This window comes from Patagioenas fasciata, chromosome 2 (assembly GCF_037038585.1).
Source record: "Patagioenas fasciata isolate bPatFas1 chromosome 2, bPatFas1.hap1, whole genome shotgun sequence".
Lineage (NCBI taxonomy): Eukaryota > Metazoa > Chordata > Aves > Columbiformes > Columbidae > Patagioenas > Patagioenas fasciata.
In genome coordinates this window covers 127,702,273-127,846,451 of record NC_092521.1, presented here as the reverse complement: position 1 = coordinate 127,846,451, position 144,179 = coordinate 127,702,273, and the positions used below count along the sequence as shown (strand labels likewise).

General features: G+C 40.4%; 1 protein-coding gene and 1 long non-coding RNA gene across 6 annotated transcripts; one reads left to right on the top strand and one right to left on the bottom strand.

Moving 5' to 3' along the window:
- Positions 1 to 57,252: 57,252 nt before the first annotated feature.
- On the bottom strand, positions 57,253 to 66,097 carry LOC139827266 (uncharacterized). Its single transcript, XR_011737710.1, has 2 exons — positions 65,945 to 66,097; positions 57,253 to 57,622 (listed from the first exon to the last, which is right to left on the bottom strand). It is a non-coding gene; the product is annotated as an uncharacterized lncRNA (long non-coding RNA).
- Positions 65,060 to 115,987, top strand: LRRC3B (leucine rich repeat containing 3B). 5 transcript variants are annotated; one of them, XM_065831510.2, is made up of 2 exons: positions 65,060 to 65,211; positions 114,701 to 115,987. In XM_065831510.2, exon 2 carries the CDS (start codon positions 114,864 to 114,866, stop codon positions 115,641 to 115,643), a length of 780 nt encoding a protein of 259 aa, XP_065687582.1. In that variant the 5' UTR covers positions 65,060 to 65,211; positions 114,701 to 114,863; the 3' UTR covers positions 115,644 to 115,987. The 5 variants fall into 5 exon arrangements, with proteins under 5 accessions (XP_065687582.1, XP_065687581.1, XP_071661041.1 ...); XM_065831509.2 differs by having other exon boundaries at positions 65,208 to 65,335; XM_071804940.1 differs by lacking the exon at positions 65,060 to 65,211 and adding an exon at positions 77,055 to 77,072.
- The last annotated feature ends 28,192 nt before the right edge of the window (positions 115,988 to 144,179 follow it).

The following is a 144,179-nucleotide window of genomic DNA, read 5'->3' as shown; positions in this document are numbered from 1 at the left end:
CTAAGTCATTTGGACTATAGCCACCACCAACTTTTCCTTTTGCAGAAGAGTTAAGGAGCAATCATAGCATCCTGTATCTCACTTGCATTTGAAGTTTCCATTCCTCAGCAGAGAATTCAGCTGTCTAATCAGAAATATCTGGCACTACACATCTTTGGGCACCTGCTTTGGGTTGGAGAGTCAGCTTGAGGGTTGATGCCATTTGTCTGTGTGTCTAAGATGGTATTAAACACCTGAGTACTACCAATAACATCTAGAGCTTTTTATTTCTCAGGTATGACCTTTAATCCCAGATCTGAGATTTTCAGGACCTAAATGAGATATATGCATATTAGTGCTTTTTCAATCCATAGTTCAGTTTTTCTTTCTTTAAATATGTTGGACAAGTAATTCTCTTCCAGAGTACCAAGTTTTTGCAGTATTATGTATCTTTTTATTTCATACTGTGTTTTCATTGTAAGGCTTCAAAATGGAGGAATTAAGAATTCTGAAATACGTTGTATTCTTTTCTTCCAAGAAAATAGAGTACATTATGATGGCTTTGTTGTTGGAGAATTGGGGTTTTATAAAGCTACCTTAGGGTAGAGAATTGACTCATTCACTAAAAGGATTACTAAGTACCTGCATACTTCTATTGTGAAGCCTACCCTTGGGAGAATGGAGTTATATGCTTTCTTCCCTGACGGAGACTCTACCAATGATTCTAAGCAACATGAGGTTGCACCTCTGGAGGAAACAATTTGAATTGCTAGTGATCATTCTTCAGAGTTTTTTTCTAATTTTGTATTGTCAAAATTGCTCTTGCTCCTATTTACATGTGTAAGGCCAGATGTGCACAGACAAAATGAGACAATTCCACATATGACCACCAAATAAATTACCATTTGCAAGAGTTATGTGCACTAATAGAGTGGATGGTTGGAGACCTGCTTGGTATTTGTCCTGTAATAGGCAGCTGGTGACAAACTATTAATAAAGGAGTGTAACAGATTGGTTTTGTTGGGACAAGATAGACAGTTTTAATGATGCCATGTTTACTCTCAAAAGGGAAATGGCTGATATCAGATGCCAGAAATGTGTTATTGTGAGTTTTATTCACATCAATTTTCTCTTTAAAGAACAGAGAATAAAACTATGGCTGGAGCAATAGAAATTGGAAAGCATAGGAAACAGAAAGGGAGCTGCCTACTATTCCTATCACGCTGTTCTTGTCGCAGTTCTTCCTAGATATGTGATTTCAAGTCTTTCCACCCCCCCCCCCCAAGTAATAAGGACTCAATATGGTCATTTCCATGACCAAGAAGGAAACACGCTTTCTAACAGAAAGATAATAGTTAATAGTTACGTCTGAGAGTGAGGGCTAAATCATCCAGTTGAGTAAAGGATGGGAAATACTTAGCAGGCTGGGTAGATGAGACATATTTGGACAAAGTGAAGGATTAAAAAAGTTAAAGTAGGCCTAAATAAATCACACAAAGAGAAGAATTATTAATTTAACAAAAATAGCAGTGTGATAGAGTAGGAGTTTGATGTGTTTGTCATTCCAATAAATGGTTTAGATAAGTAATGCTGCAGTAAATAAAGACAGGAGGAAATAGTAAAGTAAACTTGAGGAGACTATCAGTTCAGAGAGGCTGACTCAGTGTTATACAAACTAAGTGTTTGTGATAATGCTGCTTCTTCATTTTCCTTGGAGTAGAAAAGCTGAGTTTAAGAATCAAATACAGGCTCTGCTAAGGCAAACACCAGCTTCAGCTGTCAGCCCTAGTAGAAGCCTTCTGCTGAGCAAACATGACCTCCTCTTTGAGGTGAGGTTTCTTTCATGGACATCCTATTGAACACAACATCTCCTTTTATGAAGAACTGCGGAAGAGCTGTATAGAGAGTTGAAAGTTATATAAAATACAGTAAGGATTTTCTGGATCATCTCTTTCCAGTATGATGTTCTTATGCTTTCTTTTTGGTAATGCTAAACATTTAAAAATTATAGGTGATGTGGTAGACTTACTGATGCTAATGGACTGCAAGTATGGAGATATCATCCCATCATTATGAACAAGATTTTTGCGAGGTAACTGAATATAAAGTCTAAAGAAGGTCTTTGGTTTGATTCCTCGTAACACCCAGAGAAGGTGACATGAGCATGAATCCAGCCGGAGTTAAGCTGAAAGTAACCATCTGACTTTAGTGGTCCTAGCAGCACCTGTTCAAGGGTCATAGCTTAAATAACAGTAAGCAAGGGACATATATTCAGGAGCCAGAAGACTTCCTTGTCCTTTCTGTGGCTGCGTAAAAGCCTGCACTGAGCTATGAGTTTGGTGAAACAGAGGCAGCAAGAAGACAGAAACAGGTCTGTGCTTGGGCAGGGGAAGGCAGCTGTAGGGTGTCACTGGCACTGCCTGCCCTTGTTCAAGGACACAAACTATGTTCTCCCAAACTGTCTCTCTAGTAACGTTTCCCCGGTGCAACATCCCAGGATACAAGCAAGCAGCATACTCATGACAGGACAGAGCATTCCCAAATATACCTCCTAATAAATCCTGCTGCTTCAGCAGAGATAAAATGTTGGGTTAATGAGAGACTGGGTTGCTCTATGGTACAGTGAGGCACCCAGACTCTGAGGTGTGGCTATGGCTTCTATAAATGTATCCAAGCCAGCTTTCTGTCAACAACTTTGGATGCCAATGACAGGACGCTCTCAGCAGCATGGGTTTCGTTGTACATTATGGACTTCTCATTGGACTGGTAAGACAGACATGGTTTAGCTTAGAGTAAGACTGAGCCTGTCTCCAGGAGATGCAATCACAACTTTAATGAATAAACACAAATGAAAACAAGCGCTCTGACATTGTGGAAACCAGTGAATGAATTGCCCATACATACTGATGGTGACACAAGCTTTGGTGGCTGGGGATTCTTCCAAGTGGAATGTTATCTTATCCTGAAGCCAGGGAGGGTAAATGCTATCTGAGGAAAAGGTATGAATTATAGTAGCTGCCCTAGTTATACAGTCAGATGTCCCCTTTAGGGACATCGTGAGACAATTAGAAACAATATTTATTGTTGTACTGAACAATAACATTCTTCAGAATACAGGATGTTATTTTGTTCCTGAAGATTTCCACAAAAGATCTGTCTTGCTTCATTGTAAAAGCTTCTGCTTACAGACTATTCGAACACAGTTTTCTCATGGAGAATCAGAGTTATTGTTAGATAACCAAGAAGTTACTTCAGCTAAAACCACATCCTCTAACATGTCTTTGGAAAGAGAGAATTTTATTCAAGATTTGTATCTTTTCTACAGCTTTGAAGTCTGTCTCATTAGTGATGTCATTGAAATAGGTGGGTTCACTTTGATGTTGTTTACAGCTGACAGTGACAAAAACATGAAGGCTTATTTCCTGAGACAGGGTTTCATCCTCAAGGATATGGTGAGACTAGGCTGCTCCTTGTTTTTCAGTCGCAAGTTCAGGGACTCAGTTTTAACCCATAATGTTTCAAATAATCTACTGGAAAAATTTTGTCTGTACCACACACCTGAGCTATTTTCCCCAAAGACCTCTGTTTTAAATGAGAAGTAGTGTATAGTAAGATTTTCCCTGAGAGAATTTTTTGGGGTTGGATACTTGATATTCCTGGGATGGGAGATCTATACAGTGTCGAATGTTCATTTTTCTCAATGGTAAATGCATTCAAATAAAATATGTAGGCTTTTGTTATTTTGTTGTTACTATGCTAATACCACGGATTGCTCATAATATACGAGTGCCTATAGCTATTTGGAAGCGTGACTACTGGCATGTTGACTATAAATCTAAATTAATAGAGATACATGATTTATGTGCATATGATGTTTTAGTAAGCACTCAAGAGGCAGGCTGTTAGTAAGAGAAACATAATTCTTCTATTAACTGTCATAAATACTCTGCTCACTCCTTTGGGAATTCACACAGAGCATGTGCATATGTAGCAGCATATCAGCAGTGCATGTGGTTGTGTGATTATAGGAAAGGCAATTCTGTTTACCACCTCTAACATCTTTGATTGTTGACTATTCTTGTCTCTGTGCCAAGAAGAGTAAGAAAATTGTCAGGAGCTAGTTTAAGACAACAGATCTTAATGAGTATGACTGCGATCCCTCTATAGAGAAGAATATTTTTTGTCTTTTTCCTTGTGATTTTCCTTTGTCTACAGCACTGAAAAGAAATGTTAACTTGCTCCATATGGAAGCTGTCTACTGGCAGCAGAGCCCTTACCAGCCTAAAGACACAAAGAATGAGCTTGAATTAGAGGTCTTGGATTCAGTATATTTGGGATCAATCATGGATATTTCCATTTGACCTTTGTCATGTCTCTTAATTTCTGTGATGAAATTCCTCATCTGCTTAAATTCCTCATATGTGAAATTGATTAATAATATTAATGTCTTTAAGAAACCTATTTAGAGAATGGACTGTTCAGAACATGGGGTAGCTCTCTATGTGAACATGAAGAAGCCAGAACAGTAGGGGTTAGACCTGGGTGTGGAGGAACCACTTCATTAGAAATAGCATGCAATAAGAAGGACCTACTCCAAAATCCTGCTGTGCCTTAGATTTCTATCAGTAAACAAGAGGAATGAGCTCTCCTGATCTCGAACACATGCTAGAAAGCCCGCTGAGCTAGTTAACAGCGCCCCATTAGCTAAAGAGTTTATAGGATTCATTAAGCACCGAAAGCTGTGGATGAAAAACAGGGATATTTTTTAATCTCCTAATTCCTGCTGCCACTTTTCTCTTTTTCTTCAAGTTGACATTTCTGATTTAATTAAATGTTGAGTTCCTCTAGTGATTTCTGTGTACACAGTTCCAACAGAGATGTTTCTTTGGGGCAAAAGATGTGTCTAGACTGTTGGTATATCCTCTAGTGTCTTACAGATTGCTTCCTGGGACTGTCTTCCTAAATATTCTGCTTTAAACATAACTGTCTAACTTTCTCTGAGTAAGCACATGTCGCCTGGGACTAGCTAGACAAGCCCACTGTGCAGAACTGATTTTCACGTTTCATAGGGTACTGATGACTCCCGTACTTTACCTTGGTGAAATTTCTGCCTTTTGATGGGCTTTTGAACTGAAAACCTGAGCAACCACAGTAAGCTGATCTACATGAGAACATTAGCTCTCAGCTCAAAAAGAAAAAGAATGTTGAGCTCTCAAGACTGCACAGAAAAAAAGTTACACTCACAAAGCAAGTATAAAAGCTGAAGTACTCATTAAAAAGTGCAACTAGATGTTTAAAATATTTGGTTTAGATATTTTAAGCAGTGTTGTATATTTAGGGGCTGACAGTAACACCTGTCTTTTATGTAGCATGTCTAATTAGTTGATTTAAAAAACTAACATACAGTAGGATTGATATCCAGCAGTGGGAATATTATTTGAATACAAAGCTTCTGAAAACAGATGGGCCAAACTACTTCAACTCAAATTGTCCATTTATTCCTGCAGAGTATTTTGAAGAGAGCTGCACTTTGTAGTCTGACTAAATGAGAAAGACAGGATACTCTGGAAGCTGGAGAGAAGTTTCAGCTCAACTGTCCTTCCTTCTCCCTTTCTTTGATCAATGTTTAATGTTGTTTCTTATTGCTTACTGTTTTTTGGCATCCTTCTATTCTACTGCATGTAACAACTTGGAGGCCGAAAAAAATTGTATGTGGCTTCCTGAGCATCTTGCACTGTGGAAAAAAAAGCTTGGAAATAAAGTGCACACAGGCTGTCAGATTGAAGGTTTCACAGAAATTATTTTCTTACGTTTCCCATCATGTACTATTAAACTGAAGTTACTGGGAAGTACACATACTTATGGAAAAAGAAAATGAAAGCATCTGAAGCTATTATTTTTTCTGGAATAGTGACAAAAAGGTGGGGTGACCTTCTCACAGTGGCCTGTGAAGTGATGCCAGCAGTATTTTCCTTCAGGTGCAGTGAAAATGAATATTTTCTTTCTCTTCAAACATACTTCATAAGACTTTTCATAGCTTTGTACTTGTCATGGCTCATTGAATAAAAGTCTGAGGCAGTAAAGTATTATAACTATTTCTTTTGGTCTTCTATTTTTTCTTTTTGTATTTAATTTTTCTCTCTGTATTCTTTCCTGTTTTAGTTTTCAAAGAAGGTCTTATTTTCAGACTTTTTGATGCAAGCCCTCTCCCCTTCCACATTTTCAAAAACATTTCATTAAACACAAGGTAATATTATTTTTAATCCTACATTTTTCATGTGGAAAAAAATCACAACACATCATCTTGTGATAAAGTCTATGTTTTACTTTGCTGACATCTAAGACATATGAGTCCTGTTCTCTAGTTCTGGGACAAAAACTCTCATATCCTGGCAGAAACAAATTGATCCTCCATAAATGAAGAGTGATTTTGTAAATACTGTTTCAAATTTCCTAAGATAATTTTCTGCTTCTGAGCATTGCATTGAGCATGAGAAATGCTGAAGCTATTTCTCCTCTTAGAACTTGGATTTACTATTTTCTTTGTTTGTTTTGTAGCTCAGAATTAATTAATAAGGCTTTTTTGAGCTCTTCAGTCTTTCCACATGCCCTAGGTTCCCTTATATCCTCCAAAAAAAGCACTTAGGGCTGGGTTTTGCTTCGTCTTCATGGCAGGAGTGAAGCCCTGTACAATGAGATTTCTACCCGGATTTCTACCCTGGGTACCCAGCTGTTCCTCATGGTGTACTGTAGTGGTATGTGGAGAAAGAGGATATGTGTTTACTTGTTTAGGTGCTTAGAAATATAAAGCTTGTATTTGCAAATATGAATATTACCCTGCAAGCTTGAGGAAGAATAGTTTTTCAGACCGACAGGTGATAGATGATCAACTTCTATCAAATGTCAGATCTCATTGCCTGGTCAGAAGCACACCATTGGAGGCGGATGTCCATGTCCTCTCATGCCTACAGAATGTTTGTCTTTAACTTACTAAAGAGAAGAGGCTAAGTGAAGTCATAGAAAAGGAACATACAGCTGAAGAAGCCTTCCTTCACTGTGTTGAAATCCTATCCAAACTCATGCCCTCAAGATCATCCTTCACACCTAATTAGGGGCTCATTAGCTTCTTGTATGAGGCACACTAGAACTTTTCACATTATTCCTTACTAAATGGCAATTTTCAGAATGGCTGTGAATGGGCCATTTCAATAGGTATCAAGAGCTTTAGAAGGAACTGAAGTGGAGAAAGATCAGAGGAAAGGAACACCAAAGTGAAAAATGAGATCTTAGAGAAAATTGTAGGGGAAAAGAAGGATGCAAAGGAGAAGCTGCCTTGTCCTTGTGAGATTTTTTTCAATCAGATTTTCATCAAACTTCAGAACAGCCTGGAAGCAGTACACAGTCAAATCTTGAGTCAGTTCCATCAAATTAATGACACATTAGAGAGTCAGACTTTCACAATGCCTGTGAAGTGCAATCTTGCAGCTACACTGCAGTCATGCACTAAAAGTACAAAAAAACCTCTCCACAACCCAGAGAAAATATTTCATGTGTTTTTTCTCATTCCTATCCCTCTTAAGCGAATATCACCTTTTGATAGGCAGCGACACAGCTTGATGCCTTGCACACGTTGCATCATCTTTATTGGGAAAATCTGTGTCATAGCAAATTTTTGCCACTGGGATAGCCGAAGGACCTTATTTAAAATCATATCATACCAAAAAGAACTGAGTGTCTGAGTGGATAAGAAAGGTGATTCAGTTCATGTATTAGTTACAGAAGACTAGTTCAGCACTGGAAAATGTTCAAGTGTAGATAGTAAGGAAGTGTAGGAAGATTCAGGCTTAAAGACAAACAAAGCCAGATCCAGCAACCACACTTCTATCTACAGAGACACAAGAAGAAGTGGCAATATTTTAAAAATCATATAAAGGAACTGCTTGGGTGCTTAGCAGACATTCAGTTAGCAAATTTCAAGAGGTCATCCTCAGGAAGAAAAATAAAGTATCCCTAAGCAGATGCTTTTAGGAAGGATTTAACCCTTTCCATTTAAAAAACTGAAGGCTGATCTGCAAGAAAAGTAACACTATCTGACACAGAAAGGGCAGCAACTAGTTGGATCCAGTCACTAAAGCAATAACCTTGCCTGCCAAGGGGGAAACAAACATCGACAGAGATGATTACGTGCTTTTTGCTTCACATCAGCTTCTTCTGAGAAAGAAGGAAGACAGCTGCTTCCATGCAAAATATTTGCCATAGAGCTGAAGGATGAAATGGCCGCTTCTGACCCAGAGCATCTTGTCTGTACAGAAAACCTTCTGCCTAGAAAACAAGATCCTGTACAGATTCAACATCAGTGTATTATAGACGCTACACTGCCCTTATCACATGCTGCTGACAATCTGTGTATGCTCTGCTATGCCAGCATTTTTACAACTTTTGAGAATTCGTAAAAGACAGAACTGCCAGAGAACTGTAACCATTTGTGTATGCAGTTAATGAGAACATTCACATTTATTTGCATTCCTGTCATTCTGGGCTTTTATCAGTTTCAAAGGTTATGCCATTCTTACAGATAAGCTGGTCACTGAAGACTTCTGAAGTGTCCAAAAGAGAAGCTGACTTGTAGGCAATAGAACAGAGAACACAGGAAATAACAATCTGTTGAATATTAAACCCATTCATAATGAGAAGGGAGCACTTTTAGATCTCTCACAGTATAACTCTGAGAATAGCTATGACTGCAAATGCAAACAATTCTTCAGAAACACAATGAAAGCAATGCAAAGGACAACTCGTCACCTTATGTATCTAACAGGATCCTCTAGGTTTTAACATTGGCTGCAATATACTTCAATGGCTTTGAACTTTTCCAGAAATGCTTCAGTTTAGCCATGGGTGCATACTTTTTCTATACTTCTGCTCAGCTTCCCTTAGCAGGAACACAGGTGACTTGTAAAATAAAAGAGAAACAAAGCTTTCGTTTTTTAAGAAAGAAGTATTTGGCAGTTTTTTTTTTTTATTTTATTTTTTTTCTCTCAGCACTAAGAACTTTCTCTTGAATCAGTCCAGTTTCTAAGACCCCAGAGTCTGGTATGTGGGCTGAAAGGGAGAAGTGAGAAGACACATCGGGGATTTCCCTGCTTCTGCTGACTAGTAGAGACCCTTATTGTGAGAGATCAATTCATCCTTGACTACTAACAATACTTCAGAAGAACGTTGGTTAAGGGGGGCCTTTGGAGTTCCTCAGACTGAATGAAGTCACAGTGTCCAGGATGCTTTGCATATTAATCCTCTTATTTTTTTGTATCTTCAGAAAATTAGCTGCTTTCAAACCTGTCGATAGTTTTTCACATGCATAGATTACAATAAAGTATGGTTAAAGAGATGACAATGTCTCTCTCAGACAGCTTTTGGGGGGGATAGGTGTAATTCTTAAGTATCTCAGGTGGGCATTTCTGTCGTTGCCTTATTTCAGTGGTTTCAGATGTTAAATAATTTTAATGAACAACGAAAGTAATTCCCTTTCTAAGTCCTGAGGGTTTCAGAAATGATGGTCTTCATCACTTCCTGGCATTGTGCTCTTTGCAGTTGTTCCAATGTTAGAAATTAGGTTCTAAAAATATCAGAACTTGCCTTATGATGGGTAGAAGTATATTGGAAGAGTGGAAGTTGACAAAGGAGGAAAGCATTGACTGTTCTGTGAAAAAGAACTAGCTCTAAGGAGAATCAAGAAAATTAAGAGAGATGTTTGGCCTCTGACATTATAGGATTAGATTTGGTTTATTTGCTATTACTAGTCTGACTTTGCAAGAATGGCTATTGGAAGCCCATTGTTCAAAAACAATTGCTAGACTAATTTAGTGATCCGTTAGAGAGACGTTAACTGGAAATTATTTACCTGATTCATTTATGGCTCATCTCTCCTAACTGATCTCTTCTTATTTCTGCTGTCTTAACTTAAAGCCTGATTTGTCAGGGAAAGCTATGGGGAGATTCGTACAGCAGTAACATCACTGCAGAAGAAATGCCCCTAATGTAGAGTTTTTAAAATAAAACTAATTGTTCTTATCAACATCAGGGTAACCTAATCCATATAATGACATAAATATATCTGTGAGCTGCTTCCAGTCAGCCTTGCAGTCTGGCTTATGGCTTTCTACACAGAAAAACCCAGGTTAGTTTTTGCTCTTAATTTCTCTTCTCAAAAAAATTTCCAAACATCTTATTGCCTACCACTTCTAAAGTCTTATTAAGCTGTAAGTTTAACTTTGGCTTTGTTAAACGCATATTTCTTTTGATAAAAACTATTTTTAGTGTTACTTTATGCTATATACTATACTGTTTAACGTACTAAGAACTGCTGCATTGAGTTATGGTCAAATTCAGTGACTGTCTTAGGTTAGCCAACTGACTTTTACCTGACTAAAGATAGACAAGGTAGATCCTGTGTTTGTGAAATGAAGTTTTCTCCTGTTAGAGTTCTTTGTGCATCCCCATGTGCTCCATCCGCTCTTACTGTGTTCTGCAGTATGTTCAGAACACAGCAGGGCAGGGAAGAGACAGCAATATTAATAATGTGTGATAGAATATTCACACAATCGTTTAGGACGCTCCCTTGTCAAAGACCAGGGTTGAGCATGTTGATTGGTGGTGGCGGTGCTTGTCATCATGAATAGGGGACACAGAAAGCAATGAGGGAACCACAGAAGCTGTCATTGGCTTCATCCTGGCACTGCACAGGCACACTACAGTAAATTTTTCTGCTTTCAAGTCAATGGCTGTTATCATTGTGACGTGGATGGTATTGTACCCTTGATAAAGTTTCCCTTATCTGATTTCTTACTAGGCTACTGGCTCACAGTCCTGCCATTTTAAACTCCTGTGCACATAAGCTTTCTTTGACCTCAATAGGTTGTGTTTTTATAAGGCCTCTTCTGTGTATTTTAGAGTAAAATAGCAGTGATCCTTGTATTTCGTTGTTCCCAGTTCCCTCACACTCTTGAACGTTCTTTGGAGCTGGGTCAGGATCCTTGTCCCCTCAGTGGAGACACCAGCCATGCTCAAGTCCCTTCCTGCACTTAACTTCCTCAAATCATTAATTTATCCTCCTTTCTGTTGAGAACTTTTCCCTTGCCTGCCCTGGAGTTAAAAAGGAAAGGTTATATCTTTGCCTTCCCCAAATATCTTTTCAGTTGTATTTCTTATTGAATTCTGATCAAGATAGTTTTTGCAGATGATCAACATCCCCATCATGTAGTGCACTGCTGAGTTCTAACTAGCCTTGACATTCCCATTGAGAACCTGATTTGCCATCAGGTGACTGTTCTGTCTAAGAGCTGATCATTGGAGTTCTATGTTTTAACTAGTCTTGTACTAAGCAAAAATATTTTTTGCATGGTCTCCTATGTAGCTTAAGTTCTACAGGAGAGCAAAGCACAATGGAGAAGATAACTGATCCACATTCAAACAGAACAGTGCAATTTTATGTAGATATCTTGAAAGATCAAGCTGGATCAAATTAATAAGCTTGAGCAAGTTCTCCAAGGTATTACAGAATTATTTTTTGAAAGTGAAGGCATTTTAGTATTCTAAAGGTAACATTTTTTTCTTTGACTGCATAATATGCTGAGGTAATGAATAAGAAGCAATAATATGTTAAAAATGGAAAATAATTGTGTAGTAATATGTACTCACACTCACTTTTCTATTTCTCTTAGTGCTTTCTACTGGTACTTTGAGACATTTGAACGATTGCTTCTAGATTTCCTCTAATAACGGGTTAGTTGCAGTATGTGCTATGTGTCCTTGTTTTAGACTTTGCTGTACTTTGAGCAAAACACGCACTTCAAATTGCAGAGAAGTGGTCTCAAATAATGCAATGTCATTAGAGGTCTCTTGCCTGCATTCATTATAGCTGATATTTTTTAGCTTTCTCACATTGTGCTGTAGTGGTAAATGCTCCCTTTGTGCCTCTGACCTTTAATACGTTCATTAAATTTAATGAGTTTAAAGTGTAAAAGAAAAAGAATCTTTGCAAGTACAGTCGTGAGGACTGTTAGTTTAGAGGGAAAAAAAGAACAGTTTCACAAACATTAGCAGGTCTATACAAACCTACTTTGCACTCTTTCTACCTACTGTTATATTCTGTTGATACAGTATGATCAGTCTGATAAAAACCTAAGGAAAAATAGCAGCAGACACTTGAATACTGCTCTACCTGCTTGGTGTGAAAGTATTTGCTATTTTTCATAGTCTAGGAAGGCACTATATTTGTCCACTAGTGTCCACAGAGTCTATTACAAAAAGAAAAAAAAATGTATTGTCAGAAGAGTCAAATTTGATTTTTCATTTGTTCACTTTTTATTTTATAAGAAGAGTTTTGCCTCTGCCGCTTTAGTTGTGATTACCAGAAATTATTGCAAAATATGTCCATGTAATATACTATGAAAAAATCTACTTGCTTGTCCTCTTCAGAAAATTCTTCCTATTGTATCAGGCTAGCATGGCGCACCAGCATTTTTTGAGAGTGGGACATTCTCCCTGTACTGTGTTATGGTGAGGGATACTGCTTCCAAAGTGTCACTGCAGAGGAAACCTCCTCTCCGGGGTCAGACTCTCCAATCTGCCATCTCCAACTTTGTCATATCAAGGTGTGCAAAAGCCCTTCTATGGATGTGCAGATGTTTTGTTGGTGGAGAGAAGAGTCACTTCCTGCATGGCATTTTCAGCAATTATTTCTATTTTTTCAGCTGGGCTTGCAAAGAGCTGAATAAATCCAGAGTGCAGACCCCATAGCTTGTTATTATTTTAGCTTTTTCAAATTTTTTTTTTTCATGTACAGAGACTGCAAGAAGAAGACAATGAGATGTGGCACTCAGTGACAACACTGACATTGCCTGAGTTCTATCCTCCTCCTGAACAAGCCATCCCTGATAGAATCACATTAACACATAGAAGCAAAAAGAGAAAAATAGCATGGAGTCCAATGACTTTGGAGTCAAAATGCTTTTACCAAGAAAGTTCGGACCAGATGATCCTTGCGGTCCCTTCCAACCTGGTATTCTATGATATTTTCCACTATTGGATTATTCATTCTGTGCATAAGGAGCGTTTTTATCCACTTCTCTATGCCTTGACCGTTTACACTGTAAACTCAGTTGGGACAGGGACTGGCTTGCAGAAAGAAGGATCATGCTTGGCTAATTGCAAGGGTGCTACAGTAATTGAGATTAATTATAATCAGCAGATCTGACAAAGAGGAAGTGACTCCACTGCTATTTCTTCAAGATTTACATGTCATCTTGAGAACAACAGATAGAGATTTAAACAGAGACAATGGATGATAATGAACTTTCTTTTACTTATTAATGAGAGAGGATCAGCCATATTTGTTAAATGTTAATTTTCTCTAGACTTTCAGATCAGAAAAAGAGATAAGATACAGAATTTTTTTAAACCAATGGATAAATTAAGTTTATACATGTATTTAGAGGCCTAAATATGAAAATATTTGCATTCTTTTGAAGCTTTCATAGGAAAATGAGACAACAGAGGTAGGAGTTATCTCTCTGAGTGATGCTTTCTGTGATTTATTTAGTATGGAAGAAATCTGAAGCAGAGCTGATAACTTGTGCAAAGCCACTACATACATAACAGGTATTAATAGGTCTGACCAGAGCATAAAGATAACTGTATTGGCCTTCTCCTAGACATCTGTAGATGACACCTCTGGCCATTTGACGTTATGTGAGAACCATAAAATGTCTGAATGACTTTTCCCATTGCAAAGAAGTTGCATAAAAAAGTGGAGATATTTTTTCCATTTAACACATTGCAAGTTCTCTGCTTAGACAAATCTGCATACCTGGTACATCAGATCTGGGGTCTTCCCAGACATAACAGCATTTGGTTTCTTTTGCTTCCTACCATTCTTCAAGCTGACACTGTAGCATGAGCCAGCACTTCCAAATTTGGTGTGACTTTGGCTTTCATGTCTATAACTCTTGTTTTCTCTCTCTAATTCTTATATCATAAATCTATGATTTCTTTTTCTGCTTTCAAACTCATATTTGGGCAAAGGTCTCTCTGACTTAATCTTATTGGAGATTTATGAAAAAGGTTTTTATATGTATTCAGTAAGGGTTTTGTGAAGCTCAGATAGCTTTACAGTAGCTATTGTCTATTATGCAATGCTGCTCTGATCATAAACTATGGCATTATACTGAAGTTAGCTAGCCTGCCATATGACTTTAGGCGTCTTTGAATACGTTGATTGACATGTCATTTTGCCCTAAAGTAATAATAGGATTCTGGAAAGAGTCTTCAACTTGTAACATCAAAGAATTGCTCAGTTCACCTAATTAGTCTTCAACCTTTCAAATGCAATTAAAGAATACATTAAAGACTTTTGGTACTAGATGATGGTCTTGCTGAAAGTGTTATTTTCATGTCTATCCAGTATATTAATTTTTTACTATTACCTTTACTTATGTTATTAGTAAATTCAAAGCTGAGGTAAACATTATGTCACATGATAAATTAATCAGAGCAACCACATTTCATATCAAATCATATCTCTTTCAGTTGTCTGAGAGTGAATAGCATGAAAAGTCTTCTGATGTTTTTTCTTTATTCGTTAGATTTTACAGAGTGAAGTAGCAGATGGGGCATTATGATAATTTGCTCTGATTTTGGTTAGGACATGCCCACTTACTTTCCAGGACCTAATGATTTATGCCAGCCCCAGTTTGTCCTTTCCCTTCTGCTAGGAATGGTATTAAAACATGACATTCCCTCTTGTCTTGTTGGGCTGCCCCATGGTATCATGTCCTCATATTGAGTTATGTAACTTGTTATCTATATAATGCTTTTCTAAGGAGTCCCAATATTTTTGTTATTTACATAAATATCAAAGTGCCTTTGGCTCCTGCCTAACTGCTTTGCCTTCTTACGGCTTTCCCTCTTTTCTCCTCTCTTGGAATCCACGTGTTTGATGTCAGCTTCTTTTCACTTAACTATTTTGTATCAAGAAAATCTTGTGTTAGCATCATTATTGTCCTTTGTATCTGTTTAAAAAGGTGAAAATCTTGGAACTACAAAACAGAATCACATGCCTTTACCATGGATCTCCTCTGAATCCACCTCTCTTCTCCTCAGTATGATTTTGGTTTTTAAATAATTAGTTATTTCAAACAGCTCAATTTTCTTAGTTCTGTCTGTTCCACATCTGTAGCAAATATGTTTCTTTTTATAATATAAACAATCAGAAATATAGACAGTGGTGGAAATTAATTTTCATTTGACCATGTTGGAATAATTTCCTTTGGGTTATGGTAGTCAAAATTTGCTCACAGACTGCACTGGTATAAAATCTGATTTTTTTTTTTTTAACCGATATTCATGTTGCTCACTGATGGCAGAAGAGTTACTCCTGGCTTATGCGAGGCTAAAAGGAAGCAGCACTTATCATAACGCCTCTTGAAAAAAAAAAAAATCTTAACTTTCAACTTTTTCTTACTTCATATTCCCTCTCTATTTAATTTTTTTTTTTGTTATGTTTAACTGCCTTACCCACTTATCTACACAATTTGACTAGTCTGACCAGGGTGTTTTGAGTTTTCCTTTTCCCCATTTCTATTTACTGCTCCTCGTTTTTACTGAACATCACTCCTGGCCTCCCATTAACATTTTCGTTTCCTTTCTTCACATCAGCCAGAACTAGTGAGCAATACTTAATCCCAACATGCACCAGCAGTCAAATCAGCCTCTGTGGCACTGAGTCTAGTCATATTTATCCACACCATGAGATATTATAACTAGTTTTTATCCTGTCAGACTCAAACTTCCTTAGGTCTGATGATCTTCCTCACAATGAAGTGAGCCAATGGCAGAGTATCCATGCATGTCCAAGGATGCGGCTCTCATTAATTTTGTGGTGATGCTCTGGAAGTAATTTTCAAATTCCCATAGACTCATGTTGCTCTTCTTTCCTTGACTCTGAGTACTGATTGTGTATAAGAAAAGCCACGAAAGTGATGACCAGCGTTGCCAGCTCCGTCATAAAACACACTGGGCAGGTGGCAGTCCTAAATAGAGGCTTTCTTAGAAAATTTTCAATTAAATATGCTAGGTATCATTGTGCCCAAGAGGCAGGCCTTTCCCTATTGCTATATATCCAAGGAACTGCCTCTGTGGTACACTAAATGGTTAGGAAATCCCTGCTGTGCTTGAATTATACAATAACCTTACGATAGGTGTTTGTGCTCTATTTTTCTTTATACAGTAGAGACAATCTTATAACTATGCAGTTTGGGTTTTATTTAATCACTGATGTAATTTATTTTAACAGAATGGCATATGGTTTATTTGGAAAACCCTGAACAACACAAAACTATGTTTTCCTTAGCAAGGTGGTTGCTAGTGGCAGATTGGGAGGAGCAGGGCTGCATTCTGTGCCTTAGTACTGCTCTGTCAAAATGAATGGGATGATTTTTACCAGATGATTTGTCCCACTGCTTGCTTCTGCTTCATGGCAGGAGTAGAGGCAAAATCTGAAGTTCTGTGGTGGTGAAGGGAGAAGTTGAGGTGTTTCACAAACACAACTGCCCCAATGTCCAGCACTGCTGTGATGGCTTAGCACCTCTTCAGCTGGGTGCTCCAGAGCTGATCTGATAACCTATTGAAAGAAGGCCCCTCTGCAGCAAAACTTGGGAGGAAGGGAGGGCTTTGCTCCTTGTGTCAAGCCTGGCTTGATCTGGCTGGTTCATTTCTCCCAAGATACTCCAGTCAGCCTGGCAGCAGATCATACTCTCCTATCCCGTGTGCTATTCTGTAAGTGTCCCCACATCAGAACTTTGGCAGGTTACTACAGAATCCTGCAGGTTACTCTCTCATTTCTTGAAAATGCCTTCATACACTGAGATTTCTATGTTAAACTGTGTCACTTCAGCTGTTGCTATCCCAAACGAGGCTCAAGAACAGAATGGTGCAGGGGCTGAGGCTGCAATATTACAAATTCCAGAACATTTTATTTATTTTTCTCTCCCTCTCCTGAAGTGTGCATCAAATTAAATTTACTCAAAAACTGACAAACTTGTCCTAGATCAAAAGTTATGAAATTGAACAGTGTGTTTTCAAATACATGCAATAGCATTGATTTGCAGCTCCTCACACAAAATCATTTTTATTTGACATTCAGAGGTCTGGGTCTGTCATAGGTAAAAGTACAAATATCCTGTTGGACTTATTCTCTCTTCTTTTAGTTCTATGTGCGATCAAATAAAGAAGCAAGCAACCACAGCAAAAGCAACAGCAAATGGTTTCAACATTTTCAAACTTGTTGCCTAATAATTCTGAATGTAGAATTACATTTAAACATTATATCAGCAGTTTTCTGATTAGCAATCACTGATAATCTTCATAATTAGGGTCTGTTCACTGATGGTGGTATTTTCAGCCTGGTGTAAGCTACCAGAATAAGAAAATTCCATCTGTAAGAGTTTTCAGGCTCATCAACTGAAAAAGGAAAAGCTCAGGCTCTGCATGAAGAAGCATGAAAGCTGCCATGGGAGACAAGAGAAGCTCTCTCTTCCATGGGCTTTGTTGATTAACACATAGTGGACATTGCAGGTATTAATAAAACAAGCCTTCAAGCAAAAATTGAAAGTGATAAGAGGGAGCCTATTTTGTGAATCCAGATAAGAAAGGCTGCCAGGTGGTCTGTGTGGAGTGAACGAATAGAAATGGAGAAAAAATCGAATACAGCGTTGATACTGATTTGGGTTTTGTTCTTCAGTCTTACCTCTACTTTTTTTTTTTTTTTTTTTTTTGAGAAGGCTATAAATAATTTGCCATGAAGTGTAAAATAAGTGATTCCAGCATAACAGTCCCCTAAAGATTGCTCCAGCCCCTCACTTCTTATTCACTAAAAGTGTATGAAAAATGCAAATTGCTGAACTCAAAAACTTACAGCCTCAGTAACTGAGGTAACAGGTTTGTGTTTATAAGAATAACATAGCACTCTGCAGCATAAACCTTCAATTAATCCTTTGGTGCAACCTACAATGATAGACTGCTTGGCATTATCAGATCCTATTTTAGCTGTACCACAAACACAGTAAGTTAAAAATGCTTCAGGCAGCTAAAATGACACGTTTGAAATTTTGCATGGTTTTTTATTTTATTATTATTCCTTCAATTCTGCTAACGGGGGGAAAAGGTGAGGGGGAGAGAAGACCAGAGGAAACCTACACAGGTTTCAAAATAGATTTTGAAAGGCAATGTACTTTATATATGTATTTTAGTGTGGTTTTTTCCACTATGCATGCATCTAATCCCTTCAATCCCTGCCTCTTTATGTGGGTGTAGGTACAGATCCTCACCTGAGGTGGGTGAAACAAGTGTCAGTGGGAGTGATGCAGTCCTGCTCCAGATATAGATTAGAGGTAAAGGCTCAGTTTTGGCTGCCTAAGTTTTGGTGCTTACCCGAAACTCAGGTTACGTGTGTAGGATGTGTCTGTGGGTCAAGAAGAAACCAGGCTGCATCTATGTTTGTTCAGGCAAGACCTGGGCCTGTGCCGTCCTCTCTCCCGCTGTGTCCTGGCATGTGGATACATGGGTAGGAAAACACTCTTAGCCACCAAACAGGTCTTCTCATCTGGATATTGAAGATGACCAGGCATGCCAAGTACTGCCCAGTGTCTCCATTTACCTTTGAGATGCAGCCATACCTGGCTCATGTTTCCTTGATAATCCCCACAGGTGTCTGCAGAGCCTGACCATACTCTGGGCAAGCTAATGTCTTAGACTACGCAGGAAGCTGGGACCAAATATATTTGCAACATAGACTATTCAAGCAAATGTCTAAAATTAGGTGGGAAGAAACTACTGAAAAGCTATGTCTTTTGAAAAAGAACATGTAAACAGAAAATTATCTAAAACATATTGTTGTTCTTATTCCTAATGCACATCCTGAGCCTGAATCCTGCTAACATCGAATGGGTGTTTGGCTTAAGAATGCACTCAGTGCATCTCAAACATGATGGGGTTATTCCTTTGTCCTGTTTTTACTAGTCTGCCAAGAAACAGAAATGTGTTTCTTCAGTTTATTTCTATATCCTGTATCTTCTCAGCCAGGATTTTTGTTCCCACCTTCCTCAACAGATTTTATTGCTCTGTATAATTCCCTGTCTTTAGAGTTTTCCTATGTTTATTCACCGGGTATACAGGCATATATGCATTTTCTGTGTGCTGCGATGCAAACTACTGCTTTACCCTAACAGGAGTATTTGCATACAAGAAGACAATAGTTCTTCAGACTTCATTGTATTCTGAAAAAAACCTTGAAGGCCCTGAGGAACGTGTACTATATATGTATTTCATTCCACTACCTTAAAACTGTACTGGTAATGAAACGTCCTGTACTGATGGCTTTAGAGAGACAAGTAGTCAGTGTCGCAATACAATGATGGTAGTGCCTGTGGCACTTTGAGCACATTATTACCACTGTGTTACGTTCCGGAAGATGACAAGAGAAACAGAGTTGTTATGGGCTTTTTGACCAGTGTTGTCAGAGAGTAGTGGTTGTGATTTCTGCAACATGGGCTTCTCTCAAGCTACTCTGTGAATGATAGTACCTTGGAGGAAGTATTGGCATCACCCTAGAGAAAACGAACTAACAGAGCCACAAACAGCTTCCTTGGAGCATTATTTCTGGAAAAAAATAGTTCTTTCCTTGGATAGCTCTCACATTGCTGGAAGACTCAGCAGGCATTGAAGTGCTGAGTCGTGTTATGTTTTCAGGCACCTGTGAAGATAAATTGATTCTCAACTTTGTTTTTTTGATGTGAGTGCCCCCAGGTCAGGAGATGAAAAATTAGTCACCTTGTTTGTTAGATATCTTAAAAACTGCTGAAGTGTCTTTCAGTGAAAAACAAATCTGCATAGAAAAATAATTTCAAGATTAACTCTTAGATTCCACTTGTGGGTTTTTTTGGTTGTTGTTGTTTTATATTTGTTTGTTTGTTTTTCCAAAACTGATACAGTGTGCTCCAAGGCATTTCATTTTACTTTTAGTATTTCTGTAGAGGACAGACTCTAGTCTTGCATGTGTGATTTCAGGAAGGTTTTATTTTGTTTCAGCATTTTGTGTTTCTGTTAGGCTGGGCTAATCAAAGGTATGGATTCACCGCTCTCTTCTCCCTGAGTATCACCAGGTAGAATAGTACATACACCTACCGCCTGCAGTCACGACTGCAGCTAGACATATTTCTCCTCCCTCTTTTCTCTCTCGTAAGTGATAATTCTTTTCTCCCACCCTTTATCTTATCTCCTCAGGTTATTAGCACTGTGGGGCAGCAATATTTCTTTGCTTTGTGTTTTGCTGCACCTAGAATAATAGGATACTGATCTGTCTCATCATTTCTGAGAAAAAACTGAACCCCAATAAGCTATGTGTATTGCAAGGAAAGTATATGATTCCACCTAGCAGGAAAACTACCAGATAGACATTATTTTGTCCATTCAAGGAATGGAAAGAAAAGACCTGTGTAGTTTAAAAGTCTTTATCTTTTTTTATATTATCTTTTTGCTATTATGAGTTGTTGAAGTGCTGCCTAAAGCAGCTTCTACATTTCTAATATAAAGATCATGTTGTTAACAGTGTTTTTCTAAGCCTCTGGCTATGTTCTCATTCTCTTATTCTCATTATTTTTTTCTCCTCTTTCTGTTCCCTTCCCAGTGTGAGTGGCACTGATGGAGCTACCAGGACACTCCTGCCCCTGATAACCTAACCACTCCAATAACCATCAGGGAGCTCATTAGACTGCTATCTAACGAGTCCCCTTGTGCCATCTGCATTTGGTGCTGTGGTATATACAGACTGTTTTATTTTAAAAAAATCTCTTTGTTCTCTGAAAAATATTGTTGAATAACAGGCATAGTCCTTCTGGGTTTCTCCTCCAAGGGTTTTGCTCATAAATCCTGCTGTTATCAGGCAGAAAGGGCTGCCTGGGATAGCTCCTGCACTTGCAGACCTTGGCAAGCTGGAAAGCGGCTGCCCTATCACTGATCCTCTTTGTCCCCCTCGATTATAAGAAAGAGAGAAAAATATTAAATATCAAAAAGCTTTTTGCTCTTACCATCTGACTGGTTAGGGGAAGAAGGTGGAACCAGTGGTGGGTGGGCATCCCTCTCCTGCATGCTCCTAGGTGCAGCTCATGGCAGAGGAAGGACAGTAAGACAGCAGGAAAGCTGAACTGGCTCACAATCCTCTCCCTCACACATCTGCTCACACCCTTTTCCTATGACAAGTGGATATTCCTATTGATATAACACATTTTTGCTACCTATGATCTATTCCCTCAGCATTGCCAGCAGTGGAAGAGCTGTTCATTGCTGAATGGGTGTTATCAATCCCATACCATATGCAGTCTTTTAAGTTTCAGCAGAAAATGAGCTATTTCAGAAGAAAGTATGTGTTCTTTTGCTGCCACTCAGGCAAGGGTAGATGAAAGCCATAGGAAGAGGATCAGTGAAGCTGGTGTCTAATGACATTAGGTTCCTTTGAAAAGAGCTGAGGTGTACATTCTCAGAGGTCTTTGAATTTTACAGCAAATCCAACTGTGGTGTCAGGGGTTGGCCAAGCACTTCAGTGCTGTTGTTTATAATTTTTTCCACTTGTTCAATCTATGTACATAGTTTGATTTTTTTTTTTATATGAATATTTGCATTTTTAACTTGAGGTCACTGTAAAGGAGATGCAATGAAACAGTAATGGGTACTGTTGTGTACATTTTCTTCCTTTTCTGTGAGGAAAAATAGTAAACATGATATTTAAAAATATACAGAGGTCTTTAATGTCACTTTTGCAAGAATCATTGAATGCTGCAGATGAAGTCTTTGATCTCTGAGAGGCTCCTTCAACTAAGCTTTAATGAATGTGTTACCTAACTGTCCTTCAAGGAAGGTCATGGTTATTGCTTTGTTATGTAACATTTTGCAAACTGAAATGATGAGATTCTTCACCAAAAATGTTTGTTCTGTTGGCCCTCTGGCTCTGATTTTATAATGAAGTAGCATCTTCTGTGTTGTAGGAATACTAGTTAGATTGTTAAATGGTGGGGTTTTTTCAGGATGATCAGCTTATACAGATCGGCTCCCTTTGGGTGTGATTTTCCTGAAGATCAGAAAATGTGGCAGCTCACCAGTCAGCATGGGTGAATCACAGAGTCCCCAGTCTGCAGGACATGCTGACTTGCCCAACCTGTGGTCATGGAACCTCTTGAACACAAACTGCCCCATGACCAATTTTCCCCTGGTAGTTTCTGCGTGGAATGAGATGGGTATCAGCAGGAAGCCTGTGGTGCTCACCCTTGGCAGAAGCACAGGAGATCTATGAAGCTTTTCTAAAGCAAACACACTGCTTATAGTCAGGTTTTCAGGGCTTCCACATGAGGCAGCTCTCAAGCAATGTGGAGGTGCCACAGAGCCCAGAGTAACCCATGAAATTCACGGTCCCTGTGGTTCCTGTGCAGAGCCTTGAGCGCCACCTGAGTGATTTAACAGGCAGTAAGAAAACGTGTCTGCTGGTGTCAAAATTCATCAAAACTGAATAGATCTCTAGAAACTTTCTGGTTTGGGGCAATAGCTCATAAATAAACATTAAAAAGTATGCTTTATGAGGCAATTTCTGGACAGCTTTACTCATAGCCACGGGTGTTAATTCTTCACACTACCTTTCTAGAGATGGAAATCTCCCTATTTACTCTTCCCAGTTCAGTGGCTTCATTTTTTGCTGATGCTCAGCCTGCCTAGGGCAAAAAAGGTTTTCTCACATGGTTTACTCTAAACCTAATGACAGCTTTTAATTATGTTATTTAAATTAAATGAAAGAAAAAAGAAAAAAATAATTTCAGTTCTGTTTCTGTGTTTGTGGTTTTTGTGGGGTTTTTTTGTTTGTTTGTTTGTGTTTTTTGTTATTGTTTGCTTTTTAAAAAAATTCCCCTGATTATTTAGTATGTCATATTTAGTGCTTTTGAAAATGCTTTAAAAAATGTGGGTTTAAAGCATCTTCAAATTCAGGGCAAAGCAGGGAATGCAAAAGCTGAGCTACTTATGAGATTTATGCTTCAGTTTGCCGCCAGCCAGCCAGATTGGTGACTTACAGGTGAGAGAGATTAGAAGAGAAGCAATGAATCACAGGGGCAGCCATGGTTAGAAATGCCTCCAAAAGCTCAAATGAATAGTTTTCTTAACAGACATCTATTCAGGGCCACAGCCTGCAGCACCAACCTTGCACAGCTTACTTCATCTTACTTGCTCATGAGGAACAAAGAACTCGGCTTAGCAGGTTTGTCAGCAACACTGCATTGCTCACAGTTAACCTCCATTTTCTTCCAAATAGGAATAAATCCTAAAAGAGAGCAACAAAATGTTCTCACACATCATATGGCAAATGATGGCCCAAAGTCAGGGTGTGATATTTACTCACCAGAAGGAAAACACGTATGTATGCACAGCCGTGAACAGAGAAGAAAAAATTAATATATTGTTTGTCTTTCCTTTCTAATTAAAGATTAAAACTCAGATTCTGAATTGGCACCTCCCATGTAGCCCATCTCCTGCAAAGATTTCAGTAGTCTTAGGAACACACACTGGTGCCCTCATATAATGCTAGACTGAGAGTTTAATGCTGCAATACACAGAAAAACAAGATTTCATCCTGAAAACTGCATTTGGACTACAATCCTGATTTTAGAAACAGCTGTCCCTGTCAGAGCCATGAGATCTTGAAGTGTGTTACTCATCTGCGAAGCCTCAGAGAGTTTGTCTTCTTCTGGCTTTGAGTGTGCATGCAGTAGCCTTATGCACTTTCCTGGGGAGATGGTGTGGGACCAGCAGCCTGGATCTGATGCCACTTCAGGAGAACACCAGAGAACTCCTCTGCCTCCTGACATGGGGTCTTCATGCAGGAACACCTTGTGGTCATGTGGCTTCCTTTAAATGTCAAGGAGATGTCAGCAAGATAATTTCCTTTTAAGAAAAAAATAACTTCTCAGCATGTTATTTTCCTACAGGAAATGTCAGGGAAAAATTATAAGATTTTGGAAAAAAAAAAAAAATCGGAAAAAGGGAAGTGACAGAAAAAAACATATTGAAAATTTCATGAGGCTTTTGGTTACAGACCAGCCTCTCCAGAGGCTGAGAAAATATGAGCTTGCAGGAAGGAAATTGCACCAGAGGTAGCAGCTGCCTGGGGGGCTACTCTGCTCAGGTCTGGATCTCACTGTTTGGCACCAACTAACAGCAGTGCATACCAAGTCTTTACTTGCATGGTTCTGCTTTTGCCCTGTCCACTCATTTCCTGTAGCCCATCCTATTGTTCTGATGCCTGTTTTGATGGTCCTGGGCCACATTCCCATTTTACCCTATGGACTGATGTCTTATTTTTTTAGATCTGCATTTTTTCATGTCTTGATTGTGGCCTCTCTCCCTTACTCCTGCCCAATACCCCACACAGCCTACAAAACATTGTCTAACCCAAATAAAAATTGAGATAAACTTTCTCTAGTTGATCAGTAATCAGGGTTTCTTGTGCCTTTCCCTGTCACAGCAACTACTAGTTACAGGTGAGAAGGCAACGGAGCAGATGGAGCATTGGGCTTTGATCAGTTATAGAAATGCCTTCTTTCTTGCTTTGTGTGGCTTGTAACTGCTGTTTACTTGAAGTCAGATAGAAATAAAGAAATTATAGTTAATAAACCCATAATAGAGTTGTGTAATTTAACTACAAACACTACAGAAGATAGAGCATCAGAGATGAAACTGACCTGGGGGTTAGTCCCAGTAGTGAATCTGCATAGAACTGGTAGAAGGTTGAGATTACAACATGTAACTGTCTATACTCATGACTTTTCCTTGATTTTGCACTTCACATACAAGATGATTCACTGCTTTGCACTCCATTGTATAAAATGAATATTTGATGTACTGGAAGCACTGACTCTGAAAGTATCTGCCTTGTTGATCTTCCTTTACAAAAAAGAGGATAAACTCCTTGTGCAAGGTATTTCTGTGAGTTTTCTTGGCATACATCTTGTTTGGAAATCAGGTTTTTATATTATTATCATGGGATCAAATCCTGCTGCCCTTATTCAGTCAACACTGCCACAGATTTCAGCAAAAGCGTTGCCTAAGTAGGGTGTGAAGATCAGCAAAGAAGGTCTAGCATTTTGCCAGCACAATATTTAAGAAATCACAGACATCTGTGTTGTTTATTGCTTTCTGTTCATAACGTCTGCGGAGAGGATTTTTAAAAATATTGACATTGCCCTGGGTATCTAGGAACAGAGGGCTAGAAATATGTGCTGTGTCAGGGGGTCCACTTTCTTATTCACTGACAACCGTGTAAAAGACACATAACCGATGGTGACCCTGCAGGCAACAGAAGCCACAAAACACTCTCCTAATATTGTATCATAAACTTAAGACCTTCCATGCAGAAATCAAAACCCACAAAATCAATAAGGGGCCATAGCAGTAGTGGAGGCAAGGTCCAGAGCTACCATCAGTGCCTTAGGTATTGGCAACAACTGCAGAAATTTTACACCGGTCTTGTCAGTGTTACTGCTTGCTGCAGTGGGTGTAGTTATGACGCTCAATATGCTTCTGCAGCCCACACTCTCAATGGTTTTATGGTGACTGTTTGGATACTAACTCATCTTCATAATTTAACAAAAATCTCAAAGGACAAAGCTGTATCTTCATGTCCAGTTTACAGATCTTCAGCTACTTCTAACCCATTGTGGGTCTGCTAAATCTTAAGGCAATATCCAGGTTACTGGCAAAACTAGAAGTCAATGATCTCTGTATCTGTTGTTTTCCTGTAAATATTTAAGAATTGCAATTATTCAGTAAAATTGCCTTACATACATGAGGTGTTTACAAATACATTTGGAATGGGAATTTGCACATGTTGGAGGACAGCTTAAGGTTACTGTTCAAGTTTTATTAGTTTATTTCTTGCAGCATGCTCAGGTTAGCCCACTTGACTCACAGTATCTGAGGCACTTGTTCAGTTGCTACAGGTGACCAGAATTCTGAAATAACGGATTTTTTTAAAAAATAAACCAGTAACTACATTAACCAGCTTTGCAGTTTCATCTTTTTGGGGGTTACTTCTTTCATTTTAACTTTTTACCTTTAGAAGCAGTTAGATACAGTGAGTAAACTGGTTGGACAGCTGAAGCTTTCCACTTTAGCACCAACAGAATTGTTCTAGTCAAATTGCCGAGCCGATCCAAATCCCTTGCTGCTTTACTGAGGAACAACAGTAAAGGACGAGCTGTTGGGGAAGCACAGAAAAACATCTCCCTAGTCTAGAAAATAGACAAAAAAGAAGCAGAGGCTCCAATAACGCGCTGTTTCCAAGTGAGAAAACTCATTTTTTCTGGCATTGACAAAGAAAGATCTGGTCTTTAAAGCATAGCTGACAGTGGTAATGCAGCATGAAACTGCTTCAGTTTCAAAACTTTTTCCCATTTAATATGTGTACAGATTGCTTATGAGGCACTCCTGTGACATGCATTTGCTTGAACAGCAGGCTAGATTGCAGTGCATTAAAGGACGCACACAAATGAGTTCTTAATAAGCAATGAACCCTACACCCTCTGTTTCAGCAATGGTATTGTAAAAAGCTAGAAGTGAAGATTGTCTTCTGGTGACTAAAAATCTCGTCTATGCCCAGCACTGCTGGGGCAGTTCAGTCCTGGCTGACAGCATGGGATTTCCAGACACACAGTGCCGTTCTGTTTGCACATGCTGTCTTCATTCAGGAATCTTTTTACAGACTGTTCTTTCTGAATTTTGCCGGTGGCGATACAACAGGGGCTTCTCATGAAACACGGTATGATGTCTTATGAAAACTTCCTTATTTTTGCAGGCCTCTGAGTCTTCCACTTTCAAAAATATGAATTTTTAAGGGTACATCAAAATAGAAACAAAAAATCGTATGAGATTAAAGTTCTACCTTTGGTTATCACATTGTTAGTCAGTCTTTCATGGTTTACACCAATGCGCTTGTATCTTCATTATCTTCCTTTAATGAAAATCTACAGGAAGCAAAATTAACAACATTAGACGAAAGGTCATTGTCACATTAGGCTGAAATCTAACCATGAATAGCGGCCACAGGTTCACATCAATTAGTAATGTCTTGTTTTCGTTTGTATTTGTAATATGCTCTGTAGAAGGCTTGCTCCTCTGAACTACTGTTGGAAAGAACAGCAAATGGGCCATGATGTCTTCTCCTAGCAGAATCCAGGTGTGTGATGACAAGTAGGATAACCTGAGCATGTGTGTGATCAAGATGCAAATCTGTAGTCAGGTTATTTCATTACAAGCAAACTAGGAACAAGTGAACATATTGTTTGATGTCCTGCTGCATTAAACTTTTTTCTCCAGCTGAAAAATAGAAGTTCTTATGCCTCTCCTGCTGTTACACCTGTTGCGTCTGTTAATCTGGCCCAAGTCCAAATTGGTGTTTATTAAATCATAACCAAAACAATATTCTGTCCTGTAAGCATGCAGAAAATTAAAATAAGAAAGTATTTTCTTTTCAGAAGCATAAGCTGCAGCTAAAGGAGGACTGATACAGTACAGCGGGGAGCACAACAGTAAATTATCCTTCTCTGATGTTGAGCTGTCCAAATAATCAGTTTCTTGTATAAGCAAAGTTGAAAGGAAACTGTGGTGCAGTCACAGTCCATCACCGGAGCTCAAGTGCTGAGCTGTCAGCTGGGGTGTAGGGATGAGAAAATGAGAACAAACTCTTCTTCTGACCAGTGTAATAGCTATTCATATATTAATGTTATGTGCACAGATGCAATGTTTGAAGGGGGCTGGCACCTGCCTGTTTGCTGCTATTTCAGCACAGATGCTGACACTTTCTGTGGAGGGAGAAGAGGGCTGGAGAGCAGAAGGTTGGAGTCTGAATTTTTTGTAGGTACTTCAGAATTCCGAACCCAAGCAAAGCATGTACCTATGCATACCTGAACAGGGCTTGTGTATTTGGCACCCTGCCTGTGCTGTCTGGTTCATATAGATGTGCCAGTTATAGATATTAACTCTCAAGAAAACTTGCTTCGCTAACATCCTTTGGCTGCAGCAAAACTGCTACTGTTACCTTGATCCATAAAAACAATCTCTCACCTATGCACATGTACAGTTCACTTTCACAGATCATGTTTGTAAAATCATTCTCTCAGGTATTTTCTGAGGCTTAAAACCATTGTCAAGTATGTATTAAAATTATAATAATGAAAAACAGTGATGAAATTCCTAAGCTAGATTTAAATAGAAGAGAACTTGGTCATTGTTCATGCAAAAACAGATCCTGAAAACATAAAAGGATTTTTCTTTTGTTTTGTACTTCAGAAACACTGAGGGCACAACAGAAATCAGATCCTTACTATACCAATCAATACGAAATGATTTGCAAAGCCAACCATCTGTGTGGAGAAAAGAGACTAAAATGAAAGAAACCAAAAAATTCCTCCCCTCAATTTTTGCTGAAGAACGAAGACACAGAACAAATAATTGACTTGCTCAGTGTCATGCAGAGTTTGTGTGACTGATCAAAGAACAGAAATCAGGTCTCCAGAGTCCTGCTCCTCTCCCTCAGCCACAAGATAATCCTTAATTTTAAATGCCTGTCAATCAGCTCTACTGATTATAATGCTGGCTGAAGTGTTACCACTGCAATATGAAAATGGAACTACTCTGTGTTCATCAAAGCCAGATGAACAAATGAAAACTCCTATTCCCCTGGCCTCAGGACTTTAGGTACTGGCTCTCTTAATATTTATAACAAAATTAAATGGGGCAAATCCTGTGAAACTAGATAATCCAATAAACCCTCCTTGTAAAACTGGACAATCTGAATAAAATAAATTTTCCATTACTGTGAGGGTAGCCTGCATTTATATTAATCCTTCAAATGTAATTGTATTTTCAACAGAGACTGTAGATTTCTGTCAATGGGATTTTTGATAAGCATCAAGTAAAGTGGTCCAGGTTTGCTCCCTCTGCTGCAGTATGATTGTTCCCTATGTCAGGATATGCTGTAAGGAAGGGCTCTCTGTGCTGCCATCTAGCATGTGCATTTCTTAACTTCATCCTACTCAGCACCATGGATTCACCATTGACATGTACAATAAGGGTAAAGGAGCGAAAACTGTCCATGAGAATCTCTGGGTTGCTGTGGCTGTGCCTTCTCATGCGATTTCCTCCCTATACAGCCCTGATAACCTGTTTGGGGAAGAAGCAGGGGAGTTTTGTGTGTTAGCAAGGTGTCTGTGGAGCTGATATGTTGGTATTACAATTGACAGGAGAACTGCAGCATGGCTTCTCGGGGCTCTGGTGTGTGGTGGGGCCAACCCTGTGCCCTCCTCTCCAGGGGACAGGGCAGTTGCCAGCTACCCACAGAGCCAGGAGAGCTGAGGATGCCCTCCCTGCAATGGAAACCTCATAATCAGTAATCTGCAACATTTTAAGGAGGCAGGAGTGATGTAGGAAATGAAATGTGGAACTTTTAAAGTGGTTTCAATTATTGGTGTTGGAATTTCACCTTTAAAAATGTGACCTAAGCCCTGAGGCTTCAAATATCTGGCCTTAAACCCCTAATCCTCAGAGGTCTTTAGACAGCCAATTCCCAGTGGTACAGATTGCTATTGAAATTTGTTTTAGGCATCTAGGACACACAAGTATTTTCTGAAAGGGCTTGTAAAAGGCAGCATTGCTGCTGCTGCTAATGGAGCTTCTGCATGTCTTAATTTCAATGTAATTATTTCTCTAGGTGGAGAAAAAAGTTTAAAAGCATTTTCTATTAAAGAAAAGCCACAATGTTTTGCTTTATTGATTTATGGCAGTTATTGAAAAGTGAGTCTCAGTCCAGCCCTACAGTATCTGATCACATACATAATAGTTGTAGGATGCTGTCCCCACATTATAGGTTTTGGTCTGCTCACTGAAGAATAATTAGGATAAATGTGGCTAGCTTACCTGGAAATATTTTATTTGGGTTCTGGACTCCTTTCAGGCTGCTTCATGCTCTTCCTTCTCTTGGTACCATTCACTACTAGGTAGCTCTGAACTGCAAATGACTATTTTGCTTTCTGTGACTGTAGTTAATTTTGTAATTGTTTTTTCTTTTTCACAAATCTCCTTCTCTGAGAAGTAAATTGCATTTTATGTTTAAAAGAGGAAACAAGAATCAGTTTACAGCAACTTGGTGACTATGAAAGTGTGATGTGTTGTGAGAGCTGGCGCTGCCCTGAGGAATACAGGAATATCTGTTCCACAGGTATCACAGTCCAAATGATGCTTAACCAGTGTGTGCTACCCTACACAGGCTTGTGTTCAGGAGTTGTGTGTGGTGCTGCTATCCAGTGATGCTGCTCACAGCAGCTCAGCCCTTGTGCCATCAGCACAGCGCTTTGGTCTTGAGCAAATTATTGTTGAGTAAATGTGTTACTTGGCACCTACATGGTCTAACATGATACACTATTGGGAAACACTAAAAGGGCATATAGATGTAACAGATTTCCCTTGTTAAGGTAGCTGGAAGGGCAGTGAACCATAGACTGTTGTTTTCACTTTTGTGGGTAAAGCCATGATGTATTTTTCCTACTAGATCAAGCTGACTTGTAAACCCTGGAAAGTTCAGTGAGGCATTACGGAGACTGCTTGTACTGTTGTTCCTTGATTCATGGTCCCTAAACCAGAAACTCAGTTTGGCATGCTGAAGTCTTGATCCTAGCCGCTGTCTCTAGCATGAATTAGTGCTGTTTCACTGATGCTTTGATGCTGTTAGGCACTGAATCTAGTAGGAATCTTTTCACGGTACTGACTTCTAACCTTTCTACCTATGTAGTACTACATTTCATGGAAAAAAATATGTATGTATTATTAGTAACATCTGGACTTTCTTTGTTACTAAATACTCAATATTATGTTTGATAGTCAAATACATGCCCCTCGCTTCATGAAAATGGTAGTTCGTTCATCTCGGACCTAACTTTCAAGGGTGGATTTTAGTATTTTTATCCCTAGCCAGTGTGTTTTCTAATTGCCATATCACAATACCTCCTTGTACACCTTAGCTGTAAATGTTGAATGCAGAGGTATAATTCTGAATGACAAGCGAGTTGCTTTAATATAACTTCACTTGTTGAATTACTTTATTACCTGAAACAAACCAGCGTCTCAAAAACCATACCACACACACAAGACAGTAAAAAATTTTCAAATGGTAGAGTCCTTACTTTATCATATGTCAAAAGATTATGCCTGCTCCTTGGATAAAGTGAATCAAAGAACCATATTTACTTTCTTTTTTTCCCCTCCAGCTAGCTTAAATTTATACTAGAATTTCATACTGCATAGCACATTTTATTAATTGATGTTGCCATTTTGAGATTTCATTGATAATGAGTCTGTTCAGGTCATGCTGGTATTTCACTTCTTACTGTAATTGCACTGTTACACAGTTCCCCTAGAGAGTGGCAAGACTCAGCTAGCGATAATTGCTCCTCTTTTGTCTTTGTATAACACCTATAGGCACAGGCTTACACTTGAGCTGAAAATCTCCTGAGTCTCTGGTTTCCTCATTTTTCTATATCATAGTGCTACATAAAAAGAAAATGAAGAACCTTTTAGAGAGAATTATTGCCCAGTAAAATATACTGATGAGTATTATCTAGGCTTAAAAAGCAAATCAGACCTATTTACATGTCTGTCTTTGCTATCCCACCCTACAAAAGACTCTGTAATTCCTAGTCAAAGGCTCAAGTGATGTAGATCCATCATATCTATTCCTGTGCTCCATTATCTGTAGTGACATGAAATAGTTCATAATTTTGCCTCTGAATCTTCTTTGTTGCAATTTAGGCCCATTATGTCTTATCTAAACAGGCAACAACAAGTGTTCCATTTCCCTTTGCACTTGCTTTGTACATATTATAAGGCTTCTTTTGGGATAATGATAGATTAGTCCAATCATTATTCACTGGTTATATTTCTTAGACTTCTGATATTCTGGTGTTCTTTTCATACTCTGCAACTGCTCCAGATCATTCTTGAAGTGTTCTGCCCCAAACTGGATATACTACTCCAGCTGAGGTCTTACCGGTAGTGTCCTTCAGGTTTTACTTCTCTTTTTATAATCCAGGGTGATGTTTTCCCTTCCCAATAGCGTTGACTCATGTAAGGGCTATCATCCATTGTAAATATTTGATGCTATTCTGGAACTTGCCTTCTAGCTTGGTATATACTAATTTGCCTAGTTGACTGTGCCTGTCTGAGTGTCATACACTGCACTCATCCCTGCTGAGAACCGTCTTGATTTTTTCCAGGAAGCTTCTCCAATTTTTCAAGAACATTTTGTATTCTAATCCCATTCAACTATCAAAACCTGCCAAATATTTATTCATTCATATGACTCAGACTCACCTTAACAACTTGAATACCTGTTTAAAAATATCTATGTATTAAAAATTGAAGTGGATCTACAAGATTACACTATCAGAGTGCTGATAAGCAGGATGCATGAAGTAGCATAGTTATACACCCTGCTTCTTTCTGGCTTGGAGATTTTTTCAGAACAATCCCTTGGGAATAAGGACAATCAGAAAGAATTTCCTAAAGTCACCCTACCTTGATCCCTAGAATTAAAGTCAGGTTTGCAGTGGCTTCTGCCACCAGCAGAATTGCCCTAATATGTAACTCAGAGTGGGTCTCTCCAAAGTGGCCATGGGTCTGAGAGCACTGGATCGTGATGGGAAGGGGGACATGCATAAGGTTTCCCTTTAGAGAGGTTCTTAGGATGCTGCCACCCATGCTTCAAGGCTAGGACAGGACGGAAAGTCCAAGACTTTGTGCTGGAGGGCAGCTGCCATGAAAATTTGAGCATGTGCTAGCTCTGCGCAACAGTGCAGCCTGTTGTGTGAACATAGCCTCAACTTCTGGGCTTGAGGACCAACACAGACCTTTTTTCACTTAGCCAGAACATCCTCATCAGGGACCATTTTGCCTTACAGGATCCCTGGAGAAATTTCATTGACTCCAGTGGTATTAATTTTCCACTAGTTCTGTGGACATGAAGTCCTGGCAGAGTCAGATTTAGCACTGACATAGGCCCCGGCAGAGAGCCAGTTAATGGATTGTCCTATTCCTATCACAGGATATGGATATGGATCATACACTGCATCAGACAATGTCAATTGCAGCACCCTTGTCCCTTTTCCTTGCCTTTATGCCATCTTTCTCTCCCTTCTCCCTGTTGTATAGTATACCTTTACTCCTTTTCTTCCCTTTCCCTTTCCTTTTCCCTTTCCCTTCTTTTCTCTCAGTAAATGCTTTCCCAGATAAAGCCTGACTACTGAGAAACCACATGTACTTCTGGGTAAGCTCTCATGCTTGTCTTTCCTTCCTCTCATCTGTTCAGCAGGATGTTTAGATTACTGCTCTTTACATCAGTTCTGTCATTTTACTATAGACTAAAGAATGAGAGTCTTCTGAAAAGGTGACATAAGTAAAGCACAGGGTAGAGCTTTACAGATAATCTTCAGAATCTTCTCTTAAACATTTCATAGCTCCCTCCTTCCCTGTCTTGGACCACTGTGAAAGAGAGCTGCGTTTACGAGCCATTCACCCAAATATTTTTCCTTTTTGCATTCATGGCAGAGAGGAGTCTGGGGACAGCGAATGCTCCCACAGCTAATATTCAAGTCTGCAAGGATGGGAGTATATTGCAGCTTTGAAGTTACTTGATGAGTTGGTTTGTATAGTCACATTTTTTATATGCATATTTATTGCCTAGAAGCCTACATAGTCACTTTATTGAGGAATCTGGAAGAGAAGTGTTAAAATGGCACAATCTCAGCATGTCCCCATGGCAACCCTTACACGTGATGAGTTCAGAGTTAGTGGATTAGAGTTGTTTCTCCAACGAAACACCAGATGTGGCAGGCAGGACTTTGACCCAGCTGAGAGGCTCTCTACTCTATATGTGTTGATCTTACTCATGCCCTAGCTAATGCTAAGAAGGTATTTATATGTAGAGACTGCTGAGGGCTGGTTTGATTTCCAGCCCGGAGGTGTTATCATTTGCACCCTGATCCATCAGTTCCTCTGGACTTGAAGCAGCAAAAGGCTCTCCCATCTCCTGTCTCTGACAAGTCTCCTGGCCTTGTTTGTATCCTGTGGAGAGTCTGTGGCTATAAACACTACATATGACTCCTTAATTCCCTGCTTTCACTAGTATTTCTGGCAGCTGTCATGGAGCAGAATGGCCAGGGAGCAGTAGGAAGTGCAGCTTCCTATCACTGGTAGTGACTGTACTTTTGGCAGTTGAATTTCATTAGAAAAATCTCTTATTAATATAGGATCACTCTACACTGTCCAGAAAAATTTCTGCCAGTAGCTGGATCAGAACTGATGACCAGTAATGACTGTCAAATACAGAGATTCCTTGCCAGCATTGTACAAAGTGGATGTGTTGTGTTAAATGCCCTACCTTTGAAAAGAATAGCAAGGAAGAGTGGGGTGCCAAAGGAAATTACATATTACATCTGCACCCATTTATATTCTCCTGCTGTCTTCGCCATTGCAACAGCTGTAACTGGCAGCAGTACCTGTGGTGGAGCATTTTGAAATGCAAAAGCATGGGTGTCTGGTGCTGTTTTCCTGCAGGTCTTACAGAAACTGTCCTCATCCTCAGGAGATGAGCACAGGGCATAGTTCATGAGGAGAGCAGCACTGGACAGGGCTGAAATGTGGAACACGTGCAAGGTTGATTTCACTGTTGGATTGTTTGATCTGATGGGAACTGGCATTTCTGTGAAAAAAACATCTTAAGGGAGAGTTAGCTGTACCTGGAGTCCTCTTGTCAGGTACTTAAAAAACGTAGGGAAGAAATACATAAATAACAGCAGGACCAAGGAACAGTTTGACATATATAAGAAATCTGATCTAATGAAACCCTTTATATAAATCCAAATAGAATTCATGGGAAAATAGTGCAATAGTCTGTCAGAATCAAAGGACAATTGCATCTGCTGTGAGATAAAATAAAGCATGATCACAAAGTCTCAGAGCACAACAGATGACATCTGACTCTTGTTCCAGCTGTAAACTTGGTACTTTGAAACTCATAGCCTTGTTCTTCTTTCATGGAGTTCTCTTTTTATGCTGAAAGCTTATTATGGTTCCTGTGAACAGATCTTTGGTTACATTTATGTACCTATCTATAGGGAACAGCTGTACCATATCCTGGGGTTTTGAGCTAATCAGATGGAGCAGGTAGGTAGACCTTTATATCATGACAAGATGTCCTTGGAAATCACTGTTCACCAGGCATCACGGCAGCAATGGAGCAGCGAGTCCCCTGAGGCAGATGGCAACGATTTGGGAATTGCTCTCCAGAATGGCTGTATGAGGAGAAAAACAGAACAGAGAAGGAAAACAGTGAGAATCTCCATCAGAGGAAATGGAAGCAGTGATATTTCACACTAACCTCTTCGGGAGGGCAGGCCTAGGAATGTCTGAACATGGTGATTGATTCTGTTTTGCTTCTGCTGCTTTCATGGAAATAGCACTCCCTGTGCAGTCTTTGTAAATAAAGAAGAGGGCACCAAAGAAAGTACTTGACTAGCATCATCTGTTTCTCTTTGACACAAAAACAAGAGCGCTAGATCCAAGGTATTGTCTATGCCCTCAGGCAAAAGGATGACAAAAATACATGTGTAATTATACTCCTCACTTTGGGCTTTGTTATTATCAGAGGGCATACAACTGCCTCTCCTTGCCCCCCAGGACCTTTCTGAGATAAAGATAGAGATTATGTATTGCCAGCACTCATAGTAAATAGCCTTCTCATCAGACAGCTGGCATTTTTGAAGGAAATGGAAAAGCTCAACAACAGCAGCACTGATGAAGAATAAAAAGTCATTGTACAAGCATAAAAGGCTTATTGTTTTCATAGGAGTTAATTTTCATGCAATTTTCCAATTTAGCATTTTTTTAAACCACTTCCTAGCTCTTCTTGGTAGGTAAGTACTGTGCAAAGATTATCTAATTCATAGTTTTAAAGTAAGTAGCTATTAATGTTTTCATTTTGGTGACAGAATGGAGACAAACAATTCCTTTCTTAATGTCATGGACAGGGTCATTTTCTTAGGCTGGCTAGGAAAGTAGAGTTAAGGCCCAGGTTGTAACATGGACAAACAACCTAATCTTAGTCTTCCTGAGCAGTAGCACAGGAGCAAAGAGAACATATCTTTGCTCTCAAAATGGGAAGAGCTGAAATGAATCAAACTGAAGCACCACCCTCCACCTCCCTCTTCAAAATACTTGTTACTGTCTGGACTACTGAGATTACACCACAGTGATGATATAGGCTAGCTAATGAGTCTACTCCCAGGAGAGAGCAAAGGAGGAATTACCCTATTCCTGGCTAATAGGGTCTTTCAGATGCTCTTCTAGGTTGGTACTTTGTCTTGGTCCTGAACTCTGCCTGATTCATAAGGCAGGCAACCTAAGCCATAAACAAGTTTATACCAGTAGGGCTGTAATAGGGCAGATGTGTGGCATCTGGGGCCTTCTAGGTTAGATACTTAGTCTTAACTCATTAAATTAGTATATTATCACAGAAATATGTGTCTGTCTTTCTCGTGGATGGTGTAATAAGACCAGGCACCTCCACAGAAAATATTCAGTGTTACCAGGGAGTGCAGAAGGAGATGCATGGTCAGCCAAAGAGAAAGAGCAAGACAGGTGTACATCTTAATGGTCATCTAAATCAGGGCTTCGCATTAAATACATCCATCCTTCAATGCATCCTTTCAGTACTGAGTCTATACCAGAGAGCTGGTATAGAGACAGCAGTAATCTGCAGGGCTTGCAGGGGAAATGTTGGCTCTCCTTGGCCTGGGGGCTTCACTCAACAGCTCCTCCTATGTTTTTAAGCTGTGAATATTACCCACCAGGCTGAAGGCTAGGCTGAAACCGAGTTTCTTGTCATTTCTGCGCAGATGTGCCATTGTGCAGGAAGGCAAGATCAGGCAATGAGAAAGGTCCTACAGTGGCACGGGACCAGGTGTGGGGCTGATTACAGAACAGCAAGGGGAATCTCATTATAAATGCAATTTTCTTGACCTACTTTATTCGGCTATGACACTTTGCGAGCAGGGACCCTAGCAACAACACTACAGTTCTGAGGCATCATGATAGACACCTGGTGTTTCGTTGTTTTCAGCTGCTGTTTCTTATCCTGAGCAAGGCAGTTTGCCAGGAGCTTAACAAGAGCACTGCCAAAGAGCCTGCCTCTCTCATCCGTGCTCTCTCACTCATTCATGAATTCTGTACAGAAATGTGGAGGAGGGCAACTAGGTTACTTCATAGTGCTACAGTAACCATGTTTGGGATGAAAAAATCAAACAAAATCTCATGCTACATGACAAAATTACTGATGAAAAGAATGCTGTAGGCTACTTATGCTGATGTGAGAGTTGCTTTCTATTTCTGAGCTCATGATCCTGCAGTTAGATACAGATAATTAGTCAGACCTGAATGCTTCCCATAGACTTACATTTTTCATAACTCAACGACACGCTGCTGGGGTGGTTTTAACAAGGTAAGCACTCACAGGCATACACTGATGAATAGACAGTCTCGGGGGAATAAGGAGGGCCCTAAGAGCATTTCATGTATTTGAGAGTCTGTTTTAGTAGTGGCATTTGCCTAGCAAAAAAATCCATAAATACCACTTGGATTTCTTTCATTCAGATGTGTGCTTCCAAGTTTCATTTCATCTTTCCAGGAACTCAGAAAATAAAATGTCACTGAATCTTTTACGTTTAAGTTCCTGCTGTCCACCATGGTACTCATGTAACCAGATGCGATGTCCACATTATGTTGGTCATATGAAACAAGTTAGTGGCCTCAGTCCGACCTGTAATACACTGGAGTAATTTTGAATTAGGCTAAAGACAATGTCACCACTATCAAGGTTTGACAGTACCTCAAAACCCTGGTAATTCAACTGCAAAAAAAAACCCTGTCATCCCCATCTGCTCTCTCTCACTGGCCCATGGCTCTTCCTTCCTCCTCCAGCTGGAGACCCATGGCAGGGTTTGTACCTCTCATCCAGGCTGCAGTATCTAATGGGTCCCTGCAAGCAGCAGGAGAAGGATCTGAGGACCTGAGGGATGTTAACTCCTTAGAGAACTGGTACTAGACCTTACATCCTCTAATAAACCCAAACAATGACTGTTAAACTTTCCTCTCTGTTAAACCATTTCTCTGAAGCCATCAATCTAACAGCCTTTTAGTACCACAAATGCCTTCTGTATTTCAGTTGTACTAGCTCTAATACTTACCAGGTCCAGAGGTAGTCTCAGAAAGAGCAGACTTTCAGAGATCACTTCGTTCTTGAGATATGGATTCAACTTATTACAGCTAGCCAGCAGCTTGAAATATGTATTTGTCATGGTTTAACCCCAGCTAACAACTAAGAACCTTGATAGCTGCTGGCTCACTCTACCCCCAACCCCCAAGCAGGAGAGAGAATCAAAAGGCCAGGGAGGAACTCATGGGTTGAGATAAAAATGGTTTAATAAAACAAAATAATAATATACTTCTACTACTAATATATATAAAATCAGTGGTACTCAATGCAATTTCTCACAAACTCTGTTCACGCCAAACAGCCAGTCCTGGAAAGGAGAACACCCTGGTCCTAAACAGCTGATCCCAGAGAGAGAGCAAAGAGGCAAAAGGCAGAGGAGCCAAAAGGCCAACTGCGAAATGGCAGAAGAGCAAAAGACTGAACACTCAAGTCCCAACACAATGGAACTACCGAACCAAACTAAAAAGCCAGAAAACCCAAACGGAACTGAACAAAACTGAACAAACAGAACTACTGAGCCAGAAAAGCCGTCTTCAATTATATACTGAGTATGATGCTAATGGAATGGAATATTTCATTGATTGATCTGGATGTTATGTCAGTCAAGGTGCTGTCCTGTCTGTGACACCCTGCTGCCAATTTGTACCTGTAGCTAGAAGGCCAAAAGTATTTGGTCTCCCTGACAACCACCAAGTTATCAGTAAGTTCATTTTTACATTCTCTTCATACTAACTCAGAAACACAGCTAGTCACTGAAGGAAAAACAGTAACTATAACCCAGAGAAAAGCAAAGTTATCTCATTATTCTTATACTAAATCCAAACCAAAGACCATGCTAGCAAAATAAATAAATAAATTCTAACTGCATAAAGGAAATTAACCTAATTGCAGTCAAACTACCACAGTATTGCTGCTGCTGGAGCTAAAAATGCTGTGGGTGGAAAGAAAGACCAGCAATATTACTTGTTATGTACTACATTTGCTAAAATGCAAACTGAATCCCAAAATATCCGTGTTTTGTGGTCCTACATAGCATATCTCTGCCCATAACTTTGCCTTGAAGTGCTGAACTGTGGCTCTGCAATAAAAGGTACAAATGTGACTGTTAAAAACTCCCTTTTCCAGAAACATAGAGCTAAAACATTTTGTAGGGTTCAGGTGGGGTTTTTTGAGTAGTTGTTAAACATTAATTTACATGGATCCAAGTCAGATACCAGGGGCACTGAGCTCAAAGCCTTCTGTGTTCTTTCAGACCTGAGGTCACTGAGCACACAGCTGGGACGCAGCACAGCAGACTGTCATGTACTATCAGCTATTTATGGGGCACCACATTGCCTCCTGGATGAGTATCCAGCTTGATTTGCTAATCCTCTGAGCAGACGGAAGGGAAGGAACCGTTCTCTGAGGCCTGTAAGCAGAAGCAGCTGTGTGAGTGAGGTGGAGGTGGCAGCCAAGAGGCAGTCACAGAGGGAGGCCAGCTCTATGGTCACCTCTGAGCTGGGGCTGGAGGCCTGAGGACTGTGTGCACACAGCCTGGGAGGGTGCCAGCAGTAATTACAAGCTGAAAGCCAAATAGTGGACTGAGAGGGTTACATCATGCTGTTGTTCTTACCTGTGTATGCTGAACTGCCTTTGGTGGCTGTTTTAGAGACAGATGGGTTTTGATCCTTCCTGTGGTCTAGCAAAGTCACCCATAAAAACTCTGGCTACAGGGAAATTAAGGAATAGGAGTCAGGATTTCATCCACTGGTGCCAGTATATCACACCCCTTGCTTCCAGCAGGCCTGTAGTGTCTCTTCCAGGACACTGTGGGTGTGCTTGTGGGAATCCTCTAGAAGATGCGCAGAAGATGCTCAACCATCTGTCTGGGTGCCCTGCATCACCCTGGTCTCACCACACAGCTCTTGAGCCCCTGATGCTACAGCATAGCCTTAGCAGGGCCTGAAGTCATCCCTCTGAGTATAGGCATTCACAGAATAACACCCTCTTCAAAACATACTGGGAACAATATGTATATCAAGTTAGTCTCTCTATGTGTATATATGTAAACCATATTAATTTCACATAGAAGTAACAGGGATCTTGACCTGTTTAGTGAATCTCAGTTACCAGCTGGTAAAAAGGATCCGGCCATGTGCTACTACCACTTCTCTCTGGCTGCTTCATACAGCCTTAAGATGTGCAAAGCCATGGCTGACTTTGCTTGTGTATAAGGGAAACTTTGGATGCCCTTTCCAGCTATTTTTTTTCTTTCTTTCTTAAGATAAGAAGAGAAGAATTATAGCCTTTTAAGTTTTTTAATAGAAAAACAGCTTCTTTGAATCTGTGTCTTACCTTCTGCAATTAATTTCTTCCAACTCTACCACTGAGAATGTTTTGTTATCAATCATGCAACAGCAGGTAAATTTTAGCTGGGCTGATACAGGTTGTGTTGTTGCGTTATGCTAGCGCTGGTGCTACAGCATAAGCTGTGCTTTCCTTGTTGTGTATTCAGAGCAGGTGGGTTTTTGCATGTCTTGAGATATGCTAACCTGCCTTTTTAGAAATCCATGGCAGAACTGTGATTGATTTGAAGGTGCAGAGGATTGCAGGATAATGAAAAATTACCTGAGGTTTGTGCTGAGCTCAAAGGTCCATGAGCAATAACATACTCATTGTTATTCATAAACTGTGAGATAATGCTTGCTATTTTTCAAGGGTTTAATTGCAGTTGGCATTACGGGCCTATTGCTGGTGGCAGCCATCTTGCTGAATTGTGTGGTGTTTCTGGAGCTACTTGCAATACAAAACCCTCACAGGAATAATTGTCGGCCAGTTTCCAGCAAGCCAGAAAAAAAGTGGTCTGCAGTTAGAAGGAAATTTTATGTTTCACTTCTAGAGATGAACTTAAACTAGACTTCTAAATGTGAGCCTAGCTTCTGTAAGGACTAACTTCTGTGGTTCCAATGGCTGACACTGATGTGCCAAGAGCTGAGTGGTGTCTTGACTCATGATCTTGAACCTGGGCAGGTACAAAAATACGTGGAATTCATAACACAATGTGCAAAGATCCTCACCTCATGTTACCAGGCCTTGTGAAGGGACGTTTTCCCAACACTTTACTTCAAGCAATGCTATTTTTCCCTGCTGTCTCCTTACTTCAGTACATCTCCTTGTGAACACTACTTGTTCAACTGTTGACCCAGGGCTGTTTGTTGCTTTGAAAGCATGTGCAAAGCTAAAAGTTACCTAGGGTCACCTAGTTCGAATGTAGCCCTCCCTGATGTCGCTTTGATGACTCGAAGGGGTGGCATAACCAAATGCAAATTTAGGTATGATTTGCACTCCCTCCACTGCTGGCAAAAATGCTGCCTGAACATGATGATTCAAATTGGATGGATCAGGCAAGTGTGAGAGGCAAATTCAGAATAACAGCTCCACATACAAGGCCCTGTTAGCAGTCTCCCATGAATCTTTGAGGAAGCATGATTATTTCCAATAAACAAATGGGACATAGTTTTTGAGGGCAGGCAGAGGAGGTAGAAAAGTGCTATTGGCTGTAGTCATGCTCAATTAGTGGCTGTAAAAGTGATATTTGCTCTGCATATTCTTCTTGAGATCAGCACCGAGAATACAGATCGTCTGTTAACACATCTGACAAGCCAAAGTGTTTAACCCACTTTCTCAGCATCTTGCCCAGGAGAATAGGTCAGTCTGTTTATGAAGATATTTTGCATCACATTTTTTCTACCACTACTGAGAAAATGGTCATATTTTAGACAGTGTGGCCCATCAGCTTTTTATCAAGAGGCAATGCCTTGTGAGTATGCTGAGCACTTGGCACCTGCTTATGCTATGGCTATGCATGGCCAACACCTGACGGGTAGAAAGGAGAGAGTAACTCCTGACGGGTAGAAAGAAGAGGCTTTCCACTTATTCAGAGGCTTATTCCTAAGAAAGAGATATAGAAAAATCAAATAAGAAATCTCTTCTGTCCTTTAGATAATCCATCGCCACATAAACAGTTAAGATGACCGTTGTGTACAGGAGTTCTGAAGTTCTCATCCATCTGATATTTTCCATGAGCTTTCCTGGAAAAGATGTGTTATTACTGCAGGATTTTTGTGTTTAGCTGGATGAGAAATAAAAACATTGTCTGAGCTGTTTGGAAAACTAGTTAGGATTTCCAGCAGATGGAAAGGGGGGATAGCTGAACTGAATGGTAACGTGATATTAAAGCAATGGGAGAATGGAAAGTTGCTGTGTCATGCCAACAGTAGCAGAAGTATTTTAAGAGGGTGATCACTGCTAATTGCCTTGAGCCCTTTGCTTGTATCTGGTGTCCTTTACCACTGTTCCAAGAAGATCTTTCCTATTTTGGATCGTGTTCTGTAGGGAGAGATTTGTGTCTTCATGTTATTTGGAAAGCACCATGCCTGAGTCTGGGTAGCCAATAACAAGTAAATAACTCACGTGCTTTGGGAGCCTGTAACAGTAGCTGTATGGAAAATGGCAAGACTGCCTGGCTTGCACTGCTGTGTGCGTGCACTGAGAGAGTTTCTGTACACAGCACATGGTTCCCTGGCTAATGTGACCATGGGTGACTGTGCAGATTTTATAGAGTGAACTGTATAAAACCAGAAGTGAACTGCTGGGAAACAAGCGTTTTCATGCAAAGCAGATCTGGCAGGACCTTGCTGCCCCTGCAGTTACTGGAGACCCCCTTCCCACCCTACAAAACTGGCGTGCCATGCCTCTCAGTCCCCATTTTCAGCACTTGCTACAACAGCACATCCTGATGCCAGGCTGTTCCCTGCTGGGTGAGGATCAGCCACTCTCCTCCACAACAACCATTTTACACATGCTATTTATTCCTCCTTTTCATCATGTCTGGACGGTGGTCTCCCAGTCTCCTCTCAGGGGCTCCATTTGCGCCTCATTTTCTCTTTCCCCCATTCAGGAGACCCTCATCCACCACCCACACAGCCAGCCTGAGGAAGACCATTAAGATGAATGTAAGATCTCATCGGCTAAGCCAAAAATCTCACGATGTAGTTTGCCTGACAGGCTGGGTTGTGCCTCCAACCTCCTGCTACCAAAGTTGTGATTTCTTTACCTTCAGCAACATGAGGATGGTAAAGCTAAATGTATAAACTGGGTCACTTTGTTATTATCACTTTCAAAAATTCAAAGGCATGGGAAGGCAGTGCTTCCAATTCTAACTCAGTACTCCAGGGTGTGCAGCAGATATCTTCGTCGTATGGGGCTGTAAAATGATTTTTCCCTTATGTGAAATCTTGCCTTCAAACTAAAAGCTTTTCCTTCTTTGTTTATTTTAAATTTAAATTTTTTTCTTGACAATTTGAGAAACAAAGTGGCATAGTCCCAAAATCACATGCTGCATTAGTTTGGCATGTATATTAAGAAGTTTCCTTTTATAGAGGGCCAGAAGTTTAGGAATGGAGTCCTGCAAGGGAAAGGCTAAGTATGTCATTGCTTGATGTGTTTAAAATAAGGCAGACTGCCCAGGACAAACACTGGGAAAGGCTGGGTGAAGAGCAGTCCCTGTCACCAGAGGGAAGCAGACTGTCTAATCTGCTGGCTCTTTTGCATCTCCTGCTTCTTGAACTCCATAGGAGAAACTAATGTATAGCATGTGCTTTTCTTGGGAGATATTTTGCTTCTAACACATTGCCTACAATTGCCCTAATTCTGAAGGCCTTCATCACAGTTTAGTTACTTTGGAGAAGACTTCTGATTTCAGGTGGTGACAAGTCCCCTGCTACAAAAGGCACAGTGCTGCTGACACATGTGTAGTTATGATCTGGCCACACATAGGTTTAGGTTTTTTTCCCTGGTTCTGCTACACAAGTACTGTTTGCTGGCCATTTGTTTCTGGCATTTAGTATTAACACTGCAGTTATAGTGTACTCTTGCAGAGCCCAGCTTTGCCAGATTCCCAGCCAAAGCAACTCACACCACCTTGGGTCCTTTAATCCTGTACTCTGGTTTTCTTACATCCTCCATGGATGTCATTCCTCCACCTCCACCAGAGAGATCTGCAAATAAAAACAGTGATCTTTGAGTCACCTTGGATATTCAGTCATATTTGGGTATATTAATGCTACTGCTTACAGGAGTCTTGCTGAAGCTTTACAAAATTTTCCTGTTCCTTTTGAACTTCTTGATGCTTTATCCAAAGTTATAAACTAAAGCAGAGTTTGATCTCTGGTACAATCTTTAAATAGAAACTTGCCTGTAGTGTATTATTTTGTTTTATTACATGCAAGAAAAATTCTTTTCTGGCAATTCTGACCCAGTGCAGAACTTGCAGGATAAGACCAAAATTAATTACTGTAAGTAATGCAGCCACTGTACACAGTGGTTTTACAAAAACAAGAAATCATTATCAGATTAAGGCACTGAGCTCATCTAGAGTTACTGCAGTCATAGAATTCAATTCAACAGAGACATTTCTCATGCAGCACAACCATACGCTTTCTGAAAATATAAATCAAAACAAATGAACTGGGAAAGGCACGGCACTGACACACATGCAATTACAGAACAAAAGGAATCTCTCTTGGTTTTATTCGTTTGATTGAAAAACCTGAAAGGCAAAGATTTGTTTATCTCATTGCACAGAGACACAACAAGATTCTTCTGTCAGGTCTTTATGCTCAGGGCTGTTTCACTTGCGTGGTCATGGCACACATTTCTTGTAAATACTTATTAGGGACTTACTGTCATACTCGGGTAAGATCAACACACAATGAACTCAATGGTGATTGACTTGAAAGGTAGATACCTTGTGGAGCAACCTGAAAAAGTCTGTTCCCATCAGCAGCTGACTCTGAGGCTTGGAGGGGTATAATGCAGCTTCTGGAGAAGTCTTGCAGTCTAAGTTTTAAAGCTTTCCTTGGTTCAAGTGACAGTGGTTAGTAGTTCAGAACATGGCTCAAGGCAGCAATTTCATTTCTCTGGATTTCAGCAGGAGAAAAATGTAATAGTTCACATAGTTGTACTCAGCTAGCAATGAAAAAGGAGCTCAAGTGCTATAAATCTATTTCAAACGCCAAGAAAAATCAGATGTGTTCTTATAAACAGTCTTGTAAAGGTAGGTAATCTATTCTCTGTTAGTTATATATTACACCCTCCTGGCCTCATAGCTCATGAGATATGCTTAGAGAGTAGTTTAAAATGTGAACATCCAGAACTTACATAGCAGATATTTACATGTTGGCACATCTAATTTTAAAAAAAAAAAAAAAAGAAAAATTATATGTTAATTTCTTTTATCTGTTAATATAAAATTGCAAATTGCTCTTTTGTCTCTCTTAATCTAAGAGGCAGATTTTAAAGTAATTTCAGATGGAAGACCAACAGTGGAAACTCTGAAGACTGTTAAACACCTAAAGTTGCATGGGAGTGCACAAAGGGATTTCTAAAACACCAAGTCTGCTTGATGTCTAATACCCATTAGTTCTCAAAGACAAGTAGTTCCAGATCGTGCAAAGTCTTTTTATTTTTTGATAATCCTATTTGGTCCCTATCGCATCTTTAAGTATCTAAATGCCATTGCAAATCTGGATTCAAATTCTTAAATACTATCTCAGAACTTAGCGAAAATGTCAAGGAGAGTTTTGCCTAGGGAAGCATTTCAGCATTCAGCCTTGGAATTAATCGGGTGCAAACCAGGAAAGGCTAGGTTCTAGATAACATTTCCAAAAATTAACATCTAAACATACTCTGTGTTTGCTTAGTCCTGTTTACTCGTACAGCAAGGCAAGGATATACTATCAATCTTTCCAGAATCTCAGCTGTTTTTTCTTTAAATAAAGGGCAATAGATCAATGTCAATCTAAGTCAACTGAGAATCTAGTGTCAGAATTTTTTTAATTGTACTGAAGTTCCTGGCAAGATCTAAGTATAAAAATATTTAAAAGAGAAATCTTTTTATATTACATTTTATTTCTCATACTTGAGTTACGTTTAATGTAGAAATCTTGTACTGCCATTCAATTTTCAAGAAAGTGCTTTGGAAAGGTATTTACTTTTTTCCTCTAAGAAATGCTTTAAACCTAACACATCTAAAACACAAACTAATAGAAATGTATTCTGAATTGTCTAAATGACAAAAAAGACAGGAGTTCTCTCTGTTTATTTTGCTTCCCCTATAGCATCTACTTTCCTAGTTGATACCAGAAAGAAAAAGAAAACAAAAATCAATTCTAGAAGTAAATGAAAAAAAGTGAAATGAATACTGCAATATGTGCCTTTATGACCTCTTGCCAATTTCTACACAAACAAATAAAGGTTAGAATTTTCTTTTCATTTTTAAGTCATGGAAGAAGTGCCAGACAGGTAGCCTGCATATAATATCTACACATTTAATGACAGAGATGTCTAAAATTTGCCATCTTGCTTTTCCATCCAGAACCCTACATACCTTCTTTCTGTCTGTGACACTTGCTCCACTGTGTATTCTGGGCTCTTTCAAGGTTGCTAATGAATACCAAGAGTCCATGAAGAGAAACCGAGAATAAATGAACAGGTCTAATAATGGTTGTGGTAGTGATAAAAGCCTTAAGTGAAACTGATTAATAGCCCCATTTTACCAGCCCCCAAAAGACCAGGGACAAAAATGAGCATCATCCAAGAAGGCAGGACCCTACCTGTGCTTGTTTGAGTTTGCATGGTCACGGTGGGCAACAGGTAACTACAATGCTGCGTGAGCTATTTTAAAATAGCTTCTTGTTTCATAGCAAACTAACTTGTGAAACAATGAATTTAACTTTTTACTATTCATCTAGCTAAGGCATATTTTGGTAGCATACTTAGTATTTTGAGTGTGTGCAACTGAAATGTCATGTAACTAGCTGATTGCATTTATTAAGTTCACTTACAGACCAACCCTTTCTACAGATATAGATCAATATATTTTATCTCGTAAACAAATACCAAGATAGTCAGTCAGTCATCTAATCATATATATCTACAGGTTGGCTTCTTGCATGAATGGCTCTCCCCAGTGCACCAACAAAATCGAATTACACTCTGGGAAGAACAACAGACCCTTCATAAGAGAATCCAAAATATCACCAACTCTGTTGCACTGAATATGCTGAACTGGAAAGGTAAAAGAGTACAGACTTCTGTTGAAAGACGTGGTTTCAATACCTCATCAGTCACTGCAGGAAAAATTTCTAATGCTTCAGTTCCTCTTTGCATGGCATTGCTCTTGAAGAAACTGTACTCCTGTGGTGGCTCACTGCCACGCAATGGCATTTGATAGGAAATAAAAAATCCAGCATGTTTAATAAAAAACTTTTCTATTTACTGGACCAAAACCAGGGGCATTTACTGGGTGTAGGATTAAATCAGAGTAGGCTGGAAGCTGATCTGTGAGAAATTTGAGGAAAAAAATAAAAATGCAAGTTGAGCAGCAGCTGCTTGTCATGATGGGAAGAGAATTCTGGCCATTGTGACATCAATTTATTAAAAATTAGAGAAGTATTTATAGCAATTATAAAATGTGAAAGTGGTTGTTACTTAACTAGTTCTCCACTAGTATCAGGAAGGATAGTTTCCCCTCCCACTGGCGGTACATGTACTTTTTACTTCGTTTTTTCTTTTCCCCTTCAGGCTCTTATAAGACCTATTACTCAATATTTAAATATAAAAATCCTGCTTGTTTCAGTCAATATTAATTATCTCATTTTTGATATTTTTTTGCTAGTAGACTAAAACTTCTTGCATGTGCCACAACAGAGACAATCTTCTTTCTTCGTTGTAAAATGAGCAACACTAATTCTGATAATTTTCTGAATTAGCAGAGCTTTTCACAGGAGCATTATTTTTAAGTGCTGTTACCGAAATTACTCAAGAGAGCTTAGAGGTTTAAATTAGTGATGTTTAAGTTAATTAAAGAGAACAGCCTATGAATTTTCCCATCTGAGTTAAGATTCAAGATCTTATCCGTGGGTGTTTTTGTTGTTGTGGTGGTGGTTTTGGAGTTGTTGTGGTGGTTTTGTTTTGGTTTGGGGTTTTTTTGGTGAGTGTGTGGTTTTTTGTGTTTTGTTTTGTTTTGTTTTCCCCTGTGTGCTTCCAGCAACAGCAAATTTGAACAAAATTTGATTTATATGTTGTCTGGTGCACAGGAGATTACATTAACATTTCAGTTAAAAATTACAGGCAGACAATTGCTCATCCTGAGGTTCTAAGTATCTCTCTCTCTTTCCATCCATATATCATATATATGGATGATATGATATATCATATATATGGATGATATGATATATCATATATATCCGTATATGCACACCAGCTGCAACCAGTGACATTGCAGTAACTTGCATGGGCAAGATCCTAGCCCAGATATATATAGTAGTGAGAACAGGGCATGGGAAGTTTGGAACCTGCCTTCTTTTCGGAGTACTGCCCTCACTGTGCTGTGCCTTCATGCAATAGAGCAGAAGGAGATGCACTTTATGGAGCAAATAGATGAGTGATGAGTCATTTGAAAGTGCATGAGCTAATTCAGCTTCCACTGACTTCAGCTGGATGGACTAAATGCAAGAATGTGAAGTACTGCATCTATTTTGAAACACTAATTCATTTATCTAAAGTTGTCTGCCGAGTCTGGGTACAACAGAGATCAGTGATGTCTCAGTCTCTAGCTGGTGAAGAACTTCTAGCTTGATAGCAGACAAAGACTTAGAGTCCCCACTGCAATGTTGCTAATGGGTGACAAACGCAGTACCAACTGTTTCTTGCCCTTTTTTTTTTTCACGTTAAGAGAAAATGCTGGTTCCAACAAGAACAGTTTTGTAGTCCTCACAGAAACCGGGGTCTGAGAGCAGGCATAATCCCAGCGAGCCTTGTTACCCCTGTTCTTTTCTTCCTTGCTGGTGGTTGCAGCCCAGCCTCAGCTTGGAGCAGCCATGCTCTGCTTAAATCAGGATACTTGCTGGCAGACTGAGCTAGAGTGTCCTCTTGTCAGCCTGGGCCATGCTGGCCAGGCAACAAGGCACACATCGGCTCTTCTCCAGAGAGCACTGGAGTTTGGGTTGAATTATGTCAGAGGGAGTTTAAGACATGGATGCTGCACAAGGAAAAAGTTTTCAGCTGAGACGCAGATTCTTCTGGACCACAGCCGGGCTTGCCCACTTCCCTGCCTAGACGCCACGGCAGACTACTACTGAACTGATGGAAAAGTGAAATCGTGAGCTTAAAGCACATCTCAGATAAATTGTCTTCCAAAAGCAATAACTCATCAAGAGCTTAGAGCAAGCCCCATGCCATGCCCTTTTGTAGTAGCATTTACATTGCTGGACAGGCATGAGACAAAATGGACTTTCAGTCAGGCGCAGCTAAGGATATGACTACAGATGAACTTTGGATGGTGAGGGATAGAATACAAAACTTTACAGAAATATTTCCAAACATGAACTCATGAAATTAGGTTGTGAAATTTGCAAAGCAGCCTTCTGAAAAGAATCATCCCTGCGGTGCATGTCAAGTCAGCTGGAGCTGACATTTATTTAAGTGACATAAGTTGCTAGCCCTTCTCTCTCTCTCTCTCTCTGAAACAACCAAATCCACTTGAGAGCAATGGAGGGGTTAAAAATTTTACTTTAGGGAAACTATTGGATTGACAGGACCCATCCACTAAAACTAATTTAATAGAGACCCCAAAGGTTTTCCTGAATGAAACCAATTGCAAGATCTTCCTGAGGAAAGGTGCTGGACTGCTGGGATGGATGTATATGTATTAAACATTTTCCATTCATAAGAATCCATTCCTCCTGAAGCCATTGTTTTTTGCTCACTGACTGTGACATAATCATCTTTATTAATGCAGGTGGTGCAAACACCTAGAAAATAATACAGGAATGCTGAAGATGTTTGGATACGATGATGAACTAGAAATGGAGTGATCCTGTTTCCTGCAATCCCACTGCTCCTCTGCAAGGCAATTAGATTTCTGAATGCAACTGTTTTGATGGTAAGATTTTGTCAATTTTCAAGTTCCATTTTTGTGCCCTTTCTCTCTCTTGGATAAGAAAACCAGAGTGAAGAGGGCTTGCTTTATATAAAATACTATCTGTAGAAGAAAACAAAACAAAACAACACCAACCAATACAGATGCGCTTATTCCTTTGAAATTTCTTTCAGGGGCTTGGCACCTCTGATGAATGAGAATGGCAATTTTAACATGTATCTCCACCTGCAATTCCTCAGTGCCTCCACTGTAGCAGGAATCACTACAATGGGGTTGACACGTCTACGAACCTGAGAAGTGTTGTCAGAATCTGGAGGAACGAGCATGCAAGATGAAGTCAGAGCATTTGTTCCTTGACAGCTCAGGCACAGTGGCAGCCAGATAGGGCTGGGAAAAGCAAATAAAAAAAGGAGAAGGTACTAGAGTTCCTCTTCACTGATCTGAAGCCTGTGAACAGATACCATTTCAGACATAACTACTCTGAGCAGCGTGGTTTCCTGGGAGGTTGTTGCAAGAGTGAAGCATATCGATGCTTTCTCTGAAGGTTTGTGTTTCGTGACCCCATTTTGATGAGTGATTGTTTCTAACAGTTACTCTCAGCAAAGATTCTCACTCAGAGAACCTATTTATATTATGAATGAGAGGTTTTTGTGGGGTTCAAACTGAAATTTTATCTCTTTATTCTTACACCTTGCGAAAAATAAAGTTTAATGGCTGAACTGCTACTGAACTGTTACATTTTAAATAGATCAAGCAAGACAAAACCCATTTGATATGCCTACTTTTTCAGGTTATTAACATATTTTACTTCATCTGTGTAGGTGTTTTTACCACATCTGAAAATATGCCTGAAGTTTTACAAAACTAGTACAGGCTTAGCATCAGCCCATAAATTCTGACAATTCTGAGAGAATGAGTATTGGGGGCTTTTCCCTGTCAGTTATTATTTCTATAATAGGTGTATGGAAATAGAAAAAGCACATGATAATTAGGGCAGCCCTGAAAAAAACAAATCCACAGAGTGAATTCTAATTCTGAGCTTTGCGTACCTATTATGAAATATATATTCTAAATTTGACTATATATTATAAAATAAATTATTTAAACAATTAATTGTCCTCATCCTGCCTCTTTTAAGATTAAATGCTTTTTCTTCTGCAGTCCTCATTCTTTCTCCTAATCACGCCTGGTTATCATTTAGATTTCACAGTTTGAAAATACATCTCTACATGTCCAGTTTCAAAAATATGCCAAAGCACCTATCCCAACATCGATAATAAAAACTGACAGGATAAGTATAGAAGAAAGCTGCCCATAAATGCACATCCTACAGCCCACCCTGCCTTAACTGCGAGAGGGAAAGTGAGTGCAGAGCAGGATGCCTCAAACATTAACAAAGCTCATGGCTGAGAGTAAGATCTAATCCTCCTAGAGTGGATTTCAGCCAGCTCCTCCCTTTACAAAGAGGGTACACTGAATCTCTGCTGGTCTCCCCAGGGGCACTAGGACATGGAAGTGAAGGGCATTTCTCAAATCCCAAACTGTTTAGGGCATAGCAGGTTAAAGCTGACCCTTTTAGTCCCATCAGGAAGCTTATCAGAAACCAACACTGGTTTTTGGAGCACTGGTGTAATGTATTTTCAATTGCTGCTCTGTGTAACGAAGTGGCTCAGTATTGCTTCAACTACACTGGCAACCTCTGGCCCTGGTGATGATGGGTTGTACTAACGACTAATAATAAGTGGCTATTCTAATTGCTATAAGAGTAAGTAAAAGAATCTCTTTGAACAACAATTCTATACCACAGGCCGTTTCTTAACACCTACTCTTATGATTGGAAGAAGATTAGCTAGTATTCCCAGACATTGTATTTAACATTCATTTACTCCCAGACTGGTATAACATAATCATAATAAAAATAGATTTATTGGTTAGTTTCTCTTTCTAGCCCAATTAGGTAAAGCTCAGAATTTTATAGGATACTCGGAACACTGAAGCAGACGCTGAACAATAACAGCTAATCTCTGTTCATTGTGATATATCCCAAAACAGCTGCAAATGATGGCCAAGGTCTGTTATCATCCTGGATAGCATGAAAATTAAGGATTTCCTTCTAAGTACCTCCTCTGCGTTACAGACTCATTTTCATTTCCTAGTTAGTCCTCTTCTCTCATATGATCAAAATCCCATGAATTTCCACAGATGCAGAACAGCTGTTCCTCATTCTGTGCTCACTTAGAGGGAAAGACTGTCTGGACTATCCCAATGTATTATTTAACAGGGCCAAAAAAAGACTGAGGTGGCCACAGGTAATTCTAACTCTTTCTTTGCTTGTGCTGATTATACTCAAATCACAGTATCACAGTATGTTTGGGATTGGAAGGGACCTCAAAAGATCATGTAGTCCAATCCCCCTGCTGGAGCAGGAACGCCTAGGTGAGGTCGCACAGGAATGTGTCCAGGTGGGCTTTGATATGCTATATACAAAACCAATATTGATGATCAGCCTACAAGCATTTTTCAGGGTATCTAGGAGACTATATTTATAATTATCAATACGATCACAGAGAGCACAACATGAGTGTTAAATATGGGAAGTCTCCATCCCTATAGGAGAAATAATCAAAATGTAATAATGTGGTGCAGTGTCACACTCTTTCAGCAGTCTTTTTGGGCTTCATGTTGTGTAAGACATTACAGCACAAGGTATTGCTTCCCAGGTCATACACTTGTCCCACGTAAGTGTATCACAGAGCTAACGTTTCTCAAATATTCAATCTTCGGGCCAACAGTGTGTTTTCTTGTCCCACCATTTCTTGGTTTTCCTTTCCCAGGAAATGGAAATAAATATAGTTTGAGAGACTAAATTTCACTAGAATTAGTGCCTGGAAAAAACTCAGGGATGACACCACTCATCTTACAAGCAGTGAAGTAGTAAGACATGGCAACTCAAGTGTTGATTTTTAAAGAAAGTGACACATGGTAGTTCTGGTGTTTTGCATTCTTTGCTGCTTTTTGAAGTGTGTTAGACAACACTAAAAATAGGTATGAGTGTAATTGCCAGGCATTTGTAAAGGAGCCTGTTTGTGAATGCCAAAGATATTTGAAGGTAGATACATTTTGAAAAAGTTGAGCTGTGAAAGAAGTTGAGTTGGAGTAGTTGTTTTTCCTTCATCCTACGTGTTGTTTGGGGGGATGTGAGAACAGAATGAGTGTCCATGCAAGACGCAGTACAGCACTGCCAGCAATCTTCAGCAAAGGTATGCAGCCAGCAGAAATGGTGCTGTTTCACAAAACATATGCCAGTTTTTTAAATACAGAATTTTCCTCTAAAATACAAGTGCAGCGTTTTTCTGTGTGTGTTTTGATGCTTATGAAAGCTACCAGTTGCAGATACTGGTATAGGCTCTCATACCTTTCCTGAAGTCAGTGGCACTATGATAACTTTATAGTTCTCTATTTGTTCCAAAGAGGAAGAAAACATACAGCCCTACTACATTCTTTTTCTTCAGCATAATCCTGATCTTGACAAGTCACCATCACATTTCAGAAAGACAACCTTATCCCTCTGTGCCTGCTGTCCCCATGGATGAACAGCCCCTCATGACTTAGGGGCAGCAAGTAGGACATGCTAGACCCTGGGCATTGGTGACAGTACAGAGTTCTTCACAGTGGCTGTAGCTCATGTAGACGCAACCACTTCAGCTTTCAAGTAGCTAGTTTGACCTCCAGTGATGGCACGGGAGCCAGGACAGCACCAGCTAAGTCTGCCCAGGAATACTTTAGTAGTTAGCACAGGCATCCTTTGTAGCAGCCACAAATGATGTAGTTCGAAGGGTTGTATAAGCAAGCAATGGGTAAGCTATGAGAGGGTTACCTGGAGTTTTTCACTACTCTGCTTTTGTTGAGACAGGAAAAATGATCGTGCAACAGCCCCAAGCTGTGACTGCTCACTTGCAATGTGGGGAAGGGGTCACTTAGAGCCGAAACTGGAGATTCCCCTGCAAGGCCTGTTTGGTCACCTGGGACCCAGGCTGACTCTGAACATGCCATTTTGTGGGTAAGGAGCTTATAGTCCACTACCAGTTTCCCCGAGTCATCCAACCATTTGATTCAAAGCCTCTAAACTGAAACTCTAAGTTGCAAGGCTTTTAGCATTACAGCTTCCAATATACTTCATTCTCAGTTTTGAAAATGTAGGGAATAACTGTCATGGGAAAAGAAAAAAAAAAAAAAGCAAAATGCATTTCCAGTCCGCCTCTTACTTGAAATAATTTTAGGCTTAATTAGTACTTTAGAAGATTTTTTCTTTGAAGATCTGTGATGACCAAAAAATGTTTAGTTTGTTACTGAATTAAATCTTTCTTAATCAATAAGAATTACAGGTACTTAGGTGTGAAGCATATGTTCTTTGACATATCCCAAAACACCTTAAAAAGGAGCACAGTGTACAATTCAGTATTATACCCTGCCATGTCAGATGACTCACATTGTTGCAATTCAATCATCAACAGATATTTAAAACCAAATTCCATGGACTTTCAATTGTTTATTATGCTATCTCTGAACATTATTTTTACCCATTAGTATGTCAGCCAATATTGAAATACATTTTTCACCTAATTTGGCAAGGCAATTATCTCAAATTAGGAACTCTCATCTTTTTATGTAGTTAGTTTTTAAAGGCAAAGACACTGTGTACAATCTGAATACAGTTTGTAAAATCTGAAAACCTCCACATGCAGTTTTGCTTGTCTTTGAGCCTGGCAACAACTGAGATATTGAATTTTATTAAACTGTTCAAATAAACCATTACTCTTGTACTGGTGGTGTTGTGTGCCAAATAGTAGCCTGAAGTAGAGCTGCTTGGCTCTGTTAAAACCCTGAACTAACAGGTTCATAATGAAAGCAACAATTCAAACTAAACTCTAAGAAGCATGAAAGGGCCTATGCATATCTCATAAAACCGAATATGTTCTTTCATTACTGTTCTGCGGTAACAGGGGCCACATTTTGATTCACCCTCAAAAGCGAGCACAGTATTTGCACACACAACCTCTCCATGAGGAGATTCCACAGCATGTTTAGGAAGAGTTGCATGAGAACATAAGGGACAAGAAACAAAAAAGAATAGCATGAAAATCACTCCTTGACTTTAGGGTGAATAAAAGATCAAGATCTCACTTCAGCTCTGCCTTGAAGACTTAAACAGAAGAAAATTGCATAGGCTCATGTCAGGTCTTTGCATCAGGGTGGATGCTATTCCAAAATGCAGTGCAGTTCTGCATGCCCAACAGGGAACAGTGGTATGCTGCTTAAAAAATTTGCTTCTTTGTAGGTCAGAGACAGATACATGTCTTGCCTCAGTGATGACTAATAAGATCATCAAATTAATTTTTTTTTTCCCCAGTATTCAGCTCCAGATGAATTAAAGGAATTCTTTCCATCCTGTTTTTTACTGAATCATATTATTTCTAAGATCATGATCTTCTGAAATCATATGCATACAGAAATCTTACCAACCAAATGTTTTCAACCACTCATCTCCCTCAAATTCCTGTTTATACTTGTTTTTGTAATGCTTCTGTGTGATCTAGAGAATGATATTTGTCCTAAAATGGAAAATTGAAGTACAGCTGACTCTTTCCTTACTTGTTCTCCGTGACTTTTGAAATTTATCTGTCCTCAATTTTAGACAAATAGTGCTATTTCAGAAATGTCTCATTAGTATAAACAACGATGTAGTTGATGTTATTCTCCTGACACTGTAGCCTCCACATAAAAGATCTGTCTTTACTGTGTTCATGCTGCATCACTGTAAGTACAGACAATGCATCATCACTGGACAATAATTTTACCAGATTAAGGCTGCAACTTTGCCCTCTGAGGGTTGTCTGTAAGCGGATAATACTGTGGAATTAGACAAAAAGATTTACAATGAACCTCTTTTTAATTATAATGCGTAACTAGGGAGCTTTTCAAAACGGTCCCTCTTTGAGTAATTTGAATATGTTTCTAAAAGATTTAAAGTGCTATAGGTCCAGAGGCAGAATAATATGTATTGCTATTTTTAAATGCTAGTGTAAAACCCCAGCTGCACAGCTTTTTGTGTATTCATATTTTATTAATCAGTCCATTTTAATGTCCTCACTTTTCTCCCTCTCTCATTCTCTTCCTCTAAGTCCCTGCTCAGCTGCTTCCCAGATACCATTGTAAAATTAATTCTAATTATTTCAGGCACTTTTAATATGACTATCATCACAAAACTGTTCTCTTAGCAAACCAAGCTGTTAGCTGGCAGCAGTGTTACTTGGGGACCTTGTCTCATTCTTTCCTCCAAGCAGACAAGACAGGCCAAATCCTTGGTCTAATCCTGTTTACTTATTTACAATTTAAATGAATTTAAATGAATATGCCACAGGATAATTGGCATCCTTAAAATATAATAGCAAAATAAAGAGAGTTTAAGATCCAGCTGTTTTTCAGAGAGAGAGATAACTCCGGCCATTTGGACCTTCCAGCAGCAAACCCTATGATTAGGCTCACTCCCTGCATCCAGAAAAAACCCTGCACCCATGATGAATTTCTTCTGGTCTTTCAGGTACCTGGAGCAATTATTCCCCTCCAGTTAGTGGTAAGTTTTGCCTAACATTTTCAGGTATTCCACCGAGCCTGAAAGAGTTCTTGGCAGACCACTGATTTTAAGTGGGGTTTAATGTTTATTCACGTTAAACACTGTCTGAATGACAGCCTTTAGTGCCTTTCAGCACAATAGTTAACAAGAACTCTAGTTAGAATTTGTGCACTCAATAGTTAAAAAATAGCAAAAAAAAAAAATCCGATTTTATTGACAGCCAGAAGAAAAGAGGCAATTATGCTCCAAATGTTTTTGCTTACGTGATCCCATTCTTTCATTTTACAGTTGTTCTTCTGGATCACTACATATCTATCGAGAGTCAGTAACTTCAGCTTTGGCAATTTGCCTAAACTCAGTGCCTTGTAACAAAAAAAATCCTCTGGTGGGCTTCCTTGCAGAAAATCATGCTTGTCCCACTTCCTGAAAAACAAAGAGACAGTGTTTGTGCTTTTAATTTGCCCAGCACTCCTAGTTCATTCATGGTGCTTCTCCATCCAGGTTGCACTGGCAAAGATTTATTTAACAAGGTTCATGTTGGACTGTCAGCTGTGGAATTGTCCTGAAAAAGAGAATGTTGAAGAATAGCTATGAGAATCCCAGAGTATGTTAAATCTCCATCAGCTTATTTTTCAGAGCTTAATTCGTGAGGTCCTCCCTGATGATGAGTACTGAAGAACAGTAACAAGGGGCGTATGGTATCTGATACATGTGAACAGAAGGAAATCTTCAAACATAGGAGGCGCATATATATGTTACTACAGATCATGTCATTATTCCATACTACCTATGATTACACCATAACATATTTGTGCATAAAATAATTGTCTTGCAAGACAGCTTCATGGAAGATGAAAGTTGAAAGTACACTTATTTAACAAACTGCCTGCAGGGAGAGAAAAAGAATAAGAAAAAAAAAAAAAGTAATGTTATAGTATAACAATTTTTATATAGCATTTTTCATCTTGTGAGCAAGATTTAGTTTGAAAGTAAATTGAATGTACCTTTCCATTTTATCTCACTGGAAACTAAGTGCCTAACCATGAAGGATCATTTAACTGATATATTTTGTCATACTGTTTTTTCCATAGGTATTGTTATAAGTGTCAGTCAGCAAAAGACTTCGGCACATAGCTCACCTTAGATCCTATAAAGAGTTCAGTTGAAGTCAATGGCAATACTCTCAGCATATAATACTGAGCAGATGTGTAAATACCTGCAGAATCAGTATCTTAGGCTGGCAGCTTCTCTGGGGCACATCATACTTCTCTTTCTATTAATGTAAAATATCATGTAAATGTATGGTAAAATATGCATTTGTAGTGAACATGCACAATATCCCAATGAATTTGGCTAACAGTTTTCTATATGACAATAATAGACATAATTAAAAAAACTCAACCTAAAACCTAATCAGTCAAGGTGATCATTGTGAAAGACCCAAGATGACAGAGCCTGGGTTCTTCCTGTTCTTCAAGAACAATCAAGTTCCCGTAAGTGCTCATGACATTGTACCTAAATTAAGAAATATCTTCAGTATCCTCTGAACAGTGTCTCAGGTGTCCAAGTCTCAGATGTCTGGAATGAATAGCTTTTATGTTATTATTAGTTGTTGCTGGATTACTTTTGTAAAATCTCTTTTTCTTCTTCAGGAACACAATAAATCCACTGAAGTTTCTCATTTTCTGCCCAGACAACCTGCAAACTACTTCTGAGATAGGCTGGTTGCTTCTTATATGTTCCATCATAAGCAATAATTTTTTTATGCAAACCTTTTTTTTCCGCCTAGTTGTTAAAAAATGACAGCAAGAATTATGCAATAGAGGATTTGTTTGGAAAACCTCATTTGCAGTCTGTACATACACTCAATGACACAAGCCCATTTCTTAAATAAAACTGTAGTTTAAGAGAAACCTGTGATAAATCTAAGCTGAGAAGAATATCTCAATGAGCTCAGGCTATAATACGTCCTTTTCTCTTACTCTCCAGCAACAAAAAGTATCCACAGTTTTGTGATGATAAGCATTATATGAAGCTATACTTTGTGTGCTTGTTTAGGCTGCCAGGTGCAAACATTTTGGGATCCATAATACTGTGGTTTATTCATTTTGTTTATGGATAATTTGCAGTGTCACATTATTTGTTACACTTATTAGTGGTTAATATAACACTTTCTTTTTATGAGTACATTATTCAGAGGCCATAAATCATGGAGATGTGCATCTATGCTAGTATGATGCACGTACGTGCGTTTTCTGTTCTATTGCACCAGTCTGAATTGGTTCTCTTTCATTGCTTTCCATGACTCTCTGGGTAAGAAGTTAAAAAGAAGTTATCACTAGTTATGTTAGTCTACATATAGGAACAGTTAATTCATGTTTATTCAGTAATGGTTTTCTGGATGGGGCCACTTGCACCTGCAACCACACCATTGTTGTACATGTACCTCAACGCTGAACCAATTATTTTAATTAGCCCATAGTATTTTACTCCTTGAGAAACCAAATTGTTACAGGTCTAAAGCAGTACCCAGATCCCTGCAGTACTTGAGAACTGATTAGGTGTGACACACCCAGACAATCATAGAAACAATCCATGCAAAAAAGTCCACCATCCTTGCCAATCTGAGCTAGAAAAACCTCTCCTGCTCCTGGTCTTGGCTTAATTCAGACCATCACATGTCTAAGATTATTTTCTGCATAGGCTTTGCTCTCTTACTGGCTACAGCAAAATAAATAATACATGCTTCAAGGGACGGCAAAAACTTCTGCTACAGAATATATGAGGCCAAATATCCTCTGGGAGGAGTGGAGAAGGAATTTTTCCTCACAGCTGTAGGCAGCCACTGAAGCCCTCAAGTATGCGATTTGATTATGCTCATTACCTTAATGCCAACCTGCAAATGTCTGAGTACACAGGGTGTAATTCAACCCATCTTGTTTCAGCCATAATGGAAGAAGTCGCACAAATGTGTCATTCTGGTGGATGTAGGGCTAGATAGATCACCGGGGAATCTAGCCTGATGTGACCCTCCTCTCCTCCCCTCCCTGTTTGAGGCTGCTCTGTCCATTAGAAGTTTTCCCAAAAGCTGAAGTAAAGCCCATATTTAAGAATGACAGCCAGATTTTAGGGCAAGATCAAGCAACGGTGAGTGCACCACCTCCCTTTATAAGCTCTTACAGAGTTTAATTACCTTTACTGCTAGGAAATTGCATCTGATTTCAAGGCTGATTACATCTAACCTTAAACTTCCAGTCACTGGATTTAGTTGTGCTTTTGTCAGCAAGGGTAAAAAAGCTCACTGGTATCTGTTATCATTTCCCTGGATCCTCTCAACCTTTTCTTGAGTAAGTGGAATATGTCCAGCTCTTTAAGCCTCCCATCTCAAGACTTGTGCTTGACTCGCAAAGTATTTGGACTTTCTCCAATATTTTCTTATCTTCTTTAAAATGCAGGCATCAGAATTGAACTTGATATTTTGGAAACAAGCAAGGACTATGCCAAGACCTTTCCACAGTATTGCACTGAGATGTCTTGTTAGGGATGATTATCTAGGGTAACTGCTTTTCATCATTCCCTGAGTCTCTGCTCTCTGAGATAGTGTCCATTCCTGCAGGATTTTTGTTCCCAGAGGCATTAATTTGCATTTGACTGTAGTAAAGTGAATTTAGTGTGTCGCTTGTTGGACAGTGATCATTTAGTCAATCAAATCACTGCAGAAGTAATACATCATCTTTATTTACTCTGCTAAAATACATTGTGTCTTATGCAAGCCTTTAAAACAAAGATTTTATCTCATGACCTGGAATGCTGAAAACAATCTAAAACAGTATTAGGCAAAGGCTGTTTCTGATTCTGCTGGGAAAGCTCCCCACATCGAATGAAACCTCTCCATTAAAATACTACATTTTGAAATTTGTCAGTGAGACACTTCTTAATCCTTGTAAAGAATAACCTGTTAATTCCATATAATGAAAGACTTGAAATCAAAATGTCATGTGGTATTAAGTCAATGGTCTTGCAGAAATCCAAGTATGTCCTATTAATACAGCTGCTTTTCTCATGCAGACCTGTAATCTTTCAGATAAATCTTCTAAATAACAAAAAATTCCACAACAAGTGTGTCTGACAAGACCTAACTTTCACTAACCTGTTTTGACTAGCATTAAATATATTTATTCTCTTCTTCTAATATTTAAGTATCCCAGAAATGCACACTATTTTGTAAGCAGCCGCAAGCACCGATTGCAAGTAATGGATGGTACATAGCAGAAAAACATACTTCTTTATATTTTTCTCTAAATCAGAGCTTGGTGGAGTACGAGCTGAACTAGTTGAGCTTATTTAAAACTGCTGTTTCTCTTTCAGAGCTAATGAATTATTGACAGCCTAAGGATTTTCTGTAATTTAAAACAGAAACTCTCTTCTATAATACAGTGCAAGTCTTCGCTATGTAGAAAAGGGACTACCTGCAAAACCAGTGAGGTCTTTCAAAATGACAGAACCTGACAAATACAGGAAAACAGAAGCTACTGGTACTTCTTGAAGAGTGTTTAAGGCCCAGTCTTGAAACTCTTGTGAGAGTAGTGGTGCTTAGGGATCAAGATAGTCTGCACATTGCTAGCACAGGGTATAAGTGAGATTAAGAGACACGGAAGATTTGTACCGGTCCTCTGCAAAGATGGCTTTTCTCCATTATTAATCTTCTTGGGGTAAAAGCTCATCCTGTACATGCAGAGGTAGTATCTATGGGCTGAGAGGAACATGAAGACTGTTGACACCATCAAGCCTAGAGAGACAGCAGAAGCTGTTATCCGATTTAGGAATATGGCTACAGCATGAACACCATAGTTTTTGTTGCTTTTAGTATTCCCAGGATGCAAAATTTCATGCTTTTTGCTGCTTTTGTGCCTCAGTGCAAACTACTGCTCTTGGCCCTTTGTGTGTCCTCCCATTGAGCAGCGAGTAATCCCAAGGAGAATGTGCTGCTGACATGTCTTTGCATTGTCCTCTACAAAAAAAATGACACTCTGGCCCATGAACAGAAGAAATATTCCCTCTAAATTCATAAGCACGTGCAGCTAGAGGTATGACCATTGTGAGATTTAGTTCTCTAATGTACCTACATCTAGAACATGAATTTCATACCATTATTGGCTATGATAAAAATTGATCCTCTAGGAAAAGGAATATTAGGTAATGGATAAGGAGAAGGTCACTCCATTTATCTCCACACTGGAAAAGGTGTTATTCCTTGCTGATTTTTGTACAAAGTTATTAATATCTGGGAAACCTAAAGGAATAGATGGTACCAGCTGATTCTTTAATTAAGCCACTGAAATACTACCTTCATGTTTATTAACTTTTAAGGATCCAATCCTGTAAAATCGATTATGTAGGGTTTTTTTGCATTAGAAAAAATAGCTTGTGTAAAGGTTGGTAGTACTGGGCCCTTAAATATTTATAAAAGCTTACCAAAATTATTTTATGAGGTAAACTTAAAAACTACCTGGTATCACCTACTATTTTATGTTCCGTAATTTTCATAACTAGGTGTAGATACTAGCAGTTCCTTTCTTATCTGAGGGCAGCCAAATGATCTTATCCTTTATACTCCTTCCTAACAGAGGACTAATCCTTTCACTTCTACTTATGTAAAATGGTCATGCGATGCCAATAAGCTAATGATCACAACTGCTAGTGGGTTTGTTCATGGAGCTAAGTCTCTTCCACCTAGAATAATCTATTTTTTCTACTGCACACACAACCAACTGAGTTGGGGGCACAACATTAGCTGTATGTCAGTTCTTCAAAATCTGTGGCATTTTTAACAACAAGTAGCTGTGCATCCCTTCACAGTAATTTTCCTCAGAAAAAAATACTTTACTCTCCTTTTCAAAGATATACTAAACACTCACTAATTTCAACTTCAGTTATAGATGCTTAGCTGTTCTCAGGAGTCTTTGAATCCAAACCTGCAAACTGGATACTTCTGTGCAGCTGGCCAAAAAACTTTTTACAACCTGTAATTTCAATAACAAAAATAAATATTTCTGTGTTTTGTGAGTTTTTTTTTTTTCTTAACACAAGCAATCACACTTAAATCAATAGGATGAATAGCATCATGGCTAATGCACTAAGTCAAGTCATGAAGGCTAAGATCAGTCTTCCTTTATATTGTTATGATATTTAACTATGCAAATGCTTCATTCCACAAAGCAAAACTAGAGGTTCAGTTTTAAAGGGAAATTACCACGTAGAAGACATCCATTTTCATCTAATCAAATAAAAGTTTTTTTTTTCTTTTACTGTTGAGCCAAATGAAAAGCAGATCTGATAATATTCTTTTTCATAAAAAAAATATTTAACAGCAGCAAGTCACTACAAGGAGGTTTGCAATGTTTGTCATATGAATATTAGTATCATGAGTGTGAGCAAACAGGTTCATCCACCCTGAGTGTCAGATATCTACATACAGAATAGTGAAAATATAAACACAAGCTGAATTTGAAGAAATGGCTCCTGCATATTAGGTTTTGGATTCTCAGCAATGATTGATATTTTTCCACTGCTTTAAAATAATGAGTCAGTTTCAGTTAAAGGAAAACAGCTCACAAAGCCTGAAAATCATTTCCCATTGCAAATAATGCAGGTCTGGCAGTCCAGTAATGGCCTCTTCTGGTCACTGACTTTGTGACATGATCCAACACATTGTAAACAGGAACGTATGCTCACATACTAAGTTTTCATGTTTTAACTGATTATGTCTTCAAAGCTGGGTTGAGTCAGTCAGTGTGAGGAATGTGTAAGGAACTGACGAAAGTGATTTTTATCAAGGTTCTTCATATTCACTATTTCCCTTTATACTAATAAAGATATAAAACGATAGGCATACATAAAAGCGTTCATAAGCCAACTTGCAAATATTCTTAGGAGAAAAAAAATCAGGTTTTGATATAATACAAAGGCCTGGTCCTAAATTATCTTGCTAATATGATTCAGACAGATTACTCAGAGAGGTAAGCATTTCCTTGGGTAGAAACTCCCAGGACTGAAGTTTAATGATGGAAAATGGCATTTAGCAGCGTATCAATTGTGTGGTTTTCCTTCTTGCTACCCCTGACCTGAAAAAGACCACCTATCTGTGGCCATAGCAGTGGTCCTTGTGACCCACCAGTTTCTTTTTAACAATGGCCTATATGGAGATAATATTTCTAAAACCCTTCTGTCGAGGTGCTTTCAACTGAACACAGGCAAGAGAATCCTTTGCTGCACAAAGTAAACAGAAAGTTTACTTTGCAGAGCCAGAGTAGAAAAGCGCACAATAGAGAAAGCATGTCTGAGTGAGAGAGGCAACCAACTGGTGATGCTCCTTCTAGCCTGTATTTTGACAGTCCATGCAACTGCTGCAACATAGCACATTTCACAGGAGCAACTCTCAAAAGTTAGAGATAAATGTCACCCTGGCAAGAATCAAGGTAAACCCAAAGCAGGAGCTGAATCACAGGTTCTACTCAAGACCAGTTCAAAGGGTTGGTTGGGTGCAAATTAAGTTCAACCTATTGTAGCAAAACCTGTGCAGTAGCAACTTTGCCAAATCAAGTAGTATACACTAGCACTAGTACCTTTTCGTTCAGATTGGTGTTAACTATTAATCTTACTCATGTTTTGCTGGGCAACCTGGGCAGAGGCAGGATCACCCTCTGACCGGGGCCGGTGGGCAGGGGTCTCCCTCGGCCGCCGGCGCGGGCGTCTGCGCACATTCCCGCGCACCAGTCTGCGCCGGGGCGGCCCCTGGCTCTGCCCCTAGAGCCGGGGGTGAGAGCCAAAATCTATGCCGGGGAGGTACGGGCAGCATCACTCTCCCGGAGGGGGCAGCTCCCCGCTGTGCTGTGGGAGCGAGAGGGGAGTCTCCTCCTTCCCTCCCTCCCCGCCCCGCTCTCTCCTCCCTCCTTCCTTCTCTGCCAGCCTGCAGCCGCAGCGCAGGGGCAGGAGGGAGCGGCGGCGCGGCAGGCAGAGCCGCCCGGCCCGCGTCCGGCGGAGGCAGCAGGGCGGGCGGGCTGGCGGTGGCTGCCCCCGGGCCCCGCTGCCCCGGCCGCGCCGCCGGCAGGCTCCGCCCGTCGCTCCCATGGCGCGGCGGCTCCGCGCCAGGTGAGGCTGCGCTGCCTGTTGCGCCGCTGGGGCGCCGGCTGAGCCGCGCCGAGCAGAGCTCAGCCGAGCCGAGCCGCCGGCAGCGGCACGCCGCGAAGTTTTGCGGGAGGCTCCGCTCCGCGATGTGAGTTGCGGGGCTCCGCGGTCGTGCTGGGGAGGGGCGGTAGCGCCGGGAGGAAACTCGACGGGGAAGGAGGGAGGTAGGCGGTCAGCGTTGTTGCTGAAGGTGTACCGCCGTGCCGTGCCACCTTGTCCAGCGCAGATCGGCGAAAACCTGCGGAGATACTCCCTCCTCCGGCCCGTGCTGCGAGCCCCCAGTGCCCCGTGAATGCAGGGGGGCAACGAGGCTGGGGCTCCGCCAAGGCAGCTGGGGGGTGGGGAGGGAATCAAGGGGCGGGCGGAGGCTGCGAGGAGGGGGGCTGTCAACCACCTTGTTCGGGAGGAAGGGAGAGATTTGAGACCCGCATCCACCCGATCCCGTAGTGGAGCAGCATCAGAAAACAGGGAGGGAAAAAAAGCGCCCCCCATATGTCTGTGTTTTTGAGGCGCCTGGCCGCTGCGCTCCCGGACCGTGTGCGGGGCGGGCTACCGGAGGTCGCGCTGATCAGCATGCAGGCGGCGGCCGGGGCGCGGAGCGGGGCGCGGGGCTGGCGGGGAAGGGGGAGGCGGAGGCGGGGAGCCGTGGGAAGACGCCGTGTGTGTTGCCGTTGGATTTTTCCACTTTGAGACCTACCAGGACTAGTTGCCACGGAGCAGGCAGCGGTGGCGGTGATGGGGAGGAGAAGGCTCCCTCTGAACGCGAGCAACAAATGGGCAGCGGGCGGCAGCCGGGCTGCAGGGGCAGCGGCGGTGCCTGCTGTGCCCGGGTGAGCTGCATCTTCCCCGCCGCCCGGTTAAGCACCAAGCGGGACCGTAGCGGGGGGCGCTGGGGCTCTCCGGATGCCAAGGGCAGCCCCCCGGGGCGAGCTGGGCGGGCTCAGTCTTGACGGGGTCCGCCCGCCCCGCGGCCCGAGCCGGGGGTCCCGCGGCGGCGTAGGTACCGCGGTGGCCGGGCGGCCCGATCAGGGCACGGCGCCGACCTTAGAGCCCTCACAGAAATGTCATGATCGCTGGCAGTGAGCGAGTCCTGGGTACTCTATGTGTGTGGTATTCCTTGAGCTCTGGAAACTGCGGGCTCTTCTCTCGCCTTTCTGGCGATCTACGATGTCCAGAATTTCCCCTCTCCAAAAATTTGGAAGCTGCCTCGGATGTGTCAATGGGAATTTTTTTTCCCTCTTGGCTTCTACCTTCAGACATTAGAAGATTGTAAGAGTATCTGTTAGAAAATCGCGAAGAGATTCAGGGTGCTGCTTATCGCCCAGTCAGTCTTCCTGAATATCCCTAGACAGCAGAAATTGTGTGATTACAGAATAAAACCAGCCAAATAACTTGAAAAGCATGAATAAACTAACCACTTTAGAAGTCAGAATGAAAACCAGGCAAACAACATTTAGTGCTCCTTTCAAAGAACTGAGCCCAGAGGTATTTACATATATATGAAAATGACAAAATAAGCTAATGCTTTTGAGATGATTGTACTTATTTTAAAAAATAATAACCATGAGAAAATGTTACGGAATTGACAAGGAAAGGAGAACGAGTATGTTTAGAGCTGAAAACTCTGCCTGTTCTGAATGCTGAAAAATAACAATTTCTTCTTGTGGCAATCTGTCTAATAATGTGTACTTTTAAATTGCAAGGTGTGTGTCATGCCCTACTGAAAGCAGTAGCTTGAAGGCTTTGATATAGAGCACCACAGCGTTCATATGGCTTACCCATTGATATTATTCTTAGTAATTTAATTAAAACGGACAGGCACACAATGGGCTTCTCATTTGATTTAGAGGGAAAGAAAATATTTAAGCTGTAGAATGAATGAATTTGTACAACCTTTGCCATGTTCAGAGTCCAATTTTTCAAGGTTAGTTTCTAAATAATAAAATTGCTTGGAATTAATTATAACAGTGTGATTGCTTAGCTGATTCTACAGTCCTTACTTGTGCAAGTTGCCATGGGTTTCTATGGGATTACTCCTACAGGTAATATTCTGACAACTCAAAATAGCAGCATAGGGCCTGTTGTCAGTTCTAGCATATGGAACAATGTGGGGATGTGCCTGTTGGCACTAACCAGAGCTCTTTGACTTTGGTAGGAGAAGAACTTGAGGTTAAGTCCAGACCTCACATTTTTCGGCTATTGCTGATTGGGTCACTGAACCTGGATCTTGCTTTCCCTGTGATCTGCTGTAAAATTGGCATCAACTTCAGTCCAACTAAGATGAGCTCCTCTGGGTGATTGTAGTTTTCCATTGCCTTGGGGTGAGCTGAAGCTGCTCGGCATCTTGGAGATCAGGGCCTGAGTTGATGAGATAGAAGAGTGTATCTGCAACTATCAAGAATCAATGTGTGTGTTTTGCCTTAAATGAGAGATTAATTGAAAACAAAGTATCATTTAATAGGCATACAAGTTCCTGATCTGGATCCAGTCCTGTGCTAGTGAAGTCCATTAGAGCTTTGCTACAGATAAGCAGAATAGCAAGACTTAATTTAAGGATACATTTGTGATTTGTCTCTTCCTTGTGCTTAACAAGGTCCATATTTCAAATCTTTTAGGAGATAGGAATCTCTTCCTGCTCACACTGGAGCTGCATTAGAGTAGCTTCAGAGCAAAGACATGACATGTCAGCTCAAGAAATAACCTGCAAGCAGTAGAACTGAAATTTATAAAATTCAGCCTTACTCAGAAGTGCTAACTTGAGTGTCTCAACCCAAAGAAGATGTACTGCTGTATTATAAAACCACCTCTAGATGTTCAGTTAAATAATAAGGCACTTCTGAATCTTGCTTTTAAAGGTATTTGCTGTCACTTCACTGGGAATATACTTATGAGTAACACAAGGTATACATGGCTCACTGGCAGGAAGGTTTTAAACTTTTTAATGAAATGAATAATTTAAGCAACCAGGAATATGTGTAGATATTTTTGTTGGTACCGTTTCAGTTAATCAGAAGATGGACTAAGGGAGGTACTTTGTCTCAGAGCAGAATATTGCATTTACAAGATTTACATTGTTGTCATGTGTAGGCATGGTCTTTGGATCAACCCTCACTTGAGAATGCAGATTTAATTAGTGTTCTGCAGCTAGCAAAATAATTATTATAATTTTGCTTCATCCAATAAAATTTGTTAGTGACTTTAGAGAAAACTCTTATGGAGCTATGACATTTAGAAACAGAACAGAACCTTATTTTACCATGATGGTATTCTGAGCCAAGAATAAATTATTTGAGTTCATGGAATATGTAGCACTTTCCTTGGCTTGTTTGTCCAAGTCTTTTATTTTATTTACTAAAAGTAACCTGCAGAAAGTGCAGTTTTGCTAGAGCACTTCAGTGCTGATATGAACAAAATGGCAATATGTCTGCAGAAACTACAAGCAATAAGAATGGCAGGAACTTCTCAGCACATTCAATAGGTATTTTTAAATGGATTACAGTCTGTAAATACATGCATGAATGAGGTGTGCCTTCTGCTTGTAAATCCAATGTGCTATGGGTGAAGTAGCATCAAATTTGGAGTTGTTCTGGTGAATTTAAATTTTTGCTTCTAGTTTTAATCCAGCTCTTTTCCTAAAGTAGTTTCTGTGTTTCTGGCGTTCTGGTGCAGTTTGTCAGTCTGGATGTACAGCGGGCATGTGGGCACATCCCAGGGAAAAAAGCAGGATGATGGGGTATCGGTTTTACTCGTGGCTTCATCGATGCTCAAACAATTGCCAAACCCACTGCGGAGGAAGATCTCATTGTTTCACAGCAGCTAAAGATGCTGCTTCATGAAGATTTCTGTGGGTAGGTGGTGTCCGCATCCATACGTGCTATTGATGACTTGCGTTGCTTACCTGTGTAGACTAAGCAGCATTTGTAGCTGGTGCTGGCTTTTTTTACATGGAGGTTTGAACTTTGAAGAATAAACACAATGCTTACTGCTACTGAATGAGGAAGTGACTTTGATTCCTCTCCCCCTGGATATTTAAATGCTCTCTCGAGCACCTTCGGCAAGCAGACTTTTTTTTTTAATCAGTTTCTTTATGCAGTGACCAACACTGGACATGGGGAAAGCCTTTTCCTGTAAGGATCGGCACACCTCTTGAGTTCTGCTTTCCATCAGCAAGGAAAAAGCAATGGTAGCTGAATTTAAATGTGGTTTCTCTCTCTGGATGACGTGAATGTTTATAGGGATGAAAAAGAGAGAGAAAATGGGAACAGATGAAGGCAGCCAGATGCCCTCAAAACAGGGGAAGAGTAAATGACAACCAGGAGAAAGGTACTGGCTGAACTGGGTAGTTGGACTTCCCAAATGATGAAGGGATCAGTGGGGTTGCACCAAAGCCGTCCAGCTCCGCTCCCTGCTGTGCCACGGGCTTGCCATGGGACTTGGAAAAGATGTTTTGGCTGATTTCAGTGGGGCTAGAAGCCCTTCTGAGGGGTTTAACATGGCTTTTTGTGTCTCAACTCAACAGATAGAAAGGAAATAAAAATGCCTCTTGAGTAAATGGGGGTTGGTAAAAGGCTTTCAGAGATATGTTCAACTGGGTAATTGGAATTTTTACTTAAATAGAGATGAAAATTAGCACTGCAGATCTTGATGTACTTGACTGAGGTTTACCTCTGCTTTTCAGGGTCAGTTCAACTAGTTAGTGTGTGTTTGAAATTAGTTATCTCCTAGATTAACAACAATTTCATAAAGCTGCCAACTTACCCTTTGAGAAGAAGAAAAAAGTTGATCTCTGCCTGCCAAATAGTACTATAAAGATAAGATAATAAAAGAAAAGTGAAAGATGCTAGAAGTGAGTGCTGGCACATAAATGAGATGCTCTTCTGGCTTGGAAGCAGGAGAGCAAATGGAGACTATTTAATTATTTAAGGAACAATAAATGAAAAGTCTGGTTATAAAGTGGTAGTAAAAGGAGAGACAAACAGAATAAAAAGAAAGTTGGGAAAGGGAAACCGCATAAGGAAAGCAGAAGGTGGACAGGAAAGGATCAAAGGGACAGAGGATGGATTTAAAATTTCCGTAGAGTTTTCAGCTGGAAAATATCTGTATAGATCAGTGTATTGCAGCGCTTACATAACAACCTGTATTTTACTCAAATTGTGGAAGTCTGACAGGGAATGTTCTCCTGGGGGTCTCTCCATGTTTGTACTTCATCCTTTGGATGCCTAACCTTAGCAGAACACCTGTTTTTAAAGGTAACATGCCCTAGCAACAGACTGTCTTAAGAGGTATACTTTGTGGATGCTCTTAATTTTAATGGCATTATCATTTTATCTTCTCTCAAAGCTCCAGTGAAAGTTACCAATTCCTCCAACAAATAATAGCATTGATATTAAAGGGAGAATATTTTTACAGTTTACCAAAACAGGGTTACATTCTTTTGCAACTGTGCTAACTAAACGTATTTTGTATGTAAAGATTGTGAGTGTTCAACATTTCATTAGAGTGCCTGAATGACTGAGTATTTAATATGCTTATATGTAGAGTTAGTGGGACATGTGAAAAGCATGTGAGGGTTGTTTCCCACGTCTAGATTACAAATGTACACATCTGTCACTTTGGCAGAATTTGCTTAATGCGAATTATTTTTGTGATACTTAGCACACATTTTTATGTGCATGTGAATAATTTGCAGCAAAAAGGTGAAGTCTTTGGACATTCAAATGAATCTATGCTGTTTGCTATTGTAAAGGCATTATAATTAAAAAAGAAACAAAAGCACTGGGTGTATGGTGTTCAGTTCAAGCAAGTACTCCTCCTCCTTTAAGAACAGAGGCAAGTAGTTCTTTCTCTCAGAAGTGCATCTACAACAAAAATTTTATATGAAGTTGCTTGCTAGGGTGTATGTGGTTAAGCAAGCAATCGTGGTTATATATCTTATTGATGAAACTTCAACTTATGAACATTAAAACAAAAACAAGTTTAAGCTACCAGTGTTTTAATTCTTGACCTTTTAAAACCATTTTTATTTTGTATTGGGTAATGAAAGTTGGGACAATCTATTCAGGCTTCCATTTACATTATTTTTAGTTTTAATTCTTCACGTATCAGTATTTGTGTATTACTTTCAATACACTCTTACCTTAAAAAACAACACACCTTTTCTGACACTTGAGTCTGAAGTTTTATTTTGAAATGGTGATGCTCTGTTATACTTTCCTCCATGTAGGCAAAAATGGTACTTGCCAAGAAAAAAATCTTGATACATAAAAATGTAGGAGTTCCAGAAGAGCAAAAATAAGCAAAGGCAGGAGACTGTTCACAAGACTGGGACTTATTAAATCCAGGGATCAGTCTTTATAGCAAGTCTGGCTAGGGCTTGGTGATGTTTGTTTGTTTGTTTTTCTAGGTGTGCTGCAAGTGCTCTTTAGAATTTATCTTGGTCCCTCCATATTAATAACATTATTTATTGTTATTAGTGTCAAAACAGAGAATGACCCTTAGTTCTTTTCTCCTGAAATGGAGTTAACGGAGTACAAGTGTAATTGCAACCTTCAAATATTCTGACAGTGTTTCTAAACGTCCTTTTTGCCCTTGTTTTCAGCTTTGTTGACAACAAGTCATCGAAATGAGAATTGGTGACTTTTGAACAGTCTATTTTTAACAAAGTTTGTGATAGAGTATTTCTGTTCATGAGTACGTGTCGGTCCCAATCTGCACAAGCACTAAAAGGGAAGGCATGTATCAGAGGAGAACTGCTTTTAAGTGCTTGTTTTCGGGTTTTGCTGTTCTCTGAGTGTGCCTGGTCCTGTTCTGTAGGTAAGAGTATTGATCTCTCTGCTGCTGCAAGGATAGCTCCTCTTCTTTAAAGCTGAGAGATTCCAAACTGTTTCAAATAAAATGGTCTACATCACATTATAAAATGGGATACGAATGGGCAATTGTTGTTTTCTAGGAGCTTCGAACTTAGAGCGGAACAACTCCCAAAACACAGTATCTCTTAAACATTCAGTTGTCTCTTCTCACACACTGCAGATAACCAAAGCACACTGACTCAAATAATAAGAAAATCTCAGCTTCGACATAAAGGCAGCACATGGATGACAGCACTCAGTCCTTTCCCTGTAAGTACGTATTGAGGCTGCCAAGCTGAGATGTCCTGGCCCTACAGGCCACTTTTCTGATCCCATTCTGGGTTTTAAGCTGACTGATGTCATTGAAGGGTTAATAATTTCTGTTAGCAAAATGTATTGGTCATTTGCTGTTTCCAGAATCTTTCACAGTTTTTGCCCTTTGAAAAAAGACATTGTATATATATTCTACTCATCATTTTCATCAATTACATGGTATGCTTATTGGCAGCTCTCATGCATAAATATTTATTTTGCTAGAGTAGGGGATGACAGGATTTAGACATGTGAGAAACCTAAATCTTTGGCTCAGAAAAAAATCCTGATGGATACAAATGGTATTTCAATAACTTTCGATCCAAAAACTTTTCTTGCAAAGCGACATGACTTCTTGCCAGTCACGGCAGGTGTTCCATCTGTACAAATACTGCCTAATTTGAACCAGTCAAGCTTAACATGTTTGTGGTTTGTTTGTGTTGTGTTGCTGTTTTTTTTTTTCCTCCACTATCTGCCACATTTTCGACAATTTTTCTCAGCTCTTTAAGCAAGTGTGAGGCAGCAGTGTGGAACAAAATGGACAGAGGCCAAGCAATTCCTTAATTATAGCAGGGTTTTTTTTAACACATTGAACAACAGTCAGCTACTCAGTGTCAGTAGCATTGCAACTTCTTTGGTTGTGAGCAAAAAAATATATATTTGTGTGAATCTGGTAAAAATTGAATGCATGCTATTGTGTTGTCTAATACCATCTCAACCCTTCTCATTGTCATGCTGCATGAACAACTATGAGCATATCAACCGTGTGCTGTTCTTTTGATCTGGTTTGTGCAGCAATAATTGATGTTCCCTCTCATATTCAGTCTTTGTTGTCTGCACTGCTCTTTCTGGCAAGCTAGCCATAGGGATATTTGGTATTACACCTCTGCCACTGATTTTGGCTCAAAAATATGGATATTTTTAACACACAAAAAACTGTCGTGCTGAGGAGCTTTCTTGATATAAAATCAGACTGCAGGTCAGATCCAATAAAATATATTTTGCATTAATTTCAGGATTAGTTTGTATAAAAATACCATTCCAATTTGGACTTCTTGTGTGGTTGTATCGCCACACCACAAACATTCAGACTCTGTCCCTTCTCCAGAGAAGAACCTAGCCTTCCCTAAAAGAAACTCTCTTCATGCAGTGTCAGCTCCATGAACTGTGGTTTTTACACTGTGGCATGCATGACTTGACGAGCCATGCTTTGATGGTAAGTAAATTGTTTTAAAAAGTTTATAGATGTTTGAATTAGCTGGGAAATCATTAGAAAAACATGAGGTGAATGGGGACACTGCAGGTTACACAGGTCTTTTATTTTCCTCTTGCTGTGGAGTTTCAGAGCACATAAGCTCTGGTTTCTCTGGGCTCCTCAAAAACAGTATTGTTGACTGGAGTTATTGTGTCTTCTTTGTTGTTTTAACGAAGAAATTTTATTCATATGAGCTAAAACTGCTCATTTTAAATTCTGATTCTAGAAGCTGTGGAGTGCAGCTTTTAATCTGGACTAGTCACTTGGGCTTCTGCAAAGGGAGACTAAAATACCGTCGGCCTTGCAGAGTAGTGCTTCATTAATGGAAAGCAGCGAGGAGCTGGGGGCTGATCCTGTGACCACGTGTGTTCTGCCATTCACTTGACTACTCCAAGTAGCATTCTCAATTTGCTGTGCGTCCCAAATTTCCTCAATTTATTTTCTTTTTAAAGAATATTATTATTACCTTGCTTCTAAAACATTTAAGGCAAAGTTTTAAATAGATAGTTGAATTTAAGAAATACCTATACTGTAGCAAAAATGACATTTTTGCGAGTGCAGATGTGTGTGTGCAGAACTAATACAGCTCTGCAGTCTCAGCCTTTCCGACTTTTGTTGTTTCTTTGCTTTGGAGCAGAGAGTTGCAGGTAAAGGGCACTGACAAGGTAGCTTTTTAGTGACTTAAATACCACAGCTGACAAAAATCTAATTTCTAAAGATCAGCTATCAGGGAAGTGTACTTCACTATTGCCATCTGGAAAAAAAAGCGTGTTTGTTTATAATTACAGATACTGAACTTGTGGGCAGTTGATGTAAGTAGGGGTAGGCTGACTGTAGAGGTGGAGAGTTCACAGTAGTTAAAATTGCAGATTGGTGAGAGGTGAACTTCTTGCTGACATTGATGCTCTACTCAGGTTCACTGTTTTGACCCATGTACCTGACTGTTCTTGGAGATACATAGCAGCATCTTGGATAGAAGGATTGCTCCTGGAAACAGTTCCATTTCGGTCTGAAAAATTAGCTGTAAACTTTGTCCCTTCTCCAGTATAACTTAAACTAGACGATTTTATTTGACAACTTAATAATTGTACCTAAGCTGCCTCTGAAAATATTTTGCACTTGGATTTTATTAGTCTTGAATATATTACTACTTCAAAAGAATTTTTATAGTTCTTACTAAATACAGAATGAACCTGGAAAAGGGGAATTAAAAGCGAGTACTCTGTGTCTTTTCTTCCAAACCAAATTCAATATTAAAAAAAAAAAAAAAAAGGTGTAATTATATTATCCTTTCATCTTCTTCACACCAGAATGGGGGAAAAAAGCACGCATCTGTGTAAACCTTTTGAAACCTGCATCCTGTGCCATAACCTGTACTTTTTCAGATTAGAGAGGAACGCTATGTTCCTCAGATCCGATAAAGAGAATATTACTATTCAACGACTGTGATAACAGGCAAAGACAAAATTCGGCTGAAAGTAGGGTACCCTGCTGCCCTGCAGCATTGGTGGTGTGGGCGTCTTGATGTCTGTGCTGTAGAAGGAACTGCACCTTTGCAGGCAGGATGGACCTACGGCCACATCAGACCATGGCTTTGGGAAACACCTCTTTACTTCAGGGGCTCTGTAGAACATTGTGAAGTTCACTTTGCATCTTTACATTGTGGTGTAGTTCCCCTTGCTGGTCAAAGCCTTTGCTTTTTCAGTAGGAGTTTGACCCTGCATTCATTTAAGTGGCAACTTGATTTCTTTGCCCATTCAGAAGAAAAAAAAAAAACAAAACAAAACAACCAAAACCAAACAAACAAACAAAAAACAAAACAAAACAAAAAACAAAAAACCAAACCACCACCACCACCAAAACTCCAAACCAACCAACCAAAAGCTCCAGCCTCTCTCAGCAGTAGTTTGTAAGATGTGGCAGGGTCGGTGTTTCTCAGTCTGAGCCTGTTGTGTTGGGGGTGGCATGAGAGGGAAATCCTGTCTATAAAGAGCTGGCAGGGATGTACCAGGTAAAATATCAGTTTAAGATGGTTCATCTGAAGAGATGAAGGGCAGAAAGATCAGGACATGCTGAAACATTTCCTGTAATATTTGTACCGCTGGTGAGAGGTAAAAGATAAAATATCCTGGTGATGCTAAAGCATATCCTTGCTAAGCCTACAGTTACTTTCTTGGCAGCCCTAATGGAGGCATTTTCCTGGGCCCACAGAAAATAGACATTTTGGGTGTGCACAGGACATGGGAATTTGTCAGGACTGAGACATGGACACTGGTATAGAGGGCAAGTCATGGAGCTCCTTATCCATCCAGGAAAGCATCTCAGACAGATCTGTCTCTGGTTTTCTGTGTGAAGGGCTCACAGCTACAAGCAGTAGTGGGCTTCCCTCAAAAGTTGTCTTCTTGGAAGTCTGTTGAAGAGCCGGGCTGTTCTGTAAAAGAGAAGTTTCTTTATAGGATGGGTGACTGGTCCAGGGTGTAAGAGGAATGATAACAAGGAATGATGACAAGCTTTAAGTACCTGCTGCTTCTAAACTTAGTTATGCTTACTGCACTCACAGATACAGCCATTTGAGTTTTTCACATGGATATTGTCAGTGTGAGTTGAGGATGTTTTTAATTGCCATGGTTTGCATAAGGCCTTCAAGCTTGTGATTCAGGACTTCAGGAGATCTTCTCCAAAACCTTACTGAGAAAAAGTGCTCAATTATTTTCCCTTGGTGAGTGGCATGGTGTAGGGGAGGGTACGTATGTGAGATTTCAATGTTCTCAGCAACAGGGGAGTCCCATGTGGCATTTTGCAATGTGGGTTTAAAATCTCTAACTTGCCAGCCATTTTTTTTCTTTTCCTTCTCCAGAACTTTTAAAGCCTTGTTCTAATTTTTCTCTCAATGAAAGTGATGCTTAAAGAACAAAGTCCATTAGAGATGTTGGCACAACGAAGAAAAAGAGTTTTACAAGATGTGAGTCAGCTTAGGAGGTCTGAAATGGGAGGCAGATAGGTCTTTTTCTCAGGGGAAAATGGTCATTCTGAGTAAGAAGGTAAGATGTTCTCAAGTGATAGATCAGAAAAGTCTTCTAAAGGCATAAGCAAGTATAGCACCTCTGCATTTCTCAGTCAAAGGTGGAAAAGTGTTTTGTTATAGCATAGCAGTGTAACAAGTTAATAAAAAGTAAACTTTGTGTAATTTTCCTTGCAAATATTTGGATTCTAATGAGAATGTTACTTTGTACCGTTTTCTCTTTATCTTACCGTCTCTCTTCCTTTTTCATTGCTGCCGCTTTTTGAAGGTTACATTTTCCCCTCTCTTAGAGGTGTCAGCTACAGAAGACTCTTTCCATCCACCAGTTTAATGTCTTGTGTGGTCTCAGGGTTACATGGAGAAGGGCAGCAAAAGACTTCCAGTGCAGGTATGTCCTCCCGTACCCCTGCCAGAGCTGATGGATGGGTCTGCTGGAGGTAGAACTGGATTCTCATGAGCCGAAAAGGCCATGGGAATGTGTGTAGGTTCAGATCTGAGACCACAGTTGTACAGAGTTGTTCCTATTAGTCATTATGTTGCTATTTATTTTGGAAACATCAGTATTGTAGGCTTTGTTTTTGTGTTTGTTTGTTTGGGTTTTTTTGGTTTTGTTTTTTTTTTTTTTTTTACTTGAGAATCACTCACATTTAAGGACTTGAGGTAAAGCTGCATAAATCTGAGCTCACTGAAATTGCTTTGATTAAGGTGGGTGTAAGCTATACTAGATTTACGTCCATAATGCTCATGCTGTCTCAGTTTGTGATAGACTTCTGCAAAATCATAATGAAAACACCTTAAGAATGGATGTTATTCATACTGATTTGAACACAGCATATGTCCAAATGGGAACTGAGGTATTCACAGTATCACAGTATCACAGTATGTTTGGGATTGGAAGGGACCTCAAAAGATCATCTAGTCCAATCCCCCTGCTGGAGCAGGAATGCCTAGGTGAGGTCGCACAGGAATGTGTCCAGGCGGGCTTTGAATGTCTCCAGGGAAGGAGACTCCACAACCTCCCTGGGTAGCCTGTTCCAGTGCTCTGTTACCCTCACTGAGAAGAAGTTCTTTCTCAAATTTAAGTGGAACCTCTTGTGTTCCAGCTTGATCCCATTGCCCCTTGTCCTATCATTGTTTGCCACTGAGAAGAGCCTGACTCCATCCTCGTGGCACTCATCCTTTATGTATTTATAAACATTAATAAGGTCACCCCTCAGTCTCCTCTTCTCCAAACTAAAGAGCCCCAGCTCCCTCAGCCTTTCTTCATAAGGGAGATGCTCCACTCCCTTAATCATCTTTGTTGCCCTACGCTGGACCCTCTCCAGCAGTTCCCTGTCCTTCTTGAACTGAGGGGCCCAGAACTGGACACAATATTCCAGATGGGGTCTCACCAGGGCGGAGTAGAGGGGAAGGAGGACCTCTCTCGATCTACTGACCACCCCCCTTGTAATACACCCAAGGATGCCATTAGCCTTCCTGGCCACAAGGGCACAGTGCTGGCTCATGGTCATCCTGTTGTCCACCAGGACCCCCAGGTCCCTTTCCCCTACACTGCTCTCTAATAGGTCATGCCCCAACCTATACTGGAACTTGGGATTGTTCCTGCCCAGATGTAAGACTCTACACTTTCCCTTGTTAAATTCCATCAGGTTATCCCCCGCCCAACTCTCCAGCCTGTCCAGGTCCCGCTGGATGGCAGCACAGCCTTCTGGCGTGTCAGCCACTCCTCCCAGCTTAGTGTCATCAGCAAACTTGCCGATAGTACACTCAATTCCCTCGTCTAAATCATTAATGAATATATTGAATAATATTGGCCCCAGTACTGACCCCTGAGGCACTCCACTAGATACTGGCCTCCAACTGGACTCTGCACCATTGACCACCACACTCTGGCTTCTCTCTTTAAGCCAGTTTGCAACCCACCTCACTACTCTGTTGTCTAGACCACACCTCCTCAATTTAGCTGTGAGGATGCTGTGAGGGACTGTGTCAAAGGCTTTACTGAAGTCAAGGTAGACCACATCCACCGCTCTGCCATCATCCATCCACCTTGTTACATTCTCATAAAAGGCTATGAGGTTGGTCAAGCATGACTTACCCTTGGTAAAGCCATGCTGACTGCCCCTAATGACCCTCTTATCCCTGATGTGCCTTGAGATGACACCAAGGATAAGCTGTTCCATTACTTTCCCAGGGACAGAGGTGAGGCTGACCGGTCTATAATTACCCGGGTCCTCCTTCTTGCCCTTTTTAAAGACTGGAGTGACATTTGCTTTCCTCCAATCCTCGGGCACCTCTCCCGTTTCCCAAGACTTGGCAAAAATGATGGATAGCGGTCTAGCAATGACTTCAGCCAGCTCCCTCAGCACCTCCGGATGCATCCCATCTGGACCCATGGATTTATGGATGTCCAGACTACTTAATTGTTCCCTAACCCAGTCCTCATCGACTAAAGCAAACTCCTTCATTAACCTGGCTTCATCCGGGGTCTCAGGGGTACAGGGTTCCCCAGGACAGCCTCCAGCGGAGTAGACAGAGACAAAGAAGGCATTCAGCAATTCTGCCTTCTCTGTGTCTTCTGCCACCAGGGCACCCACCTCATTCATCAGTGGGCCTACATTGCCTCTGGTATTAGTTTTATCTGCTATGTATTTGAAAAAGTTCTTCTTGCTGTCCTTGACCCCTCTCGCCAGCTGTAATTCTAAGGAGGCCTTGGCTACCCTAGCTGCCTTCCTGCATCCTCTAACAGCAGCCTTATATTCCTCCCAAGTGGCCAGTCCCTGCTTCCATGACCTGTAAACTCGCCTCTTCTGCTTGAGCATACCCAACAGATCCCTATTCAACCACGCAGGCCTTCTGGCTCCCTTCCTCGACTTCCTATGTGTGGGGATGCTCTGATCCTGAGCATGGAAGAAGCAATCTCTGAATGCAATCCAGCTCTCTTGGGCCCCTTTTCCTTCAAGCAGTCTTGCCCATGGGATTTCCCCCAGCAATTGCTTGAAAAGGCCGAAATTAGCCCTGCCAAAGTCCAGGGTTGCAATTCTACTTGCTATTCTGTTCCTGCCACATGAGATGCTGAACTCCACCATCTCGTGGTCACTGCAACCCAGGCAGCCCTCAACCTTTACTGCTTCGACCAGACCCTCTTTGTTAGTGAGGATGAGATCCAGCAGTGCACCTCTCCTGGTTGGCTCCTCCACCATCTGCATGAGGAAGTTATCATCAATGCACTGGAGGAACCTCCTGGACTGTGGCTGGCTGGCTGAATGGTCCTTCCAGCAAACATCAGGGAAGTTAAAATCACCCACAACAACCAGGGCCTGTGACTGTGAGGCCACTCTCAGCTGCGCATAGAAGGCCTCATCAGCTTCCTCAGTATTGTTCCTAGTTTGCAATATAAAAATACTTGAAATAACTGTTTCTGGGACTTAAGTCTATCTATTGAATTCATATCTACCCTTGTCATCTGACAGGCTACTAAAACAAGTTTCTGCTCAAAATGATGGAAGTGACAGTCGTACAATGCATTTCATTCCTACTGAGCCCTGTTATGTAGTTAGTTCAGGGAGATTGGGATCTCGGTTCAGTCGTTCAAGGACAGTCCTTTGGAAAGGATTTGCAGAATTTGTAGCTATAAATCCCCTGTTCCCCCCTGCAAGTATGGTAAAATTTCTCTTGCAACCCTACTGTTCTGTGTTGGGGAAACAGCATTTCTGTTTTATTTTTTTTTCTTGTTCCCTCTTTTTTCACAGCCCAGCAGTTGCGTTGTGCTTGCAGTGAATTCCCTCTGCCACAGACCATGCTTTCCATCCTTGGCAATGTTGTTATGTGGAATTGCTTCTGCGCTCTGTCAGTGTTTGACCCCTTGCAACTGGCAGTGAATAGAAGAAATCATATATACGGAGACCCAGACTCTGCCCTTAGCTACGCTTGTGGAAACCTGTGGCGTTATACAATTGGCTTGGAAAAACTTAAGAAATCCCGTGAGATCCACTCCTCTGAAAGTCGCTTTGTAAATGTTAGACAGGGCTGCTGTTTTTGTGCTAGTACATTTTATTTTAAAACCCTGCCTGAACTGCAGTTGATGATGCTGTTTCATAACATTGAAACAGAGGGACAGATTTGGAGTGTGAGATGCGCTGTGCTGTCAGTGGAGTTTGCTGCTAAAAACATTTTAACTAGGCACCCTGGTAGTGTCTGTGCTGTGAGACATACGTGCTCCGTGGGCTTCTGGTTCCTGGCAGCATTCAAACCAGTGGCCACAACCATCTTCCTCCATGGCTTGATCTCTTTTGGGAAGGAATCAGGCCCATCTCCTAGCAGGGGTGGTCATTGGAGGTGCTCAGAAGCCTGGCCCCATCTCAGTGGACACTGACGCTGCCACCTAACAAGTCCCAGGCAGCAGAGAACCTTGTCCTTCCTGGGCCAAGAAAACTGGGTTTAAGTCTGATGCATTCCTGGCACCATCCAGGACCGAGCAAGCACAAGGCTGAGGAATGTAAAGGGAGGGTGCTCGTACCACCTTGGTCTCCAGGCAGTGGGGTGAAGCTCTGGGATCTGGCCCGAGGTGGTGTAGCTGCCTGCCTTGATGTTTGCGCCCAAGAAATACAGCATACCTGGAGATGTATGCTGCTGTATGGAAAGGGCCTTATGACCTTTTTGTTTCATGTTTAATGCAGAAGCATAGGAAATAATGTCCAGCCTATCCACAGATATTGTACTGACCGCAGCCTCTTTGACTCATACCAGTCTCTGCAAGTGTGGAGGGTACTTCATACAGCTGATCCACAAATAACTGAAGAGCTTGAAGCTGTACAATTCTTATTTTAAAAATTGTTGCAGTGATAGACCTTACCAGGTTGACGTTAGAGGCAAAAAGCCCTGTGAAGAGCCCTTCTCTTCTTGGTTTCTGTGCATTTGGATCCTACTGAGACAAGGAAGCAATTTATGAAAACTCAGGAAGTAAAGCAGGTGTGATGAGATGTATTGTATACACCTCCAGTACTATCATTAGACATTTTTACCCTACTTCTGTTTTTTGGAAAATTTTCAGAAAGAAGAGTTTTTGTGTATTTTTTTCCAGATTGAATGGAAGTTTTGCCATTGTTTAATATAGAAGGAGAGTCGAAAATATCAAAATTACATGTGAATTATGTATGCATACAATTTGCTGTTGTGAATGGAGGAGCAAGGATCTTAAAAGCTGTTAATTACTATGAATTTTATTGTACTGACTATCGTTTTAGCTGCAGGCCACGTAGGTTCTGGAGGGTAATGTAGTGCTGTGCAGTATAAAGGCACTACTGGGAGGGAGGAGAGAATGTGCCAAAACACTCACTGCTGAGCGGTGAAGTTACATCTAAATGTTTTGTTATGTTACCAGAGAGGAGTGGTGTTTTTCCTTCAAGGCCTGAACATGCACAGCTTTATTTATGTTTCTTCTGGTATGTCCAGAACAGAAAAAAAGAATAGAACAGAAGTGACGATGGTGTAGTACAGCATCTTCACATTTTTTACTCTGTGCTTCCTATATTCAAGGGATTTCCTAGCACGAATAGAAACATCTGCAATAACAACTCCTGTTTATGTTAATCTTTTGCAATCAGCGTGCAGTCTGAAATAATTACAATGAATACACCCTCTGCTCCAAACACTCACAACTTGCATTTATTTCAGGCTTCTTTGCCTCAGAAGTCTGAGAACATAATCCCTCATTCTGCGCTGCTTCATCTCCTTTACATTAATTTACCCAACAGTACCTTTTGTGAGCTTCATTAACAATGGTCATGTCATAATAAATTACATAAATTGAGAAGTTTTTAATTAAGTAAGTTAATAAAAAAAAACTCAAAGCATAATAATTTAATTAGATATCGTTTTCCTGTAATAAATTTGCACACGAGGTGTGTAATGAAGTAGGCCAGGGTAGAATCTATAATCTGAACTTTTTTAGCCTTCATAGCTTTACTAATTTAATCTGCAAAAGGATTTTTCTTTTTTTTTTTTTTTTAATAAGTTCTGTCTCAAACATACTTTGTTATGCAAAAGATTATGCAAATTTAGCAGAAAAACAGTAGTGACAAAGACATGGCAAAGAGCCTATGACCCTGTGAAGACACATCTTCCAGCCTTTCCTCCTCTGTTTCTTTTAGAGCTGCTGGCCCAAGTCAGGACCATTTTCTCCAGCCTGGCAGTAGCCCTTCAGCTCCATTTGCTTGGCGCTGGGCAGAATTGGGGGGTATTTTTGGTTGAATTGGCCAACATATATGCTATAAAGAGCACATTCAGAGAGAAGTCTCCATGCTGGTGGTTTGTGAATTCAGCTGGGCTGCTTGCCCAGGCATGTGGGAAGGAAAAGTAGGATCAGCCTTGGCTCATGTGTGCAGTGCCATGGAGTGACTCCTTAGGTGTCCTCTGCAGCCACCTAGCACCTGCCTTTGCTTTCTTTCCTGACCTTGTGCCCAGGAATTCTAGGATCACTGTATCACCTCCTGCCTCCTGACCTCTTACAAGGCTCAGCCAGGCTGCTGTCACATGGGCAATGTTCCCATTTAATGGATTTGGCCCAAAAAGGAAAGCTTTGGTTTTCCTTTATGTGCAGGATATGCAGCTTCATGACAGTGAAAGGTTCTCTGATTTTCCATGGTGAGACCATGAAGGGATTGAACAAAAAACAGTGGGAGAGGACACAGAAAGGGAATCTTTAAAGTGTTTAATATTGGTTTGTGTTTTTCCCATATATCTCTGCAGAGTCACAGAGAGAAGTACAAAATGCTGCTGCATTACATGCACTGTTTTAGTTTTGGAGATTCATAGAGTCAGAATAATGTTTTGTAATTGTCTTTCTCAAGTGCAAATGGCTATGTATTGAAGGCTATGAAAAATAATTACCAGTATATATTATTTCTGGAAAGCATCCTTTCCTTTTGATATTTTAATTTAGAGCTAATTTAGAGAGGCAACATTGATGTCAGCAACATCAGTTTATGGTTTGGGGTGGGTTTATGGGTTTTGGGGTCTGCTCCCATTATTCTATGTTCCATCAAACTCTCAAACCAGGGAATAAGAATTTTGGACATTCTGTGAAAGAAAAATGGCACCAGACAATTTAATTTGCATATACGTATAGTTGGGGTTGCAGGGTGAGAAAAAGATTTGTGATGAGAGAGATAAGGGAAAGGCAGTGATGCTGGATCAGGCAGTGACAGCCCTGCCTGTGGTGGCATTGACAGTGCTGTGTCTCTGTCCCTTCCCACTCAGCTGTCCCTGCATCTTAGGTCACTGCAGGGGTAGCTCAGCATTATGGAATACAGAAAAAATGAATCTGTTGCATTTTAATACCGGCTCTACAAGTAATTCTTCTGCTTTCTGTCAGATAAATGTAATATTTAACCAGGTGAGGTCTGTTGTGAAGATAAAAAGGCAACTTATCGAAGATGGTGTATGACTCCTAAAATTCACCAGAAAGGTCACAAGCCTGTGAGCAGATGGATCTCTTACAGTTCTTCGACTCACAAACTACAGTTAATTGTCCAGCAGAAGACATTGTAAAGATTTTCAGTATATCCAGATATCTCTTCTCTCTCTGTCCCTGCCTTTTTACATCAAAAGAGAAGCAGTTATCATTCTAGAGAAGGTAGCAGGGCAGAAATTTATATAGCAGAAGCACATGTATTTTACAGAAAATGGGGTTCTACTTGAACAACTGTCAGATGACACCTTTAGAGTTGTAGAGTATTGCATAGAAATCATTGTTATAGTCCTTTGCAAAATTTGAAATCACTTGTAGCATGCATGGTAGTCTGGTGGTAGAGAAGAAGATGGACACATAGGTCCAGGTAGCAAAACTGAGGTGAAAGAAAAGAGTTAATGGGAACGCAAGAGCAGGGGAAAAACTAACACACAGAAAGAGTCGGGGAAATAGTTAATAAAAGGTAGGAATTAAAATACAAAGTGTTGGCTGAGAAAAGCAGCTCACTAATAGTCACTTGCTAGGATGAGAATATAGTACATTCAAGAAGAGACTCAAGCTGACCTTCTCCCAGAGGTTTGGGAATCTCCCATGTGAACAACCCTGGGTTGGGTGGGAAGAAACTCTCCCTCCTAAAGTGAAACAAATTAGGTGGCTGAGGAAAATAATTTTTTTTCAATTGTATCTGGAAATTAAGATGTTAGAAATTAAGGTCTTGATGACAGAAGTGTGTCAAATTAATGCATTATGTATTTTTGGAATTATACGATGTGTCATAAGCCAATTTCATTCCAGGGGAAATGTGACATATTCTCCCTCATGAGTGAGGTTTCCAAAGGGCTGGAAAGCAAGGAAAATGTAAAGCAAAAAGAGAAGTTGTCAAATGGAGACGAAAGGCATCGACCGTGCTATTTAAACTGTATAAAACAGTGATGATGCATCCTACCTCTCAGCCCCTTCTGATAGCTCTGTGTGTTTAGGCTGCAAGATCTCTTGTACGTTTTTGGTTTGTTTCAGGGCAATAGATTTTACCTTGACCTGTAAAGCCAGTCATATCCTTTTACACAGCAGTGACTTCCCAGAGACCAGAAACATAAATCTACACTATTGCCAGGAGGTACATGCTGTGCCTTGCAGCAGATTGGGCTTTTGACTCACAGGAATGTGTGCAAGAGGATTTTGCTGGGCTGCTGGAAATATTTGAGCTGCAGTTTTACATGCTGAATTATTGTCCTTCGTCTTCCAGAATCTGAACAATTTAGGAAATGTGGAAAGGAAAATGTGGACTTAACATCTGCAGTCTGGAATGGTCTTCCTTTTCAGAAAAATATTGTTTCTGGCATTCCTGTTGGGGAAGAGGAGCTATCCTTTCCAAGATATTCAGTAAAGATATGAAAATGATGCAAGAGCTAGCAATTAGTAATTATTATTCACTGCTGCTCCTTTGCTTTTGAACATGTTTTTGGAGTAGAATTATATCCAAGTCTCTGCAGGGGCTATTGGTATTTTGCTAATGCTAAATTAAAGTGTGCCATGTGCTGTGCACTAGGGGTGGTCAGTAGTGGCTTGACAGAATTTAACTGTGTGTGTGGTAGGGGTGCTCAGGGTGACTGCGTGGTGCGTGTGATACAGCCGCAACCTGGCAGGAAAACAACTTTCCACAGCCCCTTGCGTTTTCATGAACAGGAAGGAGACATCCCCAAGCTGCTTACCATCCCACCCACAGGTGAGGAGGTCCAGGTCCTGGAGTGGGCATCCTGCACAGCCAGTTTTTGTTCCTTCTGCTCATCACCTATCCCTCTGCTTTTTCAGTTCCCAAGCTGTAAATATGTAAAATGAGAAATTAGTTAATTAGAAACCATGAAACAGAGATGGAAGCTGAGCTACCTTAAAAAAAGGACCTTTGAAGAAGCAGGTCCAGATTGGAGACAAAGGGAAGTAATCTTTATAGCCTTCAAAATTACCTTCCTGTTAAGCTGTTGGAGCATAGGTTTGGAGATATCAATACAAAAATTTGCTAGTATTCCCCTTTTGTGACATGCTGGTGCATGCTGGAAGTGCCAAAATGGTATATCATCCTGTACTACCCCATTTTCAGCACTCTCCCTCTTAATTTATCTGCAGTATTATTTTTCTTGATGAGGTCCTCACCTTTCTCAGCCATGTGTGTTCAGCATGTTCACCCTGCCCTGTGCACTGGCGCAGTCAGTGCACAGTATGTTGCAGCATGTCTGGTCTCAAATGAAGTGGTATTAGGAAGAGAGTGACGAAAATTTAACCTATAAATCTTGTACCTGAGCCAGGTGGGTGGGGGTAAGTTTCCCAAAGAGCAAAGATGAAGGTCCTGCACCCAGAATCTCCTTCCCATTGTCTTGCTGAGGGCTAAGGTAGCTCAGGCAACCCTGCACTGGCTATGGAGAGGGTTCACAGGAGAGGAGTTACTGCCCTCTGTGTAGCATGCAGTGACTGAAGGGGTGATTAATGGGATGCAATGCTCAGAGAGGTATAGGTGCAGGTGAAGATTTGGGGGAAAATAGCCCTGGTGTGTACTGTACCCACAGCCATCCTCACTGAAGGGTCTGCTGCCTCGAGGCAGGGAAGGAGCAGGAGCTAAAGGCGCAAGTTGGTGCAGGTACTGCGGCTGGTTTAGTGGTGGCAGGGCAGAAGAGTTTGGGAGGAGAGTGAAACATCTGAAAATACATTTGGCTAGCATGGTGTTCAGGAGTAATTATGTGGAATGGTGGCATTTTGTTAGTTTATTTAGTAATCTGTGATGGCAGTAGCTGACTATTGAGCAGCTTAAATCTAAGCAACTGGCATTTCATGCTTTGGTGAAGAGCGAGTGGGTGAGTGAAATAGTAGGGGTAAATTGTGAATAGGAGTGAAACCAATATGTGCAGCTTTCTCTGAACCTGCCCACCTCTTTCTTTGTGTAATACTGAGCAGCTGGGGCTGTGCTATCTCATCATCAGTAATCAGACTATATATCTCCAGGGATGTGTTATGCTTTCAGTTGCTTTGGTAGAAATCTAAACTTATTACCTATATTATGTGCATTTAGACCAGCAAAACTGCAAACTGAATTTGAGTATTTTTTGACAGGTTGGTTGGTGGGAAGTACTCTCATTTTCTGAGACTGCTATCTTTGTTTACCCGAAGAAGAAACTGCTTGAATAAAATATGAGAGAGCATTTGCACTATTGTCTTTTTCTTTCCTTCTGTGAGGAAGGTTGTACTAGTCTTAGTAGGAGTAAAACTAATAGAGTTCACTATAAATTAATTAAAATACCTTAGTTTATTAAAAAATGACATTTTCCTAATCCATAATATTTATCCCAGTCTATAAGAACATAGGACACAAGACTTGGCCAAGGTAGTTGCAGAGGTGTATACTGCTGTAATTGAATTCCTTTAGCTATTTGAAACATTTTTCTGGGAGATTCACCCCCTTCACCTTGAATTCCATGAAGTTTTACTTTAAGTTGCCCACTGGATTCCCTGTATGCTTTTTAATGCTAGGCCAGGTAGTTATGAGTTTATGAGTTGCCGTCCCAGACTGCTTTCTCCAGAGGTGTAATTTGGAAACTGGTGTTTCATTCATTCCTGTGCTTACCTGGGTCTGAATCTATGATTTCGTCTGTTGTTCAGCTTGCAGACTGATGACTCATTCCTTTGCTTCACCGGATGGCTGCACGTGATCTTACCCGATTCTTAGATGAGCTTTGGTAGCAAGCTAACAAGAAATGTTTACAGCGTTCGGGGTGAATCACAATTCCACAAGGGTTGCTGTAACTAAATAATTAAAAAAAAAATCATTTATATGTTTTATTATGTCTCTGTTGGGCCTTACAGTATATGCAGAGGATGTAAGAAGGTGCTCCCTGCCTCTCCCTAGCATGCATGAGAAAAACCAGGGTGTGCAGAAGCAGAGTGATGGTTTCATTCAGGAAAAAGGTATAGTGAAACCACCAGAGACATCCATCTCACATCCGATATAAATCAATGTAAAGAAAGAAATCCTAGTGGGATGTCCATTGTATTTGCAGGAGTTTTCTGTAGAAGAGCGGCTTCCTGCATGCCATGTCCCCACATGACTTAGCAGCATCCCGTAGGTGTGAACACCTGTCTCTGCACAGCAGCATATGCAGTAGATGAAAAGATGGGTAGTGGAGGGAAGACATGGTGACTAACTCTTCATTCCTGGAATCGCACCTTCAGCATGGAGGAGAGCATTAAGTATGGCCCAGATAGGCTTCTCACACTCCATCATTACTGGTGATTAAGCCACTTTCCTTCGGGATCCTGTACTGAGCAGAAATCTCTGCAGGAAGGGTTAGGGGACCTACAGATTTAAACATATGCAGAAATCAGCACTTGCATAATAGCTTAGTTCTTTATTATCATCCAGTTTATTCTGTTTCGTGACGTGGGCTTCAGGTACGGCATGTGTTGATATTCTCCTCATGCCATGTGGTCCAAACACATGGTGAAGGAAAGACATTCAGACTTGAATTAGTTTATCTCCCAGAATATGCCGAGTTTTCCAGTGTCACCGTTTTTCTTACTGGTGTCTCTTCTGGTATTTTTATTTAATTATTTAAAAAAAACCCAGGACACTGAGTTTACAATATCACCTTAAAGCTGGTTGTTCCTGTTTACTACTAAAAGATATCTTACTGGAGTGCAACTGAAAGAATTACCAGGGTATAATTTTGCCTTTTTTGTGTCGGCTTTGGGGCAGGGGTGGGATTTGCTTACGTTAATCTTTCTGCTTTGCTGGGTCTGTGAAGACCACAAGGCTTCATTTCTCTAGGTAGTTCTAACTTTTTTTTTCTCAAATGTTCCTGTGCTGGCTTTGAATGGTAAGGGATAATTTGCAGTAAAGACTTGTGGAATTTGAAGACTACATCTACACTCAGGGTAAACAAATAATCTCTTTCCTTATTTAGGTAAAGGTCTCAGCCAGCGCTCTTGCTGATGGTGTCCTTTTGAACTAACCTTGATTATTGTGTTGTGCACACTGCAACAACCAAGTGATACCAGGCAGTATTTCTGATGTTATCTGCTTATAAGTGACACCCTTGTGGCAAATAAAGGCAGCATAAAGAGTTTACACTGGGCACGCTCAACCTGTCTTCCAAGTGCTGTGTCCATACCCCTTCCCTGCCAGCCACTTGGAACCTGTCTTCACCTGGTAAACGCTTCTTGTAGTCATTTTGAGGATCTGCATGATCATAGTCAGCAAAACCTTTCTTCCATCTGGCTTTCAAGATATATTTGCACAAGTTAGAAGTTGGGTGGTGAGAGTCAGAACTGGGGTTTCTCTAAGGTCAGTTTATTGGGTTCATTCAGAGCACTGGAAAAGCAGCTTTCCATCCCATGACATGTTGGGGTATCACTTATAGGCACTTCCCTTCTCTGTTTTGTTGAATAATCTGACTGCTGTTGAGCTTTTGCAACTGCGAAGTCAATTGGATTCTCGTGTACCAGATTCTGCAGAAAAATTTTTGGCCAGTGATGACTGGTATGAAAGAGGAGCGTGGACTAATTCTGTTTAACAGCTTGTGCAAAACATATGTAGGAGTGTAAGGAAGAAACTGTCACTACTGAATCTCAGAAGAAGTAAATGTAAGAAAAATGTTTAGAATTTAGGGAGGATGGAGAAAATGGTGTGCACAGATTGAATGTGAAGCATCAAGTCCCTGTTCAAAAAGAGAAGCCATGCAGCTGCTGTTCGGGAAAGTGGTAGTTTTCAAAGAGTTTATTCTGTTGTATCTTGCTGCTGATTAGCGAGTCCATAAGCTCTTGGTGTGTATCAGTTTTACCACGTGATTAGAGCTTATTGACATCAGGTTAGTGAAACTTGTTTCTATGTACGATGAGTATACTTACAAGACAGGCACAAAGATGTTTGCTGATTATATTCTTTACCTTTCGGAGAGAGCTGAAATGTTTGCTACAAACAAGTTGTGAAAAGGAAACAGCATGTCACTAATAGTATTACCTGAACACAAACTTTTTGTGTCATTTTATATGAAGCAGACTTAAAAAAGCTTACAAACAATAACTAAAGCAAAGCTTTGAAACAAACAAACAAACCCAAAACCAACAACAACAAAAAACCCAACCAAATAAAACAAATAAACAAACAAAAAACCCAAGCTAAAAGAAAACCACACCCAACATGCATTTAGCTTCTATCAATATAGCAAAATATTTACTTAAATGAGTGTGACTTCCATTTGCTGATGTAAGAGAAAATATTTTTACACTTCATTTCTGGTCTTTACCATAGTGTTGAATCTTGCTTACTTTATGTAGTCAAGCATGGATACAGTGAGTTAAGTAGTATTTTTATGAGTTATCTGGACATTTGAATTTCTTATGCGAGGACCGTTCAATTAAAGAATGCTACTTGAAGAAATGGTTTCAGATGAGATTAAATTAGAAGATCAAAGTAAGTCATTATTGGCTCCTTTAGATAGATACTTTAGTTGTATTTTTTTCTTAACATCTTTTTATTGTGGTTTTTTTTTTTTTTTTTCCCCCCTCAGCATATGTACATACATCCCCTCTGGTTTTGTAGCTTTCTAGTCATATTTCCTCTGAGGTTCTTTTCCTCATTAATTTTTGTGTATACCATTTTTTCATGGATCAAATTAAATAAAATGAAGGTACAACAAGTGAAATAAACAGAGAAATAGGTTAATGTATAGAAACATAGAAAGCTTGTCTAGGAAATAGCTTTTTAAGTGGGCTACTTCAATTGGTAAAATTAACAGAGCTAACCACAAAATAATGAACATTTTTATGGAGAAGGGTGAAAGAAATATTAAGAGAAAGTTGTTAAACTCCAGGGGAAAATATGCAAACAGCAACTTCTAAAATAATCTAGCCGTATGATCAGAAAGAACTGAAAAAAAAATTAACTGTTTCCTTGCCATCAGCCTTTCCCACCACGAGAAAAGCCATAAGAAGCAGTGAGTGAGCAGTGATTGCCAGCACTCAGAGGTAACGAATGTGGGCAAGTATGTGGTGGGCTGCCTTTTTTAGGTTTGGTGCTTAAGGAAACTTCCCTTCAGCATAAAACAGAAATAGAAATTAAACTTGTTGCCTTGAAATGTAAAACCACATTGTTTAGGGCATTTAAAAGGGATTTGTCTTCCATCAATGCTATCAGTCCTTGAATTTTATAGATATTTTTGTTACTGTGAAACTGAAAATTGAGATAGGGCATTTTTTTTCAAGGCATGAACTACGTAATCCCCTGATGTAGCACCTTTGCTTAGGTGTGGAGGGTATCTCCATGCTTGACTCCCTCCATGGCTTTGGAAAAGGAGCTGGTCAGCAGTAGTGCTGCTCTTCTCACCTGTAGATTATCTGGACCTTCAGAAGTGTGGAGGAGAGGTGGTTTGCCTCACTTCTCAAACGACTTGCTTTGCTTGAACTTGCTTTCAGAGTCTGGCATCCTGGGAGCCTCTGGGATTGCTAGGTTAAGCATATAGCCTGATAGAAAGTTTGATTGATACCAGAAGATGAAGATAGTTGCGCTGGCTCTGCTGGAAGAAAAAGCCACTGAGAATCCCTGAGTGAGAGCGATCACAAGATACCGAGCAGACCTGGCGCCACTCTGTTTGGCAAGCTAGGACCTGCAGAATAAAAGCATTTTTTCCTTTAAAGGCTACAAAATCCAGCAGGAAGCTTCAGGGAGAACCTTAGTGGGTTGTTCCTGCAGAGTTGTTCTTTCTCCCTGGCCACACATGGTGTCTATTTCTGTAGAGGGTGGGAACTGGCCTCAAATTTTCTAAGAAAGGATTGTAAATGGAAAGATTTATTTCCTATTACAGCCCATTTGACCGACTTCTTAAAATTCATAACAAAAGGTGGAATTTTAGAAAGCTTGTTCTACCATGGCTCAGTTCAGCTCCTCCTGAAATCATTGGGACAATTTACAAGATACTTCAGTGAGGACACAGTTCAGTGAGTTCATTTTTGTTTTGCTTTGTTTTTAAGCCTTCTAGCTACATTTTGTGGGGTTTTGTTCTGTAATTTGTATGTGGAAAACAGAATGAAAATTTGCCTTTGTTTTCTGGCCAGCTCGAGTGTCATTTTGGTGCCAAAAAGCATTTTTTTAAAGGCTTAAAATTCCTCCCCTCCCCTTTTTTTTTTTTTTAAATGGGGACCCAAGTTAGTGTTTGATGCATTTAAATTAGTTAATAACTTAATTGGTTCATTAGGTGCTTACAAATTTATTTACCAAAAGTTTGGGCATGTGTGACTTGCTGGCATTTGAAAATCTCCTTTCAAGAGTTTCCAGATAAGTTATGCATATCGATTTTGAATATTGTCATGCTGTCAATTCAGTAATTCAGGTTGTTGACTTCAGTTCATTGACATAAATGAATAAATATTTGTAGTTTTGGTACTTTGCTTTTAGATGTTGGTATGAGTTGAAGAGCGCTATTTTGATTTAGAGTATTCTGTCACGGAGTAATACAATAATTGTGTATCTTCAGTGTTTGTTTGTTAATATAGCCTTTTCTCAGGAAGCACTGTTGTTGTGAAAGCCAGCATAATTTTATGTTTTGCACTATGTGCCTTACAATTAGTATTTTAAAGACAGAACATGTGTAATTGGACTTGTTTACCCACCCTAGTCATAGTGGAAACTACTCAATGGTAGGATGTTTCATTAGCCCTGGATAAGTGATAGCAAACATCTACAACCAAATTCTGGGTTTGAGGTGTGTGTTTATAAATCCTTGTTGCAAGTGAAGCACTCCATGAAGTCTTTACTTTACAGACAAGACAGATTGCACAATCATGTGTAACATAGACAGGAAATAAAAATGTGCTTCAGTATGACTTAAATTTTGTGCTGCTGGGCCTACAGTTATCTCTGTCTTAACTTACACAGCTTTCAAGTGTTTTTTTTTTTTTCTTGAATTGTAGTTCTTGCAGATGTTTTGTTTAACTTGCTTAGAAGTAATCACATCATGGCTGGGGGTGGACCGCATCTCTGGAGATCACTTAATCCAACCCCCCTGCTCAGGGTCTTGTCCAGCAGGCTTTTGAGTATCTTAAAGGATGGAGATGCCACAGCCTCCCTGGGCAACCTGTTCCAGGTTTGATCGACCTCACAGAAAAAAAAGAAAAAAAAAAAAGTCTTATGTTCAGATGGAATTCCCTGTATTTCCATTTGTACCCATCACCTCTTAACCTTTTGCTGGACACCACTGAGAAGAGTCTGATTCTGTCTTCATTATTCCTTCTGATCAGGTATGAGCCTTCCTATTCACTTATTTAGTCTGCACTTCATCTGTCTGTCTATGATGATGTTATGGGAGACAGCATCAAAAGCTTGGCTGATGTCAAGATAAATAACATCCACTTCTCTCTCATTTCAGTGAGATGAGCCAGGCATCTCATTGAAGAAAGCTATCGTGTTGGTCAGATGTGAATTCTGTGCTCATAAATCTGTGCTGACAACTTCCCATCACCTTATTTTACTTCGTATATTAAAGAAATTGTTCCCAGATGTATTTGCTTGTTGCCTCCCAAAGGCTGGAGGTGAGGCTAACCTGCCTGTAGTAAATTGGATCCTGCTTCTTGAAAATAGCACTTGTGTTTCTTGCAGTCCTCAAAATCTCCTCTGATCCCCATGAACTTTCAAAGATAGTTGAGAGTGGCCTTCTGTTAACATCAGCCAGTTCTCTCAGGACCCATGGGCTTGTGTATGTCCAGTTTTTTTAAATGCTGCTTAACTTGCATCTTCCTCTGCCGAGGGCAAGTCTTCACTGCTCCAGACCCTCTCTTTGGTCGCAGGGGCCGGGGATTTCTGAGAAAAGAATCTGCAAGAAGGAGAGAGTTTTTAAGTGGACTGCCTTTTTTTCTGGTAGTAGTCTGTCCTTCTAGCTATTAGAGACACATTTAATGTGCTTTAAACGCAAACCAGTTCTTTGCAGAATGTGTGTATTAAGTAAAGTTTGTTGATCAACACATATGTAAAGCTAAACTATTACGATATTTCCATGATTACACAGAAAAAGAAAAATTCTAGTGCACAAAGGAGTAATAATCTACCAAAAATGTGGATTATTTTTTTCTTTGTGCTTCTCTCCTGTCTTGGCCTAGCTGAATGCTGGCTGTGCCAAAGTAAGTAACAGGAGTGACTACAGGCAGTGCAGGGATTTCGGAGATGGTTTTAATGTGTCAGAACAACAAGGTGGATTAGTCTGCAGTCACGTCCATGTTGTCATCGAGAGCTGTCATCTGTGCCTGAGCAAGGTTGTTCTGAGCGTGCATGGGTGTAACAGTCCCAATCTACAGGCGTTCCTGAGGTTGTCAAATGGGGAAAAGGAGAGAAGGAAGAAAAAAAAAAATGAAGATGCTATTTCCAGCTCAGCAGGAACCTGACAGCTCCTGAGCTAATCAGGACCAGGGCGCCAGGAGCCTCTGCCTCGCAGGGTATGGATGCGACTGTCGGTGGGAGGCAGGATTCTGACTCCTGGCTTCTCCTGAGCTCCCAGTCCAGCACCAGCTTGTGAATCCCACTGTTTGTGGGGGTGCAAAGCATGAATCGTCCTCTTTCTGCTGAGCATCTGCTGCCAGTGGGGAGCATAGGTTAGCCAGCTCTGTCCTCCAAAGAGGAATTAGACATCCCCACTGAGCAGAATCAGAGCTGAGGAGCCACCCACCTTTGGCAGTGTTCATCATACTCTTCCAGCATTGCTCCATCAGCTTGAAGTTAATACTAACTTTTAAAAAGCTTTTCAGTTTCTTTGGGTTCCTTAAACATCCAGCAGCATTCAGGGGGTTGCGTAGTAGCGAGGACTCAGCCTGGCATCTCATGAAGGTCTGCCAGGGTCACTTCTCATCCTGCACACAAGTGAGAATGGCTCTGGGTGGGAGCCGTGGCATTACTTCAAAACTAGTGGGAGACTACAGATGTTTCAGTAATTATTCCCGAGAGTAGCCATGCCATCTTTTGGGCTGCTTTCTGCTGTCACTGTTACAAAAAAACAGTAGTTTATTTTCCCCACTGTATCTTTGTTGTTAACGCATCTTGTTAAGTCAGGGTTGCCATGTTTGTATCTTGTTCGTGGCATACCATTCACAATGTACCCCATTTTAGGTGTCTCATCTTAGAAACACATTGTATAATCTTGCCACAACCATCTGAGCCTCTGCTTGAGATCATTACTAAGGTGCTGAGGGCAAGCCCAGCCAAGCAGCACCCAATGGCGCCGCTTTGTTCACTTGTCCGAAAGGGCTTGTAACCGTCAATGCGCTGAAGAAGCACCTTTGTTTTGGAGAGACCTGACTGAAAGCTCCAGGTGGAAGGACTGCTAAAGATAAAATAACATCTTTTTAGTAAGACAGAAAAATGCTGATGTTATTTAAATTTTGTATTTTGATTGAAATTTTTCATCTTGTGTAATGTTTTATACAAATTGCTTTCTCAGAGGGTTCAAAAAGTTGTTTGTAAAGTTTTAAAAGTCCTATTTAAAAAAAAATGACACTTGTGTAAAATTCAGTAAGATAGTATATATGTTCCAGTAAGATTAAAACATCTATTAAGGTGTCAGTAACATCTTTGTTACAGGTGTTATGAAAAATGGGGCAGAAATAAGAAATTACTTAGCTGAAAGAATGCCACCATAAGGGGAAAGATGTAAGATTATTTTTTTCTCTTTTCCTCTTCATCCACCATCAAGTTTTCAGTCATGTGCACATTTTAATGAGTAAGGGTAGAATGTTGAATTTTGCCTGGGGAATATTTTAATAACTTTATATAAAATAATTATTAGCAGGTTATAAATAGGCTATTTTTTTCTGTTATCTTACTACTAACATTGATTCTAATAAGCTAGTATTTCTTTTGTTATAAATAAATGATTGTCACACTAAGGCAGGTGTTAAAATCACTGATAGAGAAGTAATCACTTGTTCTAAATGTAGTTGTTCATGCAACCCTAAAAGTAACTTCATAATATGAAATGGTGGTCCAGTGTAGATGAAGTCGTATGACACCTCCAGGACTGATGGTTGAATTTCCCACTTCTCCCTGTTTGCAGAGGTGTTTGCATCTACCAAAGTACATTTCAGCGTTGCAACTTCAAAGAAATTGAGAATCGTTATTTGCATGATAACGCGTTTTGGTTTTTTTTTGATGGAAAGAGAAACAGCAAGCTGTATATCCCAATGAAAAAGAAGGAGATGAAGTGACCCGTCATAAGAACTTTTTAGGGCTTGCTGGGACTCGTGCCCTGAGTAACCATGTTCTGCCAGCCCACAGGCTACTGGGTGGCCATTGCATAGCTGTGCTGCGGCCATTGGCATACACTCTCTGCATCCTCTGGTGGCTGTGAAAGGCAGGAGAACCTTGATGTATTGCCTCTCACTCAGCACAGGCATGAGGCTGAGGTCTGCGGCAGCCCTGTTGGTATAGGGCAGGTCTCCACAATGGTGACAATATGGGGACACTATAAATGCCATGGCTATGAGTGTCTCCTTTTGGCACTCTGGGGAGACGCTTTTGAGAACAGAGCACCGTGAGTGCCCCGGTGGTGCAGTAACGTGTCTATTGCAATGTAAACACTGGCTGCTTACAAATTCAACTCATCTATCATGGATCAGTTGCAAACCAGTTGGCAGCACCGTGTTGACTGAAGTTTAATATTGGACTGTTCCTCAGGCTGGCAAAGGTTGCAAGGTTTGAAATGCAGGTTTGCAATGATAGGCTCCTCTTTGCAGCTGGAGCTGGAAAATCTGACATTTTCAGGAAACATCCTTTTGGGATGCAGGCAAACTTTCCCTGGACCAGAACATGAGTGGCACTGAAATGTGTATGGCACCACTGCACTGTGACAGTTTAGTCCATTTTATTGTGCATGAGCTGGTCTCTTAACTTCCCTGTCCAGTAAGGGAGGGCAGGACGGAACTGGAGGGTACCTCTGGCTGACTGAAAGCAAGAAGGGAAGGAGCCAGGAGAACAGGAGGTGCTCAGATATCAACCAGCTTATGGAGATGGGACTAGCATTGCTGCAGCACTGTGGCACTGCATCTGTGGCAACTAAGGAAAGGAGAATGAGCATTGTAATATTTTCTGTGGTGGGGAGTATGAAGAAAAAGAGATTTGAAAATGCCGCTCTCAAGTGATATGGTTTGCTTTACTATTTGTTTTGCCATTCTTCGTTGTATGTAGACTTGGGACTTGATAAGGGTGTTGTATATCCCATTTGGACTTCTTTGGGTGTCCTGGACTGTTGATTGGTATTCAGATGTGGGATTTGAATGCGTAAAAGAGGTAAAGCTTCCTTTGAAATTAATTGATTCTTAAAAAGAGGAGGGGGGCAATTAGCAGGATGCTTTGCATTATTCGCAGTGAAAACGTGTAGTAAGTACACTACGACTGTATGGGTCATTTACTGAATCAGTGCATCTCTTTCTGCCGTATTAGTCAGTAGGAAGCTGATGCTGCTGGTGGTGGGCTGTTTCATGGCCCATTTTGTAGCTCCTGGAAAGATTGTATAATTTATAGAACTTGCTTGGCAGTTGCACTGGGTTCCAGGTTGTAAGGTCTTCACCCATGAGCTCATGAGCCAGTGTGGTCTCTCATACGAAACTCCCACGTCTGGCTTCCTCCTTTCACAGTGACAGCACAGGTGTGAGAGCAGTTTTTGCTTCTCATTCTTCCTTCCTCTTCCTGGAATTCCACAGGCTTTTCTGACAGCCTTGAATGTTCCTGTAGGTTATCACTGCTCTTCTACCCTCTGTCTTTTTGTCCTTGAGTTAGTCGTCCTGCCAGTGAGACAAAGGCTTTCTTTGTATCTGGGCCATCTCTATGAAGAGCCCCTAGACCCTAATCTTTGTTTCTGACAGAGAAAAAAAAGCAGGTGAGTGGCTTTTTCATTCATATGCCTTTATTCAGTTGGGAGAACAGGGAAGGTCAAGCAAGTGAAAAATTAAAATAAAAGTCTTAATTTCAAAATAATTCCCTTTTTTTATCTTCTCTGCCATTGTATTTCATTGCTTCTCCAGTTTTTTTTTGGTTTTTGAAGGAATTGTTTCATGAGATGAAATAGTAGTCTTGTTTTACCTGCTACCACCCAGACCAATTTGGGGCGGTATATGAACACAAGTGACATGTGCCGGCAGACAACACCACCATTATAATTACGCTCAACACACCGAGAGTAGCTGCTCTTTCAGGAACTGGAGAAGAACGGCATTACATGTGCCACACACCGGGGATATAATCCTTTTGCTCCAATGTGAATTTTATACATTTTCTTAGAAATGAGTTGGTTAGTGACTGGGCAGGGATTGCAGGCGACACGATGGTGCTTGGCATACCAAAGAAAAGCCCAGGCCACATGGGCTTTTGTGCTGAGTGAGGAAATTCAGCTTGATAGCTCTCCTGGAATCAGGCTGAAATGAGGCTGGTAGTAAACAACTTCTGTGCTAATAGCGGGGTGCCTTAAGCGTGCAGGTGGTTTGGAACAGAAGCAAGTGCCTTTAAGCATTGTTTTATGGTGGTGTGCATTTCAGACTGAAAAATGGCCACAAGCTTTATTACTTTAATATTAACGCTTTTTCATTACTCTCTCTTTCCCCCCCCACCCCCGGCAAACTGCTTCACTCAGCCGTTATAAAGTGGCTCTTTCTTTTTTCCCCTTGCCTGCCGTTTTTCACAGCGTGAGGAGGGAGAGGCAGGCGGGTGGCAGGAGGGACAGCTGAGGACATAATGGCACCTCGTCTGTTGCCAGATGAAGCCAAGGCCCAGGCTGCCACCAGATAACCTGTTGAGGTAACTTGCAAAGCCGTCAATGATAAAATCATCCCTCCTGCTGTGGCTGTTGCTTTCTGGTCACCTGCGAGGTAACTGCACCTCTTGGGAGCACTTCTCCCATGAGGATTTTCCATCCTCTCTCCTGCTTCGTGATGTCTTCATAGAATCACATAGAACCATAGAATCATTTTTGTTGGAAGAAACTCAGGATCATCAAGTCCAACCATAACCTAACCTAACCTAACTCTGACACTAAACCATGTCCTTGAGAACCTCGTCTAAACACCTTTTAAACACCTCCAGGGATCGTGACTCTACCACTTCCTTGGGCAGCCTATTACAATGCCTTACAACGCTTTCTGTAAATAATTTTTTTCCTGATATCCAATCTAAACCTCCCCTTGTGCAACTTCTTGTCTATCCCTTCCCAATGCTTGCCATCAGGTATTTCTGCCACATTTGCCACTGAGGAGTGTGTGCCGGGATGTTTTAAAATTGGGAAGCAAGTACTATTGATTGACAGGACTTGATTTGCACTGCTCCCTGCTACAATTTGGAAATATGGTGTAAATTTTTTTTTTCAAAATCTTATTCTTACATTCTCTTTCCCATTCTAAATATGTCAGGTTTATTTTGGTGCCAGTACCAACTGTAACCAGAGTTATATTAGCTCTCCTGTTAACTTGGTTTGGTTTTCACTTTTCAACAAGCCTTAATAAAATAAATCATGTCCCACTTGTCTTTAAATTTCATTATCATGACCTAAGTTAATTTGCTGTAAATTATTTCTACCTGAGCTTCTTCGGCTGTGAACTTGCAGCCTCCAGTGTCTTGCTCATTGGATCATTGCCCACCTAATCAAGATTTTATTTTTTTTTCTTCACAACTCCTGCTTTTTGTATCAGCTATCTCCGCCAAAGTCAACTTGGCTGTATAACTTCCTTGGGGACACACAAAGAGTTGATGTATTCTTGTCTTTAAAATAAGGGTGTTATTGAACAGGGTTTCGGTCTCTTCCTGTTGTGCTCTGGTGCTGCCAATAAAGACCTCTTTTCCCTTAAAATAAATATGACCTCAATGATTTGTTCTCATCTTGGAGGCAGCCATTGCAACACCTTCTTTTGGCTCTTCTTTCTTTTCTTTTCTCCTTGGGAAGTATGACCGACTGAGTGGAAAATGTCTGCTCACTCAGTATCGAGCAGCTGTGCCTTGTTTTTGTTTTTTTAGCACAGCTAGATTTCATGTCTGATAAAGACTGGTGTTTATTTCCACTGAGAAATGTCGATCCATTTTTTTTCCTCAGAGCTGTTCCTATTACTTAGCAATTGTTGATAAACAACTTTTATTTCAGCCCCCTGAACATTGAAGGCTCGCCTCTCACCCAGCTGCTGAGTTGCAACCAGGCTAAATATTTTTGCTGAGTAAGGGCCAGAGAGCCCTTAAAGGATTTCAGCATCCTACATCAAATTGTAATAACAACTTGCTATGATCGTATGTCCTCAGAAGACAAACTTTTGCAGCGAGCTTTTTATGACTTTGGAAAAATACTACATGGTTTAAAAAAAAAAAAAAAAAGGTTTTACCTGACTTCCTGAGAAGCATTGGGGATGCTCCAGAGCAGTCATTTCAGGAGGAAGAAATGCTGATTGTTGCTTAGGTGGAACACATGTAATTTGCAGAGTCCTTTAATGGCAGCAGAAGGCCTTGTGTAACTCACTAGCACATTAAATATAGCCGGTGTTTCTTAACTCTTATTTGGAGACAAGTGGTAACATGCAAATGTTTATGATGACTGGTCTAACATCATCTTTCATTATAGTCTTTCTTTTGAAAACAGACACTCTTGCTCAGTGTCTAGCTCCTGGTGGAGCAAATACATCTGCTAGAGTAGTTTAACTATTATATTGTGGTGGATGTTGATGGATTTGAGTTTTCTGGGTGCATTCAGACCCTGCTGAAGCCATCCTGTTACCTCCTAGTACAGGATGGTGCAAGAACAGTGGGTACAAAAGGTACCGTCTTGGGCACATAGCAGTCACCTCAGTGCTGACATGCTTTGATCTGACCTGAATTACTGGGCTCAATATGAGGCTTACTGGTAAAATGACACGTCATGTGGTAGGCAAGGGATCAGATTAGATGATCTAATGGCTCCATCTGGCCTTAAACTCTTAATTAGGGAAATGCTGCCAGCACAAGATGGCATTGAAGCTTTCTGCTGCTAGATTTTGCTTGCTTGGGAGATCCTCAGCTGAAGCAGAGCTGCAGAGGTTCTACTTGGGCTAGTCTATTCCTTGGCATCTAATGCCAGTAGCAGCCAACAGAGCTAAAAGTAAGTCCTGATAGGAACCTGCTAATCTCTTTTTTCATGAGGTACAAAAGCCCTGTGTCTAACCATTCCAGACTGTCACATATTCAGCTTTCGGAGCTATAATGATATCAAAAGGTAGAAATAAAATCTATTATTAGCCTGGTACTATGGCATTCATTGAAAGAAAAAAGGTAAGTTTCTCTGGCACGCTGATGAAAAAGAAATGACAGTTATTTGAAGCTGTTCATGGATTAAAATATTAAAAGAGAGGATTTGGTTTTAGTGGTGGGTGGTTTGATATAGTAGAGGTTTATGATACCTGTGCTTGACACGTTGGGTGCAGAAACGGGAAGCATAGATGTGTGCAGTGTTGTAGATGTGCTCTTTGCTCTCTCAGCTATGCAACTGTTAGTGTGCCGGTTTAATAATCATTGACACAGCAAAACCAGCATCACCGATCAACCAGTTTATTTGGCAAGCCTAGATGGCTTGTAGTTAACTCAGTGTGTCACTTGATTCCAGAAGGTCACTAGAATGTTTTCTTAAAGTTGATTAATTGCTTATTGATCTCATAATTATTCCATGCTTGCTGTCTCTTGCTATTTTCTGAAATGTGTTGATACATCACACTTTTAATTTCTTTAGTAGGAGATTGTGGCTTTGTGGTATTGAACATCCACTTTTAAGTTTAGAACTTTTATTTGGGAATTTCAAACTTTATTGATTTCCTTTATATAAAAATATTACACATTTTATTTTTCTTGGATTTTTCTAAATCCGATACTCTACTTTTACATGCCTCTTAAAGGTCCTCTTTATTGTACAACTAGCATATTTCAAAGCACAAGGAGCTGAATTAATAACTGCTGAGGTACTCTATTCTAAAGTGCTCTCCCCTGTTGCTAATTTAGCTTGTGGTTTTTTTTCTCCCCCTTTCAGATTTTTTCATGCAGACTAATTGCTCTGGAAGTATGTTCTTTATCTTTGTGGTCTCATCTTGTGGATATTAATCAGGTTGTTTCATTTTATTAGTAACTTCTGCTGCCTGGCTGCTTTCCTTGCAAATTCCTTGTGCCATAGATTATTGCTCTGTGTTTGTCACGGGGCAGTTGCGCATGTAGAGAAACAGCCTTGGTTTCCTATGGTTTAACACAGCAGGGTAATCTAGATCCCAATTAAAAGCAAGAGTATGTGAAAAAAGGATGCTAGACTGTCACTGCGGCACTACCACTGCTCACATCTGTATTTCCTTTTGAGGCGTCTGACCCTGGAGATGCTCCCATCTGTGGTGACCCATCGTGGTTCCTGGGAACCTGCTCTGTGGCAGAAGCTCAGCTGGAAAAAACAATTTCCAGTCAGTGCTCTGCTTCATTCTCCTCCTTCCTTCCCTGTCTTACTTCAGAGTCTGTAACACATCTTATTTCTTCTAGGACTCCCTAGTGCCCAGGTATCTGCTGCCAGCAGCTGTCTTGCTGGCTGCTTTGTGCAACTGTTGTCAACTTTACAAAGCCGCTAGCATGTTCCTTGCTGAATGGTCCCTGCAGGTTTGCGTGCTTATTTCTGCCTTGCTGACTTTATTATCAGCACAGCTTTCCCAGCGTAATTACAACTTCTCTCTTCCCATTGCCTACCAAGTTGCAGGAACATTTGGATGAACCTCAAATGAACCTGAAGATAACACTCTATAGAACCAAATAAGTGTCCTTAAAACTGGAAGAAAAGTCTCTAGGTAGTCTGAATCTTGCTTATCTTTGCATAGTGGTACCTTAAAGGTCTATTAGTTTCTGATAACACAGTACTAGGGATTAGACTTACACTTTGCAAAATAAGAAAGAGATTTTCAGTTGGACAAGGACACCATCTGCAGTCACCAGGTGCAGTTATCAAGATTAAATTGCAAGACTTGTCACTGATTATGCTGGTAATCATTGAGGTGATCAGTGTAATTATCTTGAGATCCAGAAGACATTTTCTCTGATACAGTACTGCTGGATCAAGTTGAAGGAGCATCCATCATTAGCTACTGGGTAGAGTCAAGATATGACTCCAGCCAAGCATTTGTCTTTTTCACTTTGCTCACTTTGTTTTGTAATATGGGAGAAAAAGAGATCAGCAAATATTGTGAAATTGACCTTTTCTGTTGAAAACACTTTCTATTGGATTCAATCAGATTTACTGAAAAGCTACAGCATTGCCTAATTGTGAAAGGCTCCTAGGTATCCAGTTCATAACCAGACTTTAGGACAGTCTTTAATCTGGGTCTCTTTACCCAAGGAAGATAAAGTATTTCCACTTCAGATTATTTTAAGCTTTCAGGGTATATTTTTTTTTTCTAGTATAGCTCATATGGAGGATTGACTCAGCTGCTGCTGGAAAGGGTTTTCTTGCCAAACGGAATTCGTGTTGATGTTGTCTCAGAAAATGTGACTTAGACTCAGTAGAATAAAATCCCAAACTCAAAAAATGTTTTTTACTCTAATGCACACTAATAATTAATCTAGAAACAAATGATATACCTTTGGAGAAATCTTTACAGGCAGTCATTTTTCTGCGGTGGAGCATATCCCTTTAGTGTCTGTAATGTGGTTCTTCATGTTGTTACATAGCAGTAAAAAAACCCCATTTTGCAGATACATTTGCTGAGCAGTAGCTGGTGTATCTTCAGCCTTTATTAATTCTTCTATAGATTGTCAAGACAATTTATTGCAAACATAGTGATAAATGATGTTCAAGACATTATGGTGTTTATCTTATATCTTATGCCTTTCATTTTTAACTTCATGTTGCCACTGCATATGCAGTGTAAGTGTATATAATGTTTTGTTTCCTTTTTCAAATATGCATACAAAATGTTGTTTGTATTTGCCGGCACAGTATATTGCTCAGGGAAGACACAAGTGCCTTTTGTAGTCGTAAGTCATATGAAGAGGATGCAGGAGATAACTGGGAGAAGTGGGCAGCACTGTACATCTTCTCAAAAGCAAGTGATGGTGACAGCAGAAGAATAAAACCATATTCAGTCTTTATTAGGGCTTGAAAGAAAGAGGTCTAAGAGCATCCCTGACAGCTATTCCTGTAATTTCCACCAAGCATATCAAATTCCATTCCAATAAATGTGTTACCACAGAAGACTTCCAAGAGCAAAGCATCATAGAAAAGATAGGAGATAATTTTTAACATTTTTCTGTCATTGATCTGTTCTTATATCTGCTAAGCTTCACACAACTATTTATCAACTGCGAGTTATAAAATAGTTCCTGACTTGAGATGAAAAGGAAGAAGAGTCAAATACATTTTTTAACATGAACCCAACCCATTAGTCTTAAAGTGCTGATTCATTTGCCCACACAGTATAATTAAGTAAGCTGTTAATCTGTAATAAGGAGTGATACATACAGTGATCTCACAATCAGAAAGTAATTATAGCTTAAAATGTTCATTTGACTCTTCTCAACCATTTTCTTACTCTGTGACTGTTAAGAGAGGGTATTTGTAGCTTGAGATCTGCAAACTTTTACATACACAGTGGAATTGGTTTGCCATGAGCAGTTGTTAGAAGGATGTCTATACTGGAAGGTTTTTGGGAACAAAATATTGACTGGCATTCTGAGTCCTGTCTTAGGGGAGAATATTATGGTTTGAGTACATTTGGTGTTTTATTAGATAATTAATCCATTATGTAATTGGAGTTCAGGCTCACACTGATTAATCATGACATTTCAATTATTCATTGAATCAGTGATCTTTTGCACCCCTTTTTTCCCACCTCATTTGCTGTTGGCTTCTATTAATTTCTCTTCTCACTGCTTTATGATTTCATCTTGCTGTGTTCTGAGATCCTGAAAATGTTCCACTGCCAGAGACTTTCTTCTGGGAATTTAAATCACCTGGCACCTTGTAAGCAGCCCTTGGCACCTCTCTGGTTTGGTGCTTCATCACATTTTAACCGCCTACCTTCAAGGTAGCTGTGCTGTAGAGCAGCCAGGCAGCTATACCGTGTTTGATGACTGCCAGGGAGAGATGCCTGAAAGACACAGGTTTGCCAGCACCCTGGATTCTGAGACTAGAGACCAGTTTTGTCTGCTAAATTTAATTTCCTGACAGTGTGCTGGAGCCACATAGTTGCCCAACTCATAGTCTGTGTGTGCAACCAGTGAGATTGCCCTGAGCTGCGGCATACTGCGGTGCCTTCCCCACTGACCACAAGCAGACGATGTTGTTTTAAAGGATTGTGTTTGTCTGGAGCAATTCACTTGATACCCATGAAATTTGTTGTTCTGTAGCAAGCAGACAGCACAGGGATCAGGAGTGGCTGTTTTGTTCTCCTTTGGGTCCCATTGCTTCTTCTCAGCTCTATCTCACAGGTATCCTCACTTTCCAGCTTGGTACCCGCTCAGTGGTGTAGTTTTATCATATATCAATAGGGAAGTGAACAAAAATACCTTTTTAAAAAAAAATAATAATTACTGTTATTTTGATACTGTCACTTTTGAGCCATCATCTAAATCCTGGAAGAGATTTAGAATAAGATGCAGAAGAAGGAGACTTGGCATTTCTACATCAATCTTGTGTTTTTAAACAGTTGAGGTCAGATTGAGCCTGCAGGTGTTGGAGGAGCCAGGCAGGATTTCATGGAGGTTTTTCCCCCAATGCGCACAGACTCTTTTGGCTTCCAGAGGTGCAGCTGCTCTCAAACATGGCACAAAGATGCACAGGATAACCCAACGTGTGGTTTACTGGAAGGTCTGTACCAGCCAGTAATATAAGATTGAGTAAGGATAAGATGTATGGAAACAGTTCTACCTATGGATATTTTCTCTGTTTTCATTCTTCATACATATGCCATCTGTGAGTAGTGGTGGCGAATCTTTTTCTTTGACTCAGGTAAAATTGTCCAGTCCTTAGTCCTTTAGCAAACTGGACTTTTCAGGTGGCCTCATCACCTGTGTCTCCAGCTTATGGTTGTCTTGTCAATACTAATTACAAGGTAATATATATAAACTAGTGTATCACATTTTATGAGAATGGCAAAAAAAAGGAGTACAAAGACATAAAATATTATGGATGTGAAGAGCAAGGCAGGTTGGTGTGTGTGCTGTAACAGACGGGCATTACAGGAAGAAGAGTTCAAGGAAAACAATCCAGTAAAAAGAGGAGTATTTTCTGTTTCAGTGGGTAATTTGCTAAATCCAATTTAAAACAAAAAATATTCAGTATGGCAGATTAAGACCTGTTTTAGTAGAGAATAGGAGACTAGGTTTATCAATGGGCATCTTTTCTATATACCAACATAGTCAATGTCTTAGGGAAAAAAGAAGTTATAATAATGTCAAGTCTTTCAGAACTATAAAACATTTTAGTAATTTTCTGGAAGTCAGATAAAACAATGATCTTTTTACAGCATTCCCTTTTAATGGATTTTTAGTTATAAAATTTTAATACTTATTCAGAGTGCAAGTTTGCTCTAAAGGATGTCTAAAAAAAGAGCCCCAAAGGAGGATTTATTTCCTGGGCTTTTCTAATTCTGTATCAGACTCCCGAAGCTGGCACGCAAGAAGGCTCTTACTCTAAAGGGTAGGAGTTTACTTAGACGAGGCTTGAAAAGTCAAGTTGTTTTTCCAGGGATCTCTTGAAGGCTTATTGGCAGCTGAGAGTTTCATTTGAAGGCAATGGAGCTGCACACACAAATACTAGCAGTTTATAGATTCATATGTAAGGCGTATGGGCTGTATATGAGTAAGACAGGAGGTACCTTGACATGTGTGGTGGATTTTCAATGTGGAAGGCCAGCAGTTGCTCACGGGGACACTTTTGGTATTAACTGAAGAAACAGTGACATTTGCGGTGGACTCTGATCTGAAGGAGTGTGGAACTCTGTAGTGCCATTTGGGATCTGTTTTCAAATGAGGTCTTCTTCAGGTACTATGCCTAAAGTTAGCAGCAAGGTCATTTAAGTTTTCTGTCTGTATATCATCAAAAGCATGGTATGGCTCAGCAGGTGAATTGTGCACCAGACCCTAAAATGCATGTTCTTGGGAAGCTGGGTTGTACATAATTTTTTCAAATTTTTATGGTGGTTGATAAGTGTCAAACTAGACAGATTGAGTGTAATCATGACGCAGCCAACAGGCCACCCTCTGTGGTTGATCTGTTGGCTGCTTCCTTTTGCCTCTTCCCATTCTTTCTTGCTAATTGCAGCACATAAGCTACAATAACAAGAAATTCCTCTTTAATCATGACACCTTCAGTAACCACACATACAAACTGTATGTGCAGATGCCAACCATCTTGAATTAGCTGTGACCCCTTTGACATTGCAGGAGTAATGGTTGCAATGTTTTTTGTCACAGTATCCAGCTTTGAAGACCAGAAGAAGACATTATTCTAGTAACTCACATTATTGTCAGGGAAAATGGAGCTACTGTCACTGAATTTCCTTCACAGTGAGACATTTGTGCCATGCGGCTCTCCTTGCACATGACAAGAGGATGGTGTAGTTGCTCAAATGCCAGCAAAGACCTAACTTAGCTTATGGAGTTTGCACAGATCATCATGCATAACAGATCAGCAGCAAAAAACCCTTTGTAGCCAGACTTGCTGATTCTAGAAGCCACATAAAAATCTGTAGGTGACTTAACCGCTACGCTCTCACTTTCACACTGTGCCCATACTGGACTCTGTAAGCTTGCCTTGCTCCTGTGCCCTCACTACGTACCCCAGGATCCCAGTGCTACTGCAGTTGCCTTTAGCATCACTCATGCTTTTGGGACACCACTGCAGTCCCACTTCATCTGCTGGGCACCTTGCGTGCTTCTGCCTTTGGTATTTTTGCAGCTCATTTTGTACAATAGCTTTGTAGTTCCGTGCAATCTCTGAACCTAACCAGGGGGATAAAAACGTGATATACAGCTGGGACTGTATGCTGCCAACTGACAGTGCTGCATGCTCCAGCTCTTGGGGTTGGGCTTCGAGGGGGCAGATACAGCTGACTGACCTGATCAGTTATCTACCAAGTATTAGTTTGGTGCAAAAGTAATTGCAGGTTTGGACCATGAATTTTAAATCATTATATCTAGGCTCAAACACATGTTTATTAATCAAAATAGAAACCATTATAGGCAACACATTTTTGCCAATGAGAAGTAAGTTTGTTTATTCCTGTAGTGTAAAAAGCTTCAGGTTCTGACGAACTCTTGGAAAGCATTTTCTGCATCCTGCCAGTTGTGGAAGCATTTTTCTCTGCAAAAAGTTGTCAAGATGCTTGAAGAAGTGGCAGTTGGTTGGCAGGAGGTCAGATGAATATGAGAAATGAGGCAAAACTTTGTAGCCCAATTCATTCAACTTTTGAAGAGTTGTTTGTGCGATGTGTGGTTGGGCATTGTCATGGAGAAGAATTTGGCCCTTTCTGTTGACCAACGCCAGCTGCAGGCGTTGCAGTTTTCAATGCTTCTCATCAATTTGCTGAGCATACTTCTCAGATGTAATGGTTTTGCCAGGATTCAGAAAGCTGTAGTGGATCAACCCGGTAGCAGACCACCAAACAGTGACCGTGACCTTTTTTTGGTGCAAATTTGGCTTTAGGAAGTGCTTTGGAGGTTCTTCTTGGTCCAGCTGCTAAGCTGGTCATCTCCGGTTGTCATATAAAATCCACTTTTTGTCGCACATCACAATCCGATCGAGAAATGATTCATTGTTGTTGTGTAGAATAAGAGGACACTTCAAAACACTGATTTTTTTTTTTAATTTATTTTTGGTCAGCTCATGAGGCACCCACTTCTCGAGCTTTTTTGCTTTTCTAGTTTGCTTCAAATGCTGAATGACTGTAGAATAGTTGACATCAAGTTCTTCAGCAACTTCTCATGTAGTTGTAAGAGGATCAGCGTTGATGATTGTTCTCAGTTGGTTGTTGTCAACTTCCCGATGGCCAGCTGCTACACTCCTCATCTTCAAGGCTCTCGTTTCCTTTGCAAAAATTCTTGTATCACCACAGCACTGTATGTTCGTCAACAGTTCCTGGGCCAAATCCGTTGTCGATGTTGCAGGTTGTCTCCTCTTGCTTTACGACCCGTTTTGAACTCAAATAAGAAAATCACTCGGATTTACTTTTTGTCTAGCATCATTTCCATAGTCTAAAGTAAATATAAAATAAACAGCAAATAATAAGTCAGTAGCAAAAAAACATCCATACAGCGAGAAAAGTGCGTTAAAATGATGTATAACAAAAGCACATTTATTTAAGAATCTATTCCAGTATCAAATGGCAAATTTCAACAATGCAAAAACCGCAATTCCTTTTGCACCAGCCTAGCTGTGATCAGCCCATCAGCCCCTGCAGTAGGGAGAGGGAAAAAAGGGGGAACACTGCATAGTGAGTTGGAAGAGGAACATGATGGGAAGAAACGTGCTCAACAGGCGACCAAAATGTGACCCAAAGGAGACCATGCTTCAGCTGTAGCTTGATGCCATAGCACCTTCAGTCTTTTTGTCTCAGCATCGCATGACATCACATCCCAAAGTAAGAGTATCTTCCAAAATATCTGCAATATTTACCCAGTTGTTATTGCTAGAAGAGTGCTTTCTGCACAGTGCCTGTGCTGTTTGCCTTAGGGAACAAGAATGCTTTTTAGGATCATATTTTTCTCCATTTTCTCATTTCTGCTTGTTTGCGAGTGATAACAACAACAAAAACAAAAAATCTGCCCTCCCATCTCTTGTCACTGAGAAGTCGTTACAGTCTGTGATCTAGTGAAGGCCAGGGTGGTACTGAGTGCAGAGAGATGCTGCTGATTCTTCCCATCAAATGTCTGACCACAAGCAAGATGAGAGATGATGCTGTGTGTGAGTCGGGGGTTCTTACTTTGATGTTGACCTGTGTGATCCTGTTCTACAGACTTCATTTGTGGCCCTCATTTCTGTGAGTTAGGGCAGGAATCATCCCATAAAGACTTTAATATTAAATACATTGGGTCGTGGTTTTGTCTTTATCATATGAGATCTTGCTTGCTGAATGACCATCAGGAAAAGGGTGATGTTCTTGATCTCTCCTCAAGAGAAATGTTTGGAAATTCACCTGAAAAGATGTGAAAATTCAGGTGAAATTCCAAGTAAAGTGTTGTGATACTGGAGTGACTTGAACAAATGCATTTGGCTGTCACAGGTGATTTTTGTAGTGCTAGAAAGTAATCTTTGAAGCACCCTTCTGAACTCCAGGCACACACTGTATGGAGAAGGTATCTGGTGAACAAGCAGGAAGGAATCTCTCTCCTCCATTTGGAGGATATACATTTCAGGAGGACTGTCACCAACAAGGGGCTCCGCTGAATTCATCTTGATGGAGATGCAAGCTGATCCCAGTGGCTGAAGGGGTTGTGTGTGTGTTTACCTCTTAAGGCTGATTTTTGTCTCTGCTTTTGAGTCCTCTGAGATCGGTGGCTGGCCTCCAAGTGCAAGGGACTGGCAGCTGCTCCATTCTTGTTTTTTATGGGGTCAGAAGCTGTGTGGAGGGACAGTGAGGAACTGCTCACACATGTGTGAGCATTTGAGTAATGACTGAAGAGCTGCCATGTGGACTCTGGAAGTCTCCACCATAGTAGAAACCACTTTTAACTCCCCTTGCTTTTCCCCTTCTCTTAAGTCTTTAACTATATATGTGATTGATTCTTTTTTTATGCATATTTTGTTGTCTAAGCATTGTCCTAAACAACAGAGAGTCTCAGTCTGTGTCATATTTATGCCGTTCTGTGTGATGGTTGTAGGATTTCCTATCCACACGTATTTTGCTCTGAAGACAAAACAGCATAAATGAATATTGCAAGTCGTCTTGTCATGGACTTTCTGTAGGCCCTTTTTTCCAGATCAGTAGTTGGAGGCACTAATGCTGTTTTACATCACTAATTTATTGTGGGGAGGAGTTATTAATAAAATGTCTAATTTAGTAATAATGCACTCAAGTATTAAGATACAGTCTGTGTACCTTGCTTGCTGGAAACATCTGCAAATACCTGACACCTGAAGCTCAGAAGAAATCTCACTGTGCATTAAAAGCAAATGTGCTTTCCTTGAGGATTTCGAGATTTGTACATTTTCCTATGCTGTTTGTACTGAGTGAGTGGTCTTGGGGAAGTATGAGAAGAGGAAAGCTTGAAAACCAGTTTCAATCGCACAACTGTAAAGAATTCTTTTGTGCAATCCTCCCTCTGCAGTCTTATTGCCCTGCAATATTTGACTTGTATGTTAGGTTTGCTATGTTTGTACTTATATTTTAGAAATGTACACAAAAAAGCCTTTTTATACCATGCTGTTACCTATGCTTCTGATACTGCTGTCATTTCCCTGTGTCTTCATTTACATTTAATTTTTTTTTTCTTTATTTGCAGATCTCTAATTAATTCATATATTTATTTTAATTCTGAGTCTGCCATCCCTTTCTCTGTAGTGTTTCTGTCTGGTATGTATCTCTTGTCTTTATTCCAACTTTGTTACCTTCTTTATTCATTGTGTTCCAAGCAGAGAAAATTAGATAGATGGTCAGGAAGCCAAAAATCTTCCTTTTGGCATTTCAAATATGCGGATCCTAGTTCTCTTTTGTTGCAGTCACTAAGCTGCCTGTGACTCAAGAAAGTTATTGCTGTAAGTTTGTTGGTGAAACCCAAACCTCAGATATCCCTTGGATCAGATATTCTGATTATAGAAGTAAACAAAGCTCTGTTTCCCCTGACTGATGCTCAGTCCCATTGGGTTGCTTCCAGTTAATTTACTGAGAATTTGCTGAGCTTTTTTCTTGCTCAGCTAAGTTTCGTTGACGGGGTTGTTAATTATGGTTTTAAACTTGTATTTGCACTTTCTAACGACTTAAAAGATTGGGAGTTTTTCTCTCTCTTTATCCATTTACTTAGTTTTCTCTTTTGAAAAGGCATTGCTTCATTAAACACTTTCCCGCTTAGTCTGTAATGATCCTTCTTCTTCCACTCTGAACACATTAATACATTAAAGAAAAAGAACTTCATTTGCCTTCAGTGGAATGAAGAAGTTCCACATTAGTTTTCGTGCATGGGGCATCTTTGACACATGATCTCTGGTGTCATAGCAGCACTATGGAGGGCTTGGCAGGATCCATGGTGTAATTTCAGGTTGACGGGGGCTTTATAGCCTGTAATGACTCAAATATGAGACTTAATTGTCACACTCTGGTGAGAGTAGTGTGATTTTTATGCTTCTACAAAATTAAGCATCTGCTTCAGGTCTTTGCTCCTTCACCCCAGTTCTGGGTGGACTTGCTGTGGTAGGACTCCAGTGTCATTGGTGGAAAGTCACTGTGTAGGAGTAGTCAGTGATGAGATTCTTATTCCGTGGTGATGAGCTGGACCACTCATCTACTCTTTTTGTGCAACACAGTAGTGAGACATGTGAACATGGAGGGAAGACCGGTGGCTGTTTTTCCAGGGACAGGCCTTGCAGCAGCACCCGGGGCCATGGGAGGGAGGAGTAGGTTGCCGATTGCCAGCTCCAGCTTGGCCTCCAAATGCACTGCATATTTTAACAAGTGCTTAGCACTTCTGGGCAGGCTGGGAATAAACAACTTCTGCAACTTGTCTCCTTCTGTAGGAGATTTCTGTCTGATCTGAAAGACAAGCATTGTGGTGACCAAAGAGCCTCAGGGAGAAATGGCAAGGATGCAGCCAGTGCAACCGGCTTCTCTCATGGAAACCCTGTTTCTTCCACAGAGATCCTGCAGGACTCTGTTCTAGAGGTACTGCCTCACAGGAAGCTTTTTGTGCTCTGTTTACTTCTCTTCTTAATGGTTCACAATTCCAGGGTTAACTTCACTATCTTGTTGCCAACGATTTCCTTTATTTTTAATTTTACAGTAGAAGATTTCCATGTTATGGAGTCCAAGTATAAAATTTCTGTTTAGGTTCCTGGGCCATCTCTCTCTTGATCAACAGATAAGTTGAAGAGTAGTGGTGATACACTACTGCTCTTTGCAGGGCTGCAGTGAGTGTGTTGAGCTTTTGCTGCTCTTGAACTCTATGGAGCAATCATACATAACGTACATGTTATTCAGATGTTTTGGGGTTGGTTGGTTTGTTTTCTGTGATGTCACTGACATGCTGCGCCTTAGCAAAAGGGTTAAATAAAGCATGAGCTATGGGTTTGAAATACATCTGATCCGTATTACTGTGATGTGCCAGAAACTACAGTTAGTATGCGAGTTCTACAGGCAAAAGTGGTTGCAATGCAATTTCTTCTTTTTCCTCTAGAATCACATGTATCCTTCCTGCAGGGATTTTGTTGTTCAGTGGACAATACTGTGCGTTCAGGAAAAAGAAAATCATTTATATGTAAATAGAACCTGGAGGCTGCAAATATCCAAGCTGCTACAAAGACAGAGAGCATGTATGTGAAAACAAATGGACCTGTTGTAGTTAGAAAATTCATAGTTTACCATAATAGGAGAAGAAATAAATGAGGTTGTCTTTGAAAGCTTATAGGTCAGCATTTCAGGCTTCTGTGTTTGTGCTCCAATTAAAGGAAAAAATAGAAAAGCTTCTGGATATTTACTATTTTTAAGCCAACTTTAGAAGGGACAAGCAGAAACAATATTTTTCGTATGTTCTATTAGAAATTACATGCCATGAATAAGAGGTTTTTTTGTTTGGCTCGTACGTAGGTTTGTGAGAGTTTTATTTGGTTGGGGGGATGTGAGGCTTTTGGCACTTGTTACATTTCTTTCTTTTTCTCTGTGTTAATAGAAAATTTTCAAGAAAACTGCAAGTAGGAATGATTTCTGTGGGTCTCACAGCAGTGTCTCACAAGATGCTGAGAGGTACAAGAAATCCAGTGGTCCAAAGCAGAAGAGAAGGAGGGGGAGGCAAACAAGATGGTGGATGTTTGTGGTGTCTTTCTCAACAGCATTGGTTTACTTAATTTTTGCTCTTGATACAGGAAAAATATTTCCCTACTGAAGTATTCTGATTTGGACTTAAAATAGCACAAAATATTTTGAGATGTTTGCATTAGCCACTACAAATTCCTCACTTACCTGTTGCTGTTGCCAGAGGTCCAACTCTTAGTTCCTATTAATGCATCTTCTACTTTAGCAAGGGAAAATGTAATTTAGTTTTATAGCTGTTTTAGAAAAATCTGTGATAAAAACTAAATAGTGCATCCTCTAAAAAGTATTAAAGCCCAAACCTGTGCGATTTGTAATAAGTGTAGTCTATCCTCATAAAACTGTACTGAGGATTTATGTACTAAACTCAGATTAATGCTAATAGGAGTTACCTAAATAAATCCGTTGGTGCACTGATGGGATAATAGATCATTTATTTAGTGTTGCACTTCATGTTGACTTAATTTTATTTCTATTATTTTTTTAACGAAAACAAACTGAGATTGGAGTTTAGGGTAAAAGGGATTTGTTTTCCTTCCTCTCTGTAGGTGTGCTTCTAAGAAGATTATTGACCATGAGGAATCCCGCATGTTAGTCAGTTTTTACTAATCTCACCGAAGAAGATGAAGCCACATTTTGACTTTGCCAATCCTTTTCCCATCACTGTTGGCTGAATGAGAAATGGTCGTGTGATTATGCTGACACCCCAGCATGAATTTGGTAGACCTGTGGTTAACTCGTTCCCTCTCCATGTGTCTGCTCTTACAAAGTTTTGTCCTCATGATACTGTGCTTTCATTCTGCCAGTATGTGCCCGAAAGGCTGCCTCTGTTCTCACTCCGGAGGTCTGAATGTCAGCTGTAGCAACGCGAACCTCAAGGAAATACCCAGAGATCTTCCTCCAGAAACAGTCTTACTTTATTTGGACTCCAATCAGATAACATCTATCCCCAATGAAATTTTTAAGGACTTGCACCAACTGAGAGTCCTCAATTTGTCAAAAAATGGGATCGAATTTATAGATGAACATGCCTTTAAAGGGGTGGCAGAAACCTTGCAGACTCTGGATTTGTCCGACAACCGGATTCAAAGTGTGCACAAAAACGCTTTCAACAACTTAAAGGCCAGAGCCAGAATTGCAAACAATCCCTGGCACTGTGACTGCACACTGCAGCAGGTGTTGAGGAGCATGGCCTCCAACCACGAGACAGCCAACAACGTCATCTGCAAGACTTCTGTGCTGGATGAACATGCTGGGAGACCGTTCCTCAATGCTGCCAACGACGCTGACCTCTGCAACCTTCCTAAAAAGACTACTGACTACGCCATGCTGGTCACCATGTTTGGCTGGTTCACCATGGTGATCTCATACGTGGTTTATTATGTCCGGCAAAATCAGGAGGATGCAAGGAGGCACCTTGAGTACTTGAAATCCCTGCCAAGCAGGCAAAAGAAACCAGACGAAGCTGATGACATTAGCACTGTGGTATAGTATTCTGAATACAATGACTGCCTTTGTGATGGAAACTAGATTTGGATGACACTAAAATCAGAGGTTTACTTCTAACGTTCATTCTAAAAATTGAGACTTTTGTTTTGTTTTGTTTTTGTTTGGTTTGTTTTGTTTTTTCCTTGTTTAACTGAATTACGCCACTGTTGAGCTTTCTAACAGAAAGTTTTGTCCGGGTGGTATACTTTAATTATTTCTCTGGTGGTATCCTAAAACAAGTGAATTAATATGTAAACATTAGTTTAGACCCATTCCACTATTTAATAATGAAATTTATTTTTTTAATTTAAAAAACAAATAAAAGCTTAAATTTGAACCATGTAAAACAGAGTAATTTATTGATCAGAAACCTGTCCAGTGCCAGAGCACACTGGGTTTGATCAGGTAGAAGAGAGAAGTAATGACGAAGTGGCTGTGAAAGGTCCTGGAGTGGAAGGTCCCTGAGGGGGACTTCTCTCCTTGGAGTGCCAGGTGAAGAGCTGGTGGATGGTAGCCCATTTTTGGGGCCAATCGCTGTGATGGGAGAGGGGCACAGTGTGGGGTGAGCAGAGTGCCCTGACTCCAGGTGCAAGGAACCAAAGCCTGGGTAAGACCGGAGGGCATCTCAGCAGCACTGGGGAGGAGCCAACACAAAGGAGCTGCATTGCAAGACATCAGAGAGAGGTAAGTGGGGAAATGCAGTGGGTTTTCATCTCACCCTTCCTTACTGTGTCCCAGGAGCTTCAGGCAGGTGTCCTCAGCACTGGGGAAGAAGGCGAGAAAGCAGCAGTAAACTTAGTGTCATGTTCAAACTAGAGTACCATTAGTGATGGAGAGGAAAAGAAAAATAAAAGGCTAAATAAATTAGACTTTTTAATTTGCGTATTGGTTCGTAACTAAAAGTAGCTTTATTTAGGGTGCTTTTTTAAAAAGGTGAATGAAATAAGTGAATGTATAGGCGGGGCATATTCTGTTGTGTGGTTTTTTTATGATTTTATGGATAAATGCTTAGGAAAATACAAAGTCCATGCAGTTAAATTCAGCTTTGAATATGAAATGGATACTTTAAAGCTCTGCTGTCTCGAAAAACGTGATGGTTTTCTCCTTTCAAAGGGAACAAATTCACACGAATGTATTCCCCTTGTCCTTTATTACTATAATAAAACAATACTTGTCTCTGGGTTCATATAGACACTGAAGTATGGATTGCGAAAGGGTGGATTAAATACTGTATAAGACACTGTTTTGCAAAAACAGATGTTAAAGGACAACCTGAAAAATTCAAAAAACTGTTATCTCCTATTAGATTTTTCATTATTTCTGTTACAATGATATTCTTTTATATTTTAGAGGGCACAAGCTTGTTTATCTTACTTCTTTCAGCACACTGTTAAAAGAATATCTAAAATTTATTCCAAAACAGGTGAGAGAATGGGAAAAAAAATACCCAACGTTTTAAATTTTTTAATATGTGCATAGAGTCAACCTCTTATGTTATCTTTGTGGCCCAAGTCCTGCCTGAGTAGCAGTTCTTGTGACTAGCTTAACTATTTACATTTTTCTATCGCAGTGAAGAGATTTAGGCATATTAAAAGAATGTTAATGCTTGTAAAGGGTGCAATCTATCAAAAAAATATCTGCTCTCTGATATTTCTGTGTGTCCCTCTGCCTTTTCCTTTTGCCATTAAGTAAAAAAATTACTTTCTCAGGCCAGGAGGCTGTTCATTACACATCCTGCTTAGTTTGCATTTTATACCCTCCTTTTTTCGAGCTCTATCTTAGTGAACGTTCCAGCATCGCCAAAGTGCCACCTCCAGCTCCCCGAGCTCTGCGTGGCCTCTTGCGGGAGCCAAAAGCTGTAGGGCTAAATCCACACATGAATCTGAAGAGAGCAGATAAAATGTTATATTGTGCTGGCAGTACAACAAACCCTACTGAGCGGGACATGTAGTGCCTCTGCGTAGGCTGAGCCAAATTCATTCCTGATAGAATCTCCCTAATTTCTCTTAAATCTCCTTCAGTGCAAAATTGGTCTTTTTTTCCTATTGCTGTGTTCCCCAAGCAATATTTTGGATCCTGGCTCCTATGCTACTTTTGAAAAAAGCAGGGGGGAGTAGCTAAAAGAAGGGACTGAGCTGGAGGTGCTAACTTAATCAAGAATCCAGTGCTGTTTATTCACAAATAAGTACAGGAATTTCTCCACAGAATTTGGACAAAATTAGTTAAATAACCTTTAGAAAAATATGGACAGTCTTAAAACACTTTAAGTCTTGTTTATTTTTTTCATTTTTCCACTTTATTACTTGATCTGTAAGCCTGGATCTGGAGCTAGTACAGTTTTGCCCCAACTGAGCTTCTGACTTAATGTGTTTAAATCCTGCCCAAAACCAATTCAAACCCAGTTAAGCAGTACTCTGTAGAAAGGCTCTGGAGGGATGGTTTCATATCAGTTCTCCAAGTCTACTGGTTTTCTTTAATTGGTGCTCTATCAAACATCTCTCTTCACAAAACTTCTCTTCTTTTAAAGCCAGTACTGACATCCCTGTTGAAAATCTGAGAATCAAGGTAATACTCTAATAACCAATAGATGTAAACTCATCAAGTTGAATTTGGCTGACCAAGAAAATAAATTAAATCACTGTCCCTCATCTCTGTGGACTTGACAGTGCTAGTATTAGTGACAACACAAATAGCTGAACTGCATCTCTTCGTTTCATTAAAAAGAAACAAAAAAGAAAGGTAAAGACCTTTAGCATATGAAAGAACTTGGTTTTATCATGTTTACTGCACACCTTTCTGTCCAAAACTACTGCCTGTAGAAAAGCCTACATGCTACCCTTTGAAGTCAATGACATTTTTAAAATTTTGATTGCATAATACTTCAAGGAATTATTTTAATTACTTAAAGAGTTTTGCTCAAAAATGGGTGAATGGGTATATTTTTTGCTGTGATACCTTAGTATGTAAATACGATGAAAGGAAATAGATTTTTCCATATTCACAGGAGGTAGTACATGATGGACAATAGAGGGAAATGCATAGCACAGTGATTCTTAATTTTTTATCTATAAGATGTTTCAGGAAAAGTAGAACTAGGCCTCAGTAGGTTAGGTGTGATTCATTTCACTAGCCTATTTTTTTTAAAAAAAACTTCCTTATTTTTGTTTCTAAAGGGTAAAGGATAAGCCTTTTTTTTTTTTTTTTTTTCCCTTAAAACTATTACTGATTTCTCTATGCTCATTTTCTAGTATTATTATGGTCTGTGGGTAGGATTTGTGATGGTGCATTTGGGCTGTGTGTATTCAGGCTCATACTTTGTACTTTTATTCTGCTCTCGATTTTGTACAGAATTAGATAAGATATCTTTGCCAATAATGTATATTGTGTTTTTAAGTCTTCAACAGCAAGATTTTGCACAGCAATTGCCGTAACTTTCAGGGGCAGTGTGCAAACAGAAAGTGTGGTGGTATAGGTTCTGGTCTTCCCGGGAAGGAAAGAGAATTCTTTTTTACCAAAGAGATGCCATACAGATATCCACCACAGTGGTTTTCAGTTTGGAAGGGCCAAATCATAAGCATTAGGAAGCAAGCCAGAGAAGGGAACGTGAAAAGAGCAGCTGGAAGTTAAAATGCTTGAAGGTATCCTGGAATCTGGCCACATGTTTAGATGTTCAGTAGGGTCTCGGAATGAATCTAAATAGATTTTAAAAGGGTGTCCTTCTACTTCCACACTGGGAGAAAAGCTGTCTTTACTAAACAAGAGTAAATGAGATTTCAGGAGTTAAAAACATAGTCTTTGAATTGTAGGAGTGAAATCTGAAGGAGGAAAATAGAAGAGGGTGTAAATTCTGGGAGGTTAGATGTAAAGCCAAAACAAATGGGAACGTTTTTCTTCTAAGCAAAGCAGAACCAAGAATCCCTCCTTAGAGGTGATCAGGTACTAAGAGGGAGCTGTGGATAGATATGGCAAATATTCTGAAAGAAACTAGGCTAGCATGTGAGAAGGGGAAAAATAATCCTATGGATTAGTTACTGGTTAAAAGATAAGAAATAAAAGGAGGAAGAAATTGTCTGTTTTCTTGAAGGAGGATGGTTGCTGAAATGGTGTCCCAAAGATCTCAGAAAGGGACCAATGCTGTGCAGCTTAATTCTGGATGACCTGGAAAAGGCAGTTAATAATGAACTGATAACATTTGTGGATGATAAACAGTTACTGAGGGCAGTCCAGCCTACAGCTAACTGTGAAGAAATGTAGCAGGTTCTCACGTTTCTGAGTTAGCAGATGATGATAAAACGAAGGTTGGATTTGGTGTGAATAATTGAAAAGTACTACAGATGGCACATCCTGAGCTGTGAACACAAGGATGTTCTCTGAATTGGCTATAATCAAAAGGAAAAAAACATCTTGGATGCACATTGGGAGTTCTTTGATGACTAACACCAGAAATTATTGGGAGGGAAATAACCAGACAGCGTGGTGGAACGGCTTGGTAAACCACTGAATAAAATCTCTGATGAACCAACATCTAGAACTTTGCATTCAGTTCAGGCTCTCCTCCTCCCCCCAAAAAGTAGATCTGTAGCCTCCAAACTACAGAAGATGTAGAGAAAGGCAAAAAGATAATCAAGGATATGAAGATGTTTCCATAGGAGAAGACATCAAACATCCACAAGCATGGGGAGGAGATGCCAGAAGACGACGTCATAAAAGCAGGAGTAGTACACAAAAGGTAACTTCAAGGACTGATATCCATTTATTGAACAGAAAATAGAGCAGTTCTGATTAAAGAATACCAGGCAGCAGGTGTTATGTTTTGGTTTTGTTTGTTGTTTTTGTTTTCTTTTCTTTTCTTTTTTTTTTTTTTTTTGTTAGAGGGCATACATTTATATTATGGACTTCACAAATTCATGGAAGTCAAAGTTGCCAGAGATTATTTAATGCTACTAACATTGATGCATAGTTCTGACGAAGGAAAGCCCCTGCTCATGCCAGGAGGCAGGGATGGTTTCCCTAGGAAAGGCTCACAAGTCTGTGCTGCTCCGATTCTCCCCGAGGTGCTGCTGCAGGTGTTTGTTGAAGAAGGGGAGGTGGGCTTGATTTTATGGCACTGTTGCTCTCATGCATTGGGTGGGATGCATACCATGCTGCACTGCCTTCCCTGTGGGGCAAGAGCAGGCATTTGTTTTGTGGACAAGGAGGTTTCACATCTGTGGATTAGGAATGAGGCCCAGGAAAAGTAAAATCACATTAAACTCTCGGTGTCTCCTTGCTGTGGGGAGGGTTCAAGCGCTCTGTGCTGAGTCGTGCCAAGACTGTTGACAAAAGGGATGACAGCTTTTCACTGGGGACCTATGGGAAGATTATTCAGAGATTGTCCCTGACACGTTGCGGGGCTTTGATGCTACTCTTACTGCTCACCTGGTGGTTCATGTAAAAAGGATGAGGATTTCCCTATGGGTTCTTCATTAAAACAAGACGAAAGCCTTGTTTTTCACAAAGAAATCTCTTCATCATTGTCTGTTTCTTCAAGTGAAAACTGGAGGGGCAACTTAATGAAAGTGTGAGTACTTCATGGTACCATGTATGGCAGGGAAGTGCCCTGGCATCTTTAGTTTTGGTTTGCCCAAGTCCATTAATTTGAGGGGTGAAACCAACCAACAAGCATTAAATGCAGAGTATACGTGCCATACCATGGCAATATATGAAGTAGGTGGTTTTTGCATGCCAATAAATACATGTGTGTGTGCAGGTCAACCATATATCTCTTGAATTCACTCTTAATTCTCTGCAGTTAGTCATGTGCATGAGTGTGTCAGGTATGCATATGCACAGGGACGCAGATGAAACAGCAACTCCTTTGGGTGTTTTCATTTCCCCTATTTAATCATGAAACAGGTTGCTTTGAAGCCATGATTCATGCTCCTCCCGAGCCAAGTACACCTCCATCCTCAGCCTTTCGGTGCCCCCTTGGTCCCAGCACCAGCTGCACACGACGTGACAGAAAACAGGGTGACACTGGCACAGCTCAGCCAGTTTCTGAGATCCTTACACAAATCCACTGCCTATCATGTAAAGCTGTTACAGACCTTTGTGAACAACCTTCTGTTTTCCTTCCAGTTCACAGAAAGCAATATGATTTTCTAGAAAGAAAAATGGTTAGACGGATGATGTAATGCCTTTTAGCTCATAAGAAACAGTCCTATTTGTAAAATGTGCAAATGTGACTAGTGTCCTTAGATCTGTTCTCTTCTGTGCTTGTTAATAAGTAGGTTCTTGGCATTGCAGTGTGTTTGGCTGTGTTTTTCTCCTAGGAGATAGTTATGCCCCTTGGAGGAGATTTCCTGAGATGGTTCTGAGTCCGAACACAGCAGCTAAATCCAACAAAATCTCCAGAATGAAAAATGAGATGGTTTTAAGCTTTCCCTACTGTTAAGGGAGAGGCAGTTAAGTATCTGGGAATTCAAACATCTGTATTATTCTTCATGCTTCTGTGAGGTTTCAAATGCACATTGTGAGCGTCCTACTGGTTTGGTGGGGCAGTCTGCAAGCAGATTTCATAAAGATGCAACAATATCCAAAGCTTGTTTGTTAGTGGCTGATTAAATTGGACATTGTTGAGAGGGAGAACAAAGTCCATATGTTTATCAGTCTGTTTAGATATCTTTATCTTTCACAATTTCAGTCTCTGCCTCATAGTTAAGGAGTCTGTGATTACTAGATTTTTTCATAGCTCCATCTTAATTTGGGAAAATACATCTTTTTAGACAAATCTGCCCTCACAGTGGTGGTATCTGACCTGCCAGTACTTGTGTTTAGAAGGCAATTGAAATTTAACATATTTGATAAACCTCATCTGCACTGAGTCTGTTGGTATGCCTGTCTGCATATCTGCCTAAAAATATTTAGGTAGATATTAAAAATTTTACGTTTTCCTTACATAGATGTGGCTATGAGACCATGATCTTTCAGGTATGTTCTGAAAGTTTTTAATGTAAAAAAGCAAGGAAAAAACTGGAAAGGGACAACAGACTCCAGACCTTTCAGGTCCTCTTCATAAATCAAAGCTGGACAAAAAGGAAGAAGAAAAGCCCTAGCACAACCTATTTTTCTTTCATCCTTTGAGGATTAGCTTTGTGCTCACCACTGCATTTCATGGTTTACCAATTTTTATTACTGTACCTAAGCCAGATTAACATTCACTTTCAGCAAAGTCTCTTATAAATGGAGTTCTTAGCAACAGAAAATACTGAGGCGTATCAAGTTGGCTGAAAAAGTGAATGCAACAAATAAGCTCTCTAGACAATCTTTCTATACTCTGTTAATTAAATTTAGTGGCAAAGGAAAAGAGTTGTTGACTTAAGGTAATACTGGAGCTATTTCAGATTCTCGAGGAGATATGGGATTTCATATTCTTATTGGGCCTGTGTAAGGAGTAACCAAGACACCTTTTTACTACACTGTTTCAGAAGCTACAGGCCTGGTTGCAGTTACAGAACAAACAACCTCTTCTCTCTTTCTTCATGCAGTCACTAACAACAAGTGTTTTGGGAAACACCATCCCTGGGAAATGCCACCCAGAGAGCAGTTTGCTCGGAGTCCCACATTGTTTTAGACCATATGTAAAGGGAGGGAAGCTGCTGTTTGGGTGATCTGGGAACCGTCTTGATGTAACCCTGTTGCCACCAGTAGCAGACACACCACAGCTCAGGATTCCAGGCAGCTCATCCCTTAAATCCATAGGGTGTTTGTTTTTTGTTTTTCTTTCCAACAATGCATCCCGACCTGTTCATGAAGCCAGTTATCTGGGTGAGCCAATTTCATGACTACTTTTCTACAGAATGACACAATTTGATTTTGAGACATCAGAATCTGTAGTACGATAAACAGAAAAAAACCCAGATAACTGGTTTAATTTTCAAGAACGTGTCTAACCACATCACAACTACACTCAAAATGTTAGAATTTCTTCCCCTCTCTTTAGTTGTTTGTTGTTTAATATTACCTTTGTGGTTGAATAACCTTCATAGCTCTTCCTTCCTATTGCTATGAGTGGTAGACCTCATTGAGAAATATGTGCATAGGTGAGAAGAGATTTGGTCTTTTCTCATGGTTTTTACAATATTCACGAACTGATTGGTATATTAGGTTTTTCACAAAGAAAATTAGATATCATGTTTATACACAAGCTTTTTTTAAAAATGGCTATTCAATAAATGAACAAAGTGGAATTGACTGTATTTTATTCTGAAGTTCTGAAGCAGAAAAAGACTATCTGTTTGGAAGGGTGAAGTAATGTATAAAGATATTCTTTCAAAAGACAAGCTCTGCAGTTCTTTGAACCATTTATTTATTTTCAAAAACTGTGGCAACCCTGAAATGATAGTTGGAAGGATCATACTAGATGCAAACTGTAAAGCTGAAAAAAAAAAAAAAAATTAAATAAGAAAATAAAATCAGTTTCTGTCTTGGGTTCTCACATTGTGATGTGCCAAAATTCCTCACTGAACTTGAATTTGTGCTCTTTGTTAGCAGACTTCTCTCCCAAATCCAGGAATGCATTTTGGGCTTTATGTAAACCAGAAGTTTTGCCATTACCGTGGGATCAGCATTTCTGCAATAAATGTGGTTTCGATACGGGGTGAACTAAGTGATTGTTTTGGCAATTGCTTTTGTACTGAAGAGGTTAATGTGGGTTTAACCTCTAAATAATGGCATCACCCAGCTCTGCAGTGGTACACCCTCAGACTTGTGGAGTGGCAATAGGGAACTAGCATTTCCTCATGCTGGCAGCACACGGCAGTTACAATTGTCTTAACTTTTTATTGTTAATCTGATAAAAGACAGATGGTGTCTTTTTGTATTTGACTGTACATAGACTTCTCTGGAATCTGTAAGTGTTATGTGTATGAGGACAGGCCTCTTCAGTGTAAAAAAATAACAACAGTATTTAAGTGGATTCACTGGATGTTATTAGCTTCCTGTAATGGGTCACTGTTCAGCCAGCATCACCCACAAAGTTACTTTATAGCAAAATTGCTGGAGTCAGCAGGCTTCTGGCAAATAACCATCATTATTGTCTAAATGCTTGTATTCCAGTATTTTTCCACAATTGCTGCTGTTCCGCACCATTGTGTCTTCTGCGAGCACCACTGTGGAGGTGAGCAAAAAAGTTATCTTGGAAGGAACAAGCTCTAAATTTTCAGGCTTTTCTGAAAGGGTGGAGGAAAGGTCTTTCATGGAAACTATCTCAGTTAAAACCACGACAGTATGTAATTGTGGACCTGAGGAGACCTGACACACATTTCATGCCTGGGTCAGTAAACAGATGCTGTACTTAGCAGAGAGAACAAATGGTTTGGGGTGAGAAGAGTCATTTAGAGCTGAGCTGCTTTTCCTGAAAACCCACAGAAATGCAATGATTAATTAGACTTTACATTTGGAAAATCTCGCAGGCAAGTCCTCAATCAGTGTTGAAATGCTTTTGCTTCTGATGCCAGTGGATTTGTTTTGACATAGCATGCTGGTGACTATAGGCGTGGCAGTCAGTTTTAGCGGCTAGAGGTCTATGGGTGATGACTTATGTGACCATGGTATTCTGTTTCTGATGAGTGTGCTCCTTCTGCTGCAGGTGTTGGATTGAGCAAAATGGAGAACCAACTTTCCAGGACAAACTGAGAAGATGCCTGTGAAAGGCGCTGCATGGTTTGGCTGAAGATGTGAAGAGTGAGCAGACGGCACCCCCTCACTGCAGTCCTGATGAAGCTGTTTCTGATGAACTTGGGTTTGAAACACCAGTTCTCACCCCTTGTAGAAAACCACGTCAGTTCATGACACATGGACTTCAGTTGTTCCAGCCTCCTGTCCCTGTGCATGTGTGTGTGTGCACTTGCATGGGCGTGGTAACATTCGACTCAGCTAGGTCTTGCTGGTAGGAGAATGGGAATTTCTGTGCCCTACATTGTTAGTGTGCATACAGATGACATGCTTGGGTGGCAGCAAATATCCCAAGGAAGCTGTCCACAGGCTTTTTGGAGAGTGGGTCAGAGAGTGATCGCCACGTTCACATGTTATTCTGGTATTGGTATAAAAAGTTCATTCTTTTTTTGTCTTCTGTTCTTTTACTGGCCTAATACTGGAACATTTTCTGTAAAAGTGAAGGTAGAGTAATTGAATCATTAGTTATCACTGTCATAATGCAGAATCACTTAATTACTGCATGATATATGTAATCTCAGGGCCTGCTGAATTGCTTTTGTCTGAGGCCACTTCCCCAGGGCAAGGAGCCAGCCAAATTCTTGGTGCATCCCTGTCCAACTGCAAGTCACCTGCCTCTGAGCAAAAGACACCTTGTTCATCTGACAGCTACAATCAGGGGCATTCTCTGTGTCCTTCAATGGCAAACTATTGACCTGTCTCTCAAACGTTGTGCATTTCCACGTGTAAACTTCATTTCCTATTGGAGACAAGTGGTGAGGCAGAGGCAAGGTGAAGGGTGAAGGGAATCTGCTCCTTGTGCTCCCAGGAGAAAGGAGTAACTGGAGTGGGTGAAGGAGGACCTGATTTGAAGCAAGGGGTTACATGAATGCCTGGAAATGCCAGTATAACCCAGAAACTTGTAGTCTGTATATAGGAGAAGCCCTGAGAGCTCTGCAGAGAGGGAAGGAAGAGGTGGGAGGGGCTGGATAAGATGACTACCTGGAGAGGATGCTCTGCATGGGCTTATGCATTGATTCAGGCAGCTGATGAGGAGGGAGAGGAGAATGCAGAGGGAACTCCCTCCATTCAGTCACCATGACCCTTGTGGACACTTTGTTTTCCACTTCCTAGAAGACCATTGATTCTGCTCCCTGCTCCAGAAAGGCCATTGTGGGGCAAAGCTGAGCTAGGAGAGGGGGGTGTTTGAATACTTATGCTTCTGATAAGGAGATCAGTTGCTCAGCCCCATCCAGCCTGGCCAGAGTGTTTCTGTCTCACCACTTGCAGCCTCTGAGGCCTCCATGGCATGATGACCTAGGCTGGGTAGGTGGCATCCCACCACCGGCCCTGCTTGTGCTGTGTGGCTGGTTCCCACTGAGCCAGGTAGGGGAGAAAAGGTGCCAACTGCTGCAGCGGCTGCTGAGTTGATCAGTCACTGTCATGTGTCCACCCTACAGCTTGCCTGCTGCTTGGCTCTTCCCTGCCCAACCCTCACCAACTCTGAACTGGAAAGACATTTTTCTTTCCAGGCAGAAAATTGTAAATGATGTTCATGCTCTGCTCTCCCACAGAAAGGTGTTTAAACCAGCTGTATGGGTCTTTTGAAACACAGGGAAGATGTAGTGAAGAAGGAAGGAGGCTACATAAATCAAGTCACCCCTTGCGTGCCTCTCCCAGCTTTGTCCATATTTTTAAAAATTTCTAAGATGGGAGACCACCTACCCTGCTGTAATGCCTTCCTGGGTGAAATCCAGAGGTGTAGAGGGTCAGATCCTTACCTGCAATACCTTAATGTAATTCCATTAAAATCGGAGGAGCTGTTCTCATTTATCATAGTGAAAATCCTCTTGCAGAAAGCATTTTAACTGCCAGCATCCTCACTGAGCATGAAGGAAAGAAATACGTGGTAATTTGGAGGGAATATTTAGTCCATTTAGTTTAAAGGTGCTTGTTGTTCCTATTCCAGTTATGCCTCAGTGTTCCTATCAGAGAAAAAGATAATGATACAAGGGTTTGGGCTGGCCTGAGTTTGTTTCAGTATTGACTTGAGCTGTGAGGGCTAAGTAGATCAAGAGAGGTTCAAGGCTTTGCAGATAGCAAAGAGAATCTAATTATCATTATTATCTTCAGTGAATTTTGAAAAGGTCATATTCTTTCATCAGTGTGTGGAAGGACAAGGAGGATCTGCATGAACTCCTCTCCCACCTTAAATGTAGTAGCATTCCTGGCTTTTAGACCAAAGCCTGGAAAGGCCAATAAGACTTCTATTTATAATTATCTGGTACAATATTAAAAATGTGATTGCTGCACTGAAAGGGCAGTAAAGCAGGACTAAGAAAGAGCAGTTATAATCTAACTAGAAAGTACTAGTGCAGACTTGTTTCCCTGTTCCTTCTTCTTGTAAGACCATGTTAGCATGGAGGCAGAAAAAGCAAGAAGCCTGCATGTGTTCAGAAGGCCTATTATGACCATGCCAGTTTTGCTATGTATTTATCCTCTGGAAAGATTACAGTGGAGCAGTTAGACCACTCAAATATATATATATATATATAATTGTCTCTCTGTGTGTGAATGCATACACATACATGGGAGGGTGAGTGGGATCTTGTGAGTGCAAAATGACAGGTACTGAACCATATTTTCTGATACTTTTCTCCAAGTTTCTCATCTTCCGACCAGTTCCTAGCATGCTGATGTAGCTAAATCATCCCTAAACTTTTTTCATATTACATTGTTTGCCAGTGAACAGGATCTGATTAAGAAGTTTCTAAAACTGAACTTGTGAGATGCTGTACCTTTCAACCTAAAATGCAAAAAATTAAACAACCTTTAAAATATCAGTCTCAGGCTTTGTCTTAACTTACAAACTGTACCTTCAAACCAAAGGTTTATTAACTCTAGTGGTTTTTGTGCTAGCATTATATCTCTCGCTTCTATGAGGAATTTACAGAGAAAGAGTTAATAAACAGACATCCTGCATTTAAAAATAACCTTGTTTTCCAGGCATACATAACTCGTCTTAGATACAGTTGCTGTCTCTACCCAAGTTCTTAACCATTGTCAAGGAAATGAGGATTTCTCTGGGGCTGTTATCACTAAAGTTCTATGAAATATAGTCGAGTACTGCAAATGTAAACCCTTGTTGCCTGCTGCTGGCCTCTTCTAGGACCTCATCATTCTTAAATGTGAATGGTATAGATGGGAGACCTGTCTGCTGAGGTGTTTTGTATCAACAAAGATTGGGAAACTCTAGATGAAATAGAGGAGTGTTGCTTGACTTTTAGACAAATATACCTTGGTAAAGGTCACCTGTGAAGGAAAAGATGTATGGAAGATGCCTGGAAAGGTGTTCAGAAAACAGATTGTTCAGTTTTATTATTTCCATCTTGCTTGTTTTTCACTTTCAAAATTGAAGTCCTACCAGGGCTGCAGAATTTTACAGTGACTGGAAAAATAGCGAAGTGATCAACTGCCACAGCCAAACGATGTTTAATAACAAACAGGAAAAGCTTTCTTAAGTCAGATTACCTCAAATTCTGTTAGCATCTAACTTCATTTTTTTTTCCAGTGACTAATTAATGTCAGATAAATACATTCGTAAAGTTTTTAATAATTTTATTGCTTCTTCATGGAGGTGCATGAACTCAAAATAAACATATTAGATGCATAGAATCATAGAATCATTTCAGTTGGAAGGATCATCGAGTCAAACCATAGTATAACCTAACTCTAGCACTAAACCACATCCCTAAGAACCTCATCTAAAAGCCTTTTAAATGCCCCTAGGGATGGTGACTCCACCACTTCCCTGGGCAGCCTGTTCCAATGCCTGACAATGCTTTCTGTGAAAAATTTTTTCTTAATATCCAATCTAAACTCCACTGGTGCAACTTGAGGCCATTTCCTCTCGTCTTATCACTTGCTACTTGGGAGAAGAGACCAACACCCTCCATGCTACAACCTCCTTTCAGGTAGTTGTAGACAGTGTTAAGCTCTCCCCTCAGCCTCCTTTTCTCCAGGCTAAACAGCCCCAGTTCCCTCAGCTGCTCCTCATCAGACTTGTGGTCCAGACTCCTCACCAGCTTAACTGCCCTTCTCTGAACTCGCTTCAGCACCTCAACGTCTTTCTCATGATGAGAGGCCCAAAACCAAACACAGGATTCAAGGTGAGGCTTCTCCAGCACCGAGTACAGTGGCACAACCACTTCCCTAGTCCTGCTGGCCACACTATTCCTGATACAAGCCAGGATGCTGTTGGCCTTTTTGGCCACCTGGGCACACTGCTGGCTCATAGGCAGCTGGCTGTCGATCAACACCTCCAGGTCCCTCTCTGCCAGGCAGCTTTCCAGCCATTCTTCCCTGAACCTGTAACGCTGCCTGAGTTTGTTGTGACTCAAGTGCAGGACCCAGCACCTGGCCTTCTTCAACCTCATACAATTGGCCTCAGCCCAATGATCCAGCTGGTCTCCCTCTGTATGGCCTTTCTACTCTCCAGCAGATCAACACTCCCACCCAATTTGGTGTCATCTGTAAACTTATTGAGGGTGCACTCAATCCCCTCATCCAGAGCATTGATAAAGAGATTAAACAGAACTGGCCCTGGGGACCACCACTCATGACCAGCCACCAACTGGATTTGGCTCCATTCACCACAACTCTTCGGGTCCCGCCCTCCAGCCAGTTCTTTATCCATCACAGAGTACACCCATCCAGGCCATGAGCTGCCAGTTTCTCCAGGAGAATGCTGTGGGATATGGTGTCAAAGACCTTACTAAAGTCTAAGTACACAACATGCACAGCCTTTCCCTCATCTACTAGGTGGGTCACCTTGTTGTAGAAGGAGACCAGATTGGTCAAACAGGACCTGCCTTTCATAAACCCATGTTGACTGAGCCTGATCATATGGTTTTCTTGTATGTGCCATGTGATGTTACTCAAGAGGCTTGGAAAGTCTGCAAGACTAAACTCAAGTTCTTTCAAAGAGGTCTAAATTAAAAGTAAAAAAAAAAAAAATAGGAAGGTTTATTTTTGTTCTCTTCACCTGTCCTTTACCCAGCAGCTGTAATTTAGTCACCAAATAAACAGGGAAGACAAGCCTCATACAAAATATACATGTTCTCTCATGTCAGCTACAATGGAAGGGATATTTGTTGTACAAGTTTTATTTGCTGGTTTGATTTCTTTTAATTCCCCAAAGTTTCAAGCTAATCTGTGTTCCAGCTCTAAGTATCTGTATTATAACCAGATTTACAAAACCTCAAGCAGAAGTCTGATTGAGGTTTTTGTAAATCTGGCCTTAATGAGGAGACTTAGAGATGGATTATCCAGATTGTTTTGGAAGTTGAGGGGATTAAAACCTTGTCTTAAAACGAGGATCTTTATCATGTTCTTCATTAAGACCCTAAGTTAGAAATGCCTGTTCAGGAAGAGGGTAAAAGACAGAAATCAAAGTGTCTTTCTTTAAAAGAATAAAAAAAAATTCTTAATTTTAAAAGTGCAGTGCAGCCTGGAAGAGTGAAGCCAAGCCCAGGACACTTTCTTCTTGTGCTGAGCTATGATGCTTGCAGATGCTGAGTGAGAGTCTATGGGGATGCTGCTGCCAACACGGTGGGAATTGAGCAGATAGGAGCTGCTCTTTCCAGCTCCACTTGGGACAGGGTGAGGTGTGGGCTGGCCTCTCTCAGCCAGTGTGGTGGGTTGTCAAGCTGGTCATCAGCGAGAGTTGATGCTGCTCCTGCCTCCATGCCCTGAACCTCCTCTGTCATGCATAGGCCTGGTATGGTGCTCACTCAGTTCATCTCCCAGATCATACACAGGAGTGGGGATGTTTATTGGCATAGATTTCTTCCCTTTTCTCTTTGCTTTGTTTCTTCCTGCCAGTTGCTGAAGGCAAGACTCAATCCTCTGGATCAATACAGAACAATTACAAGCTCCAGTGGGGTCTAAGGGCTGAGGGGTGCTCTGCAAATATGTGCAAATACAACCTCTGCAAACAGTTTGTCTTCCTCAGTCATGGCAGACTCATGATGAGAAGAAGTGTATTTGGAAAAGGAGTTGCATGTTTTGAGGATGTTTTCTAGATTTGATGTGCTAACTATACCTTTGTGCATGTGCTTAGAGGGGCTCCAGCATCCTAAAGACCTCTTCTAAAATGCACACAGCTAGCTAATGTCCACTTTTGAAGAGAGGAAATTGGGTTTTTTATCATGTTTTCTGGGACGGTCTCCAGGGGAAAACTACATTTACTTCAGTGACTTGAATGAGGATTAAGGGCTCAGAGTATCTGAATGCTTGGCCACTCATTACAACGAAAGGTCTTTGTGTCAGACATCATATCCTAATGAAGTATGTATTAACCAGCTGGCCAGGAAAGTCTGGCTTTAGAAATATGTGACATACTGAAGTGCTTCCATTTTGCTCATCGAATTCAGCATGAAGATCAAATTGTGCATCTGCAAGCTCTTGAAAAGTAGCTGACGACAGATGGCTTGTTTGCTCAGAGAGAAACTTCTGCAGCTTGTTACATGGTGTCTGAGTCTCTGCGTTCACCTTCCTCTCTTGTTTTTGCAGTTATCCTAGGAAAGAGGTTGGGGAAACAGCAGAAAACCTTAAGAGAGGCTAGAATCAAAAATACGTTGTGGTAGAATTTTAGGATTAAGATAAACTGTGTCTTATATTGTCCCCTAATGTACCCAGCTGTTTAAACTATTTTCTCTCACATAAGATCTGTCAATATTGGGAACATCTGCTAAGGGGTTCCACTGCTGGTTACAGGTATGCCATGAGCAAAGCAAGTGCAAAACTTTATATAAAGGGAAATGCAGCATGCTTTCCCTGATCATCTCTATCTACCATAAAAATACCACTAAAGTTCACATAAGGATTTCTGGTTGGTTGATTGGTTTTGAATGAAATTATCAAAGATCTTACATTTATGTAAGTCCTCAAGAACATTTGCACTTTCTCTCTCCTATTAGTGTGCCTGTTATAAAAGTGGAAATGTACTGTCTTATCTTACACTTGTGGATATAGCTGAGAAAGAAAAATGCAGGGTGAGGGCTGGGAACGAACAGACAAGCTCTTGCAAACTGCAGAAACTGCAAAAAATACTTGCTTGTTTGTTTTTCTCCCAATTACATCAGCTGACCTACAAAAATTTGTCAGCTCCTCCCACGTACCTTGCCAGGGGCCTTATATTGTGACAGCTAAAACAATACTGTTACTGTTTAAACAAATGCAGTGTTTTCAACTTTTGAGACAAATAGTATTCATAATCCTCCTAATACTGATATCTGCAGAGGAGAACATTGGTTATGAATCAACTGCTTGTTTCAAGAGCCTGTCTCAAAACATCCCCAACTCCACTGACCACTTTGGTAGGTAATCTTGTTCTAGTCCAATATCAATATTTAACGCAGGATTTTCTGTCAAAATTGAGAACACACAGACTGGTAAATATGTAGTAAGTGGGTTGTCAAACAACCCAATTTTACTGTTTTTCACTAAACTATCAGGAAGAGTTTCCCTGATACTCACCAAAGAAGTTTGCACGGATTTGCTCATCAGATCTTGCATTGCTGCAGATTCGATATTACCGCAGAGCCACAGTTACCCCTTTGTCTACTGGGAGAGAAAAAAGCACACAGTGAGGCTTCCTTAGCATTTCTGTGCTACTGCATGATCCTGAGCAGATTTCTCATGACTGCTTACAAGGTTAATAGCAGAGTTTCCAGTAAGGAACAAGAAAACTCTTGTGCACAGAACGCAGAGATAGTCATGTATGTATGTACAGGCTCACTCTAGGATAAAGGCTTGAACAAAGTGCTATATTAATAGGATGTAATAAAAGAAAGATGGTGACACAGTGTGTGACTAGTTACATGGTTTCTAAAATTATTAAATATAAATAACCAGTCAATATTTGCTGCTTATCAGGCATCTTATTAGCACCTTGCACCATCCTGTGAGCTTTGCAGCTGATGACATATTTATTGGAGGACAAGGTAGTTGGTTCACAGATCAGATTATCAGCAGGTCACTATGGGGTGTTTCAAAAAGATTGACCCAGTTTGAAATCTCTGTATCTTTGAAATTGGGTCCATCTTTTTGAAACAGACTGTATTTCAGGGGAAAAAAAAAAAAAAAAAAGGCAAAAAAATAAACCTCTAGGATGTTTCTGGGCCAAACAAACCATGGAGAAAATATTAAGAGAACAAGAAGGGTTATTATTATATTATCCTACTGCACTGTGTTTCATGATGTTGCAGCACACAATTCAAGTTGGAGCCAAGTGTCTGTTTGTCTCCTAAAAGACATTTCTAAGCATTTGAGAAGAGCTGGTTCGAAATGTTGTGAAAAAAGATGACTTTTTTCTGGAGAGGTTGTTGATGCTTTGCAAACAGCTCCAAGTAGCGTTGAAATTTTCGTTCATTTTTATGTTCTTCTGTTTGAAGAAAACTGTGTATGTTGCGTTACTGCTCTGTTGAAAAATTATCTTGTAACCTTGAGGCATATATATTAGTTTTATTTCATTTTAGCCTATTCAGTTGCAAATCAAGCATAGTAAATCAAAGCTGTTTGTTTAGCTGGTTTAAAATTTGTTGGCTTCCATTTAAAGCCAGTAGCTATAATGATTCCATAACACTTCCTGGCTGTGCTAGTCCTCAAAGAAAGAATATGCTCATACAGCTTTCATTGATCTTCAGGAAGGCTAGAACTCTATTTTGTGAATAAACATATTTTCAAAGCTATTAACAGTTTCAATTAAACTCTGATTTTGTATTATCAAATTATTCCTTAGCCTTATTGAAACAGAAAATAGAGGACTTACTCCCATTTATCATTCCTCTGTTTTATGAAAATACACCATTCTGAAATGGTTCATACAAGACTGCTCACCTGTGAATATGCAAAATGAATGCAATGACCCAGCAGTGCATCTGAGGAGCTGGCTCTGCTGCTGGGCTTTGCATTTACCCACTGTGGGAGTAAACCACTTCTGGATGCAATTATACTGAGGCTGTGTGGAGTATCAGCAGTCTAATAGTCCTGCTTAAACAGGAGTCACAGTCTCTGTAGGCTTAAATCTGTGCGGTGCTGTGAATTTTCACAGCTGATTTACAGCAGCTTTCACTAGGCTGATTTACAACAAGGGTATCATGCTCAGCCTTTGTGAGCATGGCAATGGTAATGCTGAGCTTGGCTTCCTGAAGTGTAGCAGTGCTGTAAGGAAACAGTCCAGTCTCAGCTCTCCAGGAATGAAGTTACTCCTTCAGTGGATATGAACGGTTAAGCTCAGTTGCACAAAACATATGTTGCTTGCATAAGATACATTTTGGGTGGAAACGCTGCTTTTAATTATAGACAGTTGCATAAAATGTCAGTGATTAAAGCACAGATTTAGCACTATTCTTGGCCTACATGATACCAGCCAGAAAGTATGTTTCTCCTCCTGTTTACTCCTCTTGGAGCAGAGTTTCTCCAACTTTCTGAAAGTTTCTTATTCAAGAGAATAAAATCAACCAAAGAGAAAAGTAGCTTTTCCTCATCTATTCTGTCTCTCAATGTTTCTCAACAGTGATATTGCTCAGGATGGGATCCAGAATAAGCTGATCAGGCCTGTTTTGAAAAACAGGGAAAAATGAAGATCTAGTATCTCATTTCAAAGCAAGAAAGCTAAAATTCAGGTTTAGGTTGTCTGAGGCAATTTTAGCCTTTGGTGTCCTTTTGTCCATAGACTGGTGGGAAATGCCCATCCTTTAAAATCACCATTTGCCTCTGATATGTAAAATTCCTTCAGTAGTTGTCAGGAGCCTGAAATAATTATATCCAAGGCAAAATTGTCAAGGTTTGAAATCTGATCAGATGTATATCCAGCTGAGCATGATCTACTTAAGTATTTGTTCTCATTTAGCCATTGTCATTCCAAAAATATGGCCATGGAGGAAAATATAAACATGATCCTTTCTTTTTTAGGATTGTTACCATCTGTATCATAGTTACCAAATGCTTCTTGCTTAACTTGTATTTAAAATTAACCTAGTCTATGCATCGCCTGCCTTTACTGTAAGCATAATATAGTAATCACAGCTCTTTTCACAGAATGTGGTCTACTTCGATAATAATTTTGCTTTAGCTTTGAGTAATGTTTTCTGACAAGTGCTATTTTTGCTACATCTTCTATAAATATGTAAGTTCTTATTATTCTGCTGTAGTCATTCACTTTTGTACTCATTTCTGTAGAAGGATGTTGAATTACACCAGCTGAGGTTATGGCCTCTACTGCACTTTTCAGAATGTTTTCTTTTACTCTCCTCTATTTTTAGGTCAATTACTGAGTCCCCATCACATTACATGACTGAAGATAGCACCTGTCCTTTTATTTTTATCCTCATATTTTCTGAGTTCCTGTTGCTGCTTTTTTTGACCTCCCTTCCACATGTAACTGCTTCTCATTATACTATTTCCTGATTTAAGATAGATTACACAATATCTATGTTGGTTCAATAATCCCTTTGAAAGAACTAATTGAGCAGAAAATGCTAGCAGGAGACCTGTGGGTTAACCCCAACCAAGGCAAAATCCTCAAGTGAATAAGGAGGATACTTTCCATTTTAAATGAAGTGATTAATGGTAAGATCCTATCTTACACCAAATGCTGCACATGCAAGTATTACTTTGGCAACCTTTAGTGAGAGCAAAGCAACGTATAAAAGAGTATTTACTGAACAGCCAGGTTCTGCTTGACTCCAGGAGGATCCCTTAACACAGGAGGGACACAAAATGGTGCCTTCCCTTCCTAACCTCCAGCTTCTGCATTCCTTGGAAGGACTGGCAGAAGCCACTTGATTTGCAAGGTGGCTGCCAACTGAGCATGACCAGATGCTAGAGGAGCAAGGAAGTACCACAGATGTGTATCTGGTCTCTGCCTGCAGTAAGACTGGCTGCTTGTGACAGAAGTGGCAAGGGAACCAAAGCACCAGTCATTTGACCCTCAATAAACACTCACTTTTATATACGAAGTTTGTGCTGTCATGTGCAATGACCAAGAGCCAACGCTCTTCTGGGTGAAGCACCCAGTTAGTATCTGAATGAGTATTTGGAGGTTTGGGCATATATTCAGGATTTGATATCGTCTAATTTTTTTCTAATCCATTTTATTATATGTCATATATGGCTTTATTTGTACAGTGTCTTTTTTCTTTAATTATTATATTTTATCCTTAAACATTACTGATATATGTGTCAGTGTAAAACTAGAATTACTCACAAGTGCCACTGGTTTTAAATATATGCACTAAGAAACTTAAATTTAAAGAAACAGAAGCTCTTCCCAAAACTCTGCTATTGTACTAGGATGGGCTGCAGTATACTTTAGGAAAGCTCAAGCTATTCAAGCATCAGAGTTCTCCACATCAGTGTTCAGTCTGTATTTTACCATGGTCAAAATAAGGCTTTCAGTTTCTTATGCCTTTGATTCTGCCTCGCTCTACTTGTAAAGTATCATTCCTGTTCATTTTGAGCTGAAGTTTGAGCTGTGCTAGCCTTAGCATGACTTCTTGGATCCCACAATGAGATGAACATCTAATATCCTGATAAAGAACAACAAGGAAAATAGGAATAAAATAGTAAGTAAAGGCTATAAATTTTTACCAGAGATAGCCAAAACAGACTTCCCAAATACGGCACTGATTTTGGCATGTTAGGAATGTTGTATCAAATCACCTATTTCTCAATATCATCATGCAATTACAATTTTGATGGTGAAGGTGTGTGTCTAAAATTAAGACCTGAGAGTAAGGTTGGAGAGAGCTATGTGGCAAGGGTAAATGGTTCATTTTGAGTTTCTGAAGCAAAAGTGCACTGTTCTCATTTTCCAGCCAGTCTGAACAAAGGCAGCATCTGAAGAACATTTATGTTTCTGGTGTTTTGATCTCCCATCTCTGGTGTTGCTGTTACTACTGTTAATTATCCACTTGCGTTTCTTTTCACTTAGCGCTAATTCTTGGCCCTGTCAGACTGACTCACTGTAAATTGACTGAGAAAGAAATCTTTCTTTGTCCTCAGCAAATCTGAATAATTAATTTTTTTTATCATTATGCTTCTTAGCTGACATTCTCTTCATGAAAGAAAGAAAGGGGCATGTTTAATTAAAACAAGAAAGTGCTGAAGTTAAACAACATTTCAGTCACACCGATAGTTGAATAACTTGCTATTTTTTTCAGGGTGACATGCCTGCCTTCTCAGCGCTATTTACTCTACTGCTAATGTAAGCCTGTTTTTGCAGCAACAATCTGCCAAAAGCTAAATAATTTACAATTAGCAGAGAGGAAGCTTTGTGATTGTACCTCAAAAATAGCTATAATAATTCACTGAAGACTGGGAAATGCCAGGCAACTTTTGCCCCACTGAGCTGCAGTTGCAGCATTGTGCAAAAACTGGAAGGGTGGAAGGGAAGCCCAAAATCAGGTGGCAGAGCTGCATCCCTGTGCCCTGGACAGCCACCTTCTCACACAGGTGTTTCCCATGCAGGAGAACCTGAAATCTCACATTCAAGGAGGTGGTGCTTTCTGAACATAAATTAGCAGTACCTACCTACCTACTGTACTGCAGGGGACCTGCAGTAGTTGTGTAGATGTTATGACTGATGGCAAACGTGAGGTAGAGTGTAGTCATAGATCATAGAATCATTTTGGTTGGAAGAGACCCTCAAAATCATCGAGTCAAACCATAGCCTAACTCTAGCACTAAATTATGTCCCTAAGAACCTTGTGTAAAAGTCTTCTAAACACCTCCAGGGATGGCGCCTCCACCACTTCCCTGGGCAACCCGTTCCAATGCCTGACAACCCCCTCTGTGAAGAAATTTTTCCAAACATCCAATCTGAACCTACCCTGGTGGAACTTGGGGCCTTTTCCTCTCATGTTATTGCTTGTTACTTGGGAGAAGAGACCAGCACCCTCCGTTTTAGAGCCTCCTTTCAGGTAGTTGCTGCAGGCTGAGTGAACAAGGTGTGTACATGAGATTCATTGTGCTGATATGAGTGTGTATAATTTTTCTCCCTACTTGGAATTTCTTTGGTTTGTAACAGCTGGCCTTCCTGGCTAAGATGCTCCAGAAGATTCTGGCCTTTATTGAAGATATAACAAGTGCTAATCTTATCTGTCCTGCCTCTTCACTCTTAGTCTCAGATTTATCTAAATCTCCTCAAAAAACACAAAGAACGATCTCCTGCTTGCCAAGATGTCTGCTTCAAGAGCAAAAGCTGAAGTGAATAAGGAAAGCACTAAAGTGGTTAAGAATTAAGCTAAGTGGTTTTAAAGTTTCAATGGACTTGAGTATTTCTGTGCTTAAAAAAAAAAAAAAATCCTGAAACAACAACAAAGAAACACTTGACTTGGGCATATAAGTGATATTTAAAATGTCTGTCCTGAAATACCGTGTTCCCAGGCCTGGCTTCATGTGAACAAAACATTCTCTCTTTCTTTTATACAAGTCAAGATCACTAGGTGTGTTGAAAAATCATCTAACCACTCCTATTCAGTGCCTAGTATATGTGTATGTTTCCAGAATGGGTAACTGCTATAAAGCTCATCATTGTCATTACAAAAATTACCAAACTTGAAGCTGATCACTTTGGGCAGGTCCCTCTGCTTATGCGAAGCAATGTGCATTGCAGCATACTGTTTTCAGGATGGCATCCTTCCAGCCAACAAGGGTAGTTTAATGTGCTTTCTCCAGTTCTGGTGAGGGAAAAAGTATGTACAAAATTCATATTGGTGTCAATGTTAGATCCTTCTCTGCTTACTGATGGGTGGCTGGAGTAGATACAGGATTCATCTGTGCCAGGGGTGACCAGATTAGGACAGAAGAAGAGAGTAGAGACTTGCCTTGGGCAAAAATGCAGGGTACATAATGACCTGTGCCGGTGGAGGGACAAGACATATTTGGGTATGGATGTTGGCATGACTGATAGCTTGAAATAACCTTGAAAACCTTCAGGACTCCAAATTAATGCATGATGTGGGTGCATTTAATGAAAAAATAATTATGTCAGTGAAACTGTAGAAATTCTTCACAGCTCTCCATCCGAACTGCAAAAACCAGATCTTAAAAGGGGCAGAGGGAAGGATCAATGTAATACATTCTAGCACACATTTCATTAGGGATTAGCCATAAGAAACAGTGGGATATCCTGTGATACTGTTCCCCTTTCAGAATGGCAGCAAGGGTGCTGAGAGCTGTTATTTCCATCTCTTACCTGTAGAAGCACTACTGTTCCACAAGACCATAAAAAGGATGACCATCAGCTTCTTGTCCAGATCTCTCTTCTGACCCTAACCAGCCTTCTAAAACAACCTGTCTCTGTATGACCAGCCCAGATTTTGCATCAAATCCAAATGAATGCAGAGGAGGAAAACTCTGAAGGGATCCTTTGACTAAATGGAGTTATCTTTCAAGTGTGAGGGAAAGAGATGCTTTAGAGCACAAGTTCTTCTCTTCTGAAGGTGATGTCTAAGCGACAGGCTATGCCTATCTCATTCCAATATCTGGAGGGAGACTACAGTGAGTTATTTTTTATAGATGTTTATGCTTTAAATGTCTAAAATTGGGTGAGGCAAGCCTTCTTGGGGAATACATGATACATACATAATCAGTGAAGCTTCCTCTGTAGTAACAGGATGAAGAACCTACTAAATATGACTTGGTATGTTTACATATGAACACATAGGTTGGATGGATGCTTCTGTGCACCAAAATCAGTGGAAATAATCCAAATGAGTTCCTAAGAACTCAACATTTACTTTTTGATGTCAGGCTTCAATGTCTTAATTTCAGCTATTTGAGATAAACAATAATTTACACTCCTAAAAATTCAGTGAAAAAAATGATGCAGTCATAAGGTTCTTCCATACAACCAGGGGGAATGAAATAAAATTAATTTGTGTTTGTTTGAATGTCTACCATTTTCCTAGGAAGATAAAACCCACAACAAATTTTCTGATATCCTATAAATTAACATTTAGTTTAAACTTCATTTTCAGTGCAACTGGGCTTTATCAACCCCATTCATGCCTCTGACTTAATTTGTAATTATATTTTTCTAGGCACCATAATCTGAATAAATGGATAGAATTTCCTTGCCTACCTCAAAACCAAATAATTTTATCTTTTCATTGCAAATTCAGTGCTCTGGAGCATTCCATCCAGATCAAATTAAGGTCCTGGGTTGTAAATCTGACTACCATCTGGTTTGTGCAGCCCATCAATGGGTAGAATCTGGCTGCTAGTACAGAAAATTGGCCTGCAAACTGACACATCAGATGAAAGCACAGGATTCAAAGCTAATTTGGGATCCAAACATATCAATGAGAAGTAATAGATCAAAACATATGGAGTACATTTCTCTAAGGTTAACGTGTACTCTGATTTGTATGTTGTGCTTATCATTGATCTTAGTGAAGCTTCATGAGCAAGGTATGTGCAAGTACAGAATTTGTTGCTTTGTATTTGAAGCTGTAGTTTCGATATGGTTGGTGAGAAAGTGAGAAAACAATAAAGGAGGCAGTTGTTTGGGCTGGCAAAAAGAATGAATAAAATTATGGTGACAAACTAAATGCTTATATATGGGCAAGGACAGATAGTCTCACCTGAATGTTCTTAAAGAGCAGACAGAGATAATTGCAGAGGCATTATCAATCATTTCTGACACCTCATTAAGACCAGATGAATTTCCAGTGGACTGAAGGACAGGAAAGCCAAGGTACAGCCAGCAGTTAAGTGAATAATAAATAGGAGAGAAATATGTGGATCTTTGAGACAAGCTTCAATAACCAAAGAAATAATAAAATGGTTTATTCCCAGACATTGTTGTTTCCAAATGCGCAAGTTTTGGGGCATGTGGAAGGGAATGCTCTCAGGTCCAAGAAGAGGCAATCATATGGGCAGGAGCATGTTGAGCTAGTAGTTTCTAACTGAGAAGTATGGCAGCCCATACTCTCCACCCCTGATTCCTCATCTGTCCACACCAAACACAGAATTTTCTATTTAGAATGTATTTTAAGAGAATACTGAGAACATAAATAGTTCTGATCAATGGAACAATCCAAGTGATGCTCAGTGATGGTTAATCTCATTTAAGCACTCCCATGGTCCTCTCATATTAGGGAGTGATTTTTGAATACTATTACTAGATTTTGTTTAGTACACAAAGGCATGTGTATATAGAAGCCAGAGATGCAAGAACTGGCAAGTGTGTCTTGGCAGAGATAAAATAAACTGTGCCCTTGAATCATAATTTTTCATGCAAACAGATCCCAGGCTGAGTTACCCAAGTTGTTTCTGGAGCCCTTGAACACCACTCTGATATTTCTTCCCACTGTGAGGGGGATTGGTTTTGTCCATTGCTTTAAGACATCACTTTTGAGGATTTCTTTGTTAGAATGTATATGAATGTCCATAAAAAACAAACAAACAAGCAAACAAAACCACAAAAAACACAAACAAACAAAACAAAACAAAGCAAAACAAAACAAAAACAAAACAAACCCCAAACCAAATCAAAATCAAACCAAACTAAAACACACCAGAACCATTAATATATTGTGGCAGATGGTTAGTTAATATAAAGGCAAGGATGCTATGCTGATATATACGAGCTAAAGCCCAGTCCTATTGAATATCCAGAGAAGGCACTTGCCAACTGTATTATCTATGCTTCATTGCTTTGTTTTGTGTATGCTGAAAGAAATTCAAAGAAAATTAGTTATTTCTAATAGCATAGAATCTTAGAATGGCCTGAGCTGGAAGGGATTCACAAGGATTATGGAGCAGCATATGGTTTTAGCTGCTGGCTGGGGTCCAGGAGCTGGAGCTAAACTACAAGTACAAAAGCAGCAGTGTCAGCCCAGTAAACTGCTTCCAGTGCTTCACCTACCTCTAGCAATCACAAACTTATCACTGGATTCCAGCAATAAGGAGTAACCTCATCTTGACGCCTTTCCAATCCTGGGAGTTCAGGCAAGGTTGCAGAAGGGCCCTGCCAGTGGCAGCAATGGCTATGGTGACATCCTTGTGCATGAACAGTGAGCAGACAAGTGATGCAGCAGTCTTGCCAGTGAGATTTCAACTGTTTCTTGTTCAGCCTTGGGGTCAGCATGCTGTTGGCAATTGCAGGTGCAAGTATTTGAGCATACTTGAGAATTGTGGAGGCCTTTCAGAGTGGCATGGACAGACCTGCCTTGGCTGAAGTGCTTCTGGGTGCAAGAGTGGGTACCAAAGTCAAGTGGACAAGTGTCGGACAAGATTCTTGGACAGGCCATCAAGAATCCTGGGAGCAGAAGCATGACAATGAGTTGCTGTGAAGATCAGGGGCAAGTAGGAGCTTGCCATGTGTTCATTTTCTAGTGTTGTCTCCAGCTATTCCGGCTAGGGAGTTCAGGTTTTCCATCTTGTTAATTCAGTGACTTCAACTAGTTCTGTTCTGTTCGGGAATTCCATTTGGAGTTCAATGTCACTTCAGCCTTTTGATGTTCTGCTGTTTTGCAGTTGGCTTTTGGCCTTTCTGTCTTTTGCTTTTTGCTCTCTCTTGAATCAGCTGTTTGGGAGCAGGCTGGCTGTTCAGTGCTACTGGAGTTCATGTGCAATTGCACATGAGTAGCCAGCACTGGCTGTTCAGTGCTACTGGAGTTCATGTGCGATTGCACTGAGTAGCATTTATTTAATTTTATATATAGTAGTAAGTAGTAGTAATGTGTTCATAGTGTTATAGTATTGTTGTCTTCTTAAACCGTTTGTATCTCAATCCATGAGTTTCTCCCTTCCTTTGTGGTCTTCTCCCCGCTCCCACTTGGGGGTGGGGGGATGAGCGAGCAGCTGCTGTGGTCCTAGTTGCGGGCTGGGTTTAAACCATAACAACTTCCTTCTAAGAGCTAGATAGTGTCTCAGAATGAACCATCCATCTTTTATGGAGATTGCAAATACCAGAAAATGTAATTCCTTCTAAGTCCACCTTGACTTGTGTGCTCCATGCTATGGCAGATGGGGCACACTTAGTGACTCCAGAAATTCAAAGCTAATTTTCTAGGCTGGGGTAGAAGAGCTTGGTTCCCACTAAAGGAAAGAGATTGTATTTTCTCCTCAGTCCCCATGCACACATATGAGGGAACAAGCTGCTTGTGATTTTAAGATGTAACTCTCTCTTAACGCATATAAAGGAGAAAAAATAAAATACTAGAAAAAAATCTTTCCTGTTTATTAACACAATTCTTAAAGACAGAACAGTCTTCTCCCATGCTAAATAGCCACATGAGCAAGCAGGCACGCTTCTGGTAGGTGAGTTTTCCCGTGTTCTTAGCAGCTGAAAAATGGAATCTGATGTATAAAAAACCTCTTGCAATTAATCAGCTGGCTTGTTCATTCCTCCTAATCTCAAATTTGAAAGCTGTCTGGAAACCTGAAGCACCTCAGGGGTAAAATAATGGGCATTAGGCTTATTTTCTAGCAAACCAAGCTCTGGGAGTCTGCCAGCTTTAGTCAGGCTTTTTGGACCATACCTAATTGGAGGCAAGGAAAGGCTGAAGTCTTTGACCGCGTGGAAGTTCAGAGAGTGATGAGCAAAAGTGACCTCTCCCAGGCTGTGAGAGAAAAAATAAATGTCCAAAAAGAGAGGTAGAGAGCTAAAAATAAAGTCCAGCTACACTGTGAACCCTGGTAGGAATAGTGAGGATCATTTCACATTTCAGCATCTTCTCTACTCTGTTGTGGGGAAAAAAGTGTTCAGAGAGCACCTTACTCAGCAGATTTTTGCCCCTTGCTACTCCACTCCCAGCTCTCTGGACGCAT

What these genes read in the sequence shown, in the direction of transcription:
- LRRC3B (XM_065831510.2), top strand. Translation starts at nt 114,864, where the DNA reads ATGAATTTGGTAGACCTGTGGTTAACTCGTTCCCTCTCCATGTGTCTG.